The following is a 114,054-nucleotide window of genomic DNA, read 5'->3' as shown; positions in this document are numbered from 1 at the left end:
AACCCCTGACTAGTTTGTCAGACAAATTGGTTAGATCACCTGTCAATCAAACTCCCGGCGAAGGGTCAACTGCTACTCAAGACTAGTTTCAGGGGGGTCCCCACTAAAAATCGCGTTCAGGGGAGTAAAATCTGCAATTTTTGGGTAAATATCATGTTATACGGGATCGCTTCAACATGAAAAATAACCCGCGGCAGCAATGTTAATAAAGTAGCGCAATTCTGTGAGAATACCGCGGACTTGGCAACACTGCATGGCGGAGCTTCTAACAGCAGCTGCAGTGACGCGATGAATTTACCAATTGGTGATTGGCTCATTTCTTTAGAAGGCGGGACTTATTCCACCATATTGCGCGTTGCACTTCATCCCATTCATAAGTAATAGGAGTGAACCTTCTTTCTGTATATAAAGTCTTTGTTATAGTTCACACCTGTTTTCTATTTTAATATATTTCAAAAATGTAATTTATTACTGTGATCAAAGCTGAATTTTCAGCATCATTTACTCCGGTCTTCAGTGTCACTTCAGAAATCATTCTAATATGCTGATTTGCTGCTCAAGAAACATTTGAAAACTTGCTGATTAATATTTTAGTGGAAACCGTGATACATTTTTTTAGGATTCTTTGATGAATAAAAAGTTTAAATTAAAAGCATTTTAAATAAACCTTTTGTACCATTATCTTTACTTTCACCTTTAATCAATTTAATTTGTCCTTGCTGAACTGAAGTGTTCATTTCTTTAAAAGCCCTCATGTCATTTTGTTTTCCAATGGAACAAAAATCAAATTGTACAAAAACCTCTTTTGTGTTCATGTAGGCAATTTAAGTTTGAATTTACATCCAAATCTTTCTCCCTTCCTGTAATTAAAATAGCAAAAAGGCTTACTATAACACATGCTAAGGAGTAATACCAAAATATTCTTCCTCTGTACTTTCATATTCGTTCTACTTTCTTACAGGCCTGTGTGATGACACACTGGATGGAGCATTAAAGATAAAGTCTGACTCATAAATATACGCTAAGTGCTGGAGCAGAATAAAGTGTAGCCTTTGGGCATTCTGATCTTCTGAACATCAAACACTGGAAATGGTCCTTGTTCTTCCTGACACATTTCCTCTTATCTTGTCTTCCATGCTTAACAATAGAGTCCAAATACAGAGTTTCTCTGATCACAGGACTGAAGATCAAATACAGTGACGCTGTGTAACGCCCACCCTCTCTGCAGCAGCATCTCAGTGGGTGATAGATTTACAATATTGTTTATGCACTATGCCAATTATCACTTCAAAACCCACTGTTTCCAAAGTCAAAGTGAACAAAGATGAGCAATCATTTATAAACAACTTTACTAATTAAGTTCTGGTAATTTAGTTTTACTTTAGTTTTCACTTTTTGATCTTGTGTTGTAGACTTTTTGCATTAAAACGACTTATTATTAATCAAAGAATCCTAAATTTTAGGTATCATGATTTCCACAAAAATATTAAGCAGCACAACTGTTTTCAACATTGATAATAAATAATGTTTCTTGATCAGCGAATCAGCATATTACACATAAATATAAAGGTTACAAAAGGGAGTTTTTGCAGAACCACTAACTAAACAGAAAAGGAAAGGAAACCCAAAGAACCTGTCTGTAGTGGCTGGTGGTAAATATATTTTGATCTATTCGCTCAACTTCTTTTCAGTAGGTGAGGGGTCTTCTCTCCTGCAGTCAGGTCAGAGATATCCCTTATCATCATTACTCTGCTCTCTCCCCTCACTGTGAACAAACAGTCGAGGATAAAAGCTCCTCACTTGACTTGGTAATGCTACTGAAGTCCAGAGTTAATCGCACAACCATGGCTGTGGATTTCACTGGAAAATGGGAGCTGGAGTCGAGCGAAAACATTGATAATTACCTCAAAGCACTGGGTAAGCCTGACCAGATGTCTGCTATGTTTACTGAAATAAAAAAAAGTTCTCTTGATCCAAATGGCATCAGACTTAGTAACGCTGTCAACACTTAGATTTATACATATATAAAAATAAATAAAATAAAAAGTGTATAGGAATGATATCTGGTTTTATGTTAGTGTGGAAAAAAGTCACACTCAGACTGTTCAGGGTCTCTTTTTTTGGACAAAAAGTTTCTTTTATTGTTATAATTGTGATTTCATAATAAGTAAAATGAATCCAGTCTGCCCACTAGCATTTACCATAACCTTGTAAATATCATTCATTTGAATGAATGATTGGACGTTTATATTTTTGGACTGTGAGTGTAATTTGCAGACGGTCCCTTTAGAAGTATAGGCAAAAATTAAGAAAATATCAAACCTAAAACTAGCAAAAGGACAAACGGATCTACAGTCACATCAAATGTAGCTGCTAACTGACCTAAAGCGTGTATGAATCTGCTCTGAAGAGAATATAATCAGCAGATATATAGCATACTACTATTTTCAACAGTGTCAGCCAGTGGATCTTTTACAACGATCAGCCAATGGCGGCATAGAGACTGCCTTCTGATGTTTGATTGACACCATCTCATTAGCATGTTGCACCAAGGGAAAATAAATAAGGAGCTATATTCAAAAAAGGAATAAACGGTTAAAAGGAAAAAAAGTCAACTTTCAGTTTAGCGTTCGTTTCCTTTAACATTCCTTTTTTTTTTTGATTTCCCCCAACAATTGTTTTATTTCTTTATATCCTTGCACATTCAATTATTTATGTATTTATTTGTGCAGGAATATGTGGATTTATGTATTATTTATTCATTACATTTATTTACATATTTATTTATCCATAATTTTGTGGATTTATTTATTTATGGATTGATTTATTTACGTATTTGTTTTTGCAGGTTTCGGGTTTTTTAGCAAATCGAGGGAACAAATTAGTAAATTATGTACACAATTTAGCCTACAAAAATCATTTGCAGGGCTCCATAAAATAGCATGCCATATAGCAATAGCAAATAGTGGAGCTCTGCAGCCATCTGCTGGTTAAAGTGATAATTTTTCAATTTCTTTCAAAGGTGCAGTGTGTAAGTTCTAGTGGCATCTAGTGGTTAGGTTGTGAATTGCAATATAGAGAAGCTACGGTGGCCAACACAGGACAAAGATGTCGTTGTCTGAGACAGAAGAGAGTACTCAAGCAAAGTCACTCTGTAGAGCAGTTTGTCCGTTTAGGGCTACTGTAGAAACATGCCGGTGCTAAATGGCGATTTAACATGTGAGAGGACCCGCGGTGTATGAGATAGAAATGGCTCATTCTAAGGTTATAAAACATAACCATCTTTATACACCACCGAAAACATAGTTATGTATATTATATTGCATTTCTGTCAATAGATCCTCCACAAAAATTAACACATTGCACCTTTAAAACTGTATTTTCCAACAGATGGCAAAAACCTTAACACTAAACCATGGCAAATTGTCTTTCTCCATGAATGAAAGTTAGAAATGTGGGTCTTTTTAAAAAGTGAATTTTACATAAATAGTTGTTATTTGGAAGAAAAAAACAACAATTTAAAACTGTTTATTTATTAATATATTTATATATTAAAACATGCCATAAATCTCCCCAAAACTGCACAAATGTAGAGTAAAAACATTAATAAAGTAAGTAAAATTACATTTGTTTAAAAAAAAAAAACGGCATTAGTCGAAACCGATAGCCTTGTGGGTAGCGCTGACATATAGCGCCGTTGAGTCCCGGCTCATGGACATTTCCTGATTCCTTCTCATCTCTCTCTCTCTCCCGCTTTGCTCACTCTTCTATCATAATAAAGGCAAACAAAAAACAAAAAATAAAATCTTAAAAATACATTATTTTGTTACAAAATCACATTTTATTGTTTTCATTGACCCCAACAGCCTGAGTGTACATCCCAAAAAAATATCTTACAAGGGTTCAGTGAACAGAGAAATAAGAGAAAGCTATTTGTGCCATTTTCTAACTCTGATTATGCCACTTTATAATATTAGGCAAAGCGATTTAAAGTATGAGAAATTATATTTTGTTATTCTTACACATACATAGACATCGACTTTGCCTTCCGGAAGATTGCAGCTCACCTCACTCCGACAAAGATCTTTACCCAGGATGGGGATAACTTTGTGATTAAGACACAGAGCGCCTTCAAAAGCTATGAGCTGATCTTCACTGTTGGAGTCGAGAAGGAAGAATTCACTAAGGGATTTGACAACAGGACGCTGAAGGTGAGAAACTTCCTTTATAACTGTGATCCTCCTCTAGTGACGTAATGTTATTTAACCTGTCGTTCCCCAGCCTTGACCTGTAGGCCGTGATCTCAGTCAGTTTGTTCAGTGCTGAACCTACAGTAAAACAAATAGACAACAGGACTCAACTTTTACCCAAAGGGACAAAATACATTAAAGATCTTCTTTTTTTCATGTCATCTCAATACAGATTTATTTATATAAACCATTGGAGGACGAAGTACACAAGTATAGTGTTTGAGTAAAAGTACAAATACACAATTAAAATATTATTTCAGTAAAAGTACTAATTTTCACACTCTAAAATGCTGGGTTAAAAACAACCCAAGTTGGGTTGAAAATGGACAAACCCAGTGATTGGTTTGTTTTAACCTAGCGGTTGGGTTAAATGTTTACCCAACCTGCTGGGTAGTTTTATTTAACCCAACTACTGATTAAAAATGACTATATGTCTGGCTTAAAATGAACCCAAAATAGGTTGGAAATTAAAAATCAAACACATAATTACTAGAGGCAACAATGATAATCAAAAGGTGAACATTTATAAATAAGCAATTTAATAAATATTTATTGTTTAATTATCATTCATTAAACCTATTAATATTTATTTAACATATTGATAAATGTTCATTTCCAGCATATTTTGGATTTATTTCAAGCAAGCAATACAGTAATTTTTAAACAATAGTTGAGTTAATAAAACTACCCAGCAGGTTGGGTTAAACATTTAACCCAACCGCTGGATTAAAACAACACAATCGCTTGGTTTGTCCATTTTCAACACAACTTGGGTTGTTTTTAACCCAGCTTTTTTTTTATTTGCAAGAATAATAATCAAAAGGTGAACATTTATTAATAAACAATAAAATACATGTTTTTATTTAATTATTATTTATTAAACATATTAATAAATGTTAGTTTCCAACATATTTTGGGTTCATTTCAAGTGAGAAATACAGTAATTTAAAAAAAAAAAAATAGTTGAGTTAAATAAAACTACCCAGCAGGTTGGTCAAACATTTAACCCAACTGCTGGGTCAAAACAACCAATTTGTCCATTTTTAACCCAACTTTTTTTTTAACCCAGCATTTTTTTTATATTTTTGATATCTTTTGATATTCAGACTCTGGTGATCTGGGAAGGAGACAAATTGGTGGCCACCCAGAAAGGTGAGAAAGCCAACCGGGGATGGAAACACTGGATAGAGGATGACAAACTTCATCTGGTGAGCATCCTATACAGTCATTCTATGGATAATAATAACCAGATCAATGTTAGAATCAACAATATTACATATACATCTTTATTTTTTCACTTTTTATGAAATGTAATTGAATGAATATTATCTTTTCACACAATTCCTGCTCTGCTGTGTATGTTTTGACCTCTTGATCATTTCACTTGCAGGAGTTGACATGTGAGGATGCCGTGTGCCACCAAGTGTACAAAAGAAAAGACTGAATTGTCACATGATTGTGATTCAATGTCACATTCATTTTGCTGTAACAAGTCTATCAAAATCAAGCTGTTGACGTGAGGCATCTCAGGAGATCAAACTGATGTGACACTGACAGCACTTCTGTAGGAGTTTGTTTTCTTCTACTAAATAAAGATGAAACATTACAGTATGAGTCTCATATTTCTTGTGTATGTAAGTAACACTAAGCCTATTGTATCAAATATTTTAAGATGAACAGGAAACTTAGGTTTACTTGATTATCCATACATAATTTTAAAAAAATCACATGTGAGCATCAAATATGATACGATATGATATCTCTCTCAATCATTATTCTATTGCATTGCATTATATGTTTTGTCCCCCACAATAAAAACTATACAGAGCTTTGATCATAAAAGCATTTAAGTATCTAGGGCCGTATTCAAAGAACATTTTATCTTGCCATATTTAAATAAAGGTTTTAAAATGCAAATGTTGCCATATTCAAATTAGAATTTCCTAAAATTAGGATTGACACGCCCTTGATTTTTAAGAGATTCTCCTACATCGACAAGTTAGGAGCAACTTTTATTAAAAACAAACTATTTGCCTTGTCCAACAGTGTTTTGGTCGCTAAATATGAAAATATTAACTGGAAAAGAGTATGGTCAATAACAAATAAGTTTTTATTAATAATAAAATTAGAGAGGTATTAAACAGAATAATAAATATATTCTGTGCATAAAATATAAGAGAGATCATGTCAATGTTTGAAGTAACATGTAGACTTGATCTCTTTTGATACATTTATGGGCTACTTGACAATCATATTTATAATCATAAACATTTTAATCATTATGGATGAGTTCAATCCAAACATTATTATATTTGTAGGTCTGATACTGAAGAGCCTGAAGTTCCCTTTCGATACTCTCACTCATACTGTGTATGGGGAAAGCTCCTTTTTCCTCCTTGCTGAAGCCTTTTTCAATAGCGCAGTGTAACTGCACGTCTATTGGCTCAAAGGAATGAAACTCTTTGAACCAATGACGGCACGGCGTAGTCGCGCGAGCCTATGGATTCAGTTCTCTCTCCTTCAGCGACGACTACGCTTCGCTGGATTCCTGCTGATCGCCTTCGCCGCTGGAACGAGCTCTCTCCGCCGTAGAAGAGGCTTCGCAGAGGACAACTGAAGGCCGCAGACTGCCACCCAGAGCGCCGCTCTTGACCGCCCGCCGCAAGCTTCCGGTTTCACTCTCAGCGAGTCTCCTGCTGCCATCCGGCGAGTCTTAAAGCGCCTTCAAGCGGATTCTCCGCCGCCGCTAAGAGCTTCTTCCGCGGTCTATACCGCTCTAAAAGACCCCTCGCCAGCGATATGCGTCCTTCTTCCCTGAGGTCCACGTGGAGCTGACAAAGTCCTGGCGCGCTCCATACTCCGCCCGCCTTCGCACTTCTTCACCCGCGGCTCTCACCTCGGTTGACGGCTCAAGTGAAAAGGGCTACGAGCAGATGCCTCCGCTGGACGAGGCCGTGGCCGCTCACCTCTGCCCGCCCGCGGCCGTGGGCTGGAAAAGCAAGAGGGCCCTTCCCTCCAAGCCCTGCCGTACGACCTCCGCCATTGCCGGCCGAGCGTACTCCTCAGCAGGGCAAGCTGCATCGGCGCAACACACAATGGCCATCCTTCAGGTCTTCCAGGCCAAACTCCTCCGTACCCTGGACGAGTCTGGAATCGACGCACCGGCCTTCCATGACCTACGCAGCACCACCGACCTGGCCCTGCGCGCCACAAAGACCACGGCCCAGGCCATAGGGAGGTCCATGGCCAATTTGGTTGTTTTGGAGCGCCATCTCTGGCTCAACCTCACAGAGATTAAGGATGCAGACAAGATGGCCTCAGGTCTCTTTAGGCCAGCTGTGGAGGGGTTCACTGAGCGTTTCTCCACTGCGCAGAAAGCAGGCAATGCGACATTTCTTGCTGAAGCGCTCCAGCTCTTCATCCGCTGCAAGTCGGTCCAAACCTGCACCGACCCAGCTCCAGAGCAAACCTGCCCCTTCCGCATCCCAAGCAGCGCCACCTAAGGAGCAGCGCCAGCGAGCCCGCCCTGCGAAGTGCTCCATGCTCCCGAGACGCCAGGGTCCCCGGCCTAGGATAGTGCTGGACCCGACGCCTCCGGCGTCTTCCTGATCAACAAGGAAGAAAGAGGATGGGGTTAAGTCTCGCCACGGCCGGACCACCCCAAAAGCTCTCTCGCATGCGTTCCCCGCCACCTCGCTTAGCTCCGAGTGTTGGGAATCATTGGGTCACGTGCCCTGGGCCCAAAGATGTTGTGCCCACACAAACCGCCGTTATAATGGCGAACCCAATATTTTTAAATTCTCAAAATGAGAGCAAATTTCCTCATATTGTAACTACGGTGCAAAGACCAATTCTTGAGATTCGCCTTCGAGGATGTGGCCTATCAATACAAGGTCCTGCCCTTCGGGCTGTCTCTAGCTCCCCGCACGTTTACCAAGTGCATGGACTCGGCGCTTCTCCCTCTGAGAGAGATGGGGATCCGAGTTTTGAACTACCTCGACGACTGGCTCATTCTGGCCCAGTCTCGTACCGAGTTAGAGCATCACAGATCCGTGCTCCTCAGCCACCTTCAATGCCTGGGACTCAGGGTCAATTTTGCCAAGAGCTCACTGCTCCCCAGCCAACGTATCACGTTCCTGGGCGCAGTCTTAGACTCAGTCCATATGAGGGCTACAGTCTCTCCAGAGCGCGCTCTGACGATTCAGAAGCTCTCGGCATTGATCAGGAACAATGTCTGTTACCCTCTGAAGTTCTTCCAGAGGATGCTAGGACTGATGGCTTCTGCCTCCCCTGTACTGCAGCTCGGCCTCCTCCGAATGCCTCCGCCTCTGCAATACTGGCTGAAACTCAGGGTTCCACTGCATGCTTGGCGGCATGGCCGCTTCTTAAGTCAGGGTCAATCAGGCCTGTGTCACAGCTCTGAGACCTTGGACAGACCCCAGCTGGTTCAAGCGTGGAGTTCCCCTTCAGGCGGTGTCAAGAAGGAAGGTGCTCTCGACGGACGCCTCCAACACGGGTTGGGGAGCCGTTTTCGAGGGCAGACCGGCTTTCGGCTCGTGGACCCACGAGCAGAGCCATCTGCACATCAACTGCCTCGAGATGCTGGCAGTAGAATGCGCCCTGGCCGCGTTCCAGAAGTTCCTGAAAGGACACCACGTCCTGGTCCAATCGGACAGCATGACGGTCGTGTCGTATATATAAATCACCAGGGAGGCCTATCGTCCAGCCGCCTTTGTGCCCTGACAAAGCGCCTCCTCGAATGGGCAGCGCCCAGGCTACGGTCGCTCAGAGTAACCCACATACCTGGAAAATCAAACTTGGGGGCAGACATCCTGTCACGGAGCAATGTCCCCTCGGACGAGTGGATGCTCCATCCCCAGACGGTTCAGAAAATATGGGAAATCTTCGGGAAGGCAGAGGTAGACCTCTTCGCCTCAGAAGACACTTCTCACTGCCCAATCTTCTTTTCGAAGGAAAAGGATGCGCTGGCCCACGACTGGCCCACGGCTCCTCCTATATGCCTTCCCCCCGATCGCGATGATTCCTTGCGTCATCAGACGGATCAGGGAAGACAAATACAGAGTCCTCCTGGTGGCCCCTCTCTGGAGGACCCAAATCTGGTCCTCGGAGCTGTTCAGGCTCTCCACGAGAGCCCCATGGCCAATTCCCCTGAGGCGAGACCTTCTCTCTCAGGCAAAGAGGACGATCTGGCACCCCCAGCCTGAGCTATGGGCTCTGCACCTGTGGTCCCTCGATGGGAGCCGTTAGACCTCCCTGGGAACATCCTGCACACCATTTCTCAAGCTAGAGCTCCGTCTACCAGACGTCTCTATGCTCAAAAATGGTCGGTCTTCGTTGACTGGTGCTCAATGCGCAGCGTCGACCCTGTGGAGAGTGACATATCCCAGATATTGTCTTTCCTCCAAGAGCGGCTGGACAGAGGTCTCACCCCTTCCACACTCAAGGTCTACGTTGCAGCCATTGGAGCGTCTCAAACCCCTATCGCTGGCCAGACGGTGTGAAGAAACGGCCTCATTGTCCGTTTCCTAAGAGGTGCTAGGCGTTTAAACCCCCCTAGACCACTTACCGTTCCCTCTTGGGACCTCTCCACTGTCCTCACAGCCCTTAAGGGTGCGCCCTTTGAACCGCTGCGGTCAGCTGATCTTCAGCCCTTAACGCTCAAAACCGCTCTGCTACTCGCACTGGCATCGGTTAAGCGTGTTGGCGACTTGCAGGCCCTCTCTGTGAGCCCTGCATGCCTTGAATTCGGGCCCAACGACTCTAAAGTCGTTCTGAAACCCAGACATGGCTATGTCCCCAAGGTGCTCTCAACCCCGTTCAGAGCACAGATCATTTCCCTCTCAGCGCTACCTCCTTCTCTGGATGAGCGAGAGGTGCAATTGCTCTGCCCCGTTAGGGCATTGAGGGTCTATGTTGAGCGTTCCGAACCATTCAGGCAATCGGACCAGCTATTCGTCTGCTTTGGAGGCCGCACCAAAGGGTCTCCGGTCTCGAAGCAACGCCTCTCGCGTTGGATAGTCGACGCGATTGCTCTATGCTACTCCTCTATGGGCCTGGACTGCCCCATAAGAGTAAGAGCCCATTCCACTAGAGGCATGGCCTTATCTTGGGCATGGTCTAGTGGCGTTTCTCTCAAAGACATCTGTGACGCGGCCGGCTGGTCCACGCCGTCCACTTTTGTCAGGTTTTACAACTTGGACATCCCGACCTTACATGCTCAGGTCCTCTCGCTGTGATACGACGGCCCCTTCGAGCCCCGTCGTCATGCCTCCTCAGAAGCCTCCCTGCTCCTGTATACCTAGGGTTCAACGGCCTTGGCCACTCACGTATCCTCTGGGCCCTCTCGCACCTATGATATGTCTGTCGTTCCCTGTCGTGGCACGGCGTGATTGTATTCGTTCCCCATACGCAGTATGAGTGAGAGTATCGAAAGGGAACGTACTCGGTTACATACGTAACCTCGGTTCCCTGAGATACGGGAACGAGTACTGCGTTTTATGCCGTGCCTCGACACTGCGGCTCAGTGTCGTCGCTTCAGTCAAGTTTTAACTGAATCCCATGGCGAAACGCCGGCTTATATAGCCATAAGCCACGCCCGTTTTGGCGGGCTTGTTGGCGCGCTGTTTCGCCATAGGCTCGCGCGACTACGCCGCGCCGTCATTGGTTCAAAGAGTTTCATTCCTTTGAGCCAATAGACGTGCAGTTACACTGCGCTATTGAAAAAGGCTTCAGCAAGGAGGAAAAAGGAGCTTTTCCCCATACGCAGTACTCGTTCCCGTATCTCAGGGAACCGAGGTTACGTACGTAACCGAGTATGATTTCTGCTGACAGACTCATCTGAGCTTCTTCCTCCTGTTCACCTTTAAATAAAACTAAACCATCATTTGTCTGAATACTAAAGCAACATTAATCATTCAATATCACATGTTTCTGATACACATGCTGCTTTATTTCATTGTAAAGTCTGAGTCTCTTCCATACGTATGAAACACATTTACACATTAATCACACATTTATTTCTCCTCATAGACACAGTAGTGAGACTCTTCTGTGGATCACCTGATGATTTCTGCTCCTCTCATGATGATTTCACACTATGATATAAAGCATTCAACAGAGGTGTTTGGAGATTGAACTCTATCAGGGATGTCTGGCAAATAATCTTCTACTCTGTATGGTGAAACAACAGAAAACAATCAGTGTTCAGTGAAACAAAGTGCAAATTAATTAATATATTTCAATTACTGTTATTTGAGTAAAAAGAAGATACATTAAATTTCTGTAATCAGATTAATTACTGACTTTACATGATCTTGCAGAGATATTTGTGTTTTAAATATAATACATTAAACCATGAATCACGTTGATATGTTTGTGTGTGTTTGTGTTGGTGTGACTCCTATTGTTTGACTGTAAAGAAGAAACTAATGAGTGTACGGCGTATGGAATAAACCACAGGGAGCAAATACAAATGATATTCTGAATTAAAACACAATCCTTTAGTTAAAGCCGTTTGTCCTCTAGTTTAAACATGTTTGTAGGGCTCTTAGTGAATAACTGAAAGTAAAGTGAGTGTAAAGTAGTGTGACGTGTTGCTTGTCAAAGTAAAAACACACTAGAGACAGAGACATTTCTCATGTGAGGCTGGACGGCTGTGAGCTGAAGCTGAACGCACTGATTTTAGCAGGAGTGAAGCGTTTTCCTACAATCTGAACAAGTCTATTTTCAGACTGAAATGATTCACTACTGACACAGTTAATAAAGCAGGTGTTGATGAATAAAGCTGTGACAGTGTGCTTTTGTTCTCTTTCCTCCTTTGTGTTGAACATTTTAATAACTTCACATTTTGTTCTCACACAAACACTTTGTTGCAATAAAGATTAATGATAATTTCCTTTCATGAATATTTGAAAGGTTTGTTCACATATCAGAGGTAAATGAAGATCTCTTTAATATCACAGTGATGTTTCCTCACCTCAGGACACAGTTTGAGTCTCGTAACACGTCTCTGAGCTGCTTTGAGTCTCCTATCATATTCTGTCTCAGATCAAGATGTTTTAAAGATTTCAGTGCTTTTGAGTTAGTCAAAGACTGAGTTAAAGAAGAAACATCTGTAATGCCACAGCGCTGTAGACTAGAAAGACACAAACAGAGGAAGAGAGATTACCTTACAAACAAATCATTACGGTGAAAATTTTACACAAATATAATGTGAACTCAGACTCATTGTGAGATATTGAGTATAAAGTGTTTTAGTTTAAACTGTTAAAGTGATTTTAATAATTTTGATTCTTGTATGTGAAGAATGTTACTGACCTCAATCTCTCCAGTTTACAGTGTGAATCCTTCAGTACGTCACATAAGGGCTTCACTCCAGAGTCTCCTAGTTTATTCACACTCAGGTTCAGCTCTCTCAGGTGTGACGGGTTTGATTTCAGAGCTGAAGTCAGGATGACACACTGTTTCTCTGGAATACTGCAGTAACTCAGACTGAAGACAGAAAGAGAAAATGACTCAAATCCATGTTCAGTTCATGTGTGGGTTAAATGAATCATGAATAAATGTCATACAGTCACTAATAAACCAGCAAAAACATGGAAACTTAATGATAGAAACAAACAAACCAAGACAGGAGCATTTGAGGATACTAGTTACAATCCAAGTCTGGATCCGTCCTCACTCCCAAAAATAAGTGAATTTATCACTCTAGATTAATATAGGATCAATATAGAAACAACAGAAAAATCAACATTTAAATGGACTATTTTCACATTTTAATGCAAGAAAATTTTAAACATGAATCCATTAAATCATTTTAGTGTAATTTACAATCTCTAAATACACATTTTGCTTAATAAACGATTTAGTGAAAAGTACCATTAGTCCAGTATAAATGTAACATTTCAGAATAATCTTTTTGTGTAACAGTTTTGTTGTGTTTTATTATCATGGTGTTGCTGTCTGTGTGTGTTCCCTAGTTAGTGTTCTTGGTTGTTAATTAGTTCCTGCAGCTGTTCAGTTTTACCTTCATTACTCTGTCTGTGTATTTAAACTCTTAGTTCTGTCTGTTCATTGTTCTGTCGTTTATGTTGAAGTGGTTGTGTTTTACCTCTCCTACATGTTACATTTGTGATTAAAGACAGTGTTATTGTATTCTCCATCATCATGAGCTTCATTACAACCAGCCATTCATGACAATTTGTTACACTGTTTTTTAGTCTGTTCTCACTTCTGTCTTGTTTCACAGCAAAGATTTATCAGATTCCAGCATATGAAACTATTTTATAGCCACAAAATTTAAAATGCTTTAAAGTTTAATGTTCATTTTACTGATACAAACCCCTTAACTAAAACCATTTCTGAATCTTTCTTCAGATGGAGATGCAGCGCTACAAATTATGTGACATTATGTGACAAATTATGTGACTAAAGTAAACGGTAAATACAGTATAATGATACTAACTCTAGTTTCTCCAGCTTGAATTGTGGGTTCATCAGTAGATCACTGAGGTTTTTCACTCCAGAGTCTCCTAGTTCATTCCCGCTCAGGTCCAGCTCTCTCAGGTGTGACGGGTTTGATTTCAGAGCTGAAGTCAGGATGACACACTGTGTCTCTGTAATACTGCATCCACTCAGACTGAAGACAGAAAGAGAAAATGACTCAAATCCATGTTCAGTTCATGTGTGAGTTAAATGAATCATGAATAAATGTCATACAGTCACTAATAAACCAGCAAAAACATGGAAACTTAATGATAGAAAATAAGTGAATTTATCACTCTAGATTAATATAGGATCAATATAGAAACAATAGAAAAATTAACATTCAAATGGTTTATTTTTACATTTTCAATGCAAGAAAATCTTATATATGAATTGATTATTGGTAACACTTTATTTTACAGTATGTGCACTCTCAATGTTACTGTGAACTTACAAAGAAAATACTGTAATATAAGGTAAGTACATGGGTTAAGATTAGGTGTAGGAGTTCAGGACTAGTAGTCAAATCAAGTCACCCTTATTTATATAGCGCTTTCTACAATGCAGATTGTGTCAAAGCAGCTTTACATTGATAATTGGTATACAATTTTTCCTTTTAAAGAATAGTGTCAATGCAGGCAGATCAAAAGCACTGTTGAATAAATGTCAAGGATACTGTTGAATATCAAATGTCAAGTCAAATTAAATTAAATTAGGGCTGCACGATTAATCGTATTTTATCACGATAACGATATCTGCTTCTCTCGATTGATTTTAAATAAACGTCACGATATTGGCCCGCTCTATGAAAATGAACATAATTTGGAAATATTGGAAGTAATATTAGGAATTTCGCTGTTTTATCTTTTGAAGTAGTACCTAATTATTAATACCCAGTTATTGTAATTACCAGTGGCGCCTGCAGCTGTACGGCTGTACGCACTGTGCGTACCATGAGAGGGCGCTAATTAATGCCGTTTTTATTTTTTACATAATTTTTAAATTGATTATTAAAATCCATCTGCGTACACTCATGACATATTAAGACAGCAAGAGAGAATGAGAATAAATAAAGGTGTGCGTTTGTGTGTTGTAAAGTCAAATGTGTGTATGTGTATGTGCGTCCATTGGTGGTCTGGGTGAAAAGAAATCTGATTGGCTAGTTTAGTTTCGTCGTTTTTTTCCACACATGAAAAATGACGTTACAGATAGTTAATGTTTAAAAACAGGCTCAAAATGAGTAAACGCTTTCTAAAACAGCTAAATTCGACTGAAACATTTGCAAAATGGCCTAAAACTATTGAGTAGGGATGGAGAAATGAAGCCTCTTGAATATTTGAAGCTTTTCTTTAAATGTTTCAGGACAGGTTTCTGGTTTCAAAGCATCAAACAGCGCCATCTTGTGGCAGGTAAAATTTACAGCAGCCATACACTTGAGTGCGCAATTCCGTTGTTTTATCCATTAATTAAAGCTGCAGTAGGGAGTTTTTAGAAAACGTTGACTTAGCCTGAAAATTTGAACAAGCACAACTCACAGGCCACTCCCCCTTGCTCTATGCTGCGCTACAGCCCTCCCTCCACAGCTCCTCCCCCATCACAACGGAGCCTGCCGTGAACGCGCAGGCTAGTAAGCAAGCAGGGCCACCGATGACGGCGGATAAACAGTTATGGCACATTCACTGGTATGGACGAAACATCAACAATATGATTTACATTGACTATGGCCTGCCCATACTTTGACTACAAACTTGGTCCTCAAAACATTACGTATTTTGCAATACATGTAATGTAACTATATGACGTTGCACTATTTCTATGAGTAATAAATAGCTAGTAAGATAATATAACGGTAACTAACGTTACAGTATGCAAGTAATTATTCTATCGATATGTAATGCTAAATAAGGTTTGCTAGTACATTATTTCAGCAATATGACAAGCCAGTGAATTAGTAGGTTTCAATAGTTGCTTTGCACAGTGCGTGACATTTTATTTGTATGTTATGGGGCTAGAGTTTTGACACTGAGCCAATGGGCTCCGACGAGGAATTCACACCCACAGCGACTTCGAGGAGTCAGCGGACGGGGAGAAGAGAAACCATGCCATACATAATTTGTCAGGCCTGTTTTAAAATTATCTTAGTTGTGTAGTTCTTAAAAAAATAAAACAAATCAAGCAGGGATACTTTCTTGTCAAGCAGAAATGTGGCTAACTCTGCATCGGTTTTTAATCCTTTCAGGACACGTGGCTCCCTCCACCTCGGAAAAGCCACTCTCATATATTTACCCTCGTTTTATTTCAGGCTCTATCTAATTCTTTCTTTTTGGCTTTTTTATCATAGTCATCTGTCTTTTTCCATTTACCCGTCTTTATTTTATGAGCAGGTGCCACTCGAGGAATTGGCAGTTTGCATTGTTTGTCTGGCATAAGCAAAGCTGCGGCACACCGGTAATCTTGAATTTGAACGACTGTACACGCTGTGCATGAGAGGGGTGTGATCAACACGCACACGAGCTTGATTGACACTGCTAAGACACTCCTCCTGGCTCTGATTGGTTGTTTCTTACCGGAAGCGGTGTATTTCTGCAAATGGCAATAGGACCACTGGGAGGAGCCAGAGCAGCTTGATTTTTTCACAGATTATCTGTCTCATATTCTACTGTCAGGACATAATGACAGGTTTAACAAATATGTAAAAAATACATTTTTACAAAAGTTACCTACTGCAGCTTTAAAGCTGCAGTCCGCAACTTTTTTTGTGTTAAAAATTTACAAAAATGATATAATGAGAATATACAACATGAATCCATTTTCCAAACCGTGTTTTTGTCTTATCCTGAATCATTATGGTACACTTATAATCAGTGTTTATATTCTGACTATTTCAGACCAGACTGGTAGGACTCGCCGCAGAGTATCACAGTAACTGCATGACTCGCCATAGACATACATGGAGAAAAGTAGCTCCGGCTACAATGTTCCTCCGCAAGACGCGTGCAGTTCTGTTTATTAACCGCTAGAGGGCCAAAAATCGCGGACAGCAGCTTTAAGCACAAACAAAAGCCTGACGACGTTAAATGTGTTTATTTCAATAATATAGTTAACATTAAAATGGATCAACAAAAACAATAATTATAATACTAATGCATACTGAGTTGTTTGAGGCAAGTAAATTGTGCTGTTATTTTATTGTAAATACTGTTTATATGACAGAACATATGACGATGTAATACAAGCCTGTAGCTATACATTTAAAATGTCTAGTAAATAGACTTGAACTTCCATATGGTCTGCGTTCAAACATTCTGACACGCAAAGTGAAGTTTCACTTGACTGGAAAAAATGCGAGGCTTCGTTTCTCTGAAAACAATATGCACATTTCAGGACCAAGCTGTTTAGAGACAATGTAAAAAACAAAACAAAACAAAAAATTCACGAAGCATCAAGTACATCAGAGTGCAGTTACATGGGGGGGGGGGGGCATGCAGAACAGGACAGTAAAATAAAGTTCTACATGATAATTAATTCATTTTAGTGTAATTTACAATCTCTAAATACACATTTTGCTTAATAAAAGATTTAGTGAAAAGTACCATTAGTCCAGTATAAATGTAACATTTCAGAATAATGTATTTGTGTAACAGTTTTGTTGTGTTTTACTATCATGGTGTTGCTGTCTGTGTGTTCCCTAGTTAGTGTTCTTGGTTGTTAATTAGTTCCTGCAGCTGTTCAGTTTTACCTTGATTACTCTGTCTGTGTATTTAAACTCTTAGTTCTGTCTGTTCATTGTTCTGTCGTTTATGTTGAAGTGGTTGTGTTTTATCTCTCCTACATGTTAGATTTGTGATTAAAGACAGTGTTATTGTATTCTCCATCATCATGAGCTTCATTACAACCAGCCATTCATGACAATTTATTACACTGTTTTTTAGTCTGTTCTCACTTCTGTCTTGTTTCACAGCAAAGATTTGTCAGATTCAAGCATTTGAAACTATTTTACAGCCACAAAGTTTAAAATGCTTTAAAGTTTAATGCTCTTTTTACTGATACACATACAAACCTGTTAACTAATTGCCTGGAAAATCCAGCCTCACCACTGTACCAGCGGATGAGTCTGGTCGGCCAGTGAATCAATTTGATTTCTAGGGCGGAGCAGATCCGAGCAGACAGGAAGCGGAGTAAACCAATCAGAGAAGGGCGGATATGACGTTAGCAACGCGACAAGAGAGTCAACAGCGAAAAGTAAATAAACGGCCCCGGGCAAGCACAATAGTTTTTTGGCAAGCACGGAGAGTAGTTTAACATGGCTAGCGCTAGAGAAAGCGACGTTAATGACTTGGGTCGTTGTTGCAGTAAGAATTTGAGAATACGTGGTGTTATTGCCAATTGTGTGTGCGTGTGACATCGTATCAGGCCATCAAGCTGTTCAATAAACTGTTTAAAACATACAGTCACCCGATCAATACTGAGATTCTACATGTTTTCACTTAAAAAGGCTAAAAAGAAGCTGCATTAAGAGACATAGTCTGCTCTGCTCGATATTGAAGGGACTTTTGCCACACTAGAGTGACGCTGTTTGCGTCACTGAAATAAACGAATCTGATTCGTCTATACGTTTTGGAGTTGACTCGAATCGTGACGGATGGCAGACTGACCAGACAGATATTTCTTGTAGAATATATATCAGTCTGGCCTTGCCAGGCAAGTTAACTAATACCATTTCTGAATCTTTCTTCAGATGGAGATGCAGCGCTACAAATGATGTGACTTGTGCCCTGTTGTGTTAAAATAAACTAATCATGAATACAGTATAATGATACTAACTGTAGTTTCTCCAGCTTGAATTGTGGGTTCATCAGTAGATCACTGAGGTTTTTCGCTCCAGAGTCTCCTAGTTCATTCCCGCTCAGGTCCAGCTCTCTCAGGTGTGACGGGTTTGATTTCAGAGCTGAAGTCAGGATGACACACTGTTCCTCTGTAATACTGCAGTAACTCAGACTGAAGACAGAAAATAGAAAATGACTCAAATCCATGTTCAGTTCATGTGTGAGTTAAATGAATCATGAATAAATGTCATACAGTCACTAATAAACCAGCAAAAACATGGAAACTTAATGATATAAATGAACAAACCAAGACAGGAGCATTTGAGGATACTAGTTACAATCCAAGTCTGGATCCGTCCTCACTCCCAAAAATAAGTGAATTTATCACTCTAGATTAATATAGGATCAATATAGAAACAATAGAAAAATTAACATTCAAAAGATTTATTTTTACATTTTTAATGCAAGAAAATCTTACACATGAATCGATTATTGGTAACACTTTATTTTACAGTATGTGCACTCTCAATGTTACTGTGTACTTACCAAGAAAATACTGTAATATAAGGTAAGTACATGGGTTAAGATTAGGTGTAGGAGTTCAGGACTAGTACCTAATTATTATTACTCAGTTATTGTAATTACCAGTGGCGCCTGCAGCTGTAGCCTACGGCTGTACGCACTGTGCGTACCATGAGAGGGTGCTAATTAATGCCGTTTTTATTTTTTTACATAACTTTTAAATTGATAATTAAAATTCATCTGCGTACACTCATGACATATTAAGAGAGCAAGAGAGAATGAGAATAAATAAAGGTGTGCCTTTGTGTGTTGTAAAGTCAAATGTGTGTATGTGTATGTGCGTCCATTGGTGGTCTGGGTGAAAAGAAATCTGATTGGCTAGTTTAGTTTCGTCGTTTTTTTCCACACATGAAAACGTCTCGGTTACTTATGTAACCTTAGTTCCCTGAAGAGGGAACGAGGCGTTGCGTCGAGATATTGACGCTTTGGGAACGCAACGCGTGATGTCGTCATGAAGCACATGTGAAATCCGTCCAATGGTGTGACGAGACGTCAGAGGCGGGTGACGTCACGACCAGGAAACTATAAAGCACACTCAAACAAAGCAGCGCTAGCTTCAAGAGTCTGAAGTAGTCGCTGACAAGCATGCAGGAAGTATGGCAGGGCGACGCAACGTCTCGTTCCCTCTTCAGGGAACTAAGGTTACATAAGTAACCGAGACGTTCCCTTTCAAGGGAACTCGCGTTGCGTCGAGATATTGACGCTTTGGGAACGTATATACCCACGCAGCCATATTGACCAATGCCTGTCTAATGTGACTCGTCAGCACTAGACAGAACCCTGGCCCCAGGAGTGGAGCCAAGGTCAAGGTCATAAAACCTGACGAATGTATGTGGTGAGGACCAGCCTGCCGCATCACAAACGTCTTGTAAGGATACTCCTGAAAGCAGAGCCTTAGAAGCCGCCATACTCCTAGTGGAGTGGGCCCGGACTGCCAAAGGGGAAGGAAGCCCGGCCGACTCATACGCAAGTGAGATAGCCTCAACTACCCACTTACTCATTCTCTGCTTAGACGCCGGGGCCCCAACACTAGGGGACCCAAAACATACGAACAACTGCTCTGATTTACGCCCCAGGACAGTTCTGTGTACATAAGTGTCTAATGCCCGAACAGGACAAAGCAGATTGAAGCGTTCCTGGTCTGAATCCCTAAAAGGGGGAGGACAGAAGGCTTGCAGTACAATGGGTCTAGCCACATTAGTGGGGACCTTAGGGACGTACCCAGGTCTGGGATAAAGGAAAGCTTTAACCATACCAGGTGCAAATTCCAAGCACGACGGAGACACCGAAAGAGCTTGCAAATCCCCAATTCTCTTGAGAGAAGAAATAGCGAGGAGGAAAAGAGTTTTTAAAGTGACAAACTTAATTGGCACCTCCTCAATAGGCTCAAAGGGAGCTAGGGAAAGGCCCTGGAGCACCACGGCCAAATCCCACGCTGGAACCCTCGAGCGTACCGCAGGCCTCAGCCTCAGAGTGCCACGAAGGAAGCGGGTGATCAGAGGGTCCCTCCCCAGGGATACCCCAGCCAAAGGTACATGGTAAGCCGCAATGGCCGCCACATAAACTTTAAGGGTGGAGGGAGATAACCCTGCAGAGAACTTCTCCTGCAAAAAATCGAGAACTGAACCAACAGGACAGATAACTGGGTCCAACTGACGAACAGTACACCAAGCAGTGAAAAGCTTCCATTTCAACGCATATAACTTCCTCGTGGAGGGAGCCCTAGAATGAAGAATGGTACTAACAACCTCGGCTGAAAGACCAGAGTCTATGAGCTGAGCCCCCTCAGAGGCCAAGCCCACAGGCTCCAAAGTTCTGGGCGAGGGTGAAATATTGAGCCCCCCGCCTGAGACAGGAGATCCCTTCTGATCGGAATCTTCCAAGGAGAGCCATCGAGAAGGGATATTAGGTCTGAGAACCATACTCTGCCCGGCCAACAAGGGGCTATCAAGATGAGCCGGACCTGGTCCTGGCGAACTCTTTCCAGGACTCCCGGGAGCAGAGCGATCGGGGGAAAAGCGTACAGACGAAGCCTCGGCCACATCTGTACCATGGCATCCAGCCCTAGAGGAGCTGGATGCGTGAGGGAGAACCAGAGCGGACAGTGAGACGTCTCCCGAGACGCAAACAAGTCCACCTGAGCCTTTCCAAATACCCCCCAAATTTGTTCCACCACCTGGGGATGGAGCCTCCATTCCCCCGGCCTCAGCCCCTGCCTCGACAGGACATCTGCTCCGATATTCTGGACCCCCGGAATATAGGCTGCACGAAGTGACAACAATTTCCCTTGGGACCACAGGAGAATTTGGTGAGCCAGTTTGTAAAGCTGGCGAGAACGCAAACCCCCCTGATGATTTATGTAGGCAACCACCGATGTGTTGTCTGACCGGACAAGAACATGGTGGCCCCTGAGGTCTGGGAGAAAATTCTTGAGAGCCAGAAAAACAGCCATCATCTCCAGGCAGTTGATGTGCCAGGAGAGGTGATGTCTGCTCCACAGACCCTGAGTTGAGCGTCCATCTAGGATCGCTCCCCAACCCGTGAGGGAAGCATCTGTCGTTAGCATCTTGCGACGACAAGGAGCTCCCAACACCGGGCCTTGGGATAGAAACCAGGGTTTCTTCCACATGTCGAGGGCACGTAAGCATCGCCGCGTGACCTTGATCATGCGAAAAGGATTCCCCCTCGGAGAGAACCCCCTGGTTCTGAGCCACCACTGTAGGGGTCTCATGTACAGCAGGCCAAATGGAATCACGTTGGACGCTGCTGCCATCAGCCCCAATAGTCTCTGAAACTGTTTCACAGTGAGTGACTGGCCTAGCTTCATTCGGTTTACGGTACAAAGGATCGATTCTATACGAGCAGGCGAAAGACGCGCCTGCATCGTTACTGAGTCCCAAACCACGCCCAAAAAAGTGGTCCTCTGAGCCGGAGAAAGCACACTCTTTTTGGCATTTAACCTGAGCCCCAACTTTCCCATGTGAGCGAGGACGACATCTCGATGCCGAATCGCTAACTGCTGTGATTGCGCTAATATTAGCCAATCGTCGATATAGTTGAGGATGCGAATTCCCTGAAGACGAAGAGGTGCCAGGGCTGCATCCATACATTTGGTGAAAGTGCGGGGTGAAAGTGCTAGGCCGAACGGAAGAACCCGATACTGGTAAGCTTTGCCCCCAAAAGCGAACCTTAGGAACTTCCAGTAATGTGGAAGGATGGAGATGTGGAAGTACGCGTCTTTGAGATCGATCGTGACAAACCAGTCCTCGGACCCGATTTGTGACATGATTTGTCGTAAAGTCAACATTTTGAATTTGAGCTTCATCACTGACTGGTTCAGCAGACGCAGATCCAAAATGGGACGCAACCCCCCATCCTTTTTTGGAACTATGAAGTACCGGCTGTAAAAGCCGCTCTCTCTGTTGGCTGGGAGTACATATTCTATGGCCCCCTTTTCCAAGAGAGTCTTTACTTCCTGCTCCATAACCAGAGCCTGCTCGGGACCCACTACTGTGGGAAGGACCCCCATAAACCTGGGCGGGCGAGACCCGAACTGAATGGCATAACCTCTTTCGATTGTACGCAGGACCCATTGAGAAATATTTGGCAGTAGTTTCCACGCTGTCAGATATTCTACTAAGGGAACCAGTCTCTCGAGACTGGCCTCTGGTGTAATTTGAACAATCAATTCGGTGCCCTGAAGCGGCGCACCGGCAGGGGGCACCAGAATTGACTGTTCTGAGACCCTCCTCAGAGGGAGCGAGCACCCCAGTGCCGCTGCGTTTCCGGGCGGACACATGGATAAATGCTCGCTGGGAACCACTGCGCCCTGAAACACACGAGGTGGCAGGGTTAGCAGAACGGCCCCCTGAGGGCACTGAAGGGAACTGGGCACCGTAAGAGGAGGTGTACACCATTTCCCTCCAGAGGGGGCTGCCCTCAGAGTCCTGATACTCGTGGCGTCAGGACTTCTTCGCCGCAGCCTTCTTGGCGATAATGACATTCCTCAGATCTGTCCTACCCCTTGAAGGCTGCGGCTGAGCACGACCACCCGACCCCCCGTATCTTTGAGGAGGAGCGCGGGTAGTGACGCTCTGTTTTTGAGTGGCACGGTGTTGCTGTGAGGAGCTGGCTTTTGATGTTTGGGGCTGCTGGTGTTGCTGAGCAGCCCCGGGGATATGAGATCTACGGGGGAGGAGCTTTTGGAACGCTGCCGCTTGCTTATTAGCTTCCTGAAACCTCTCGACGACAGTGTTGACGGCGTCGCCGAAAAGGCCAGGGGGCGCAAGCGGGGCGTCCAGAAGGAAGTTTTTATCTTTATCCTTGATGGAACTAAGATTCAGCCATAGGTGTCTCTCCGTGGCCACTAGAGCTGCCATAGCGCGGCCCACAGATTTGGCCGTTTCTTTGGTGGCACGGAGAGATAAATCTGCAGCCCGACGTAGCTCATCGACTACGTCGGGCGAAATTCCCCCGTTCTCATCAATATCCCCCAATAATTCAGCCTGGTAGGCTTGCAGCACGCCCATGGTGTGAAGACATGCTGCCGCCTGACCAGAAGCTGTATAAGCTTTGCCCACCAAACCAGATGTGACTCTGACTGGTTTAGTGGGCAGCGTCGGGGCCTTTAGGGACGATGCTGATTGTGGAGAAAGATAGCTCGCGAGCGTCTCCTCCACTTTAGGCATTGCCCCATAACCGTGCTCTTTAAGCCCCGTTATCGATGCATAGTGCGTGGTCTGAGCACTATGCACACGATACGAGGCTGGTTTCTTCCAAGATCTCGACACCTCGGTGTGGAGATCTGGAAAAAACGGGAGACCCCGACGCGGAGGCTGTGCTCGCGAGGGCAGGAAGCGTTCATCTAATTTGCTTTTGGGACGAACGTCCTGCCTTTCTGCTGGCCAGTCAAGATTTAATCTAGCAACAGCGCGAGTAACAACCTCCACCAACTCCTCATAAGCCGGAGAGTGGGATGGCGAGTCCACACTCTCCGCTGCATCGATGCTCTCCACATCCAACTCCTCAGAGCTGTACGCTTCGAGCACCGGTGCCTGATCCAGTGTGGAAGGAACCGCAGGGCGTGCTTCCAAACACTGAGAAAAGGCACTGGATCTATCAGGTAAAGGCTGAGATAAGGCAGCGCCCGTCTCAAACCCCTCTGATAAATCCATTTGCGATCCCCAAGATCTAGATCGACGCTGTGCCTCGGCAACAGCGGGACCCGAACCGCGAGCCTGAGCGCCCTCCTCAAAGAGTGCCAGGCGGGAGCGGAGCGTCCGTAAAGGAAGCAGCTCACAATGCTCACAGCCAGCACCCTCGAGTGCTGACCGTGCATGCTCCGCTCCCAAACAAGCAACACAAAGACCATGTGTGTCCCCACTCGTAATAAAACGTGGGCAGGGATGAACACACGGTCTGAACTGCTGATTCGCCATAATATAGATATATAGAGAGTCACAAACAACACCAAATAAGACAAACGAGTCACATAAAGCGCTACTGAAGACACAGAAGCTAGCGCTGCTTTGTTTGAGTGTGCTTTATAGTTTCCTGGTCGTGACGTCACCCGCCTCTGATGTCTCGTCACACCATTGGACGGATTTCACATGTGCTTCATGACGACATCACGCGTTGCGTTCCCAAAGCGTCAATATCTCGACGCAACGCGAGTTCCCTTGAAAGGGAAATGTTGTTACAGATAGTTAATGTTTAAAAACAGGCTCAAAATGAGTAAACGCTTTCTAAAACAGCTAAATTCGACTGAAACATTTGCAAAAGGGCCTAAAACTATTGAGTAGGGATGGAGAAATGAAGCCTCTTAAATATTTGAAGCTTTTCTCTAAATGTTTCAGGAAAGGTTTCTGGTTTCAAAGCATCAAAAGTGTCAAACAGTGCCATCTTGTGGCAGGTCAAATTTACAGCAGCCATAAACTTGAGTGCGCAATTCCGTTGTTTTATCCATTAAGCACAAACAAAAGCCTGACGACGCTAAATGTGTTTATTTCAATAATATAGTTCACATATTAAAATGGATCAACAAAAACAATAATTATAATACTAATGCATACTGAGTTGTTTGAGGCAAGTAAATTGTGCTGTTATTTTATTGTAAATTACTACAATAAATATATGGTATGTACATGCAGAAAAGGACAGTACAATAAAGTTCTACATGATAATTAAGTAATTTTAGAGTGTAATTTACAATCTCTAAATACACATTGTAGTATTCATTTCAGAATAATCTATTAGTGTAACAGTTTTGTTGTGTTTTATTATCATGGTGTTGCTGTCTGTGTGTTCCCTAGTTAGTGTTCTTGGTTGTTAATTAGTTCCTGCAGCTGCTCTGTTTTACCTTCATTACTCTGTCTGTGTATTTAAACTCTTAGTTCTGTCTGTTCATTGTTCTGTCGTTTATGTTGAAGTGGTTGTGTTTTATCTCTCCTACATGTTAGATTTGTGATTAAATACAGTGTTATTGTATTCTCCATCATCATGACCTTCATTACAACCAGCCATTCATGACAATTTGTTACACTGTTTTTTAGTCTGTTCTCACTTCTGTCTTGTTTCACTGCAAAGATTTGTCAGATTCCAGCATATGAAACTATTTTACAGCTACAAAGTTTAAAATGCTTCAAAGTTTAATGTTCATTTTACTGATAAACATACAAACCTGTTAACTAATACCATTTCTGAATCTTTCTTCAGATGGAGAAGCAGCGCTACAAATGATGTGACTTGTGCCCTGTTGTCTTAAAATAAATTAAACGTTAAATACAGTATAATGATACTAACTCTAGTTTCTCCAGCTTGAATTGTGGGTTCATCAGTAGATCACTGAGGTTTTTCACTCCAGAGTCTCCTAGTTTATTCCCGCTCAGGTTCAGCTCTCTCAGGTGTGACGGGTTTGATTTCAGAGCTGAAGTCAGAGCAGAACAACCTTCATCTGTCAGATCACAGCGGCTTAACCTACATTAGCGGAGAGAGAGAGAGAGAGAGAGAGAGAGAGAGAGAGAGAGAGAGAGAGTAGAAAATAAGACTGAAGGAAACTCTTTATTTATTTAATAAAAACCATCATCTTCAAGCAAATAAAACAGACAGAGGAAGAGAGATCTTCATCTTTATTTCATCAGATCTCAAAATACTAAGATGAAAATGTTGCACAAATATAATGTGAACTCAGACTCATTGTGAGATATTGAGTATAAAGTGTTTTAGTTTAAACTGTTAAAGTGATTTTAAGCATTTTGATTCTTGTATGTGAAGAATGTTACTGACCTCAATCTCTCCAGTTTACAGTGTGAATCCTTCAGTACGTCACATAAGTGCTTCACTCCTGTGTTTCCTAGTTCATTCCAGCTCAGGTCCAGCTCTCTCAGGTGTGACGGGTTTGATTTCAGAGCTGAAGTCAAGATGACACACTGTTTCTCTGTAATACTGCATTCACTCAGACTGAAGACAGAGAAATAACAATAGTTCACATCTATGATGATCATCTTATTGAAGAGCTTCAGCAGCATTTAGTTTCCAATAGTCTGTTTTGAAACCCAGTTACACTAGTTCTGTGTGCTGAAGATACTGTTTCTTCTCTTTCATTTTAACTATTTATTTGATCTCTCTATTCTTTATTCTCTGTTGAAAAGACAGATTTTTTCAAGTACACAATCAGTACATCATATCAAATGCTGGAAATTCAACAGTTGCTAACTAGATTTAAAATAAATAAATAAATAAAAAAGTGACCAATAGGGAAAACCCAGAAAGTGCACTGCTATAAAGAATGAAACATAAGCTCTGCTGTCTTAAAATAAATAAACTTCAATCACACTGTAACTGCTGTACAGTATAATGATACTAACTGTAGTTTCTCCAGCTTGAATTGTGGGTTCATCAGTAGATCACTGAGGTTTTTCACTCCAGAGTCTCCTAGTTCATTCCTGCTCAGGTTCAGCTCTCTCAGGTGTGACGGGTTTGATTTCAGAGCTGAAGTCAGGATGACACACTGTTCCTCTGTAATACTGCATTCACTCAGACTGAAGACAGAAAGAAAAAATGACTCAGATCTATGATGATCAACTAACATGTTTAGCTTCATCCAGCAGACTTTTACTGACAAATAAACAGGGATATCCAGGTGCAGGTAACATGGAGAAAGACGACACATTGTTCATTTAAAGGTGCCCTAGAACTTTTTTTTAAAAGATGTAATATAAGTCTAAGGTGTCCCCTGAATGTGTCTGTGAAGTTTCAGCTCAAAATACCCCACAGATTTTTTTAAATTCATTTTTTTAACTGCCTATTTTGGGGCATAATTAGAAATGAGCCGATTCAGGGTGTGTGGCCCTTTAATTCTCGTGCTCCACGCCCCAAGAGCTCGCGCTTGCCTTAAACAACATAAAAAAAGTTCAAACAGCTAATATAACCCTCAAAATGGATCTTTACAAAGTGTTCGTCATGCAGCATGTCTAATCGCGCAAGTACAGTGTTTATTTTGATGTTTACATTGATTCTGAATGAGTTTGAGGCTATGCTCCGTGGCTAACGGCTAATGCTACACTGTTGGAGAGATTTATAAAGAATGAAGTTGTATTTATGAATTATACAGACTGCAAGTGTTTAAAAATGAAAATAGCGACGGCTCTTGTCTCCGTGAATACAGTAAGAAACGATGGTACTTTAACCACATTTAACAGTACATTAGCAACATGCTAACGAAACATTTAGAAAGACAATTTACAAATATCACAAAAAATATCATGTTATCATGAATCATGTCAGTTATTATTACTCCATCTGCCATTTTTCGCTATTGTTCTTGCTTGCTTACCTAGTCTGTTGATTTAGCTGTGCACATCCAGACGTTAATACTGGCTGCCCTTGTGTAATGCCTCGATCATGGGCTGGCATATGCAAATATTGGGGGCGTACACCCTGACTGTTACGTAACAGTCGGTGTTATGTTGAGATTCGGCTGTTCTTCAGAGGTCTTTTAAACAAATGAGATTTATATAAGAAGGAGAAAACAATGGAGTTTGAGACTCACTGTATGTCTTTTCCATGTACTGAACTCTTGTTATTTAACTATGCCGAGGTAAATTCAATTTTTGAATCTAGGGCACCTTTAAATATACTACCGACATTGTAACAATACAAAGGCTGAAATAATCAATCTATGTTAGTTTACACATTAATTTCATATCATCTTTAAGGTACTTTCGTGTCAATGTCACTCTTGGTTTGATCACTGGGACAAATGTGTTTATGTCGGTTGTTTTCAGACACAATGTCGACTCGCTAACATTTTACAATAATCTTTCATTTGTTAACATTAACTACATTAGTTAAAATGATGAACCAATGATGAACAATACTAATACAGCATTTAATAACTTTAATGTAAGTTTCAACATTTACTAATATAGTTTTAAATACAAAGGATTTCTGTTAACAACAACATTAGTTAATCCACTGTGAACAAACATGAAAAATGAATAATAGTATAAACTAACATTAACAGATTAAGGAATAAAGTATTTTCTGAAGCAGAATACAATCAAAGAAGTTTTGGAAAAGGTTCATTTGCTTTAGTGCTGCACCGTGATGCAGTGTCACGTCTGTTCTGGGTTTTGTTTAGTTTATGTTTTCATGTCTTTTATTTTATATAATTCTCACAGTCTTGCTCCTCATGTGATCTTGCCATGTGCTCCCCCTGTTCATGTGTCATGTTCTGATTGGTAAATTATTATGGCTATGAAAAAACTGCTCTGACTCAAATACATGAGGAAATATTATCAGCTACAGTAACATTACAATTAAAAGTAATGTAATATTTTAAATAAATGAACAATACTCACGTCAGTGTGTTGAGTCGACAGTGTTTATCCTGCAGTAGAGCAGCGATCTGATTCACTCGTGTGTCTCCTAGTTTATGTTCACTCAGATTCAGCTCTCTCTGGAGTAACGGGTTTTTACCCACAACTCTCTCCACATACTGACAGGCTTCATCTGCAGCAGCACTCAAAAACCTGCAGAAGAGTCAATTCAGTTCTCAACTAAATGTCTGTTGCAGTACAAACATGACTGATAAGATAAGATGTGTAATTATTGTTCAAAATACCAGCTCTAGTTAGTTATTTAGATGAAACACTTTTCTTTCAACATTTAAAATACACACATAAATATATAAATACTTGAAAACGAAGTCTAATAGAGTTATTTAAAAGAAACTAGAGTGACACTCAGTCCTAAAACAAACTCATAAGAACAGAAACGTCCCACAGAGCAGAAGGGCAAAAGCTCACTAGATCATGATTTTCAGTATGAATACAGAGTGTGAAATTAAGGCCTCAAGATCTTTCTGGTTTTTAAGCAGGAGGAGTGAGAAACATCAGCAGAGAAATCTGGTTTGTGAAACTGCATGTTTGTGAACATCTGGAGACTCATAGACCTGCTGTAGAGATACAGTGAATCTGGGCTTGATGGAAAACAATTGTGTTCAGAAAACAATATGACTGAAAGGTTAAATAGAATTTTCAATGAAAATGTGCACAAAAACACAATTGAGCATGTTAATTGTCAAGGTATACCATAATCCAGAATAGCACATATACTGACCCATAAAGTCTATTTGACCTGTAGCTTGTATCACAACTAAACTGTTGACGATTATCATCATCATGTCAGAACCTGCAGCATCTGATCTGATCTTGACATTTTGATGCAACAAATTGACCAGCTTGTTTTATAACTAAATATATATGTTATGACTATTTAGCCTGCATATAACTAATTTTGTTAATTATTTCATCCCGTCTCACCTCAGTGTCTTCAGTTGACAGTTTGGATCCTGTAGTAAATCACTGAGCTCCTTCACTCCTGACTGTCCAGGATCATTTCCTGTGAGATCCAGCTCTATCAGGTGTGAAGGGTTTGATCTCAGAGCTGAAGCCAGAGCTTTATAACCTTCTTCTGTTACACTGCAGTTAGAGAGTCTAGAACAGGAATGAAAACATTCAGCTGGTTAATCAGTCAAACCTGAACAACATATATCCTTAAAGTGAATTTTATTTTGTTCTTTGTACAAATGCATTGAAAGTTAGACATATCTCTGATAGACATCTTCTCTTAAATTAAAAAAAAAAAACATTCATCTAGCGAAATTTCATATATAAGTTTCTTCTTACAGTAAATGCAAATGTCAATAAACATCTTGAGGTGATCAGCAGAGCAACAGGTAAGTGAATGGTGAGTATGATGGTCTTGGAGAAGAATGAGAAGTAATACTGTCCTTTAGTTGTGTTGCAGATGGTGATGGAAGGAGATGCTGGAGACGGATGACAGGAACACTCACACACACAGGCAGGTAGGTACACGAGGAACGTTGGAGACGATGGAGACGAAGGAGACGATGGAGACGATGGAGACGATGGAGACGATGGAGACGATGGAGACGATGGAGGCAGGTAACTATAGCGTTTAGAGTCCTTGAGGTAAGCATACAAATGGCTGTAGTGCAAACGAGACCGGACAGTGAGTGTGTGTGAGTGTGGAGCTTAAGTGCTGGTGGTGATGATGGTGTTGATGATCTTCAGGTGGCGGTGATTAGTAGGCTGGTGATTGAGTGCGTGGGTAAGGGAGTGAGGTGGAACCTGACGTGTCTGTGACAGAGCTCAAGTAAACATGCACACACTCGCATCACCGAAGCTCACAGGCACCATCTTGTGCACCGAGCACATTTTGATCTTTAACATTAGATCTCCACTTTTCTTGGAACAAAACAAATGCTTAATATCAATTCAATATTATTCTTCATGAAAAAAAACAACAACTAATGATATGATATACCAGTGCTGCAACAAATAAATAAAAGATCTTTGGATTTCAAAACAAATGCTCAGTTTGTAGTTCATTATTATTATTTTTTAATGAAAAACAATAATAATAAAACAAAGAAAAACAACAAAAGTTACCAAATTAACAAAAGTTCTCTTGCGTTTTTGCCTCCAGCATCGTCCTGTCAGTCATCGCACCTCCCTCTCATCATGTGACTCCTGTGGATCAACTTACCGTAGTATCTCCGATTTACAATTTAAATTCTTCAATCCAGTGCAGAGCAGCTTCACTCCTGAATCCTGCAGATTATTATTGTTCATGTTCAGCTCTTTCAGATTGGTATCTGATGCAAGAACTGCAGCCAGAGCTGAACAGCTTTTGTATGTTAAATTACAATCATTTAACCTACAAGGGACATAAATCACAGAACAGAATTAGATGGAATATATACATTTTTCAATATACAAAATTAAATATATTTTCCATTATAATTTTTTACATAAAAAGTATATATAGATGCAAGAAAAAGTATGTGGAACCACTTGCAGAATCTGTGAAAATGTGAATCTCAATACTGTGTGGGATTACCTGGATGATGCATGACTGTTTTTTGTTTTGTGATGGTTGTTCTTGTTTGTTCTGAGCAGTTAAACTGAGCTCTGGTCCCAAAAATTCTTCATTTTTCCAGCATCTTTTGCATATTTGAACCCTTTACAACAGTGACTGAATGATTTTGAGATCCATTTTTTCACATGGAGGACAACTGAGGGACTCAAACACAACTATTAAAAAAGGTTAAAACATTCACTGATGCTCCAGAAGGAAACACGATGCATTAAGAGTCTGGGGGTGAAAACTTTTGAACAGGATGCAGAGGTCCCAATTTTTCTTATTTCGCTTGAATATCATTTTTTTTTTTTCATTTAATACTGCCCTTCGGAAGCGACAGAAGATACTTGCATGTTTCCCGGAAGACAAATTAAATACAATTTACCTTGATCTTCAGATTCCAGATGTTTTCACCCCACATCTATTAATGCATCATGTTTTTTTCTGGAGCATCAGTGAATGTTTGAACCTTTTTTAATAGTTGCGTTTTGAGTCCCTCAGTTGTCCTCAGTGTGAAAAGATGGATCTCAAAATCATTCAGTCACTGCTGTAAAGGGTTCAAATATGCAAAAAATAAATCTGCAGGACCTGAGCTCACAGGAACAGAGCTCATTTTAACTGCTCAGAACAAACAAGAGACTCATGAACAACCACACAAAAAAACAAAAAAACAGTCGTAGATCATCCAGGTAACCACACACAGTATTAAGAATCAATGGTTCACATACTTTTGAATGGGGTTATTTTAATAAATTCAGCTTTTTTTTTTGTCTTATGGATTATATGTAAACACCTTTTATGTAAAATATCTTACTCAGGACAGTACTAAATAAAAAATAACATGCATTTTGTATGATCTCTCTTATTTTTACAGATTCTGCAAGTGGTTCACATACTTTTTCTTGTAACTGTATACAGCAAAGAGGCGGACCAAAATTATCATTACTCTTCAAAAACTATTATTTCCTATACATCTGTATTTTTTATTCAGTGACAAGTTTCCTAGATAAAATAAAGCATGTTTGGAAAAGAAACTGTGTTAAACTTTATAGCTTTTTATAACTTTATAGCTGATCCTGGTTTCTCCCAAGGATTTTTTTTTTTCTTTCATCTGATGGAGTTTGGCTTCTTGCCTCTGTTGCCTCTGGCTTGCTTAGTTGGGGACACTTAACATTCAGAAATATTATTGACTTGACTGCACTGACACTATTAGATGAGACAGTTCACACTTTTATAGTAAGTTAAAGACCTTTCACTATAATTAAAAAAAATGCCTCCTTTCACATGTACATATCTTTTTGCTATGAAATCTTTTATGATTTAGGCCAAGTAAAACGAAGATTACTTTAAGAACATAAGAAATTGTATTAATTATTAATATTCCAAAATTAACATTTACTGGATTAAAGCAATTTAGGTTTTCTTGATTATTCACTGTGGTTAACCGATGGCTGATGCCGATATCTTAGAGAGCAGGGTGGCCAATGGGTGAAATATCATTAATTTTTATTAATTTATAATAAAAACACATCCATAAAAATTGCAGAAATTAAATTTATATTTTACTTAATATTTACTAAATTATAAATAAATAAATTTAATTTGAACTTAATAATTTGTAGAAAAAAACATGTTAAAATGTGTAAAATAAATATGAACCAAAAGGCTTTTGATAAATGTTTATTGGTAAATCTCTCAATCATGTACTTATTGCAGTACACACACAATTAAAACTTCACAACTACTCATAAAACTAAGCATTTAAATGTTTAAATTATTTGTAAATGTTCTTTTATATTTTGTCTTAGGGTTTGATAAATTGTCTCCATTTTCCTTTTTTTTCTTTTTGATTTTTCAGACTATTATTTCATATGTCTGGCTTTATAGAGTTAATTTTATGATTATGATGGGGAATCACTATAGAATAATGTAGATAAATGCATTTTTTTTCAGATGAGAGCAAAACATGACAAAATGTATTAAATGACTTACAGAGCTCTTCTGGAGGTTTTGATGACTGCCCATAATCTAATGAGACACTCGTCTGATTTCTTGAATTTCTGAAGCTCAAACTCCTCCAGCTCTTCCTCTGATGTCAACAACACAAAGACCAAAGCAGACCACTGGGCAGGAGAAAGGTCACCAGATGAGAGACTTCCTTTGCTAAGGTGGGTCTGAATCTCCTTCACCAGAGTTTGGTCGTTCAGTTCATTCAGACAGTAGAACAGATTGATGGATCTCTCTGCAGACAGATTAGCTTCTAATTTCTGCTTGATGTACTGAACTATTTCCTTGTTGCTCTGGTCATTGCCGTCTTGCTGTGTCAACAGACCCCGTAAGAGTCGTCGATTGGACTGGAGTGAGAGACCGAGGAGGAAGCGAAGGAAAAGGTCCAGGTGTCCATTGTCACTCTTGAGCGCCTCGTCCACTGCAGTCTTGAGAAAATCAATCATGGTTTCATTTTTGTTTTCCTGTTCTGTAGACTCATGAACAAACACACTTTTCTTGTTGATGTCTAGAAACAGATGTGCATAAAGGGCTGCAATAAACTCTTGAATGCTCAAGTGAACAAAGCAGTACATGGTACCAAGAATGATCCCTGTTTCCTCCTTAAAGATCTGGGTACACATGCCTGAGTACACTGATGCCTTATAGACGTCAATACCACAGGCTTCCAGATCTGTGTCATAGAAGATCACGTTGTTTCTCTCCAGCTGATGAAATGCCAGTTTCCCCAGTGAAAGGATGGCGTCTTTATCCCAGGAAACATCTGCTGCGTATTCTCCATCATATTTTCGGCGGCTCTGCTGGATCTGAAATCGGAGAAAGTGTGTGTACATTTGTGTCAGAGTCTTGGGAGTGTCTTCAGTGTTTGATTCCTGTAGTGTTTTAGAGATCTCATCAGCCTGATTGTTTTTCACATCATTATTTCTTTTCTCCTCCAGAATGTTCTGGAGAACAGTGGCTGAAATCCAGCAGAAGACTGGGATGTGGCACATGATAAAGAGACTCTTTGATTTTTTAACATGATCAATGATTCTGATGGCCTGATTCTGATCCGTGAATCTTTTTTTGAAGTACTCTTCCTTTTGTGCGTCACTGAATCCTCGTATCTCTGTCAGCCGGTCGATACAGTCAGGAGGAATCTTACTGGCAGCTGCTGGTCTGGTGGTGATCCAGATGAGAGCAGAAGGAAGCAGATTTCCCTTCATGAGGTTTGTTAGGAGAACATCCAGAGAGGCTGGTGACGATACATCACTCCACGTCTCATTACAATCAAACTTCAGAGGAAGGCGACATTCGTCCAATCCATCAAGGATGAACAGGACTTTGAATCGATTCCTTCTTGTAAGGTTCAGTCCTTTTGTCTCTGGGAAAAAATTATTTATAAGGTCCATGAAACTTAGTTTTTCTTTCTCCTTTAAGTTCATCTCTCTGAATGGAAGAGGAAATATGAAACTGATATCTTGATTTTCTTTTCCTTCAGCCCAGTCCAGAACAAACTTTTGCACAGAGACTGATTTTCCGATGCCAGCGACTCCTTTTGTCAGTACAGTTCGGATCTCCTCGTCTTGTTCAGGAGCTTCAAACAAATTTGTGCATTTAACCTGAATCTCTTGAGATTCATGACGCCTGGAAGCAACTTCAATCTGTCTGACCTCATGTTCAGTATTGACCTGCTCACTGCCACCCTGAGTGATATAGAGATCTGTGTAGATGTTATTCAGAAGTATGGAGTCACCATGCTTCGCAATTCCTTCAAACACACATTGATACTTCTTCTTTAGGCCACATTTTAGCTGATGAATGAAGAACAGTTCATCTAAACACAGGAACAAAAAATTGTTTTAATCTTAATATATAGTTTTATAGTCTACACAAGTGTCAATCTGACAGATGGTCATGAGTCTCTGACCTTCTAGAGCATCAGCAGCTTCATCTTGCTTCATCTCTCTCAGGTAATGTAGTGTGAGATCAAGAGCTGCTGCTTTCATACTGCATTTATTCTCATTAAAGTCCTTCACAAAGTTTTGTGTGTTCTCATTTTGTAATATTTTCTTAAACTTTTCCAGCTCTTCCTTCAGAAATGTGATTATTTTGCTCTCAAGATCCTACAAACAAAAGTAAAAAAAAAAAAAAGGACAAAAAACTATTTAAACCAAATTGTACATCTACATTTGGTCAGCACTATTTATTCAATAATTAAAATAAAGAAAAAAATCCTGTTAAAAGACTAACATGCTAACCCGCTGTTATTTTTTAACAAATAGAATGAATATATATATATATATATTATATATATATATATATATTCAATAACATATTTGTTCGTTATAAATATTAAACATTTATGAAAATGTGTTTTCCTACCTGGAAGATCCGCAGGAGATTGTGTTTGAAATTCCTGTGAGTCTGAACGTCTGAGCCTATTGTCTCATATTTAAGCCTGTAATCAAATAAATAAGATAAAATACTGATTTTCCAGGCAAAATATTACAGAAAGAGAAATAAAACATTAGCTGTAAATACTCTGATAAATATTTGATCTAATAATGTTTCATGATTGGTATTCACTGATAAAACTTTTTAACACAGCCAACGTGTGACCATAAATGAAAATCACAGATAAATCAGATAAACAAATGATAAAGCTTGGGTTACTGAATATTAGATCTATTTCTTCAAAAGCACTTATTGTAAATGAAATTATCACAGACAATAAACTAGACTTGCTGTGTTTGACAGAAACCTGGCTAAAACCAGACGATTACATTACTTTAAATGAATCTAGTCCTCAAGGTTATGATTATCGACACAATCCTCGACAGAAAGGCAAAGGGGGAGGTGTTGCTGTAATTTATAGTAATATATTCAGAATCATTCAAAAGAATTTCAAATATAATTCCTTTGAAGTGATGGTGCTTTATGTAACATTATGTAAGTTGACATTTGTGCTGGCTACTGTATACAGGCCACCAGGGCACCATACTGACTTTATCAAAGAATTTGCTGATTTTCTATCAGAGTTAGTACTAGCTGCGGATAAAGTCCTTGTTGTTGGTGATTTTAATATCCATGTAGATAATAACAAAGACGCATTTGGATTGGCATTTGCAGACATTTTAAACTCTATTGGAGTTAGACAACACGTGTCAGGACCCACTCATTTTCGTAATCATACCTTAGATCTAATACTGTCGCATGGAATTGATATTGATGCTGTTGAAATTCTACAGCAGAGCGATGATATATCAGATCATTATTTAGTCTCGTGTATAATACAATTAGCCAAGGCTACAAAACCACCACCCAGCCATAAATATTGTAGAACCATCACGTCTACCACTAAAGATTACTTTATAAATAATCTCCCCGAGCAGTTTCATCGCCTTAGTATACCTGACAACTTAGAAGAACTCGATGCTGCAACAGAAACTATTGGCTCTCTCTTTTCCAGCACATTAGATGCAGTCGCTCCTTTACGTCTAAAGAAGATTAAGGAAACTAATCAAACGCCGTGGTATGATGAGCACACTCGGGCTCTAAAACAAGCTGTGAGAAAAGCTGAACGTAGTTGGAAGAAAACAAAACTAGAAGTTTTTCGCCTTTCGTGGAAAGAAAAAATGATTGAGTACAGAACGGCTATAAGAAATGCTAGATCTACTTATTTTTCAAATCTCTTAATAGAAAACAAACATAATCCTAGGTATTTATTTGACACAGTGGCTAAATTAACTAGAAACAGAGATTCAACTGCTGACGTTTCCATAGAGCACAGCAGTAATGACTTTATGAACTTCTTTACTTGCAAGATTGATAATATTAGAGAGAAAATTATAAACATGCAACCGTCTACAGTTTCGCTTCAGACAGTGCATTGTAGTGTCCCTGAGGTAAAACTAGAATCATTCGCCGCTATAGGAGAGGAAGAATTATCTAAACTTATCAAATCATCAAAATCAACGACATGTATGTTAGACCCAATTCCGACTAAACTACTGAAAGAAATGCTTCCAGAGGTCGTAGGTCCACTTCTTGATATAATTAATTCATCGTTAACACTAGGATACGTGCCAAAAACCTTTAAGCAGGCTATTATTAAACCTCTTATTAAAAAACCTCAACTAGATCCGAGAGATTTAGTAAATTACAGGCCAATCTCGAATCTACCTTTTCTGTCAAAGATACTAGAAAAGGCAGTTTCAACACAACTGTGCTCCTTTTTAGAAAGAAATGGAATCTGTGAGGATTTCCAGTCAGGATTTAGACCATACCATAGTACTGAGACTGCTCTCGTTAGAGTTACAAACGATCTACTCCTATCATCCGATCGTGGCTGTATTTCTCTATTAGTGTTATTAGATCTCAGTGCTGCTTTTGACACTATCGATCACAACATTCTTTTAAAAAGACTTGAAAACTATATTGGCATTAGTGGAACTGCTTTGGCATGGTTCAAATTGTACTTATCTGACCGTTATCAGTCTGTAGTAGTAAATGAAGAGATGTCGTATCGATCACAGGTTCAATATGGAGTACCACAAGGCTCAGTACTAGGACCGTTGCTTTTTACTCTGTACATGCTACCCTTAGGACAGATAATTAGGAAGCATGGTGTTAGTTTTCACTGCTACGCTGACGATACTCAGCTCTATATTTCCTCGCGCCCTGACGAAACCTACAAATTCACAAAACTAACAGAATGCATAGCTGACATTAAAAACTGGATGACAAGAAATTTCTTATTATTAAATTCAGAAAAAACTGATATCCTAATCTTTGGACCAAGAACTTCCTCACGAAAAAACCTTGAATACTCTCTAACACTTGACGGGTGCTCCATTAAACCTTCGTCCTCAGTTAGGAACCTGGGTGTGCTCTTTGATACCAATCTTTCATTTGAAAGTCATGTTTCTAGTATCTGTAAAACCGCATTCTTCCATCTAAAAAATATATCTAAATTACGACATATGCTCTCAATGACAAATGCGGAACAGTTGGTTCATGCATTCATGACCTCAAGACTAGATTATTGTAACGCTCTACAGGGTGGTTGTTCTGCTCGGCTTTTAAACAGACTACAGTTGGTCCAAAATGCGGCAGCTAGAGTTCTTACTAGAACCAGAAAGTATGACCATATTAGCCCAGTTCTGTCAACATTACATTGGCTCCCTATTAAACATCGTATAGATTTTAAAATCTTGCTACTTACTTATAAAGCTCTAAATGGTTTAGCTCCCCAGTACCTAAGTGAGCTCTTAATGCATTATAGTCCTTCACGTCTATTGCGATCTCAGAATTCAGGCCAGTTGATAATACCCAGAATATCAAAATCAACTGAAGGCGGCAGATCCTTTTCCTATTTAGCACCTAAACTCTGGAACAATCTTCCTAGCATTGTTCGGGAAGCAGACACACTCTGTCAGTTTAAATCTAGACTAAAAACACATCTCTTTGCTCTTGCATACACATAACACATTATCAATACATTAACATTTTTCAAATCCGTTAAAGGATTGTTACGCTGCAATAATTAGGTCGGCCGGAACTGAGAACATTTCCTATAACACTAGATATACCTGTACATCAGAATAAGAATGGCATCTACGCTAATATCTGTCTCTCTGCTTATCCTGAGGTTCGCCGGGTGCTGGATCCAGGCCGTATCCAGATCAGATGGAGAACCTGTGTCTGGACCTGCCTACAATGTAGCCCAGGAGACAATGGGCCTACAGATCCAGTTCTGGCTGCATCTATAATTCTGATTTTTAATCCCCGTATCCGCTTACATATATTTATATATAATCTATTTTTAATCTCTATAATAAAATGTATAATTTAGATTTTGATCTCCATATCCATTTACATATATTATATATATCTTCCAAGGGGTTTTTTCCCTCCTAGGACTTTTTTCCCAGTGTTAGCACACTGGGTTTTTCTCCTAGGGGGTTTTTTCCACCCCTGGGAGTCAGCCGACATTGGCTTAATGTAGCACCATCTTGTATATGTTACATATTACCACGCTTGTTTGTACAGCTTATTTTTAACCACTTCCCTTTTTTCTGTGCTTCTAATATGTAAAGCTGCTTTGAAACAATTACCAATTGTAAAAGCGCTATATAAATAAATTTGACTTGACTTGACTTGATAAATTAGAAACATGAAATACCTTTTATTAGATGAGGGTTTTTCCCCACTGAAGTTTGGTACATCATCTTTTGACTGATCACTCTTCAGAGACACAGAGATGGACACATGTGATCCTGATCTTACACTAATGACACAAACAACAGAGAGAAAAACACTTTAGTAAAGGAGGTTCAACTGTGTCTGAAACACATCCGTGTCTTTATCTAATCCTCCACAGAAATACACACACTCACACAATTTACAGTTTTATAGTTAACAATTATTTTATTTCACTGGCTCACATTGGTTTAATGGTTTCTTTAATGTACATAAATGAGATTAAATATGTTAAAAAATACTTGACTAATTTAAGAGAGTTATTATTATTACTGCTAGTTATACTAGTTATTATTACTAATGTCAAGTTTTTTTAATTAACAGAAATGGAGAGCAGAAATGTGTGGTACATTTTTGTTAGCATACTTCAGTTAAATTAAGTGTATAGTTGTTTCCTAATGCAGGGTCTTTGGTGGTGGCTGACAGACATGGTCATCCACACATACAGTAAAAAGTGCCCTACCCACGTGATCTGTGAGCCCAACATGTGCCCTGGGTCTGTGTTCATCAACTTGGTTATATGGACTCCGTTTCCCACAATTCCCCATCTAGGAAATAATCCTGCACTCACACCTGTTTCCCATCAGTGACCCTTTATAAGCTGCACTCATACACACATACATTGCTGAGCATTGTTTCTGCCTTGCCCATCTTTTCCTCGTCCAGCTTAGCCTTGCCTGTGTTTTTGACCCTGGACTGATGCCTTGTTCATGATTGTTTGCTGCCTGCCTTGACCTGTGCCTGTGTATTGGATTACTCTTTTGCCTTGCCTTCCTGTTACTGTTTGCTGGTGTTTGACCTACTGCCTGTACGATTACGCTCTTATGAATAAAGCCTGCATGTAGATCTCCAACTCCGTTGTCCCGCTCCCATCCGTTACACCAATACACAAATACATTTAAAATAAATGCAAAGAAAAAGTTTGTGATTTTTCACTCATCTTATTTTGATCTCTTATTATGTGTGATCTCTTACCTTTATGTTTGTTTCTTTTGTTCCTCATTGTTTACTGTTCATTATTTTGGTATATAATCATATCAATATTAAAAAGTAGCATTAAATAGTTTATTTTAACAAATAGTTGTAATTGTATATAAAATTGTATTTAATTTTCTTCCATATACAATTGAATGAAATAAGTAGCTAGCTAACAACACCTTGCTTTGTTCTGGTTTCACCTCATTCCAGTCTAAACTAAATGATTTTATAGATAACATTTACTACACATTGTCAAAATAAATAACCTGAAAATATTGTGGATTATTAAGGCTAATTCTTACTACCGGTAACCTTAAATTCATTATTTTATTTCAGTTTGTTAATTCATGGTTTTATTAAAAAAAAGGGGGGGGGGGGGTGGAAGAAATGCAATGGAAGTAGATTTTTATATACATTAGTTAGAAAGTTATTTTGTGCCTCGGCCACTTTAAAGCAAAGCATGCTTGGATAAAGAGGAGAGAAGAAGCGAGTTGTATGGGAGTGAGTTAGGCGGCCATTCATACTGTTATGCCAATACTTCTGATTAAAGAAAGAAACGTGAATTAATGCCATTGTAACCCGTGTTTTATTCATGTTATCCACTTTGAAGAGACTGGAGTGTTTACTATGGAAGCTTATGTGTAGCAATATTCAATTTGAAATGTAATATGCTAAATGGCAATTCATTTCTGTATTTAAATTTACATTTTCCATACCATATATGCAAAGTTTGGAGCAAAATGATAATTCAAATTTAATAATATAATTTACATTTGCTATTTCCTACACTACTTTTAACATGTAAATTAAACATATATTTTTATGCTTTATAAGTTGAAAAATTAAAATGAAAATATATTACAGAAATGATTATATATGTTTAACATGTTCAAGCAAAAATTGTAGCAAAATGATTATTTAAATGTTATTTTTCTTAATTGCATTTACACTCACAGTTAAGACACTTGTGATTACATTTTCATTAAATATCCTGCAATAAATGTAGCAAAATTCAATGTCGATTTGAAAATGCATTTCGAGCCAATCACGTACCCGCCCCGCCCTGTCAATCATTGCATCAAGGCGGGACCAGGTGTTGGAAACATGGCGGCAGCAGAGCTATGAAGAGCGAGGCATAAACTGGCAGATGAAGTAGAGAAAGAACAAAAAAAATGTCAATGTTCCTGCAGATTATGCGCTTCTGTCAGTCACTGAACCAGAACGCTATTAGAAGCATAGATATTTAAGGTTAGGACGACTCGCAGAGAACGCAAATTATCATTTTGCTCCAAACGTTGCATATATGGTATGGAAATGTAAATTTAAATACAGAAATGCATTGCCATTTTGCATATTACATTCCAAATTGAATATTTGCTACAAATAAGCTTCCATAGTTAACAGCAGAATTTTTGAGTGCAACTCACACCCAGCGGTAATTCAGCATTTAAATCTCCAGATGCGAAATATGAAACATGGATTCGGTCTTCCGACCTATTACCATTGTGTCAGTTTACAGCTGATTTTATTAAAGGTGTCCTAGAACACTATTTCACAAGATGTAATATAAGTCTAAGGAGTCCCCAGAATGTGTCTGTGAAGTTTCAGCTCAAAATACCCCATATATTTTTTATTATACCATGTTTTAACTGCCTATTTTGGGGTGGGATTAAAAATGCACTGATTCAGTGTTTGTACACCTATTTAAAGGGAGCTCGTGCTCCCCGACTCCAACCTCACGACTCCCATTAAACATTGCATAAACAATAGATTAAGTTCACACAGCTAATATAATGCTCAAACTCTTACAAACTGTTCATGATGCAGCATATCAGATCATGTAATATGGTATTTATTTTGTGGATGTTGACATTTGATTCTGAATGAGTTTGATAATGCTGTGTAGCTAATGGGGCTAAAGCTACACTGATGGAGAGATTTATAAAGATGAAGATGTGTTTATGAATTACAGACTACAAACATTTAAAAATGAGAATAATGACATGGCTCTGGTCTGTGAATACAGTAATAAACGATGGTAACTTTAACCACATTTAACAGTACATTAGCAACATGCTAACGAAACATTTAGAAAGACAATTTACAAATATCACTAAAAATATCATGATATCATGGATCATGTCAGTTATTATTGCTCCATCTGCCATTTTCACTATTGTCCTTGCTTGCTTCACAATACCTGCGTTACGTTAATACTGGCTTGTCTAATGCTTTGAACATGGGCTCGTATATGTAAAAGTTGGGGGCGTAAATATTAATGATCCCGACTGTTACATCACAGTCGGTGTTATGTTGAGATTCACCTGTTCTTCGGAGGTCTTTTGCACAAATCAAATTTACATAAGAAGGAGGAAACAATAGTGTTTGAGACTCACTGTATGTCATTTCCATCTACAGAACTCTTATTGTTCAACTATGCCAAGGTAAATACAATTTTAAATTCAAGGGCACCTTTAATGTGCGAGAGAGACAATTAACAAATGATTAACTGTGATATTGTCTATTAAGCAGTGTGGCAAACGGGGTTTTATATGTCAGTTAATTTAAGAAGTTCAAAACTGAAGAAGTTGATAAAAGCATTTGCAAATATATATAAAAAAAAATTAAATTTTAAGTTTTTTTTTATTCACAGGAAAAAACAAACTCCAGTAGAGTTTAAAATGATGGTGTGACTGTGAAACAGACGCAGTGTTACCTGTGTTTCTCTGAGAGACTCATCTTAGAGAGAGAGTCCTTTCCTCGCTCCTCTGATCAGCACTGGTTTGAGAAAACAATCAATCGTTCAGCAGGACCTGGAAATGACAAGATTTTACAGAGATGAAGAACATGAAAATAATGAAGAATGATGAGTTAGACACAACAGCAAAAACAATGAATAAAATAAAGTGAGTTACTAATATATTGTCATGTAAAATAACTGAAAGGTCTTAATTTCAGATTGTTTAATGAGTTTAACTGACTCATGACACTAAATATGAATTCACTGGAGAAATTTACACTGTGCTGGAAAACTGAACACAATCTGTTATATTGTCTGTTCAAGTTTAATATTTTACAATCATATTTACTCAATCTTTATTAATTGTTAAATTGTTTGTCGTTTAATCATTACTTCAAGTTCACAATGATGGTTGAATTCATTACTTTCAAATGATCCTAAAATAACTGATTTGAGTAAAAGAATCCTGACTTATTATGGTCACTGTATAACTACTAATCATAACTGCTATGAGGTGAAATATTAAATTTAATAATAGCAGATTTTTGTTCTTCAACAAAATAATAATAATAATAATAATAAACACACTCACGTTAGGCTTCATCTTCCTGTTTACTGTAAATGTCTGGATCAAAATTACTTTCGATTTCGCATCAGAAAAACAACAGCCTAAAACTGAAGAGAAAATGAGAGAAAACCTTTAGAATGATATTCGTTTTCAGTAACTCTTTCTCAATAACCCTTTCTTCATGTTTTAACATCCGTGTCCTTCAAAAGATTGTAATTTCAGATGGCGTTTCTCAATGTCAAGGATACCTCATTGGCAGGACTGGACTGGTCCTTCCAAGTCACTTCCTTCAGAGGCTAGGCGAGGCTCCTCTTTCACGGTTGCCAACTATTTTCAAAGGAAAGTAGCTAAAGCCTGCCCAAAAAGTCGCTAAATGTCGCTAGATGACGTTATGCGTAAATTTGCATATTCGTGACGTCATCACGTCTGTTGCATTCTGCCGCCTAATGTGTTTTCTCTCCTAATCCGTGCTCACATACTGTATTTTAATATAATATAATATAATATAATATAATATAATATAATATAATATAATATAATATAATATAATATAGCCGAATGTCAAATAAAGCTGTTCTCATTTCCTATATATATATATATATATATATATATATATATATATATATATATATATATATATATGTTTATATATATAACATATATATATAAATGTTTATTTTTTTGTCCGGCAACAGAACGAGTATGATATAATGAATGACATTTTTATATATTTGTAAATTACATGAATTCAGAGAGTTCGGAAACTGGATGAACTAAGGCTCTGTGATAGTGAGTAATATAAGTGATAAGCACGCAAGAAAAATGAAAATCAAAACCATCAAACTAAATTCTTTAATTATAAAACAAAGGATCAGAAATAGAGTTTGGTCCGTGCAACACTGTGTGCTCGTGTGTAGCTCGCTCATTCACGTCTGTCAGCGTGCACTCGTGCTGCTGCTTCTCTCATCCAATAAACAGAGTAGACGCTGAGAGAGGGAGAGAGGTGTGACGGCAGCGGGAAAGCAAGACCTCACGCTCACAGGACAGTGCTGGTGACATTTGAAAAGTTACTGAGGTTTGTCCAAAAAGTCGCTAGATTTGTCGCTAGGCGCTTTTTTGAAAAATAGTCGCTAAAGGGGTCTGAAAAGTCGCTAAATCTAAATCTAAATCTAAATCTATCGCTAAGTTGGCAACACTGTCTTCTTTAGCATTCAGAGAACACGTAAATGGAACAGACTAGCAAGTGCACGTCATTGCGTGATTACCCCCCGGTAAACAACTTCGGTAAAGTTGGTTTTATATTCGCACATTCGGACTTCTGATAAATTCAGACTTTCCAATAAATGTGTAATAAATTAATATTCGCGAATTTTAAGCAGCGACATGATATTGACAACCAACGATTGTCAACTTACAACATTTTTCACAGTCGATCAAAATAGGCAAGTATTGTTTTAATGGCATATTTACTTGTGAATGTCCACTGAATGTCCAATGTAGTGTGTATATTAAGTATATTAAGGCCTGTTGGTTTCACAGACAGGACTTAGGCTAAACCAGGAATAGGCATTATTTCAACTATTTAATTGTAGCTTTTATAAACGTAAACTAGAAAAAACATTACTGGTGTGCTTCTTGAGACAAAACAATGGCATCCACATATTTGAAGATATATCGGTACAAGTTGCTTTCAGTTAAAACAGCTAAAATATGCATTTTAGTCTAGGACTAGCTTAAGCCTCGTCTGTGAAAATGGGGTAAAGCGTTTTATAATCTCCTAAAACTTCCCAGTGTAGTTTCTAAGCTACGTAAGTCCCAGTAAAATTGGCTGAAGCTCTGAAGCAAGTAGCTACAAATAATGCCACATTCACCTTGTAGATGCATATATTTTGAGTCTGACATTTTATCTGATATTCCTTTTTTTATGATAGTTTTTCATCATGGTTTTTGGAGTTCGTCACTGTCTTAGGTAAAATAAAGGAATGTCACAACTTTATTGAAGGAGAAAACAGTGTTTTGGCTAAGGTAAGTGAAGCACTGTATTGTCTTTTTAGGATTTAATAAAAGTAGTTAGTTAGAAGAACCCATGGCTTGGCACAATAAAACTGCTAAACCTGCTCTTCATAACTTTTTTTGTTTTAAAGTTATCCCATTGGTGTCAACATTTGTTGCCAAGCTGGATGGATACTCTGGAATTCTGTTGATGTTTGCAAATTGAGGAGTCGTTATTAAACATCTCTTGGTGCCCACTACACAGTTATGAAGAACCACACTTATTAAAACCTTGTATTAACCCTTGTGCTGCCTTCGTTTGGGAAGTACACTCAGGGTCTTCGGGGTCTCCACAGACCCCAGGCAACAAAATGCAATTTTGTAACAAAATACTTTTTTTTTTTTTTTTTTTAAACAAATGTTATTTTACTCTGTTTATTAATGTTTTTACTCCATGTTTGTACAGTTTTTGGAGGATTTATCATATATTTTTAAATGTATATAAATAAATTAAAAAATATTTTTTTATACAAGCAGCTTTTTATGTAAAATTCACTTTATAAAAGACCAACATTTCTAAATGTCATTCATGATGATTACATGGATAATTTGATATGGTTTAGTGTAGCATTTTTGCCCATCTTTTGGAAAAAGCAGTTTTAAAAGTAAAATCATTTTTACCAGTAAATGGCTTCAGAGCTCCACTATTTGCTATTTGACTCACTGAAAGAATCTTTTCACAAGTTTTTTTCAGTTGGATTCATATCTAAATATTATGAAATCACAATTATAACAATAAAGGCAAATTTTTGTCTCAATTTAGTATTTTTTGTAATGAAAAAAATCAGTTTTTCAATATTGTTACAAAATTCATCCCCAAAATCAACATTACTGAAAAACTTTTCAGTGCAAAAAAATGCTAAACTTTGACAAAAAGTAATTTTTATTGTTATAATTGTGATTTCATAACATTTAGATATGAATCCAGCAAAAAAAAACTTTAGAAAAGATGTCTTTCAGTCATCAGAGCTCTGCAGCATCTACTGGATAAAGTGATCATTTTTTACTTTTAAAAATGCATTTTCCAAAAAGATGGGCAAAAATCTCACACTAAACCATGTCAAATTATCCATGTTATCCCCATGAATGAAAGTTAGAAATGTGGGTCTTTTACAAAGTGAATTTTACATAAAAAGCTGTTTTTGTATATAACAAATATTTATTTATTTATATATATTTAAAAGATATGACAAATTCTTCAAAAACTGCACAAATATGAAGTAAAACATTAATGAACAGAGTAAAATTACATTTGTTTTTTTTTTAAAAAAAAACAATTATTTTGTTTCAAAATTACATTTTGTTGTCTGGGGTCTGTGGAGACCCCAAAGACCCTGAGTGTGACTTTTTTTTACACTAACATAAGATATCACTCCAATTTTTTTTCTTTGTAGATCTAGAAAATGTTAACAACTGAACAAAGTTTCATGTCTTTTGAACAAAGAGAAAAAAATTTTTTGTCGCCGCCGGTGTGCGTACACTCATAGAAAACAATGCGTTCGAATTTTAAAGACGTGTTGCGGCGCTGCACGGCGCTGAGCTTCACGTCCGGTGTGCAAGCCCCTTAAGGGTTAAAGGGTTAGTTCACCAAAAAAAAAAAATTATATTCTGTCATTTATTATTCCCCCTCATGGCGTTCAACACTCGTAAGACCTTCATTCATCTTCAGAACACAAATGATGATATTTTTGATGAAATCCGAGGGTATCTGATCCACTCATAGGCAGCAACATCATTGCACCTTTTGACGTTCAGAAAGGTAGTTAAAAACATGGTTAACATAGCCCATGTGACTGCAGTGGTTCAAGCTTAATGTTATGAAGTAATGGGAATACTTTTTTTGCGCCAAAACAAAAATAATTACTTTATTCAACAATTTGAACTGTTGTCATACGTAGTGAATTAAGTGCAAACTGACTTGTTTACGTCCGAATAACAGCTCATTATTGGCCGACTCCTGTGTCAGCATCAAATGCACGTTCAGCTTCGGCCAATACTGAGTTGGCATTCGGATGTAAACAAGGAAGCCTGCACTAAATTTACTACGTATGATGACGGTTCCAATTGTTGAATAAAGTCATTATGTTTTTGTTTTTGACCACAAAAAGTATTCTTATCGCTTCATAACATTAAGGTTGAACCACTGCAGTCACAGGGGCTATTTTAACCATGTTTTTAACTACCTTTTTGTACGTCAAAAGGTGCAATGACGTTTCTGCCTATGAGTGGATCAGATACCCTCGTATATCAGCAAAAAATCTTAATTTGTGTTCTGAAGATGAACGAAGGTCTTACTGGTGTGGAACGTCATGAGGGTGAGTACTTAATGACAGAATTTTCATTTTAGGGTGGACTAACCCTTTAAAACATTCTCTCACTGGGGTTATGGCCATGAGCATGCATAAAAACAGATTGTTTATTACCATGATAAATGTAAAGTAACTGACAGATGTTACATGTATAACACTATTGTATATGGACAATGTTCTGCAGAGTTTAGCTCTAACTTACCCCAGTACAACAGCATAAAAGTTTAATACGTTGTTCTTATTTGAAAATTCCAAAAAACATTGGTTCAGGTGCATTTCATTTGGGTCTAAACTCCACAGAACAGTCCCTCTAGGACCAGGCTTACACACCCCTGATGTAAAGCATGAGGAAGATGGATAACTGAAAGTGGTTGAGTATAATAGTAGCAATGGCAGGGTAATCTTATGGAAAGGTGAATTATTTTAATTTTAAAGGGTAAAGGCTATATTTGGTTAATGTTGTTATTTACATCTTTAGACTGGTGACATTGAAGTGAAGAGAGAGTGCATAATCAAATCTCTCTGTGTCTACATGAAAGAAGGCCCTAGCAGTGTGATTTGGGAGCATATGGTGAGTATATGTGCTTTTTAAAATGTTGTTTATTTTCAAGGATGCTAAATGCTTTGTTAAAGTTAATACACAGGAATGTAAGAGTACTGTTTTTTTAATATACGTATATATACATATCCACTCTAGGATACAGATAGGAGGCAATTCAGAAGACTTTGGGAATTTATTTCGTAAGACTTGAAGGTGCGGACATAGAGGAGAGCCTAGCAGATATTGGAGTGGTGTTAGAGGGGCAAACGGTTCTTCAGGACCTTAGCAGTGTCCCATATGCAACAGCCATGTTGATGGGACTAATATATGGACTGAATTTGAGCTACCCTTCTGAATTCAGGTATACTTTCAAAGCACTGCAAAAGCTGATGGCAACAAGTTATCCAATAAAGTGCACTGAAGAGCACACTACCATCTGGACATTTTTTATTTTATTTTTTTGTAAATTTGTAAAAAAAAAAAAAAAAAAATCTTTATTTTATTATCTTTTTACCAGGTACAATTGTACTTTTCTGAGCAGAAACCTTTTGACTCTAACATGATCTAAAATTACTTTTACTTCAGAGTGTTAAAAGCATTTGCACAAGTTTAAAGACTCTTGAATGTAATGACTGAATAGGCTGTTTAAAACACTGTTTTATTGCAACTGACAAATACAGTTTGATAACTTGTTACATATCTTGTCTTTTTTTTGTCTCTACAAGGCAATCACACACAAATAAATGCTGCTTTGAAGGGAGTTACTTTAAATAGAAATCACTGAGTTAAAGTAACAAAAACTAATTCGATGGAACCACTGTCCATAATTTAATTGAGTTATTTGAAACAAATCTCCTTGTGTTGGTTGAATGAAACATATTTGGCCAGTTTTAAATAAACTAAAGCATGTTCACTAAACTTAACCAATTTAAGTTACAGGGAAGCAATTACATTGATTTGGTTGGAAATTATTATTTTAAATAGATTCGTCCTGATTCAGTTACATGGATTCAAAAAATTCCATTAATGTTAATGAAAAACAATTTGCTTGTGTGGAACCACTGTCCATAATTAAATTAAGTAGGTTTAAAGAATCATTTTTTTTTTAGTGTAGTTGAGTTAAATAAAACTACCCAGCATGTTGGTCAAACATTTAACCCAACTGCTGTCCATTTTTAGCCCAAATTTTTTTTAACCCAGCATTTTTTAAAGTGCAGTTTTACTCGAGTAAAAGTACTGATCGATGAACTGTATTTTTATTCTAGGCAGAACTGGTCAGCACTAATAAGAAAGAGTAGCGCACACCTTTGATATGTATTGCAAAAAATCAATAGGTCTCTTTAAGAAAAATGTATTTTTTATGCATCATGCTGATAAAAAATATTTATTTTTATTTATTTATTTTTAAAAAGTGAGCATAATTTGTTTAAAAGGTTATGTAACAGGCCAGTTCCTGTGGTGTAAGATTTATTTGACATTCAGACTCTGGTGATCTGGGAAGGGGACAAATTGGTGGCCACCCAGAAAGGTGAGAAAGCTAACCGGGGATGGAAACACTGGATAGAGGATGACAAACTTCATCTGGTGAGCATCCTATACAGTCATTCTATGGATAATAATAACCAGATCAATGTTAGAATCAACAATATTACATATAAATCTTTATTCTTTCAATTTTTATGAAATGTAATTGAATGAATATTATCTTTTCACACAATTCCTGCTCTGCTGTGTACGTTTTGACCTCATGATCATTTCACTTGCAGGAACTGACATGTGAGGATGCCGTGTGCCACCAAGTGTACAAAAGAAAAGACTGAACTGTCATGTGATTGTGATTCAATGTCACATTCATTTTGCTGTAACAAGTCTATCAAAATCAAGCTGTTGACGTGAGGCATCACTGCTTTCTCAGGAGATCAAACTGATGTGACATTGACAGCACTTCTGTAGGAGTTTGTTTTCTTCTACTAAATAAAGATGAAACATTACAGTATGAGTCTCATATTTCTTGTGTATGTAAGTAACACTAAGCCTATTGTATCAAATATTTTAAGATGAACAGGAAACTTAGGTTTACTTGATTATCCATACATAATTTTAAAAAAATGTGAGCATCAAATATGATACGATATGATATCTCTCTCAATCATTATTCTATTGCATTGCATTATATGTTTTGTCCCCCACAATAAAAACAATAATACAGAGCTTTGATCATAAAAGCATTTAACCCATTTTAGCCCACCGGCAACTATAGTTGCCGCAGTGTATGGTTGTCATTTTCCTTTTGTAAGTTTTTTTCTAGATGTTTTCCATGTTTTATTTCTCAATGACATGCAAGAAAACATCCAAATAAAGGATTTCAAGAACAAAAAAAAGGTATTCACTTCCTTCCTGTGACATGAGGCTGTCAACTTCCAATTTTTTAAATTAAGATTTATACATCATCTGAAAGCTGAATATATATAAGATTTCCATTGATGTATGGTTTGTTGACATACCATACATCATACATGACATTTGGCCGAGATACAACTATTTGAAAATCTGGAATCTGAAGGTGCAAAAAAAATTGAAATATTGAGAAAATTGCCTTAAAGTTGACCAAATGAAGTCCTTAACAATGTATATCCACTCACAAAAATATTTTTTTATATATTTAATTATATCTTAATTAGGATATTAAGTAAAGATCATGTTTAATAATTTTTGGTATTAAAGAAAAAAAATCAATAATTTTGATCCATACAATGTATTGTTTGCTATTGCTACAAATATATCCATGCAACTTATGACTGGGTTTGTGGTCCAGGGTGACATATAGATGTATTTTTTTCTAATGAACAATGTAATTTAACTTTTTAATTCACAATGCTCTGTTGGAGCAACTTAATGGCTGCACTTTGTTCTGCACTATGTTCCACCACTTTGAAACAAACAGATTTGTTGTTTGTTTTGTTTTCAAATTCAAGAGATTATAAGTTAGATGCAGTTTTTTTGTGTTCACTTCGAATGATCTTCAACTTTGATTGATCTGTTGATCTGTTGAAAGCAGTTATTTTGAGTTAGATGCATAAATGTTCTCCTCCTATTCAAATTTTACATTGAGGAGTGCATACAACATATTTGCCCACCGGCAACTATAGTTGCCGCACATTCAAACACGTTTTTTAAGAAAAAAAAAAAAAAAAAAAAAACCTGGGGAAAATAAATGCAGAACATGTTCACATAGGACACTATTAACAGGACTATATGCATGAAACCATTCAGAAAAATTTGGGCACAAATGGGTTAAATATCTGGGGCCGTATTCACAGAACATTTAATCTTATCACTAAGATTCTCCTAAATGCAGTAAAAGTTCTTAATTAAGAGTCTTTTCTCTTAAAACCCATCCACAAACCTGCTGAGCCCAACTTTTACTAAGAAATAGAGAGAAGTCTTTGAGCAGGGTTGACCTCGTTGCTATGGATGATATCAACATGTTTACTGACTCTGCCCAGTGATTGGCTGATGGAGGAGGAGTCTCTGACAGTGATTTATTCATAGAAATATTGTAGAATGAGGTATCATGTTGTCATATTTAAACAAAGGTTTTAAAATCCAAATGTTGCCATATTCAAATTAGAATTTCCTAAAATAAGGATTGACACGCCCATGATTTTTAAGAGATTCTCCTACATCGGCAAGTTAGGAGCCACTTTTATTAAAAACAAATTATTTGCCTTGTTCAACAGTGTTTTGGTCTGCTAAATATGAAAATATTAACTGGAAAAGAGTATGGTCAATAACAAATAAGATTTTATTAATAAAATTAGAGAGGTATCCTATAAAATTTTTTACACAGAATTTACTGTCAAGGAGTTGCTTGAACGTTTCCATTTGAATATTGAAAACCTTGTTGCAATGCCAAAGAATTCTCTTTTTTATTGATTGTATATATTAAAAATATATATATTTTTTGTTTTTGTTTTTTGTACAGGATAATGTTGATTCCAAAAGTATGATGTGCTTCCTTATACAAATTTTTATTTTACTTGGAAAATATCACATTCATGTGAAAAAATGGACTAAAGCTAAGCCAAACATTGAACATTTTATAAAGAGATTAATCAATATGGTACTACATTAAACAAAATTAAGAACAAAAAAGCAAGAAAGACCTGTGAAGCTTTTTGTTACTTTAATTTGTTGTAATTTTACCCCATGGCATGAATTATTATTTTACTTTACATATTCTTATGTATGTTTATTTGTTTTGTACTTGTGAGTTGTATATGCTTATACAAATCTTTGTATATTTTTTTGCATTAAAAAAGGAGCTACTTTTCACCTTAAAGTCCCCCTGTAGTCAGTTATTTTATCCATTAAAACTCATCTTTGACTCATCTTTTCCTGTGAAAAAAATTTCTTCAGGCTTTAAAATAGTTTGAGTGTAACTCTACACCCTTGCCTCATTTAATATACACGGATCAATGAATATGCAAATTGGCCCCGCCTCCACTCACTACCATTGCTCTCACTGAGCTTTTGTTTCGAATCAGTGGTTCAGAGCATGTATCAAACTGCCAAAGTCACCTGATTTCAGTAAACAAGGCTTCGTTTCGTCAAGTGTTTCGAAACTTTTCGAAATTTCAATGGTTCACGTGACTTTGGCAGTTTGATACATGCTCCGTAAAGATTCGTAAAGCTTCGAAGCTTCATGAAGCAGTGTTTTGAAATCTCCCATCACTAGGTATTGTTGAATAAAGTCATTTTTTTTTTTTCTCGTCGCTTCATAACATTAAAGTAGTCACATGAACTGTTTTAAATACGTCTTTAGTAGTTTTCTGGGCATTGAAAGTGTTAATTATCTTGCTGTCAATGGAGGCCTCACTGAGCCAGCGGATTTTATCAATAATATTTTAATATCTTAATTTGTGTTCTGAAGATGAACGAAGGTCTTACGGGTGTGAAACGACATGAGGGTGAATAATTAATGACAGAAATTTCATTTTTGGGTGAACTAACCCTTTAACTTTGAAAGACACACAAATGCTGTTAACTGGTAAAAATGTTTAGTTGGTCTGACTAGAAGAGACTCCATCCACAGAACAAAGACAATATACTGTATATCTGTGCATTAACAACAGACACATAGATAACTTAATATAAAATAAAACAGAATAATAAATATATTCTGTGATTAAAATGTAAGAGAGATCATATAAATGTTTGAAGTAACATGTAGATTTTATATTATATTTATTTTATATCTCTTGATATATTTATGTGCTATACTTGACAATCACGTTTATGATCATAAACATTTCAATCATTATGGATGAGTTCAATCCAAACATTATTATATTTGTTGGCCTGATACTGAAGAGCCTGAAGATTTCTGCTGACAGACTCATCTGAGCTTCTTCCTCTTGTTCACCTTTAAATAAAACAAAACTATCATTTGTCTGAATACTAAAGCAACATTAATCATTCAATATCACATGTTTCTAACACACATGCTGCTTTATTTCATTGTAAAGTCTGAGTCTCTTCCATCTGTATGAAACACATTTACACATTAATCACACATTTATTTCTCCTCATAGACACAGTAGTGAGACTCTTCTGTGGATCACCTGATGATTTCTGCTCCTCTCATGATAATTTCACACTATGATATAGAGCATCCGTCAGAGGTTTTTGGAGATTTAACTTGTTTAGAGACTTCTGGTGATTGATATTCATCTAATCTGTAAGGTGAAACAGCGAGAAAACAATCAGTGTTCAGTGGAGCAAAGTGCAAATTAATTAATATATTTCAATTACTAAAAAGAAGATACATTAAATTTCTGTAATCAGATTAATTACTGACTTTACATGATCCTGATATTTGTTTTTTAAATATAATACATTAAAGTATATATAAATAAACCACAGGGAGCAAATACAAATGATATTCTGAATTAAAACACAATCCTTTAGTTAAAGCCGTTTGTCCTCTAGTTTAAACATGTTTGTAGGGCTCTTAGTAAATAACTGAAAGTAAAGTGAATGTAAAGTAGTGTGACGTCTTGCTTGACAAAGTAAAAACACACTAGAGACAGAGACATTTCTCATGTGAGGCTGGACGGCTGTGAGCTGAAGCTGAACACACTGATTTTAGCAGGAGTGCAGCGTTTTTCTACAATCTGAACAAGTCTTTTTTCAAACTGAAATGATTCACTACTGACACAGTTAATAAAGAAGGTGTTGATGAATAAAGCTGTGACAGTGTGCTTTTGTTCTCTTTCCTCCTTTGTGTTGAACATTTTAATAACTTCACATTTTGTTCTCATACAAACACTGTGTTACAGTAAAGCTTAATGATAATTTCCTTTCACATATCAGAGTAAATGAAGATCTCTTTAATATCACAGTGATGTTTCCTCACCTCAGGTTACAGTTTGAGTCTCGTAACACGTCACTGAGCTGCTTTGAGTCTCCTATCTTATTGAATCTCAGATCAAGATCGTTTATAAACTGCAGTGCTTTTGAGTTAGTCAAAGACTGAGTTAAAGAAGAAACATCTGTAATGCCACAGCGCTGTAGACTAGAAAGACACAAACAGAGGAAGAGAGATTATCTTACAAACAAGTAATTAAGGTGAAGAATTTTGCACAAATATAATGTGAACTCAGACTCATTGTGAGATATTGAATATAAAGTGTTTAAACTGTTAAAGTGATTTTAAACATTTTGATTCTTGTGTGTGAAGAATGTTACTGACCTCAATCTCTCCAGTTTACAGTGTGAATCCTTCAGTACGTCACATAAGTGCTTCACTCCTGTGTTTCCTAGTTCATTCCAGCTCAGGTTCAGCTCTCTCAGGTGGGACGGGTTTGATTTCAGAGCTGAAGTCAGGATGACAAACTGTTTCTCTGTAATCCAGCATCTACTCAGACTGAAGACAGAGAAATAACAATAGTTCACATCTATGATGACCATCTTATTGAAGAGCTTCAGCAGCATGTAGTTCCCTTTCAGTCGGTCACGTTCACAGACTGAAGGCAGAAAGAGAAAATGACTCAAATCCATGTTCAGTTCATGTGTGAGTTAAATGAATCATGAATAAATGTCATACAGTCACTAACAAACCAGCAAAAACATGGAAACGTAATGATATAAACGAAAAAATCAAGACAGGAGCATTTGAGGATACTAGTTACAATCCAAGTCTGGATCCGTCCTCACTCCCAAAAATAAGTGAATTTATCACTCTAGATTAATAAAGGATCAATATAAAAACAATAGAAAAATGAATATTTAAATGGACTATTTTCACATTTTAATGCAAGAAAATCTTAAACATGAATCCATTAAATAATTTTAGTGTAATTTACAATCTCTAAATACATATTTTGCTTAATAAAAGATTTAGTGAAAGGTTTCATTAGTCCAGTATAAATGTAACATTTCCAAATAATCTATTTGTGTATCAGTTTTGTTGTGTTTTATTATCATGGTGTTGCTGTCTGTGTGTGTTCCCTAGTTAGTGTTCTTGGTTGTTAATTAGTTCCTGCAGCTGTTCTGTTTTACCTTGATTACTCTGTCTGTGTATTTAAACTCTTAGTTCTGTCTGTTCATTGTTCTGTCGTTTATGTTGAAGTGGTTGTGTTTTATCTCTTCTACATGTTAGATTTGTGATTAAAGACAGTGTTATTGTATTCTCCATCATCATGAGCTTCATTACAACCAGCCATTCATGACAATTTCTTACACTGTTTTTTAGTCTGTTCTCACTTCTGTCTTGTTTCACAGCAAAGATTTGTCAGATTCCAGCATATGAAACTATTTTACAGCCACAAAGTTTAAAATGTTTCAAAGTTTAATGCTCTTTTTACTGATACACATACAAACCCATTAACTAAAACCATTTCTGAATCTTTCTTCAGATGGAGATGCAGCGCTACAAATGATGTGACTTGTGCCCTGTTGACTTAAAATAAACTAAACGGCAAATACAGTATAATGATACTAACTCTAGTTTCTCCAGCTTGAATTGTGGGTTCATCAGTAGATCACAGAGGTTTTTCAATCCAGAGTCTCCTAGTTTATTACAGCTCAGGTCCAGCTCTCTCAGATGTGACGGGTTTGATTTCAGAGCTGAAGTCAGGATGAAACACTGTTCCTCTGTAATACTGCATCCACTCAGACTAAAGACAGAAAGAGAAAATGACTCAAATCCATGTTCAGTTCATGTGTGAGTTAAATGAATCATAAATAAATGTCATACAGTCACTAATAAACCAGCAAAAACATGGAAACTTAATGATATAAACGAACAAACCAAGACAGGAGCATTTGAGGATACTAGTTACAATCCAAGTCTGAATCCGTCCTCACTCCCAAAAATAAGTGAATTTATCACTCTAGATTAATATAGGATCAATATAAAAACAATAGAAAAATTAACATTCAAAAGATTTATTTTTACATTTTTACTGCAAGAAAATCTTTTACATGAATCGATTATTGGTAACACTTTATTTTACAGTATGTACACTCTCAATGTTACTATGTACTTACCAAGAAAATACTGGTAATATAAGGTAAGTACATGGGTTAAGATTAGGTGTAGGGGTAGGTTCAGGACTAGTACATAGCTATTACCCAGTTATTGTAATTACCAGTGGCGCCTACAGCTGTAGCCTACGGCTCTACGCACTGTGCGTACCATGAGAGGGCGCTAATCAATGTTGTTTTTATTTTTTTACATAACTTTTAAATTGATTATTATTTCAGGAAAGGTTTCAAAGCATCAAAAGTGTCAAAAACAGTGTGGCAGGTAAAATTTACAGCAGCCATAAACTTGAGTGCGCAATTCCGTTGTTTTATCAATAAGCACAAACAAAAGCCTGACGACGCTAAATGTGTTTATTACAATAATATAATTCACATATTAAAATGGATCAACAAAAGCAATAATTATAATACTAATGCATACTGAGTTGTTTGAGGCAAGTAAATTGTGCTGTTATTTTATTGTAAATAATGTTTATATGACAGAACATATGATGATGTAATATAAGCCTGTAGCTATACATTTAAAATGTCTAGTAAATGAACTTCCATATGGTCTGGGTTCAAACATTCTGACACGCAAAGTGAAGTTTCACCTGACTAGAAAAAAAATTGCGAGGCTTTGTTTCTCTGAAAACATTACGCACATTTCGGGACAGAGCTGCTCAGAGACAATGTAAAAAACAAAACAAAACATAAAATTCATGAAGCATTAAGCACATCAGAGTGCAGACATGCATCAGATTTTCTAAGTGGGGAACATGAAACAGACAGTCGATCACTCGATCTGTACAGCATTAGATCATTCCCACCAACTCACTGATTGATTGATTGATTGATTGATTGATTGATTGATTGATTGATTGATTGATTGATTGATTGATTGATTGATTGATTGATTAATTGATTGATTGAAGCTAGTTCTGTGCGTACCCTGAGATAAAATCCTGCAGGCGCCCCTGGTAATTAGTACAATAAATATATAGTATGTACATACAGAACAGGACAGTAAAATAAAGTGCTACATGATAATCAAGTAATTTTAGAGTGTAATTTAAAATCTCTAAATACACATTTTGCTTAATAAAAGAAAATTTAGTAAAAAGTATCATTAGTTAGTGTTCTTGGTTGTTAATTAGTTCCTACAGCTGTTCTGTTTTACCTTGATTACTCTGTCTGTGTATTTAAACTCTTAGTTCTGTCTGTTCATTGTTCTGTCGTTTATGTTGAAGTGGTTGTGTTTTATCTCTCCTACATGTCAGATTTGTGATTAAAGACACTGTTATTGTATTCTCCATCGTCGTGAGCTTCATTACAACCAGCCATTCATGACAATTTGTTACACTGTTTTTTAGTCTGTTCTCACTTCTGTCTTGATTCACAGCAAAGATTTGTCAGATTCCAGCATATGAAACTATTTTATTGCCACAAAGTTTAAAATGCTTCAAAGTTTAATGTTCATTTTACTGATACAAACCCGTTAACTAATACCATTTCTGAATCTTTCTTCAGATGGAGATGCAGCGCTACAAATGATGTGACTTGTGCCCTGTTGACTTAAAATAAAATAAACGGTAAATACAGTATAATGATACTAACTGTAGTTTATCCAGCTTGAATTGTGGGTTCATCAGTAGATCACTGAGGTTTTTCACTCCAGAGTCTCCTAGTTCATTCATGCTCAGTTCCAGCTCTCTCAGGTGTGACGGGTTTGATTTCAGAGCTGAAGTCAGAGCAGAACAACCTTTATCTCTCATAAAACAGGAGATTAACCTACATTAGCAGAGAGAGAGAGAAAAGAAAATAAGACAGAAGAAAAATGTTCGCTAAGGTCTCGTCATCTTCTAAAGCAAATAAAACAAGAAAGATCTTCAAATACTAAGGTGAAAATGTTTGCACAAATACAATGTGAACTCAGACTCATTGTGAGATATTGAGTATAAAGTGTTTTAGTTTAAACTGTTAAAGGGGCTCTCTGTAGGAATGACACCCAGTGGTCAAAATAGGTACTGCAGTCGAAATTCAAAATATTGTTTGCCCCGCCCCCTCCTTCAAAGACACGGGTTGCCAGCAACAAGAGGGAGCGCAATTGACAATGAAAGCTGAGGAGACTTACACACTGCAAGCTGATGAGTTGATTTATCTGTGTTTTAACATGCTGTCGTTCATAGAGTTCTTTTAGATGGATGCAGAGGCTTTTTAGGTCAAGTAGAATCTGCGATTCTCTGACCCAGTTTGTTTGCTGGTTTCCATGGCTTCAAAACACAGTGTTTTCCGCCAACTGGCAACCTGTGATGTCGAAATACTATTGGATAAACTGGTAGCATGCGGTTTTTCACAGACCAAAACAAAGACAGACATTCTGACACGGAACGCACATTTCAAAGTAGTATATCTGGCTGTAGAATTGTTTTTATTAGAAACAAGTAGGTGAACTTAGCATGTTTCCTAAATATCTGCAAACATATTGGGGTATTTTTATGCTTTATTAAAGTGAAAATCTTACATATAGCCCTTTTAAATTGATTTTAATCATTTTGATTCTTGTATGTGTAGAATGTTACTGACCTCAATCTCTCCAGTTTACAGTGTGAATCCTTCAGTACGTCACATAAGTGCTTCACTCCTGTGTTTCCTATTTTATTCCAGCCAAGGTCCAGCTCTCTCGGGTGTGACGGGTTTGATTTCTGAGCTGAACTCAGGATGAAACACTGTTTCTCTGTAATCCAACAGTCATTCAGACTGAAGACAGAAAAATAACAATAGTTCACATCTATGATGATCTTATTGAAGAGCTTCAGCAGCATTTAGTTTCCAATAGTCTGTTTTGAAACCCAGTTACTCTAGTCTATGTGTGCTGAAGATACTGTTTCTTCTCTTTCATTTTTAACTATTTATTTGATCTCTCTATTCTTTATTCTCAGTTGAAAAGACAGATTTTTGCATGTAATCAATCAGTACATCATATCAAATGCTGAAAATTGAACAATTACTGACTAGATAAAAACACATAAATAAAAAAGTGCACTGCTATAAAGAATGAAATATAAGCTCTGCTGTCTTAAAATAAATAAACTTTAATCTCACTGTAACTGCTGTACTGTATAATGATACTAACTCTAGTTTCTCCAGCTTGAACTGTGGGTTCATCAGTAGATCTCTGAGGTTTTTCACTCCAGAGTCTCTTAGTGTATTCCTGCTCAGGTTCAGCTCTCTCAGGTGTGACGGGTTTGATTTCAGAGCTGAAGTCAGAGCAGAATAACCTTTATCTCTCATAAAACAGCAGCTTAACCTACATTAGCAGAGAGAGAGAGTAGAAAATAAGACAGATGAAAACTCGTTGTTCGCTAAAGTCACATCATCTTTTGAAGCAAATAAATCAAGAAAGAACTTCAAATACTAAGTTTCAAGTTTCAAGATTCATTACTAAAGCACATTTAAAAACAATAGTAGTTGACCAAAGTGCTGTACATATAAAAGGGTCATAAAACAAACAACAACAATAAAAAGGGCAATATACAAAACATTACGAAATGAGGAAACAAACAAAAAAAAACCACAGCTCTCAGACTGTATTTAACACCAAAGAATAAATATATGTTTTAAGACAAGTTTTAAAAGCAGTTAAATTAGGGGCCATCCTCACAGACAAAGGTAGTGAGTTCCAGAGTTTAGGGGCAGCTACTGCAAAGGCACGATCACCCCTGTGCTTTAGTCTTACTCTAGGAACTGTCAGCAGCATATGATCAGCAGACCTCAGAGACCTTGAGACCAGAAAGGTAAGTTGGTGCTAGGCCATTTAAAGATTTATAAGCAAGCTTAAAACCTTAAAATCAATCCTAAAACGAACCAGAAGCCAATGTAGCAAAGACAATAATGGCGAAATATGTTCCCGTTTACGTGTTCCTGTTAAAAGTCGAGCTGCTGCATTTTGCACTAACTGCAAGCATGAGAGAGAGGCCTGGTTGACACCAACATAGAGAGCATTACAATAGTCTAAACGTGATGAAATAAAAACATGTATAAGCCTTTTAAAATCATTAAATGACAAAAAAGGCTTAACTTTAGATAAAAGCCTTAACTGACAAAAACTTGACCCGACTACCGAGTTTATCTGTTTGTCAAGTATAAAATCTGTATCCATTATTACTCCCAGATTTTTAACAGTGGATTTAACATAGGGAAGCAAGGGCTCAAATCAATGTTAGAGGACTTATTAGTACAGTTTGGACCAAATATAATGATTTCAGTCTTGCTCTCATTAAAATGTAAAAAAAAAAATAAGGCCATCCAATCCTTAATGTCTTTGAGACAGTCAAAAAGAAGTTTTAAAGGACTGCCATTTTTCATTTTAGTGGCAGATAAATTTGTGTGTCATCTCCATAACAGTGAAACGAAATGTCATATTTCCTGAGAATTGACCCTAATGGGAGCATATACAAGGAGAACAGCATTGGGCTGAGAATAGAGCCTTGAGGGACTCCAAATGGAAGGGGTGCTGATGGGTAAACATGGTCACCAAGGTGGACAGAAAAAGTCCTGTCTGATAAGTATGACCTAAACCACTTCAGAGCAGTACCATTAATACCAACAAAATGTTCCAACCGGGAAAGTAAGATATTATGATCAATGGTGTCAAAAGCAGATGTGAGATCTAAAAGCATAATAATTGCTGAGTCTCCTGAGTCAGTAACCAATAAAAAGGTCATTAAAAAACATTTAAAGTGCAGTTTCTGTGCTATGAAGAGCTTTAAAGCCAGACTGATATACTTCTAAAATTGAATGTCTATCTAAGAAAGATTGCAATTTTGTACAGACTATTTTCTCTAATATTTTAGAAAGGAATGGGAGTTTAGAGATTGGTCTATAATTAGACAGAACTGTCATGTCCAGGTTGGATTTTTTTTATCAGAGGTTGGACCACAGCATCAAACTGCTATTTATAATTTTTTGAACTACAGGCCCAATGGAATAAAAAATCTCCTTTAAAAGACATGGAGGAACTACATCTGTAGGACAGGTAGAGGTGAAAATGTTGCACAAATATAATATGAACTCAGACTCATTGTGAGATATTGAATATAAAGTGTTTTAGTTTAAACTGTGAAAGTGATTTTAAGCATTTTTATTCTTGTATGTGAAGAATGTTACTGACCTCAATCTCTCCAGTTTACAGGGTGAATCCTTCAGTACGTCACATAAGTGCTTCACTCCTGAGTTTTCTAGTTTATTCCAGGTCAGGTTCAGCTCTCTCAGATGTGACGGGTTTGATTTCAGAGCTGAAGTCAGGTTGACACACTGTTTCTCTGTAATTCTGCATCCACTCAGACTGAAGACAGAGAGAGAAAAGACAATTACTCAAATCTATGATGATCAACTAACATGTTTAGCTTCATCCAGCAGACTTTTGCTGACAAATAAACAGGGATATCTAGGTGCAGGTAACATGGAGAAAGACGACACATTGTTCATTTAAATATACTACCGACATTGTAACAATACAAAGGCTGAAATAATCTATGTTAGTTTACACATTAATTTCATATCATCTTTAAGGTTCTTTCGTGTCAATGTCACCCTTGGTTTGATCACTGGGACAAATGTGTTTATGTCGATTGTTTTCAGATACATTGTCGACTCAATAACACTTTACAATAATCTTTTATTTGTTAACATTAACTACATTAGTTAACATGAACCAATGATGGACAATACTAGTACAGCATTTAATAACCTTAATGTAAGTTTCAACATTTACTAATATAGTTTTAAATACAAAGGATTTCTGTTAACAACAACATTAGTTAATCCACTGTGAACAAACATGAACAATGAATAATTGTATAAACTAACATTAACAGAATAAGGAATAAAGTATTTCCTTAAGCAGAAGACAATCAAATAAGTTTTGGAAAAGGTAGTTAATTTGCTTTAGTTCTGCACCGTGAGGCAGTGTCACGTCTGTTCTGGGTTTTGTTTAGTTTATGTTTTCATGTCTTTTATTTTATATAATTCCCAGTCTTGCTCCTCATGTGATCTTGCCATGTGCTCCCCCTGTCCATGTGTCCTGTTCTGATTGGTAAATTATTATGACTATGAAAAAACTGCTCTGACTCAAATGCGTGAGGAAATATTATCAGCTACAGTAACATTACAATTAAAAGTAATGTAATATTTTAAATAAATGAGCAATACTCACGTCAGTGTGTTGAGTCGACAGTGTTTATCCTGCAGTAGAGCAGCGATTTGATTCACTCGTGTGTCTCCTAGTTCACGTTCACTCAGATTCAGCTCTCTGAGGAGTAACAGGTTTTTACCCACAACTCTCTGCACATACTGACAGGCTTCATCTACAGCAACACTCAAAAACCTGCAGAAGAGTCAATTCAGTTCTCAACTAAATGTCTGTTGCATTACAAAAAATGACTGATAAGATAAGATGTGTAATTATTGTTCAAAATACCAGCTCTAATTAGTTATTTAGATGTAACACTTTTCTTTGAACATTTAAAATGATTATCACAAATAAATATATAAATACTTGAAAACAAAGACTAATAGAGTTATTTAAAAGAAACTAAAGTGACACTCTGTCCTAAAGCAAACTCATAAGAACAGAAACGTCCCACAGAGCAGAAGGGCAAAAGCTCACTAGATCATGATTTTCAGTATGAATACAAAGTGTGAATTTAAGGCCTCAAGATCTTTCTGGCTTTTAAGCAGGAGGAGTGAGAAACATCAGCAGAGAAAACTGGCTTGTTATACTGCGTGTTTGTGAACATCTGGAGACTCATAGACCTGCTGTAGAGATACAGTGAATCTGGGCTTGATGGAAAACAACTGTTCAGAAAACAATTTAACTGAAAGATTATCTAGAATTTGTAATGAGAAGTGTGCCCAAAAACAAAACCCATAATTGTCAAGGTATACCATACTCCAGAATAGCACATATACTGACCCATAATGTCTATTTGACCTGTAGCTTGAATCACAACTAAACTGTTGACGGTTACCATCATCATGTCAGAACCTGCAGCATCTGATCTGATCTTGATCATTTTGATGCAACAAATTGAACAGCTTGTTTTATATCTAAAATAATATATATGTTATAAATATTTAGCCTGTATATACCTCATTTTTTTAATTATTTTAATTCCGTCTCACCTCAGTGTCTTCAGTTGACAGTTTGGATCCTGTAGTAAATCACTGAGCTCCTTCACTCCTGATTGTCCAGGATCATTTCCTGTGAGATCCAGCTCTATCAGGTGTGAAGGGTTTGATCTCAGAGCTGAAGCCAGAGCTTTATAACCATCTTCTGTTACACTGCAGTTAGAGAGTCTAGAAGAGGAATGAAAACATTCAGCTGATTAATCAGTTAAACCTGAACAACATCAATCCTCAAAGTGAAAATGTGTTTTTTGTATCAATGTACTGAAAGTTAGTTGCAGAAACTTACAACTGAATATGGAGGCAAACAAAAGGCACAGAGAAATTTAATAAGTTAGATATCAACATCACCTTTAAGATTTAAATTATCTAAAACTGTAGAGCTGTGAACGTCTTTGATCTGAATGATTCACAAAATGAGGAAAATGAGAAAATTAAAGTTTGGGAATGACCTAATTCAAGTCCAGACTTCAACTCAGACTCATTGTGAGAAACTGAGTAAAAGTGTTTTAATTTAAGTGATTTTAATCATTTTGATTCTTGTATGTGAAGAATGTTACTGACCTCAATCTCTCCAGTTTACAGTGTGAATCCTTCAGTACGTCACATAAGTGCTTCAATCCTGTGTTTCCTAGTTTATTCCTGCTCAGGTTCAGCTCTCTCAGGTGTGACGGGTTTGATTTCAGAGCTGAAGTCAGGATGACACACTGTTCCTCTGCAATTCTGCATCCATACAGACTGAAGACAGAGAGAGAAAAGACAATTACTCAAATCTATGATGATCAACAAACATGTTCAACTTCATCCAGCAGACTTTTGCTGACAAATAAACAGGGATATCCAAATGCAGGTAACATGGGGAAAAACGACACATTGTTCATTTAAATATACTTCTGACATTGTAACAATATAAAGGCTGAAATAATCAATCTATGTTAGTTTACACATTAATTTCATATCATCTTTAAGGTTCTTTCGTGTCAATGTCACCCTTGGTTTGATCACTGGGACAAATGTGTTTATGTCGGTTGTTTTCAAATACATTGTCGACTCACTACATTTGTTAACATTAACTACATTAGTTCACATGAACCAATGATGGACAATACTAGTACAGCATTTAATAACCTTAATGTAAGTTTCAACATTTACTAATATAGTTTTAAATACAAAGGATTTCTGTTAACAACAACATTAGTTAATCCACTGTGAACAAACATGAACAATGAATAATTGTATAAACTAACATTAACAGAATAAGGAATAAAGTTTTTCCTTAAGCAGAAGACAATCAAACAAGTTTTGGAAAAGGTTTTTTTTTATTTTATATAATTCCCACAGTCTTTCATGTGATCTTGCCATGTGCTCCCCCTGTTCATGTGTCATGTTCTGATTGGTAAATTATTATGGCTATGAAAAAAATGCTCTGACTCAAATACATGAGGAAATATTATCAGCTACAGTAACATTACAATTAAAAGTAATGTAATATTTTAAATAAATGAACAATACTCACGTCAGTGTGTTGAGTTGACAGTGTTTATCCTGCAGTAGAGCAGCGATCTGATTCACTCGTGTGTCTCCTAGTTCATGTCTACTCAGTTTCAGCTCTCTCAGGAGTAACGGGTTTTTACCCACAACTCTCTCCACATACTGACAGGCTTCATCTGCAGCAGCACTCAAAAACCTGCAGAAGAGTCAATTCAGTTCTCAACTAAATGTCTGTTGCATTACAAAAAAGATAAGATGTGTGATTATTGTTCAAAATACCAGCTCTAGTTAGTTATTTAGATGTAACACTTTTCTTTGAACATTTAAAATACACAAATAAATATATAAATACTTGAAAACAAAGTATAATAGAGTTATTTAAAAGAAAATCGAGCGACACTCAGTCCTAAAGTAAACTCATAAGAACAGAAACGTCCCACAGAGCAGAAGGGCAAAAGCTCACTAGATCATGAATTTCAGTATGAATACAGAGTGGGAAATTAAGGCCTCAAGATCTTTCTGGCTTTTAAGCAGGAGTGAGAAACCTCAGCAGAGAAAACTGGCTTATGAAACTGCATGCTTGTGAATATCTGGAGACTCATAGACCTGCTGTAGAGATACAGTGAATCTGGGCTCGATGGAAAACAACTGTTCAGAAAACAATTTGACTGAAAGGTTATCTAGAATTTTTAATGAGAAGTGTGCACAAAAACAGATTTGTGCATGTTAATTGTCAAGGTATACCATACTCCAGAATAGCACATATACTTACCCATAATGTCTATCTGACCTGTAGCTTGAACCATAACTAAACTGTTGACGGTTACCATCATCATGTCAGAACCTGCAGCATCTGATCTGATCTTGATCATTTTGATGCAACAAATTGAACAGCTTGTTTTATAACTAAAATAATATATAAGTTATGACTATTTAGCCTGCATATAACTAATTCTGTTAATTATTTCACCCTGTGTCACCTCAGTGTCTTCAGCTGACAGTTTGGATCCTGTAGTAAATCACTGAGCTCCTTCACTCGTGCGTGGTTTCTTTTTTTTCTTTTTTTTGATGCACTGTAAAGTAATGTTCATTTAACAAGGAAGATGTGTCAACTTTAAGAGTAATGCACATGAATTTACAATGATTCCTAAAAAAAAAAGTGCCTCCTCATTTCAGAACACCACTGCACGCCACTGATATATATATATATATATATATATAGAGAGAGAGAGAGAGAGAGCAAAGAGGCAGAGCAAAATTATCATTACTCTTCAATGACTAGTATTTCCTGTACATCTGTATTTTTTATTCAGTGACAATTTTCCTAGATAAAATATGCATGTTTGAAAAAGAAAAGCTTTATAGCTTTTTATAGCTTTATAGCTGATCCTGGTTTCTCCCAAAGGATTTTTGTTTTTCTTTCACCTGATGGAGTTTGGGTTCTTGCCAGTGTTGCCTCTGGTTTGCTTAGTTGGGGACACTTAACATTCAGAAATATTATTGACTTGACTTGCACTGACACTATTAGATGAGACAGTTCACACTTTTATAGTAAGATAAAGACCTTTCTCTATAATTCAAAAAATCCCTCCTTTTACATGTACACATCTTTTTGCTATGAAATCTTTTATGATTTAGGCCAAGTAATTGACCGGATTGTACAGATTACTTTATGAACCTAAGAAATTGTATTAATTATTAATATTCCAAAATTAACAATTTAGGTTCCCTTTCGTGGGAACTATCGACGCTGCGTGAAACGCATTGGGAACCTTCTGCGTGATATCGTCATTGAAGCACTCCTGTATCCAACCAATCGTGTAACGAGACGTCAGAGGCGGGTGACGTCACGGACCAGGAAACTATAAAGCATGCCCGGATGCAGAGAACGCTAGCTTCTGTTATCTTCAGCAAGCACTCTATGTTATCCCGTGTGTCTTATTGTTGTCTGTCTATATATATATATATATATATATATATATATATATATATATTATTGGTCTCACTCTTCGTCTGAGGACAAGAGCTGCAGCAACAAGTGTGTGTGTGTCCAAGATCGCTGTTGTGCGTCTTATTGTTTGTGATTTATCTCTCTTTGTCTGAGGACAAAAAGTTTCAACATACATACATACATACACATCATAAGACACAAAAAATATATATAAAATGGCGGATGAAAGCAGCAAGTGGTTCAGGAAATGTGTCCATCCCTGCACTCGCTTTATCCCTGACGGGGATACGCACGATATGTGTGTTGTTTGCCTGGGGGTTGAGCACGCGCAGGCAGCTCTCGAGGGAGCTGTCTGCGTGCACTGCGAAAGGCTCGCCCTCAGAGTGCTGCAATCTCGCCGGGCACTCTTTGATAGAGCGGAGGGTGCCTCGGCTGATGTTCCCCGCGGATCGGGTCCTGCTGCTGCCGAGGCAGAGCGAAGGCTCCATTCGTGGGGTTCACAAATGGATCTGGCAGCGGGGGTTGAGATGGGCCCCGCCCTATCTCTCCCTTTAGCTGCCAGACCCACTGTCTCTCCTGCCGTGGTGGAAGCACGCCCAGCGGTTTCTTCCCCTCAGGGAGAGACATCGGCACTTCATCTGTCTTCATCTGAGGATGTTGATGTGATGAGTGTCGACGCAGTGGAAGAGGAACCGCCATCCTCTTCCTCTGCAGATGAGGAGCTCATGGAGGTAGTGGCCAGAGCTGTTGCCAAATTAAATATTAGCTGGCCAGAAGCAGAGCGGGGAGATGTAAGACCCAAAAGCAAACTCAATGAGCGCTTTCTCCCCGCGCGGTCATTACCTCCACGTCGGTGCTTACCGTTCTTTCCAGATCTACACACTGAGGTGTCTAGATCATGGAACAGACCAGTCCAACACAGAGTGTTCAGCCCCCAGACCTCGGTCTATAGCAACATTGTGGGGCTGAAACAGTATGGTTATGCGGCGATGCCCCGGGTTGAAGAGACGCTTGAGTCGGCATCGTCCTTAAAAGCACCGACGTTGCCCACCAAGCCCCTTAAGACTACATCTTCCTTGGTGGGCAAAGCTTATGCGGCAGCAGGGCAGGCAGCAGCGTGTCTTCACACCATGGCGCTGCTGCAAGCTTATCAAGCTGAAATGCAGGGGGAAATTGATACCAGCGGGGAGGCCACATTTGGGTGCATCCAGGAACTGCGCATGGCGACAGACCTGGCTCTCCGTGCCACCAAGGAGACGGCTAAAGAAGTGGGCCGTTCTATGGCAGCCCTGGTGGCCACGGAGAGGCACTTGTGGCTGAACCTCTCCGACATAAGGGACAGAGATAAGTCTGCCCTTATGGACGCGCCGCTGTCTCCTGCGGGCCTCTTCGGTGACGCAGTCACAACTGTCGTCGAGAGGTTCCAGGAGACCAAGAAACAATCTGCGGCGTTTCAGAGGTTCCTCCCCCGCCGGTCCAAAATCCCCGCCGAGACTGTTGAGCGGGAGCAGTCTCGGCCCGCAACGAGCTCCTCAGCGCACCACAGAGCGCAACAAAAAATTAGTGTGGCCGCCCGTGCTCCCCCACGAAGATTCTGGGGACAGGGGCGAGCTGCACAGAAGCCTTCTCAGCCCAAGACAGACCTGCGGGCTGTTATTGTGGCGCGGAAGGCTTCTAAAAAGCGGTCCTGATATCTGTGGATCAGGACCCAGGAGGGCGGCCCCCGTCTGGAGGAAGCCGGGTGTTGATACATCTGACACCCGCTTCCCTCCAGCGCCCTCCGGGGACCACGCCATATCTATCATCCAGTGTGCGTCAGGTCCCCACCGTCCTTCCGAGGAAGGACGGTTGTCACTTGATTCGGCTGACTTCTGCCGGCGTGCAGTTTCAGAGCGCCAAGCCAAGTGCTCAAAAAACACCAGAGACCAGTCTCGAGAGACTGGTTCCCTTAGTAGATTTTCTAGAAGAATGGAAAACTCTACCGAATATATCAAATTGGGTGCTGCTCATGACAGAAAAGGGTTACAAAATACAGTTTGGGTCTCGCCCGCCCAGATTCAACGGAGTCCTTCCCACAGTGGTGACCCCCGAGCAGTCTCTGGTTATGGAACAGGAAGTTATGACACTTTTGCAAAAAGGAGCTATAGAAAGGGTTCCTCCTCCCAGCAAGCTGTCAGGTTTCTACAGCCATTACTTCATAGTTCCGAAGAAGGATGGAGGACTTTGTCCTATCATAGACTTACGGGGGTTTGAATCGGTCGGTGCAAAGACTAAAATTCAAAATGCTTACACTCAAACAGATCATTCCCCAAATCAGGTCCGAGGACTGGTTTGTGACGATAGACTTGAAAGATGCTTACTTTCATGTATCCATCCATCCTTCTCATTGGAAGTTCCTCAGGTTTGCTTTCGGGGGCGAAGCTTACCAGTACAAGGTTCTTCCGTTTGGCCTATCATTATCACCCCGCACGTTCACGAAGTGCGTGGATGCAGCCCTGGCTCCTTTGAGACTCCAGGGCATTCGCATACTGAATTACATTGACGATTGGTTGATTCTAGCTCGCTCAGAGCATCAAGCAGTTCAACATCGAGATGTTGTTCTGTCTCACATGAAAAGGCTTGGGCTGAGGCTCAATGCCAAGAAGAGTGTGCTGATACCGGCTCAGACCACCAATTATCTAGGTGTTATGTGGGACTCCACAACAATGCGGGCACGTCTGACTCCTGCCCGTGTGAGCTCTGTTCTCTCAGCCGTAAAAGGGGTGAAGTTAGGCCAGTCTCTCACTGTGAAACAGTTTCAGAAACTGTTGGGTCTAATGGCAGCCGCGTCCAACATAATTCCTTTTGGCCTCCTGCATATGAGACCCCTACAGTGGTGGCTCAGGACCAGGGGGTTTTCCCCGAGGGGGAACCCTTTTCGAATGATCAAAGTCTCACGGCGATGCCTTCGTGCTCTAGCCGTGTGGAAAGACCCCTGGTTCCTGTCCCAGGGTCCCGCGTTGGGAGCCTCTGGTCGTCGTGCAATGCTTACGACAGACGCTTCCCTCACGGGCTGGGGAGCGATCATGAATGGTCGCTCAGCTCAGGGTCTTTGGGAGGACCATCAACTCTCCTGGCATATAAATCGGCTGGAGATGATGGCGGTGTTTCTAGCACTAAAACACTTTCTCCCAGACCTGAGAGACCATCATGTGCTGGTCCGCACAGACAATATGTCAGTGGTCTCTTATGTAAACCATCAGGGGGGTCTACGGTCACGCCAACTAAATTACTTGGCCCGTCGGATCCTCCTGTGGTCTCAGGGGAAGCTGCTTTCGTTGAAGGAAGCCTATATCCCCGGGAGACAGAATGTGGGGGCAGACGCCCTGTCGAGGCAGGGGCCGAGGCCCGGGGAGTGGAGACTCCATCCAGAAGTGGTGGATCTCATTTGGAAAAACTTTGGTCAGGCACAAGTAGACCTGTTTGCTTCGGGAGAGTCAACCCAGTGTCCGCTCTGGTACTCCCTCACGCATCCAGCACCCCTGGGTCTGGATGCCATGGTACAGACGTGGCCGAGGCTACTTCTGTACGCATTTCCCCCATTCGCTCTGCTCGCACGAGTCCTAGAGAAAGTACGCCAGGAAGGGGTCAGCCTGATACTGGTGGCCCCATACTGGCCGACCCGAATATGGTTCTCGGACTTGGTGTCCATGATAGACGGCGCTCCGATGGAGCTCCCCTTGAGACGGGATCTTCTATCTCAGGCGGGCGGCGCGATAATACATCCCCGCCCAGAACTATGGAAACTATGGGCCTGGCCTCTGAGGGGGACAGGTTCATAGAGGCTGGTCTTTCATCTGAGGTTGTTGAGACCATACTTAGCTCCAGGGCTCCCTCCACGAGGAAGCTTTACTCTTATAAATGGAATTTATTCTCTACCTGGTGTAGACAACATGAAACGGACCCTCTCCGTGCTCCTATCAGCTTTGTGATAGGCTTTTGTGATCTTTTCTCCAAGAAAAATTCTCGGAGGGCTTATCTTATTCAACCTTGAAGGTTTATGTTGCGGCTATATCAGCCTATCATGTTGGGGGGGATTCCTCGGTTGGTCGAGACCCCCTCGTGTCACACTGGTACACTGAGGCTGAGGCCTCCAGTGTGCACAAGGACCCCGGTCTGGGACTTATCAGTGGTTCTACGTGGGTTAGCTGAGGCTCCCTTTGAACCACTGGAGGAGGTGTCTGTAAAGTTTCTGACTTTAAAGACGATATTTTTACTTGCTATTACTTCTCTAAAAAGAATTGGAGATCTTCAGGCCCTTTCAGTGGCCCCCTCATATTTGGAGTTCGCTCCTGGAATGGTGAGAGCATTTCTTCATGCTAGACCTGGCTATGTGCCGAAGGTCCCCACCAATGTCCCGGGTCCCATTGTGCTTCAAGCCTTTCATCCTCCTCCATTTATATCTTCGGATCAGGAAAAACTAAATCTGCTTTGCCCAGTGAGGGCTTTGGACGCTTATGTCCACAGAGCTGCCCTGTGGCGTAAAACAGAGCAATTGTTCGTCTGTTACGGTTCTCCTAATAAAGGTGGACCGGCGTCCAAGCAGAGGATGAGCAAGTGGGTGGTTGAGGCCATCTCACTTGCATATAAAGCAGTCGGACAGTCTTCTCCCTTTAACGTCCGCGCTCATTCCACAAGAGGTATGGCGGCATCGAAAGCTTTGATGTCTGGCGTCTCTATGAGTGACGTTTGTGATGCAGCTGGATGGTCAAACCAGCACACATTTATCAAATATTATAACCTTGATGTGGGCTCCACTCCGGGGTCCTCAGTACTGTCGAGCTAACATAGCAAGCATTTGAAGTACGGCACAGTTGGGATTGCGTTCCCAATGCGTTTCACGCAGCGTCGATAGTTCCCACGAAAGGGAACGTCTCGGGTTACGGATGTAACCCTGGTTCCCTGAGTAAGGGAACGAGACGCTGCGTCTCTTGCCGTACCCCTGCATGCTTGCGAGTGCTTGCTTCAGATTTTCCACAGAAGCTAGCGTTCTCTGCATCCGGGCATGCTTTATAGTTTCCTGGTCCGTGACGTCACCCGCCTCTGACGTCTCGTTACACGATTGGTTGGATACAGGAGTGCTTCAATTACGATATCACGCAGAAGGTTCCCAATGCGTTTCACGCAGCGTCTCGTTCCCTTACTCAGGGAACCAGGGTTACATCCGTAACCCGAGACGTTTTCTTGATTATTCACTGTGGTCAACTGATGGCTGATGCCAATATCTTAGAGAGCAGGGTGACCAATGGGTGAAATATCATTCATTTAAAGACCGTAAAAACACACCCATAAAAATTGCTGAAATTAAATTGATATTTTACTTAATATTTACTAAATTAGAAATAAATAATTTAATTTGAACTTAATAATTTGTAGGAAAAAAAAACATTAAAATGTGTAAAATAAATACGAACCAAAGGGCTTTTGATACATGTTTATTGGTAAATCTCTCAATCATCTACTTATTGCGGTACACTCACAATTAAAACTTCAGAACTACTCATAAAACTAACCATTTATATGTTTAAATTATTTGTAAATGTTCTTTTATATTTTGTTACATTTTTTCAGACTATTATTTCATATGTCAGGCTTTATAGAGTTCATTTCATGATTGTGATGGGGAATCACTATAGATTAATGTAGATAAATGCATTTTTCAGATGAAAGCAAAACAAAACATGTTAAATGACTTACAGAGCTCTTCTGGAGGTTATGATGACTGCCGATAATCTAATGAGACATTCGTCTGATTTCTTGAATTTCTGAAGCTCAAACTCCTCCAGCTCTTCCTCTGATGTCAACAACACAAAGACCAAAGCAGACCACTGGGCAGGTGAAAGGTCACCAGATGAGAGACTTCCTTTGCTAAGGTGGGTCTGAATCTCCTTCACCAGAGTTTGGTCATTCAGTTCATTCAGACAGTAGAACAGATTGATGGATCTCTCTGCAGACAGATTATCTTCTAATTGTCACGGTTCATGAATCCGCTGTCTCATTCTGGTGTCTGTGTGTTCTGTAGTGTGTCACCTGATTGTTGGTGTGGGCGTCGCCGCTGATTATCTGATCAGCGGCAGCTGTTTGCAATTACACCTGCCTTTATAACGCCTTGTCTTTCGTCTCATGTTTGTCAGATCGTTGTTTGGAGTCCTGGTGTTGTTGTCTCGTGTTGCTCGTGTTGTTTGTTCCTTGGACTGGATTCTCGTCGTTGTTTCCTGGTTCCTTGTTTGGATTGTTCTCTGGAATTCACCCACGGATTACACGGCACTGTTTCACGGACGCACTTCACCAGTCACCACTCTCCTGCTGTGTTCGTTGTGTTATCTGTGACTGACCATCTGTGTGTGAAGCTCTTAAATAAAGAGATTAACTTGCTATTGCATCCGTCATTATTTACGTGACAGAACGATCTGACCAACCATGGATGCAGCAAGCTCAGCAGCTTTGACGGAGTTCATCAACCACAGCATTTCCCGCATGGACCAACAGCAGGAGAGTATCTCTTCCACCGGACGCGCTGTTCAAGCGCTGGTGACGCAGGTGTCTGAGCTCTCCCAGCAACTTCAACAGCTTCGAGCTCCCACTGCGCCAACCCCACCGCCGATTCCCCCCACGCCGCTGGAGCGGTGGGATCAGCCAGAACCACGCCTTCCTGTTCCTCAGACTTATGCCGGTGAGCCGAACTTTTGTAGAGCGTTCTTGAACAAGTGTTCCTTGCATTTCTCGTTGCAGCCACGCACCTTCGAGATGGAGAAATCCAAGGTGGCTTTTGTGATCACGCTCCTGACAGGGAAGGCAGCATTGTGGGGAACGGCGGTGTGGGAGAACCAGGATCCATGCTGCGCCTCGTTCCAGGCACTCGCCGCCGAGATGAGGAGAGTGTTCGACCGTGCGGTGGCTGGCAAGGACGCTGCCCGACAACTCACCGAACTCAAGCAGGGTAACCGCACGGTCGCAGAATATTCCATCGAGTTTCGCACTCTCGCGGCGGAGTGCCGCTGGAACGAGGAGGCGCAGTGGGATGTGTTCCTGCATGGGTTGGCCGACCGTGTCCATCGAGAGATCTATGTCTTGGATCTTCCTCAGACACTCAACGGACTCATCGATCTCGCGCTGCGAGTGGATGCTCGACTTCAGAGGCTGGAACGTCTAGAATCTGCTAACGCTAAGCCTCATGGAGCGGAGGGCCGGTTGGCCAATACAGCGGACACGGTCGGCTCCTCTATAGATCCCGAACCCATGCAGGTAGGGAGAGCTCGGCTTTCCCGGGAGGAGAGAGAAAGGCGGAGATCCCAAGGCTTATGTCTCTACTGCGGAGCATCAGGTCACTTCCTCAGGTCTTGCCCAGTAAAAGATCAAGCCCGGTAGTAAATCTGAGGCTACTATCGGGTGGGATCTCCGCCGAGAAGTCCTCACCATCCACCCTCCTCCCGGTAAGACTGAGATGGGCGACTCACAACATCACCTGCCAGGCACTCATCGACTCCGGGGCTGAGGGGAACTTCATGGACACCAACTTTGCACAACTTAACAGTTTACCCATCATCCCACTCACCCGCCTGATCACTGTCGACGCACTCAATGGACAACGACTTCCCAGCATCTCTCACTCTACGGACTACGTTACTCTCATCTCCTCTGGCAATCACAATGAAGACATTCAGTTTCTCCTCATGGACTCACCTCAGGCACCTATCGTTCTCGGACACCCCTGGCTCACCAAACACAACCCTCGGATTGACTGGCAGCAGCACACCATCACCGAGTGGAGCACTCTTTGTCACAGTTCTTGTCTGTTGTCTGCTTGTCCCACTGTGTCTGTTTCTGTGTTACAGGAGGAGGCGGTGGATTTGTCTAACGTGCCCGCAGAGTATCAAGACCTGAGGGAAGTGTTCAGTAAGTCCCGGGCTGCTTCTCTCCCTCCGCATCGTCCCTATGACTGTGCCATAGATTTAGTACCCGGTAAGTCTCCGCCTAAAGGCAAACTATACTCTCTGTCTGCTCCCGAGAGGGAGGCCATGGAGAAATATATTTCTGATTCTCTGGCAGCGAAATTCATCCGCCCTTCCTCTTCTCCAGCGGGGGCGGGGTTCTTTTTGTGGGGAAGAAGGATGGGTCTCTGCGACCTTGCATTGATTACCGAGGGCTGAACAACATCACGGTAAAGAATACTTATCCTTTGCCGTTGATGTCTTCAGCCTTTGAGAGGTTGCAGGGAGCATCCGTTTTCACTAAATTGGACTTAAGGAACGCTTATCATTTGGTTCGCATCAGGAAGGGGGATGAATGGAAGACCGCGTTTAACACCCCTAGAGGACACTTTGAATACTTGGTCATGCCCTTCGGGCTGTCCAACAGTCCAGCGGTCTTCCAGGCACTCGTCAATGACGTGTTGAGAGACATGGTCGATCAGTTCATTTATGTCTACCTGGATGACATATTGATATTTTCCTCGTCTCTCCAGGAACATGTTCAACACGTCAGACGAGTGCTTCAGCGTCTGTTAGAGAATGGGCTTTTTGTCAAGGCGGAGAAATGCGAGTTTCACGCACAGTCTGTTTCTTTTCTAGGGTACATCGTCTCGTCTGAGGGAGTTCGCATGGATCCTGACAAGGTTAAGGCTGTGGTGGATTGGCCAAGTCCAGATTCCCGTAAGGCCCTACAGAGGTTTCTGGGATTCGCCAATTTTTACCGGCGTTTTATTCGCAATTTCAGCCAACTAGCCGCGCCTCTGACCGCCTTGACCTCCCCCAGAACGACCTTCAGGTGGTCGGATGCAGCGGAAGCTGCATTTGCCAAACTGAAGAGTCGCTTCGTTTCGGCTCCCATTCTCATTGCCCCTGATCCTTTGCGTCAGTTCGTGGTGGAGGTCGACGCGTCAGAGGTGGGGGTAGGTGCAGTACTATCCCAGCGTTCTCCCACGGACGATAAGATGCATCCTTGCGCGTATTTTTCCCATCGTTTATCTCCAGCCGAACGCAACTATGACATTGGTAATAGAGAGTTGTTGGCAGTCAAATTAGCGTTGGAAGAGTGGCGTCATTGGTTGGAGGGTTCGGGGGTACCCTTTATCGTATGGACAGATCATAAGAACCTTGAGTATATTCGATCGGCTAAAAGACTTAACTCCAGGCAGGCTCGGTGGGCACTTTTTTTCGGACGTTTTGATTTTTCCCTATCGTACCGCCCGGGCTCCAAGAACATCAAGCCCGATTCTTTATCTCGCATTTTTGATCCTTCCGAACGCCCGTCTACTCCCGAGTGTATTCCTCCCGAGACATTAGTGGTCTCCACTCTTACATGGGAGGTCGAATCGAAGGTCCTGTCGGCCTTAGAAGGGGTAACGCCTCCGCCCGGATGCCCACCGAACCGTTTGTTTGTACCGGAGAAGTTAAGGTCCTGCGTTATCAAATGGGGTCATTGTTCCAACGTGGCTTGTCATCCAGGGGTTAATCGGACCAGGTTTTTGGTTAAGCAATGATTCTGGTGGCCAGCTATGGCTCGTGACATTCGCAGTTTTGTTTTGGCTTGCTCGGTTTGCGCCACTGGCAAGACTTCCAATCGACCTCCAGATGGGTTACTCCAACCGCTGTCTGTCCCTTCGAGACCTTGGTCCCACATTGCGCTAGATTTCGTTACCGCCCTCCCACCCTCCCAGGGGTACACGGTCGTTTTGACCGTGGTGGACCGGTTCTCGAAGGCGACTCATTTTGTTCCCTTAACTAAATTACCCTCTGCTAAGGAGACAGCGGTTACCGTCGTAGACCACATTTTTCGGTTACATGGCCTCCCGATAGATGTGGTGTCCGACAGGGGTCCCCAATTTGTGTCCAAATTTTGGCAAGAGTTTTGTAGACTGCTGGGGGCGACTGTCAGTCTTTCCTCTGGGTTCCATCCCCAGACCAATGGGCAGACCGAGAGAGCCAACCAGGATTTGGAGCGAATGTTGCGATGTTTGGCGTCCAAGAATCCTTCCTCCTGGAGCCAACAACTCTCTATGATTGAGTACGCACATAATTCATTACCAGTGTCTTCGACGGGCCTCTCTCCGTTTCAATGTAGTATAGGTTACCAGCCACCTGTGTTTCCCAGTCTGGAATCTGAAGTCGCGGTCCCCTCCGCTCACGCCTTTGTCCAGAGGTGCCACCGCACTTGGAACAGAGCCCGTGAGACTCTGCTGCAGGTGAGGGCGCGCACCAAGGCTAAGACTGATCGCCACCGGTCGAAGCCTCCCGTATACGTCGTTGGTCAAAAAGTGTGGCTTTCTACTAAGAACATTCCGCTCCGCTCCGTTGCCAATAAATTAGCTCCTAAATTCATAGGCCCGTTCCCTGTCACCAAAATCATTAGTCCGGTGGCAGTCCGACTCAAATTACCTCCAGCGTACAGGAGGATTCATCCCGCCTTTCATGTTTCCAAAATTAAACCCGTTTTTCACTCTCATCTTAATCCGCCTACTCCGGTTCCTCCACCGCCGCGACTCGTAGATGGGGAACCTACTTATTCGGTCAATCGCATTCTGGACTCTAGGCGGAGGGGACGCGGATTCCAGTACTTGGTGGACTGGGAAGGTTACGGTCCGGAGGAGAGAAGTTGGGTTCCTGCCAGGGACATCCTGGATCACTCCCTCATCGATGATTACAATCGACAGGTAAGGAGCTCTGGGAACGCCGTGAGGCGTTCCTAGGAGGGAGGGTACTGTCACGGTTCATGAATCCGCTGTCTCATTCTGGTGTCTGTGTGTTCTGTAGTGTGTCACCTGATTGTTGGTGTGGGCGTCGCCGCTGATTATCTGATCAGCGGCAGCTGTTTGCAATTACACCTGCCTTTATAACGCCTTGTCTTTCGTCTCATGTTTGTCAGATCGTTGTTTGGAGTCCTGGTGTTGTTGTCTCGTGTTGCTCGTGTTGTTTGTTCCTTGGACTGGATTCTCGTTGTTGTTTCCTGGTTCCTTGTTTGGATTGTTCTCTGGAATTCACCCACGGATTACACGGCACTGTTTCACGGACGCACTTCACCAGTCACCACTCTCCTGCTGTGTTCGTTGTGTTATCTGTGACTGACCATCTGTGTGTGAAGCTCTTAAATAAAGAGATTAACTTGCTATTGCATCCGTCATTATTTACGTGACACTAATTGCTGCTTGATGTACTGAACTATTTCCTTGTTGCTCTGGTCATTGCCGTCTTGCCGTGTCAACAGACCCCGTAAGAGTCGTCGATTGGACTGGACTGACAGACCGAGGAGGAAGCGAAGGAAAAGGTCCAGGTGTCCATTGTCACTCTCGAGCGCCTCGTCCACTGCAGTCTTGAGAAAATCAATCATGGTTTCATTTTTGTTTTCCTGTTCTGTAGACTCATGAACAAACACACTTTTCTTGTTGATGTCTAGAAACAGATGTGCATAAAGGGCTGCAATAAACTCTTGAATGCTCAAGTGAACAAAGCAGTACATGGTACCAAGAATGATCCCTGTTTCCTCCTTAAAGATCTGGGTACACATGCCTGAGTACACTGATGCCTTATAGACGTCAATACCACAGGCTTCCAGGTCTGTGTCATAGAATATCACGTTGTTTCTTTGCAGCTCATGAAATGCCAGTTTTCCCAGTGAAAGGATGGCGTCTTTATCCCAGGAAACATCTGCTGCATATTCTCCATCATATTTTCGGTGGCTCTGCTGGATCTGAAAGCGGAGAAAGTGTGTGTACATTTGTGTCAGAGTCTTGGGAGTGTCTTCAGGGTTTGATTCCTGTAGTGTTTTAGAGATCTCATCAGCCTGATTGTTTTTCACATCATTATTTCTTGTCTCCTCCAGAATGTTCTGGAGAACAGTGGCTGAAATCCAGCAGAAGACTGGGATGTGGCACAAGATAAAGAGACTCTTTGATTTTTTAACATGATCAATGATTGTGTTGGCCTGATTCTGGTTCGTCAATCTTTTTTTGAAGTACTCTTCCTTTTGTGCATCACTGAATCCTCGTATTTCTGTCAGCCGGTCGATACAGTCAGGAGGAATCTTACTGGCAGCTGCTGGTCTGGTGGTAATCCAGATGAGAGCAGAAGGAAGCAGATTTCCCTTCATGAGGTTCGTTAGGAGAACATCCAGAGAGGCTGGTGACGATACATCACTCCACGTCTCATTACAATCAAACTTCAGAGGAAGGCGACATTCGTCCAATCCATCAAGGATGAACAGGACTTTGAACTGATTTCTTCTTGTAAGGTTCAGTCCTTTTGTCTCTGGGAAAAAATTGGTTATAAGGTCCATCAAACTTAGCTTTATTTTCTCCTTTAAGTTCATCTCTCTGAATGGAAGAGGAAATATGAAACTGAAATCTTGATTTTCTTTTCCTTCAGCCCAGTCCAGAACAAACTTTTGCACAGAGACTGATTTTCCGATGCCAGCAACTCCTTTTGTCAGTACAGTTCGGATCTCCTGGTCTTGTTCAGGAGCTTCAAACAAATTTGTGCATTTAAAATGAATCTTTTGAGATTGATGATGCCTGGAAGCAACTTCAATCTGTCTGACCTCATGTTCAGTATTGACCTGTTCACTGCCACCCTGAGTGATATAGAGATCTGTGTAGATGTTATTCAGAAGTATGGAGTCACCATGCTTCGCTATTCCTTCAAACACACATTGATACTTCTTCTTTAGGCCACATTTTAGCTGATGAATGAAGAACAGCTCATCTAAACACAGGAACAAAAAATAGATTGTTTTAATCTTAATATATAGTTTTAAAGTCTACATTAATAAGTGTCAATCTGACAGATGGTCATAAGTCTCTGACCTTCTAGAGAATCAGCAGCTTCATCTTGACTCATCTCTCTCAGGTAATGTAGTGTGAGATCAAGAGCTGCTGCTTTGATACTGCATCTATTCTCATTAAAGTCCTTCAAAAAGTTTTGTGTGTTCTCATTTTGTAATATTTTCTTAAACTTTTCCAGCTCTTCCTTCAGAAATCTGATTATTTTGCTCTCAAGATCCTACAAACAAAAGTAAGAAAAAAGACAGAATAACACAATTTAAAACAAATTGTACATCTACATTTGGTCAACACTATTTATTCAATAATTATAATATGTATAAAGAAACAAAACCCTCTAACATGTTAACCAGCTGTTATTTTTAATAACACACACATACATATATATATATATATATATATATATATATATATATATATATATATATATATATATATATATATATATATATATATATATATATAAATACTCTGATAAATATTTGATCTAGGGCTGTAGTCAAGTCCACCTTTGTCGAGTCCAAGTCAAGTCCAAGTCCAAAGAGGTTCAAGTCCAAGTCAAGTCCAAGTCCAAAAGGTTTGAGTCCAAGTCAAGTCCGAGTCCAAATGAGACAGTCAAGACAGAGACAGAAAAAAAAAGAATCCTCTTCAAGACCTTCGTACATAACTATTGATAATTTATGTGATGTGAGAGACAGCATATCTTAGATTCTAAAATAATAATTTTGCATTATTATTTTTTGCATTATTACGTTTTTAAATTCTCTACAACTGTGGTTCCCAAACATTTACAGTCGCGTACACCCTGAGGCATTTAACATTCTTCTGCATACCCCTTCTCTTCCACTTAGACTGCTGCAATCACACCTTTTCCATTAAGGGACAATATTTTCCCCTTTAAACTGATTGTGCATTACAGTGCTTTTTTTTTTTACCTCTATAAATACCTTTATAAATCAATAAATAAATCAATAAATCAATGTTTTAAATTAAAAATGTCCAAAAGAAAAATAAGCAATGACGTTATAATGTGTGATACTTGAACTAAAATTGAACTAAAATTGAACTAAAACTGCCAGTGATGGCGGTAAGTCACTGTCTTAATGAATGAGTCATTCAATTCATTCATTCATTCATTCAGTAACAACACAAGTGGATGTATTTTTGAAAGGGTAATTGAATCATTGACTCTCATGGTTTTTACACAGCCACAGATTTGTTCACAAAACATCGATATGAACCGCAGTTCAGCTGTGGCTTTTGTGTGAACTAGACATGCGCTGATTTCCGATTTTTGCATAGTGTGATCTGCCAATACCCATTTTTGCCGATTCTGATTTTCTTTCTAAGAACTATAATTGACAGCATATACAAACAAAAATCTACCTTTCTTCAACACAAAGTTTTATTTTCATAAAAAAAAAGTAAAACTCAGTAATAAAATAAGAACAAATAAAAAAATTCCAAACAGCAAATAAATGCAATAGAATAGAGAGCAATGAAACTAAGTTTTTCAGGTTAAGTAGGTTTTTATTTAGATAAGAAATACTACAGAAATTAAAGTAATCAAATGTAAAATAACACATCCACGTTGGTTACCTTAATTTCTGTATTTTTTATTGTAAATATTAAATACAGACTTATTCTTACCATTAAAGTTAAAAACGTATTCAGTCAAGAGCAGAAAGTGATTTTCTTTGTCTTTTGTTCTATATATAACATGTCAGACAGCAGCAGGAATATTGGACTGCTGTCCCTTTAAGAGTTGCGCTCTCTTAGCTAATATATGCAATGATTGGAGCAGAACGATCATTTAAATGTTATTTTTCTTAATTGCATTTACAATTGAATATTGCTACACAGTTAAGACACTTGCGATTGCATTTTCATTAAATATTCCACAATAAATGTAGCAAAATTCAATGTGGATTTGAAAATGCATTTCGAGCCGATCACGTCCCCGCTCTGCCCTGTCAATCACTGCATCAAGGCGGGGCTTGCTGTTGGAAACATGTCGGCAGCAGAGCTATGAAAAGCGAGGCATAAATTGGCAGATGAAGTAGAGAAAGAACAGAGAAATGTCAATGATCCTGCAGATTATATGCGCTTCTGTCAGTCATTGAACCAGAACATTATTAGAAGCATAGATATTTATGGTTAGGACAACTCGAAGAGAATGCGAATTATCATCTTGCTCCAAAAATTGCATATATGGTATGGAAAATGTAAATTAAAATACAGAAATGCATTGCCATTTTGCATATATTTGCACTTGACATTTGATATTCAACAGTGCTTTGATCTGCCTGCATTGACACCATTTTCTTTAAGAGCTGCTGTCTAAATGTCTGGTTCAAAATTACTTTCGATTTCGCATCACAAAAACAACAGCCTAAAACGGAAGAGGAAATGAGACTTTTTTTTCTCAATGACTATTTCTTCATCCGTGGTCTTCAAAAAAAAAAAAAAAGTCATTTCTGTAAGATTCTTCCAGAATCAGGTGTTATGGATCATAACTACGGACATGCGCGTGCACGCAGATGTTTACCTGGATTTCCAGCAGATATTAGACTGCGACTAACAATTTTTGGTTCCCAGAACATACATCCTAACGTTCTCTGTTGGTTTGCCAGAAAAGTTTTCTTTACGTAAATAGAACGTTCCCCTAACCTTCTCAGAACGTTCCCGGTGTTACGAGATTTTCGGTTTCCGAAGGCGGAGAATACATGAATATTAATGAGTTTCCCAGACATGCGCGACTGCACGTGCAACTGAGAATTTTAGTTCATATTGTATCTCAGCACATTAGTGGATTATTCATTCCATATCGCGGCTGACTTATGCCTAAACTACAGTTGTTTACTTCTAGGAAACAGTTTATAATGTTTTCATTAGTTTTGTGCAGTGGTCTGTAACAATGACAGATAGTAGGCTACTTCGTGTAACATCAGAACACCTTCAGATATCGTCTACAATGAGTTCAGCTCGCTGTGCTCTTCCTTTGCAACGTTTTAAAACTCGGTATTATATTAGTTGTTATCATTAAGTTCATCACTGCCTGTAACAACTGAAATAAACCTGTATAAATGTTTTTGTCTATTCTGGTATTGTTCTCTTGTTCATTTTGATATGATGTAGGTTGCATTTATTTGATCAAAAATAGGCAAAACAGTAATATTGTGATTTGTTTTCTATTTTAATATATTTTAAATGGCTGTTTATTCCTGTTACTCCAGTCTTCATTGTCATGATGACCCTTCAGAAATCATTCTAATATGCTGCTCAAGAAACATTCTGAGCTACTATTATCAGTGCTGAAAACAGGAAACCATGATACAGTACCGGTTGATTCATAGAACAGCAAGTTTGAAGACTATTGAAATAGAATTTTTTTGTAACATTAGAAATGTAAAAAAAAAAAAAAAAATCTATTTAATTAATACTTGTTGAATAAACTTCATCCTTGTGAAATTCATTTCTTAAAAAAAAAAAAAAAAAAAAAACTATAGTGATTCCAGACATTCAAATAGTATTTTAATGCATTTGTGCAAATTATTTGGGGGTGACTGTCTGTAAAAAGATAACATTTTGCTGTTATAAAAATAGTTTCAAGAAAATAAAAAAGTCATTTAAATTCAAAGAGTGGTAAAAATGTCAAAATCTTTAAGACTAAAAATGTATTTTTTTGATCTGGGAATAGCATTCTTATGTGTCATATTCCCATATATTAAGGGACTGCAGTAGCTAAAGTTTGTTATTGGCAAGTCCATGCCCAACATTTTGTACAAAAACAAAATGTCTCACACAATATCATATGTTCACTCCATCACACATTATACAAAGCATCTATTAATCAAAAGCAAATCAAGGCCATATTCCCATCTCTATTCCAGGATTTGTGATATATGTTTTGGCATAGTTTTTTTAAAATGTTTTTTTTTTTTTTTTTTGTCAAAATTTCATGAGGCCAAATGTGCCCCTAACTAAAACCCCATAAAGAACATGCATGTTTATGAACATTAATGACCAGTGAATTCAGGTTGACTGGGACACTTTTTGCCATTGATGACGACTGGGAAAAAGTTTCCCGATCAACCTGAATATATGCCAAATAATGAATGTTTGTGTATCAAAATAAATTGGCCATTTATATCACTGATCATCATTGTACTGTATATCCAGGTACAAAAGTCACACATGGTCAAATCAACGCATGGCAGAGAATAACAAAAGGTTGCAAAATTTTTTTCTTTATTAGGCCACTGATTTTGGACACTATTTCTTTCACTTCCACAGGGATGTCCCCATTTTAAATCTTCATAAGGTGAGGTAACAGAAGAACATAGTAGGCTACATCATTGAAATGGCAGCTGCATATTATTTATTTATTTTCCCATTTATTTGTTATATGAAATCAGTATAATCTACTTCAACTCATTCAGGTGTTCTGGGATGCTTTCTTTTATTGTGCAATTGAAAAATTAAACCTTGTGGTGTCAGTATATCTTATGACAATACAGGTGCTTTTCATATAATTAGAATATCATCAAAAAGTTGATTACTAATTCCATTCAAAAAGTGAAACTTGTATATTATTCTATTACTTGTATATTATTCTAACATAGTTCCTATATACGGGAAGAAGGAGGCGGGAACCGGCGAACATTCAACGTAACTTTAATTCAAAATAAACAAAGAACAAAACGAAAGTAATGCCGGCAGACCCTCACGGACGTCTGCCGGCCACACAAACATAATAAAACATAAAATAATATCCAGGCCTGGTCCTCTCTCGTCCTTCACGGTCGTCGCTCCTCCTTTTATGCTCCCGGAGCTCCTCCGTGAGAGACTCGTTATCACTTGCGTCACCGGCCTCGCGCCGTTCCCTCACGGCTCTCGCCCGCCCTGGTCGCCACAATTATATTCATTGATTACACACAGACTGATATATTTCAAATGTTTATTTCTTTTAATTTTGATGATTATAACTAACAACTAAGGAAAATCCCAAATTCAGTGTCTCAGAAAATTAGAATATTGTGAAAAGGTTCAATATTGAAGACACCTGGTGCCACACTCTAATCAGCTAATGAACTCAAAACACCTGCAAAGGCCTTTAAATGGTCTCAGTCTAGTTCTGTAGGCTACACAATCATGGGGAAGACTGACTTGACATTTGTCCAAAAGACAACCATTGACACCTTGCACAAGGAGGGCAAGACGCAAAAGGTCATTGCAAAAGAGGTTGGCTGTTCACAGAGCTCTGTGTCCAAACACATTAATAGAGAGGTGAAGGGAGGGAAAAGATGTGGTAGAAAAAAGTGTACAAGCAGAGTCTGGAGGAATAGAGGAGAGTAGGGCTGCAACGATTAATCGTTTGTAAAATAAAAGTCTGTGTTTACGTAATATATATGTGTGTGTTCTGTGTATAATAATTATGTATATATAAATACACACACATGCAGGTATAAAGTTTAGAAATATATGCATGTATTATAAATATATATATTTTATATTACATATAAACATAAATATTTTATGTATAAATATAACATTTTTCTTAAATATATACATGAATGTGTGTGTATTTATATATATACATAATTATTATACACAAAACACACACATATATATTACGTAAACACAGACTTTTATTTTGCAAACGATTAATCACGATTAATCGTTGCAGCCCTAGAGGAGAGGCACACAATCCACGTTGCTTGAGGTCCAGTGTAAAGTTTCCACAGTCAGTGATGGTCTGGGGTGCCATGTCATCTGCTGGTGTTGGTCCACTGTGTTTTCTGAGGTCCAAGGTCAACGCAGCCGTATACCAGGACGTTTTAGAGCACTTCATGCTTCCTGCTGCTGACCAACTTCATGAAGATGCAGATTTCATTTTCCAACAGGACTTGGCACCTGCACACAGTGCCAAAGCTACCAGTACCTGGTTTAAGGACCATGGTATCCCTGTTCTTAATTGGCCAGCAAACTCGCCTGACCTTAACCCCATAGAAAATCTATGTGGTATTGTGAAGAGAAAGATGCGATATGCCAGACCCAACAATGCAGAAGAGCTGAAGGCCATTATCAGAGAAACCTGGGCTCTCATAACACCTGAGCAGTGCCACAGACTGATCGACTCCATGCCACGCCGCATTGCTGCAGTAATTCAGGCAAAAGGAGCCCCAACTTAGTATTGAGTGCTGTACATGCTCTTTCGGTTGGCCAAGATTTCTAAAAATCCTTTCTTTCTATTGGTCTTAAGTAATATTCTAATTTTCTGAGATACTGAATTTGGCATTTTCCTTAGTTGTCAGTTATAATCATCAAAATTAAAAGAAATAAACACTTGAAATATATCAGTCTGTGTGTAATGAATGAATATAATATACAAGTTTCACTTTTTGAATGGAATTAGTGAAAAGCTAACACAGGTATAATCACAACAGTAGTCTGTAGGTTACAGAAATATTATGTCCACACAGAGACATTTATAAAGGCCTATCAGCTGTTACAGGAAGAGCACAACGAGCTGAACTCGTTGTAGACAATATTTACTCCAACACGCCCATTATTTTTAAGAGTTTCTCCTAAATCGTCAAGTTAGGAGCTACTTTTAGCCTTGAGATGTTTTGTGAAAATGGCCCCAGATGACATATTATTGGGAGATGTACAGTGACAACAATAGATATTTATATTAATTTAATGAAAGTAGTCTGCTATTAATGATCTCACTGATTTACATTAAAAAGCTATCAGAATTTCTTCTTACTTTTTGACTAAATAAATATCAGCAACTGCACCAAATTGCATATTTTTGCTCAGTTTGGGCCTCTGAATAAAATGTAGGTGTTTTTCTTCCTCAAGTGTGAGATCCATATACTATCATACTATACCAGCCATAAAATCCTGATGTATCAAATAAATAAAACAAATATGCAAATTTTTATTTAGATTTTTTCTTAGATGTTTCAGTAAAAAAAAAAAGAAAAAAGTTTTTAAGTCTATTATTTCATATGTCAGGATTTACAAGGTTAAGTAAAAAACACTATATTTGCTTTGCTGAGACAACAAAATATAGAGCTAGCCTATAAAAGAACAAACTGTAGGATAATTAAGCTACTTTTGACTCAAAGCTATCATTGCTGTGATGTGAACATTGCAACAGCTTACATTTTAATATTTATTATATATTATTTATTTATTATATCATATTTAAGAATTTTTAGTTGACATATAAATTTCATATTATTAATCAAAACTTAGTACACTAAAGGTGCAGTCTTTAAAGGAAAGGGTTAAACTCGAACTCATTCAAGCTGCTAACGTCATGCAGCGTCCTTCAAATCCCGAGTTTATCCGAAATTACCCGAATCACGCCGAAGCCGCCCGAGTGTCACGTCAGCGCACGGGCTTTGAGGAAGTTCCACGTCACATTTGCTGCCGTGCACAGACACAACTGCAGCCGAGAAACACATCAGACTCTCGGTGGATGATATACAATATTACAACTGAAGGAGACCAAAACCAGCAAACGCAATCATGGTAAGTGTCACATCAGTATCTATGTTATGGGCAATATTGTTGCTGTTTCGCATATATTGAGGAAAATACGCTTTCAGTAACGTTAGCTAGCGCTGTTAGCCTCGAAGGCCCTTAGATTGGCCACATAGACAACTCAAATTCAGCCAGTCTGTGAATTATTCATTCATTTTCACTGTTTTTCGAGATACTACTTACATTTTAAAGACTTTCCAATACATATATTATAAATTCATTGTCCATTTAAATGTTGTATGACTATGAAGTGATATCTGTCTTGTGTTCTGGCTAACAGCTGATGATATGAATGTAACTTTAACATAAGTACATGTTAATAATGTGATGCTGTATATATTATTCTATTGAGTAACTTAATCACTCCCTGACATTATCTTGATGAGGCTTGATTTGTTGTAATTTTGTTGCTTAATGTGCTGTAAAGGTTATCAGACTTTTAACTGGGTGATAAATAGTAAATGTTTGTGTAGTTATGGGTAAAAACAGGTTTAATAACAATTTCACTGCTTTCTGTTCTTAAAACAATTAAGTTGTGTGCTTTTTCTGTAGACTATTGGTGTTACTGCTGTATAATTGGGACTGTTGACTAAAGATTATTATTATCAGCTCTAATGTAAAAGTGATTTTGATTCTTCTCTTCTAGCCTCTGAGGCTGGACATCAAGCGCAAACTCACGGCTCGATCTGACCGTGTCAAAAGCGTAGACCTTCATCCGTCCGAGCCATGGATGCTGGCCAGTCTGTACAACGGCAGTGTGTGTGTGTGGAACCATGAAACACAAGTGAGTCGGAGACGTGTGCAGTTTTTCAGCATTTGCAATACATCTGATCTTTACATCAAACATTAGGGATACGGTAGAGAACTAAGTGTGTTTAATGTTTGTCTAATATTTACCTTTCACAGACTCTGGTTAAGACGTTTGAAGTCTGTGACCTGCCAGTAAGAGCCGCCAAGTTTGTTGCCAGGAAAAATTGGGTCATAACTGGTGCTGTAAGTATACATGGAGAATAATATGCACAATTATACAATATATATTAAAGTTATTACATGTATTATAGATAGATTATAGATACTGATATTAAATATTTTAATAACCCCTGCTCCCCCTTTTTCTAGGATGACATGCAAATTCGGGTTTTCAACTACAACACATTAGAGCGAGTACACATGTTTGAGGCCCATTCAGATTACATTCGCTGCATCGCTGTGCATCCCACCCAGCCCTACATCCTCACGAGCAGCGGTACAGATTACATTTGCATTATGTATTTGTTTTATACGTAAAATACTTGTCGAAAGTTTTTCAACGGAAAGATTTTTTAATGTTTTTAAAAGAAGTCTCTTCTGCTCACCAAGACTTCATTTATTTGATCCAAAATACAGTAAAAACAGTAATATTGTGAAATAGTTTTACAATTTAAAATAACTGCTTACTACTTGAATATATATTAAGATGGAGTTTATTTCTGTGTTAGCAAAGCTGAATTTGTAGCATTATTACTCCAGTCTTCAGTGTCACATGTTCCTTCAGAAATCATTCTGATAGGCTGATTTGCTGCTCAAGAAACATTTATTATTATTATCAATGTTGAAAACAGTTGCGTACGTTTTTTTAAGGATTATTTGATGAATAGAAAGTTCAAAAGAACAGTATTTATCTGAAATATAAAGCTTTTGCAACATTATGAATGTCTTTACTCTCACTTTTGATCAATTGAATGCATCTTTGATGAATAAAAGTGTTAACTTTAATTTCTTTACCAAAAAAAAACACTTTCTGACCCCAAGCTTTTGAACAGTAGTGATAATGTTACAAAAGTGTAATATTTCAGATAAATGCTGTTTTTTTTTTTTTTACTTTCTATTCATCAAATAATCTGTTTTCAACATTGATAATAATAATAACAAATATTTCTTGAGCAGCAAATCATCATATTAGAATGATTTCTGAAGGATCATGTGACACTAAAGACTGGAGTAATGATGCTGAAAATTCAGCTTTGATCACAGAAATAAATTACATTTTTCCATATATTAAAATGGAAAACAGTTATTTTAAATTGTAAAACTATTTCACAATATTACTGTTTTACTGTATTTTTAATTAAATAAATGAAGCCTTGATTTGCAGGTGAGACTTCTTTTAAAAACATTAAAAAAATATTTTCGTTCAAAAACTTTTGACTGGTAGTGTACATGAAAATACACCATATTTGGAGTGTCAGTAAGATTTTTATTTTTATTTTTTTTTATAAATTATTGTAATATTCATCAAGATTGCATTAAATTGATCTAAAGACTGGAATAATGGCTGCTAAAAAATCAGCTTTGCCATCAATTACATTTTTAAATATATTAAATAGATTACAATTATTTTAAATTGTAATAATATTTCATAGTATTACTATTTTTGTTTAAATAAAAGCGTCCCTTGTTAGCTTTGTGAACTTCGAAATCATTAAAAACAAAATCTTACCAACCTCAAACCTTTGAACTGAGGTGTATATATACAAAACTCTTTGTGTTTAGCATTCATTGGGTGTGTGTGTGTGTGTGCATTTAGACGACATGTTGATAAAGCTGTGGGACTGGGAGAAGAAATGGTCCTGCAGTCAGGTGTTTGAGGGCCACACACACTACGTGATGCAGATTGTCATCAACCCCAAGGACAACAACCAGTTTGCGAGTGCATCGCTGGACAGAACCATCAAGGTAAGACTGAACACTTATGCATATAGAGTAAGTTTGAATCTGACTTGTGACATTTCCCTCATAATTTCTTCTTTGTTGTGTTTAAGGTTTGGCAGCTGGGCTCTTCCTCTCCTAACTTCACTCTGGAGGGTCATGATAAGGGGGTGAACTGCATTGATTATTACAGTGGAGGAGATAAACCCTACCTCATATCTGGAGCTGATGACAGACTGGTCAAGATTTGGGACTATCAGGTATGAATGATATTGATGATAATCCATAGAGCGGGTCATTCCTGGCTGTTTATTTACTTCTGTTTTGTGAACCTCTCTCTCTTCAGAATAAGACATGTGTGCAGACTCTCGAGGGTCACGCTCAAAATGTGTCCTGTGTCAACTTCCACCCAGAGCTGCCAATCATCATCACTGGATCAGAGGACGGTGAGTCATGGCACATCTTCAGGATAATCACTTTTATAAAACTGCACTGCCTCATTCCTGGTGCAAATATTTTTTTATTACTTTTTATTCCAGTGAAATATTTTAAAAACGCACAGCTTACAGCGGTCTCTGCACATTAAACTGGGACTGTATAAAGGGATGGCCGATTTCGAAACACGCTTTGTGATTCTTTGAACTTTTCAAAATCATTTATCCTGAACCACTGATTCGGAGCATGTATGAAACTGCCAAAGTCACGTGATTTTGGTAAACGAGGCTTCATTAGGAGAAGAAAATAAGACGATAACTTAAAACAAACCGGCTTTGAATGACACAAACTATGATGAAAATCTATTGATATTTTATCAGTGAATAAAAACGAGGGAAAATGTTAGAAAGGGATGATTTGTGTAGAGATCTTTTGAATTGTAACATGCTGATCTACCCAGCGGCTCATAAGTTGGCATACACTTTTTGCAACTTGCATGTCTCATAAAACGTTCAAAAATGTAAATGTCTGGTAGAAAAACAAGAGCAGATGTATGGATAGATCTGAAAAAGCATGACGACACAAAAGAGAGCTTTATTTGGTCTTTTTTTATTATTTGGTAGCTGCCTCTCAGACGTCAGTGTATGAGTATTGAATTGAACTCTCTTTTGTGTCCTTTTCACTCCTGAATGGACAAATACACACAACATTGTCCGTTTTGAAGAGAATTCATGTGAACACAGTCAATTATGTCTCAAGAAAACTTAAACAGTTGTGAGAATATTAGATGTGCATCAGTATATTGGATCCGTGCGTTCGTTCTTAAAGTGACAGCAGCCTAATAAACCTGCTGTCTCAGAATTGCATGCATAAACAATGTTGTATGCAAGTTGTTATAAAGAATGCATTACAATTAAACTAAACCCATTAGATTTTAGTCAACTAAATCTACTGTACTGTAAAACTAGACTAAAACTAAAACAATACAGATTACTAAAAAATTACTAAAACTAAACGGCATTTTGGTCAAAAGACTGACTAAAACTAAACCAACTTGCTGTCAAAATTAACACTGGTCTATATATAATTTTTTACCTGATCTCAGATCAATTTTATAAATGTTTAGACAGTGAATGATAATAAAAAGGAAGAGTTGTCGTTAAAATTCTCATATGGGTCTGATTACCCAATCTCTCTATAAAACAAACAAAACAAGTCCTACAATTGAATAAAACAACACACTTTATAAAGACACTTTATATTTATTGGTATTAGTTGATTTGATAATTGCATATTATAGATTACACCTTCAATAAAACATTTGCAATTTGTGTGTAAAAGGTGTTTTTATGCACAAGTTTTTGCTGCATTTACACTGTTCTGACCAGCAGGGGTCACTTGTTTCTCCCTTCACTAGTATAAAGTATTTTCAAATTAAAAACAAACACTTCTCCTTTAAATCTTCTTGTATCTGTCTTCTGTTAAGGCACGGTTCGTATCTGGCACTCCAGCACTTACCGTCTAGAGAGCACCCTGAACTATGGCATGGAGCGGGTGTGGTGTGTGTCTGGCCTGCGCGGCTCCAACAATGTGGCATTGGGCTATGACGAAGGCAGCATCATTATCAAGGTACTAAAAATAATACAAAAGTAGCACCACGCTGTTGCCTGTCAGCGGTGTGACATACCAGCTAAAGCTCAGGCTCATAATTGGAAAGTTCAGTCCCCGCAATGAGAGCCATTAGGTTTCTCCAGAACCAGGGCTGTCAGCGGGGGTCGCAGAGGATAATGTTACGAGATTTCTATTTCAAATAAATGCTGTTCTTTTGAACTTTCTATCCATCAAAGAATCCCACAAAAATGTATCCATTTACACAAAAATATTAAGCAGCATAACTGCTTTCAAAATTGATAATGTTTAATGAGCAGCAAATTGGCATATTAGAATAAATATATAGATATATATAGCTAAATACATTTACATGACATTTCTATCTACTTTAATGAACATTAAATAATAATCTGATGAGCTTTATATAATGTAATATCTCATGTGGAGAGTTCTCTGTAATTTATCCGGTTTATATGTGTGTTTTAGCTTGGTCGTGAGGAGCCAGCCATGTCAATGGACACCAGCGGAAAGATTATTTGGGCCAAGCACTCAGAAATTCAGCAGGCTAACCTTAAAGCCATGGGAGATGCTGAGATCAAGGATGGCGAGAGGCTGCCACTGGCGGTGAAGGACATGGGCAGCTGTGAGATTTACCCCCAAACTATCCAGCACAATCCTAATGGCAGGTAAGACTATCACATAGAGCTGCACGATTAATCATTAAAAGGTCGCTGTCTTGATTCAGACACCCACACGATCTCGTAAATGACAGTGATTTGCCTGTGTTTATTAAAGGGATAGTTCACCCAAAAATGAAAATTTGATGTTTATCTGCTTACCCCCAGTGCATCCAAGATGTAGGTGACTTTTTTTCTTCAGTCGAACGCAAATTATGATTTTTAACTGCAACCGCTGCCGACTGTCAGTCAAATAATAGCAGTAAATGGGAACTTCAACTATAACAGTAAAAAAAACTTGCTTAGACAAATCCAAATTAAACCCTGCGGCTCGTGACGACACATTAATGTCCTAAGACACGAAACGATCGGTTTGTGGGAGAAACCGAACAGTATTTATATAATTTTTTACCTCTAATACACCACTATGTCCAACTTCGTTCAGCTTCCTGTTAGTGAGGTCAAAAAACGCGTTGTGATGACGGAAGTGATGTCTCGCCCATATACTTCAATGAGCGCAAGACATCACTTCCGTTGTCAGAGCGCAATCAGACCTCACTAACAGGAAGCTGAACGCAGTTGGACATAGTGGTGTATTAGAGGTAAAAAATTATATAAATACTGTTCGGTTTCTCGCACAAACCGATCGTTTCGTGTCTTAGGACATCAATGTGCCGTCACGAGCCGCAGGGTTTCATTTGGATTTGTCTATGGAAGTTTTTTCGACTCTTATTGTTCAAGTTCCCAATCACTGCTATTGTTTGACTGACAGACGGCAGCGGTTGCAGTTAAAAATCATAATTTGCGTTCAACTGAAGAAAAAAAGTCCTCTACATCTTGGATGCCCTGGGGGTAAGCAGATAAACATCAAATTTTCATTTTTGGGTGAACTATCCCTTTAAGCCTTTGACAAAATTACAGTGGAATATTTAGATCTGCGTTAGCACTGCCGCTGAGCCAGAGAGAGCAGTTGTCATGTTGTAAGTATGAAATAGACGATTACTTTACAACCAAACGATATCATTATTAGTGGTGGAAACAAGCTTCCATACCACCATGTGGTGACAGATGACTTTTAAAAATGTATTGAATCATTCAGTCAAAAGATTCGTTCAAAAAGTTATTCATCCACTAAAGTATTTATGAGTGAATCATTGAATCATTCAAACTGATTATTTAAAAAAAATCATTCAAATTAATTAAACAGAGACTTAGACATAGACATTAAATAGACTGCAGCAATTAAAATTTTTGTCAGAACCTCTGGTAAATTACCTCTGTTCATCATCGGGATCACTATTTGAAACAAAAAATTGTGATACTCCATTTATCCAGAATCGTGCCGCTCTACTATCACATCTATCCTCTAATGCCACTCATTTACATGGAGCCTGCAATTTATAAATGTAAATATAGTTTTACAAACAATACATTTATCAACACCCAAAGATTCAGTACCATTAATCTTGTTGTTTAGGTTTGTGGTGGTGTGTGGAGATGGAGAATACATCATCTACACCGCAATGGCTCTGAGGAACAAGAGCTTTGGATCTGCACAGGAGTTTGTCTGGGCCCATGATTCATCTGAGTAAGTGCTCAACAAACATGTCAGAGCAACTGCTTACTAAAAATACTGTATGAAATATGAAAACTGACGTGACTTTGTTTTTAATGAAGGTACGCGATCCGGGAAAGCAGCAGTGTGGTGAAGATCTTCAAAAACTTTAAGGAGAAAAAATCTTTTAAGCCAGACTTTGGAGCAGAGGGTAAACTGTTTTGCATTGCATTAGTAGTGCAGTAAGCTCTGTATTCACAATTTTGTGTGCAAAAATATAGTAGTAAATACAGAACTTTTCCATATGCACAGCCATATGGCATGCTCGATTCCTTGATTGCATGTAGTACAAGCGTGTCTGTCTTTTATGGTTTTATGTAAATGAATGGTTGTGTGTTGCAGGCATCTATGGTGGTTTCTTGCTGGGCGTCAGATCAGTGAATGGCTTGGCTTTCTATGACTGGGATAACACAGAGCTGATTCGTCGCATTGAGATCCAGCCCAAACACGTGAGTCAGCTGCTACAGCACTCTTTTCTTTTGTTCTGAATTTTGGGGCAATTTCTTAGTGTGTCTGGACCTGTACTTGCAGATTTTCTGGTCAGACTCTGGTGAGCTGGTTTGCATTGCCACAGAGGAGTCTTTCTTCATCCTGCGCTATCTGTCAGAGAAGGTGGCTGCATCACAAGAGTCAAATGAGGGGGTCACTGAAGATGGTATCGAAGATGCTTTTGAGGTCAGTGTTAAAAACACACGGTCATGTTTAATCTGTTTAAAAGAGTTCTTTCAAAGGAAAAGCATTGTAATTAAATCTTATCAATGCATTTAAAAAGAATTATCTAATGAATCATTTACAATACAACCAGGATTTTTATTAAGACTGTACATTTTGATGTTGACTTTAAAGATTTGAAACAAAAGGTCTGATCTCCTCTGTGTTTGTGTGTGCAGGTCCTGGGAGAGATTCAGGAAGTGGTAAAGACAGGTCTGTGGGTGGGAGACTGTTTCATTTACACCAGCTCAGTCAACAGACTCAACTACTTTGTTGGAGGAGAGATTGTCACCATTGCTCACCTGGACAGGTGCCGTCAGATTTCCCTATATCTGAAATCAGTGTCAAATCATTTTCATAGTTCTGGTTCGTAAGATTTTAAAAAATGTTTTTGAAAGAAGTGTCTTTCTATTTAATGATTACACTTAATTTGATAAATAGAAATAATTAATTTCTTGAAAATAAGAAACAAAAATAATGACCCTAAACTTAGTAAAATGGTATACATAGAGAAGGAAGGCCTGATAGTCGACTCCCCCCTAATAGTCGACTAACCGTTAGTCGATGAGAAGAGGCTTAGTCGACCAAAATTGGTATTAGTCAGTTAGTCGCAGAAAAAACCCTCCACATGAAAGTGGTGAAATCACGCAGTCTATGACCGACAGATCGTTAAGGACAGGAAATCAAAACATTTGCATGTCATCATTCATCGACCTCAGATTTGGCTTATCAATTGAAACATGCAAGTAGTAGCGACTCCAACTAGTCCGCTCGCTCTAATGTTAACCTAGATAATTGTGTGCTATTATTTGGCACATATCCAAGTGTTAGTGTGGGGAGCGCTTACTGGACGACATGAAAGCGCCAGCGCGATCACTTGCAGTTAACTTAAAATTCTAATTTTTGGTCATACAGACATTTGAAACTGTAAATTGTTTGCTTTCATTTCTGTAAACTCACAATAACAAGATGTTGTGCTTTTGTAAAATAATGAAAAGAAATAGAATGTGCTTTCTGCCTTTTGGTCTCAAGTGAACTTGAGCGCGTCACAAAAATGAACCGAAACTCCGCATATACTGAGTTTGAGAAATATGTGAAATATATCTATGGAAATCTTGAAATTTCTACTTTAAACGAACTGATTCAAATCTAAAACGAATATTCTCAGATTATGTAATCCGTATGAAATGTGCATAAAGTCAGCATCGTCGACTTCATCACTGCAGCTTAAAACACACAAAACACTAGTTTAGCAATAAATTATTAAAATGTTCAGACAGTCTCAAAAACAACTTCTGTTAAGTTTGCTGGTGCACTGCTGTAGCACTGATTAGGCTATGTATTATATATATGTGATTAAAGGCTCATTATTATGATTTATATGGTTTATTAATATAAACATGCGATTAGTCGACTAATTACTTAAATGAACGACTACTAGTCGACTAGAAAATCTTTATTTTAGGGCAGCCCTAATTATTATTATATAATGAATTCATTCAGTCTGTGACTTGTTCATCTTAGAACCATGTACCTTCTGGGATACATTCCTAAAGACGACCGTCTTTACCTGGGTGATAAGGAGCTGAACATTGTCACGTACTCTCTTCTGGTGTCTGTCCTGGAGTACCAGACTGCTGTCATGCGCAGAGACTTTGGCATGGCTGACAAAGTGCTGCCCACCATCCCTAAAGAACAGAGAACCAGGGTTGCCCACTTCCTAGAAAAACAGGTAAGACTTAAAATGTCATGATTTGCAAATAACTAGCTCTGCAAAAGTAACAGCAGTTTAGACTCATAAGTCGAAAGTAATAAAAATATGCATGTGAAATACGTTATAAGTCATACTTAAATGTACTTGTGAAGATCAATGTATACAAATGTGTGTCAAGACAGCCTTACGCTGCATCCGAAATCGAAACTTCCCTACTATATAGCACACGAAAAACATGTCTGAATGCATAGTATTCAAAAAACAGTAGGCGTAAAGTACCCGGATGACTTACTACTGACGGGATTCTGAAGTGCGCATTCGTCCGGATAACATTCATACTACACGCATTCATACTACATATAACAATTTTTTTTTTAACTGTGAAGTAAATTAAAATTTAAATGTAGTACATTCTCAATATGTGATTTCGAATGCAGCGTTATTGATTGATTGGCTACAAAAAGTGTAACAAATCAAAATGATATATATTTATGTTCTGTGATGTCTAAAGGATGTTTGTCCGTGTGCCTTCAGGGTTTCAAGCAGCAGGCCTTGGCCGTGTCCACCGATCCAGAGCACCGGTTTGAGCTCGCGCTTCAGTTAGGAGAGCTGAAAATCGCCTACCAGCTAGCAGTAGAAGCTGAGGTTTGTTGTTATAAACCAGTGATACAGCTCCCCTAGTGGTGGCTAAGCTCAATTGCTTACTACTTTATTTATTGCATTTATTGTAGTGGAAAAAAGTTTTTCTGTAAAAGTAGATCAAAGTTATTATAATGAAGATTTCTAATGCTAATGCTCTTCTTCTGTAGTCTGAGCAGAAGTGGAAGCAGCTGGCAGAGTTGGCCATCAGTAAGTGCCAGTTTGGTTTGGCACAGGAGTGCCTCCATCATGCCCAGGACTATGGAGGTCTTCTGCTGCTGGCCACTGCATCTGGCAATGCATCTATGGTTGCCAAGCTTGCAGAGGGGGCAGAGCGTGACGGAAAAAACAACGTTGCCTTCATGACCTACTTCCTGCAGGGAAAGTAAGTATTATAAGTGAAAAGACTTTTGTCAGCGAAAATACAAATAGAAATTTGTTGACTACAGATGTTTTACTTTTATGGATTATCATTTTTATAGTCTACTATGCATTCCTACACTGTTTCAGTCACTGATTGTTGTTTTGAATATGGTTGTGTTGCTTTAGCTGATTTTTATTGTTTGTCTTGCCAGACTGGACAACTGTTTGGAGCTCCTGATCAAGACCAATCGTCTGCCAGAAGCAGCCTTTCTTGCCCGCACATATCTGCCCAGCCAAGTGTCCAGGTCTGTGTTCACATTCACGTTGTCACAGCAGTAAAGTATCACATGATCGAGAACAAGCTCTGGCTCCAGAACGCTCTGTATCCCAGAATAGAATGCACTTGACTTGATCTCAATTTCCAGTCTCTTTTTGACTCATTATTTGATCTTGGTGCGAAAAGACATTGGTTTAAAGTAAATTAGTCATTGATCTTTTTTCTACTTTCTTTCCAGAGAGTAAAATGTGTTATATTTACACTCCTGTAACTGTGTGTTTGATAACAGGGTGGTGAAGCTTTGGAGAGAGAGCTTGTCTAAAGTGAATCAGAAAGCTGCAGAGTCTCTGGCAGATCCGACAGAGTATGAGAACTTGTTCCCAGGCCTGAAAGAGGCGTTTGTGGCGGAGCAGTTCCTGAGAGAGACATGCCTCGGCAAAACCAGACCTGCCTCAGACTACCCACTGATCACGGTAAGAGAGCAGGGTTTTTCCATCTTTACTCAAAGCATTATTTATGTACTTTTATAGTGTTTATTAATATTTTGAGTTTGCTTTTTCATATTTTTAGTTTTAGTAATTTTAAGTTTTAGTAGTTTACTTTGGTCATTTTCATTATATTTTTATTTAGCAATAATTTTATTTCAGTTTTAGTAAATTTAGTATTTCAGTATAATTTTTTAGTTAGTTGACAACATTTTCTGATATTTTATTTCAGATTCATTTGATTTACCAAAAACAATTGAATAGTTTTAGTTCTAATGAACAATATGAACACTGCCTTTACTTCTTCATCATTTACTTACACAGAATCCAAGCAGTTAGAAGATACAAGCTGATAAGTCTTTGATCACAGCCTATATTTACTCATTGACCTATATCTCCTGAAATCAAACTAAACTCATTTAAACTAGCAAATATAGTCAGATTACACCTATAGTGGACGCTATAATGTAAAATCAACATTATTCCAACATGTTTGATCAAGAATTTTTTAACTTGTTAACCGCATCTTGTCATTTTAGTCTGTTTTGACCCTGATCTGCTCTTTTAATTGTTTGCATACTTTTTGTGTTGTAATTAATTGTTTAAAAATCCATTTTATGATTTAAATGACTGTGTAGTTTCAACATCAGTTTTGTCCACTGTTTCTTTAGCCCAATGAAGAAAGGAACGTGCTGGAGGAGGCCAGTGGTTATGAACCAAAAGGAATTATCCCCACTCCTACAGAGGTGTGTGTGTTTGTCAAACACTCATTTTGTTGATGCCAACTAGAACTAGTGCTGCAACCAAGGGCCTAAAACTAACTTTTATTTAAATCATCAAGGCTAAACTTTCGTGGCAATGCAGCACTGGCCCCTCAACGGTCCTGAGCATCATTCATGTTCATGTTCGCACAACAGTGCATTGTTAGAATTCATAAAAATGTTACCAGCCAACTACCGTTTCATATACTCGGTTTTATACTCTCATTTGGCACTTTGCAACGGATCACAAAACTCATGGTTCGGATAATGTTTTGTTTGTGAGTCATGGATTGGATAATTTTTCAGATCAGCAAAAAACAAAACTAACAAGCAAAAAATCACTCAAAGCACACTTTTAGGTACTTTGATACCACAGAAAAAACTACTAGCCTAACTATAATGTTCAAACATTATTAAAGACAAGTGAACAGTCAATAAAAAAACAAACAAACAAACACTTAAGTACAATCATAAATACAATAAAACAAAGTTACAAATAAATTAAGGTCTAACATTAGTATTCAGGTACAGAGATATAATAGTTAAATGTAAAATAACACTAGTGTTCACTGTATAAATTAAATATAGATTAATCCTTGTTAAAGCTGTCTTTTGGTGTTTGATAAACATTAATGACACAGACAGCAGCACGTTTATTAGGCTACTGTCACTTTAAGACCTGATGCACGGATCCAATATAATGATTTCTTTCTCAACTGCTTCTGTTCACTTAAGACATAACTGACTGTTTATGAGGATATCTAGCAAGAATGGTATTTTGACATAATTTTGTACCTGTTCATTCAAGATCAAGGAGATGCGAAAGAGGAATCAATTCAGTGTACGTGCATCTGAAGTGTTGCTCTCTGTGTGTATGAACGCAGCTGTGGGCACAAATAACAGCGCCTGAGTACTGAATTGAGTTCTCTTTCGCCTCTTCAATATGTAAATTTACAAGAAAAAACATGCAAATGATGAACTCTATGATGGTTAAACTTTGCAGTTAATCCAAGAATCACATGACAACATATCTTTATGCATAAACTAATCAGATTGCCTGTGTGTGTTCAGCAGGTGAAGGCCTCAGAGGAGCCCCCAGAGGATGTGGGTGTTTTGGCCTCCGTGATGGCAGCCGTCTCGGCTCCAGTAGTTGCTGCCATGAGTCATGCAGAATCCCAGCCTCCTCAGAAGGTCGAGGAGAAGACAGAGGAAGAGCCTCCCACAGTGACAGCAGAAGAACAGAAGGTATTTGGTAAAAATACACAGTTAATAAAGCCATATTAACATTACATTTGATGTAACCTCACTTTGTGATTTATTTCAAGGTTATTGATGAACTGGAGGATGATTTGGATAACATGGAGCTTGATGACATCGACACCACAGACGTCAATCTGGATGACGACTTCTTAGATGACTAAATCCCCAGCACTGAAGCATCAAGTTTATTTAAGCGACCAAACCTTTTTTATTTGTTCCTGTTAGACCTGCAGAGCTGGAGTCTTGGGTAGACTGGGCTGAATATAAATGTCTTTTAGGGTGTACCAGGAATGTGCATTACTGATGGTGAATTTTTGTACTTCATTCTGGACCTTCAATTTACATTTTACCTGTACATCAAGGTATATGTTGATTCTTGTGTGTTTGGCCATGATAAATCATGGCTCCATTATTCATAATAAAGATATCTACTATACTTACAATGATTTGCCCTGTCATAATATTTATTTATTTATTTTTAATAAGTAGGCATCTGAATGATTTATGCAAAATATTATGTAAATGTCAGACTTGAAGACAACAATCTGGTATCACAGAGCCACATTAAAAAAACAACAAAAAAAATGCATATTAAAGGCACAATATGTAATTTTCACGATTAGATATCGCTTATTCAAAACAAAGGGGTAGCTTGATGATGCCATGAATGAGTGGAATCATGGGATTTGTCGTCTTACCTCCACAACCAATTGAAAGCAACCCAACGGGACTCGGTCAGAAATCACATTCATGGATGAGCTAATTCATGAGTGTATTTTGAGCGAGTCTGCTGGAGCGAATGCTAATGAGAGAGACCTGCGATACACACCGGTCTCGAGACCAGTGGAGCTTTCATTATGCACTGCAGTAAGCTGCTTTCACTCTTCTCATTGTGAATGTGGGATAATGCAGCACTTTTACATGGTTAAAATAAAACATTGAGTGTGTTGAAAGTTGTTTTAACGTTACTCTTTGTGTGAGAGCCTTGTTGCACTTTGCAGTAATCTCGATATTAGAATATCATCTTAATAAAAACTGGATGACTTGTGTTGCTTAATGACATGCAATTAATTGTAAAATATATTGCAAGATGGAGAAAGCTCTCTTTGATAATGCTATATTAGCCAATTGACAAAACTGTCTCTGAGGCATGGAAAAATCATGTTCCTGGAAAATGACGAAAGCAAGCGGTTCAGTTTCAAGCAATAAGACTAACCTTGTTGAGCTTTATAACAATGATTAGTTTTCGGTTGATAAATGTATCCAAACAGTTGCTCACCTGTCTAATAAAACGCATAATATATTAAAGTGTCTTTGGTGTTGCCATAGTTTCTATGAAAGTAAAACTGGAACTCCAGGGAAACACTGATATGACTTCATTGACAGGTGATGCATGGACATAGTCTGTCCTGGTTGAAATTGCTGATTTCTCAGGATTTAAATGCTGATGGAAACACGTGGGATAATGTAAGAAGGCTACACAAAAGTCAACAAAATAACATTGTTCTAGTGATTTTGGGATATTTGAATCTAAAAATCTTCCATATTGTGCCTTTAAGTTCACCTATATGAGGGGTTTGGGCCACTGTTCTGCAGAGCCTAGCTCCATCTTGCCTCAACACACCTGCCTGGAAGTTTCTAGTATGCTAGTAAGACCCTGATTAGCTGCTTCAGGTGTGTTTAATTGGGGTTGGAGCTGAACTCGGAAGGACAGTGGACCTCCAGTCCCTGATATTGGACACCCCTAACCTATATACACTTAAATGACAAAATACAGTTAAATTAATTGTAGAAAAAAGAAAAAAAAAAAAAAAAAAAGAGGAAAAACAGACTAGCATGAAACAAGGTATGGATTTTGTTTTATCATTGAATATCAACTTAAATTTCTGTGAATGATCATCTTAAAATAGGTTCTCCATTTCTCATGTCAAATTAAGTTGAAATTAAATCTCCCTGTGTAATAAGTAACCTTTGTCTTTAATCTGGAACAATGTACCCATTTTACCTTTGATGTTACCAAACAAAAGACCCAACAATGGTTTCCCGCAATTCTTATCTTTGGTAAAAATCTGTACATGCTGCTGCTATTCTGGTACAATTTGGTGGAGGTTCAAAGCATTTGAAGCTTTATTGCAGATGAAAGAAATGGCGAGCATCATTATGATCTGTAGTACTGTTCTCTCTACAGTAAAGGAAACATTTGTCACCCAAAAATAAAAATCAGTTTTCTTCCCCCTCTTCCCTTGTGTCTTCCTCAGAGATCTTTCATTAGATGGCATCCTGTCCAGTAGATGGAGCCAGTGGTCCTGATTGATTATTTATCAGTTTGACTCATTGAGTAGGCAAAAGAGGAAGAACACAGCTGTAACATGGGTTCTTGTGAGCTCACAGAGAAGTTTGTGTACACCAAACCTACAAATCAACTAGTTGATAAATTACATGATTGACCATCAGTTACCATCATATAATTGTTGGTCTTGACTGAACTGTGACAATATGGCTGCCGTCTCACCTGTTCCTATCACAGATTCTGTCTGCTATCTTTGCACTTCTCTTTTAAAAGACTCTGTTGTTCTAAGATGTTGCCACAGCTTGTGCAAAAACTGTCTACAAAGCTACTGGGAGCTCAACAAGTCCCTGAAGTGTCCTGTTTGTTTGAGGGATACACACTGTTCTGTTCTTCTACATCATTTAAGTATTTCTCACTTTGCCTCAGAGGACGAATCCTCTCAAGACAGCAACTTCAAACCACCCCATGTGGGGAATGCAGAAAGTGTAATGGTAAGTGAGCTCAACTTCCACTCAAAAGAAACTGCTCTCTTAACTTTGATCTTGAAATATATAACTTCGGCTAAGGGATCTGCTCTAATCCAGTTACAGATTTTAGGGACTGTCTTATGAAAACAGCAAAGCAGCAGAACAAAACTATTTTAAAAATATAGTCTTTTATCTGATTTAATTAGGATAGTATAAGTATGTTTGCCTTTTATGGACTAAATAGTAGTAGAAGAAGAGTATTACCTAGTAGATTGAAAGTCAATTAAAGCTCTTTCCAGACAAATTCAGAGGTGGGAATACTTGAGCTAAAATTTCCCACTTCTGACTTCCTGACTTTTTTCCTGCCTCCCCTTGAAAATTTAAATTGGTAATTGGGAATTGGGGAATTTTAGTCACTGCCATATTGTAAACGAAGTCAAACAATGCTTTTCCCTAAAGTTGGGGCTGATCAATCGGTCGGATATCTGTTCAAGTGGTTATTTTCAAGTAGGAGGTGAGAGAAAGTTCTGAGAAGTTTTGCATCATTAGTACTGGATCAATCACCTCTGACACTGACCTGATAAAATGCATACTTTGGCCCTGTTTACACCCGGTATTAAAATGCGTTTTGGTCAATTGGATCACAAGTGGACGACGCTAAATACAGGTGTAAACGGGGTCTTAAATGCTTTGAGCTTGTCCACTTTCGACCAATTCCAGAGGCAGTTGAAAACAAATTTGACTGGACTGATTTCATAGTGCAGATGCTCATGTGGTCGAATGTGTTCGAACAGCCACAAAAGACCACCAACTCTCCATCTACTGACCTAAAGATTATGGGAAGTGTGCTAGTCAGACAGGATTTAAACTTTGTTGGCTGATAAAAACTGTACCAAGCACAAAGTTCTCTCACCATTCCTGATTTCTAGCAAACACTCACAGCATTCGGCTGGTCTTGAGGCTGTCAGAGCAGAAACAAAAGCTGATGTTATCCGTGTTTTTCAATCATCTCTGGGCGCGTTAATGTGTGCACAGGCTTATTACATCCATTAGATCGAAAGATCTGAAAAAAAAACATACATTTACCTGCACATAGATCCTCCTCTTGAAGAAATCAGGGCAAAAGTGGTTGAAAGTGGACAAAACAGACGGATTAAAACACCAGGTGTAAACGGGAATGTGTCTACCTCATCTACTTGTGATCCAATTGACCAAAACGCATCCTAATACCAACAGGGCTTTTGAATACAATGTAAGTTGCTTTGGATAAAAGAGTTTGCCATAATGCATAAATGTAAATGTCTATGTTAACACCGACGGCAGTCAGTGAAGAAGGACCTATCAGAGATAATGAGCACTATGGTCAGCATCAAGACAGAAGAGGACATTAGTACCATGGTCCAGATATTGATGGAGGTCAAAAATGAACAGGTTGAAAAAAACATATCAGCAAACATAGGAGAAAACCTTATACACGGACATACAGTTAAGGACATTGCATCTGTGAAGGTAAGATGTCAAATGTATCAGCATAAGTCTTCCAAGCTGAGAACATCTCTTCTAAACATGTTCTTGTTTTGTTTTTTTTAAAGATGGAGCAGTGCAATGAAACCAGGTGAGTGTGCCATCTTCTCATGAAATTGAAAGGTCTCTCGTTAGTACATAAATGCTTTAAAAGTAAATCAGAAATCAGCCTCTAAATCTTTTATAGTTAAAGGGTTAATTCACCTAAAAATGAAATTTCTGTCATTACTCACCCTCATGTCGTTTTCACACCTGTAAGACCTTCGTTCATCTTCAGAACACAAATTAAAATTATTTTTGATCAAATCCGAGAGATTTCTGATCCCCCCCCCCCCATCGACGGCAACATCAGAAAGGATGGGATCAGAAAGCTCTTTGATTTCTTAAAAAATATCTTAATTTGTGTTCCGAAGATGAATGAAGGTCTTACGGGTGTGGAACGACATGAGGGTGAGTAATTAATTACTGGAATTACATTTTTGGGTGGACTTACCCTTTCACTTCCTTTGCCTCTCCTAAAAAGCCTTTGATTTATACATCTGCTTTTACTGCTTTTAGGGATGAGGAAATGCATACAGACATTATACCACATGACACCATTCCTGCTCCCAGTTCCGTCTTAACGGAACCCAATGACTCTACAGAGAATCCTCATCCACAACCCACAAATACTTCCAGATCATTAAGATCCAACCTTTGTCCAAAATGTGGCAAGAGCTTTAAAAGAAAATCGGACCTCAAAGCCCATGAGAAGGTGCACTCCTTGAAGAAATCACACCAGTGCTCCACTTGCGGAAAAAGTTATGTTGGTAAACATGAGCTTTCATTGCATGTGCGGCTGCATACGGGCGAGAAGGTGTTGGACTGTCCTTACTGCAAGAAAAAGTTTGTCAGGGAGAGTGGATTGAAGTCCCACATAAGGAGCCACACTGGGGAGAAGCCGTTCTCTTGCTCACAATGTGGGAAAAGCTTTTCTCGAAGAAGTACCCTAACTACTCACCTGCGGTTGCACCTAGGCCCCCTGCCCCACCAGTGCGACCATTGTGGGAAGCTTTTCAATACCGCGGCAGCTATGAGAGTCCACAGGGCTACTCATACTGGAGAGAGGCCATTTCCGTGCCCGCAATGTGACAAGAAGTTCATCAACAAAGCTGAACTGGATGTACATCTGCATAGCCATGCAGGGAACAAGCCGTTCAGCTGTTCAGTGTGTGGGAAGAGTTTCCTGAGGAAGCATGAACTCACCATTCATCAGACCATTCACAAAGACATCCGTCCATTTCATTGCACTCACTGCGAGAGCAGCTTCAAAAGGATGAGCCACCTCACGTCGCACTTGAAGATCCATTACTCTGACACCCCTTACAAATGCACGCACTGCGGCAAGCCCTTCAAACATCCCAACAGCCTCAAAATGCATGAGCGTCTACACACCGGAGAAAAACCGTACAGTTGTGAACACTGCGGGAAAAGGTTCCCTTCTTCGGGAGATCGCTCTAGACACCTGGCTGTACATTCTGAGGAGAAATTGTACAAGTGCCTGAAGTGTGAAAAGAGGTTTCGCTTCAAGAGCAGTCTGAGGTCCCACCAGGTCACACACACTGGAGAAAGACCTTACCACTGCAAGAAGTGCGGTAGGAGCTTCGCTAGGGTTGCGAATCTCAAAAACCATAAGGTGGTACATAGCGACGAAAGATGTTACAGTTGTTCTCAGTGCGGTCTGGCTTTCAAGTCCACCTCTATGCTCAGGAGTCACCTGATAATCCATTCCAGCAAGTCCCTGTTAAACTGCACCACCTGTGGCAAAACCTTCACTCGCCACGACACCTTCAAAAGACATCAAGACATTCACGCGGGGATCAAAGTCCACAAGTGCTCAGAGTGTGGAAAATGCCTGAGCTCAGCAAGTTGCCTGAAGCTGCACATGCAGGGTCACTCCGGGAAGAAGAAAATGTACTACTGCGATGAATGTGAAAAGAGCTTCAGTTCCGCGTCCTATCTGCAAAAGCACCGGCAGATCGCACACACCGACGAGAGGCCGTATGCTTGCTTTGAGTGCGGGGAGAGCTTTAACACAGACGGGAAGCTGGTTACTCACCAACTACAGCATTCAGGAGGACAGATGGAGCATGTTTGCTCCCATTGTGGGAAGAAGTTTGCCCGGAAAGAGACACTAAGACGACATGAGAAGATTCACTCTGATAAGAGGCCTCACCAGTGCTCAGAGTGTGGGAAAGGATTTACGAGGAGTGATCGACTTAAACAGCATCAGAGAACACATGCAAAGATGAATTAAATGGATGTGATATTTTCATTTTGAGTTCTACTAGGTTGCCTGTTAATATGCAACATTTTCTTTTGCTATTGAATCATCTTCTGTCCATGCATTTTTGGAACCCACTTGAGTTTACTTGAATGGTACTTTGTATTAGTGGCACTAGATGGCAGTCTGTGCTTTTGAGACAGAATTGAGTGAATTGTAGTACTAAAAAGGTGTCTGAAAACCCAATGTTGCAGAACCTTCTTTAAAATCATGAAACAAAAATACATTTCAATGTTAAGTTAAAAGATGGAAGGAAATATGTATGTTATGTTGTGGTTTTGTTTTGTTTCAGTGTTCTGTCATTAAAGATGATTATATACTGATGTGATGGGCTTTTTATAACAACTAAAAGATCTCAGAAATTAGTCAACTTTTAAAACAACACCTCGTGTGTTTGGTTCACCACTTGTCCTTTCAATATGAGTCTGATAAATTAGTAATGACAGTTTAAAATGTTACAACAGTCCATGTGTCTAAAAATGAAATTGGATTTTGATGCAAATGGCACAGATTCAGCAATATCAGCCTGAGGCGAGGACTAGCTCTGATTTAAATATACTAACACTTTATTTGAAGCTGCTGTTATTGCATTAACCTGCATTTGTACCCAAAGGGTAGAATAGTGCCATGCACCATGAAGAGGAAGCATATAGACTTTAGGTCAGCATTCCAAATTGGATATTTGATTGGATTTTTTTTTTTTTTTTTCAGTATCTGGTTTAAAAAAAGCAGAGTTTAGCCTTTATAATGAATGCATAGTTTTTATAAAGCACAGTGATGCATAATACCAGTTCTTGATTGTACGTTTTTGTGCTTTTAAAGAGGTCACTTCAAATACAATTCAGGTAGCTAAGGAATGCCTTAAAAGGTACTGTGCTGAAAACAGTCTAAAATTATACATATTCATGATAATGATAGTGTTCACGCTTTCAGAAAAGCCACTCTTGTGAGTTCATCACCCAGGCTCAACAGGAGCTTTCCATTTTGTGTTGATTTTTCATTGATTTTTTTAAAGCCAGTTTGTTTGTGTATTCCCATTTGTTCATGTGGATGTTTGCAGACTCAGATTCCACTCCAGCTATTTCATTCCCAGTTGAACAAATAAACATAGTAAGAAATTCTAAGTCTGGTCAGGGGAGAGTCACACTCGGTCTCCCTGACAACAGTCGCTAGGCAACTAACATTTGTCATCCCTTTTCTTTCTTACCTCATGTCCCGTTTCCAACCATCTGCCTTTACAGAGTGAAGCCGTCAAACCCTTTCAAATTCAAATATAGTTCTTCACCTTGAGGACGAATCTTGCAAGAATCATTTAGACAATTGCAGGGACAAACATCAGACACATACTAGGGTATCATAACAAATTGTCTTTATTCTCCCATTTTCAAAGACAGAGTGGATAACATTCATCAATAGTGAGAAACAAGTGAATGGTGCTGCCATGTTTGACCTCGGAACGTTTCCAGAACGTTGTGGTTTCGTTGTTGTTGCATAAGCCTGTGTGGCCAGCCCCCACAGAAATGCTTGGTCCTATGGCATATTCAGTGGATTCCATGAGATCATGGGCCTCATTTATAAAACGCCAACATTCACGTTTATAAAAACTGTCCTTGACGTGGAAAAGTCACATCTAAGCAGACGTACACACTTTTCCTTATGGCAGAGTTGGAGTACTTTAGGTATTTGGAAATCTATGCAATTCTTGTCACTTGCGATTATCAAGTAAAGCATTTGGACGTTGACTCTTTCTATGAAAATTACATTAATTAGAGGGCGTTTACAAGGCGGAGATCTAAAACCATTGAGCTGCGTGCAATTTCATAATCATTTACAATGCATACATTTCAAATCTGCAAGAGAGGCGTACATAATTTTTTTGTGCGTACATTCGGTCTCTGAGTCACACTAACGCACATTTGAGAAATGATCGTAAGATCAAATATACACTAAAACATGCTGGGTTAATTTTAACCCAGGTTGGGTTAAAAATAGACAAACCCAGGGATTGGGTTAAATGTTTGACCCAACCTGCTGGGTAGTTTTATTTAACCCAACTATTGTTTAAAAATTACTATATTGCTCACTTAAATAGATTGGAAATTAACAGTTATTAAATTGCTTATTAATAAATGTTCACCTTTTGATTATTACTGTTGTCTGACTATGTCTGACTTTTAATTTCCAACCTATTTTGGGTTCATTTTAAGACAGCCATATAGTAATTTTTAAACAGTAGTTGAGTTAAATAAAACTGCTCAGCAGGTTGGGTTAAACATTTAACCGAACCCCTGGGTTTGTCCATATTTAACCCAACTTGGGTTGTTTTTAAGCCAGCATTTTGAGTGTAGGACAGTTTTTACGAAACATTTTATTAATGAGGCCCCATGTGTTGATGTGTCTAAAATGTGAGCAGGTGAAAATACAGAACAAAACTTGCCCATCTCTGTGTCTCCTCTTATGGCTCTTTATGTACCTTTGTTTCAAAATACGTTCACATGGTATCATCCTTAAACACTCATACAACTCCAGCCATATCACCGAATAAGGATGTCATTTATGGTAACCCTCGCAATAAGGCTACAGCATTTTTACAGAACATTATTGTTAAAGAAACAAACATAGTCCTAATCCTAAACATTAACTACCTCTAAAATCAGAGGGAAATAGAGGGTTCATAAGAATGATGTTTAAACCCCATCACACGACTTGCATCAGCACTGCTCTATGAAATGAAGCATCAAGAATTACATTCAAAGTTCACACAATTTCAGCTTTTACCTTGTATTTGTACCTGACCTTTTAAAGCATAGCCAGTGATAACCAGACTTACAGTGACAGGTTCAACAACCTCAGTTATTTCACACAAGATTGTACCCGTCTATTGATGTCTTTTTAAAGTGCAAAGCTTTGTAATTTTTTTCCCCAAAGATCTGGCAAAATTTATGAAGAGATTTAGATCTCTTCTTGTTTTTTTCAGGCTATTTTTTTCAACAAGCAACCTGAGACCTCGGTTACAGATTTCTAATTTTAATTTGCTAAGAGTTCGCTAACAGTAAAAGGCCTGTTCACATCAAGAACAATAACTATAAAGATAATGATAAAGATATAGTTCTAAAAATCGTTGTAAATATAAAAGAAAAGCACAAATAGACTCTATATAGGACCCTATAGAGGAACGATATTGTTGGGATCACTTTTACAACGATTTTTTTTCCAGATGTTGAACGATAAACTGCCAATCAAAATCCATTCGAATTTAAGTTCTCACGCATTTAAAATGGCGGACGGCATTGCGGAGAAGTTAATCACTGAGATTCAGAAAAATCAACCACTGTTTGACAAGTCTACCCCCCTTTTCAAGGATACTTTAACGTAAATGGATATATGGAAAACAATAAGTCACCCTCTTGGAATAAATGGTAAAAGAAGTATTAATGATGATTATGTCAGGCTAGTAAACAGTGTAACACAAAATTACCTCAGATATCCAGCGCTAGTTTCGACAACATTGTCTTGATTCCTTTGATGATGTAGTGAAAAGACTTTTTTTTTTTTCACACTATATTGACTTCATCAGCTAAATTCACTGTTAGATTAGATCGATTACACTAGCTATTCACTCAAAACATAGCATGCTGAGGACATCTGCTGGTAAAGCTGTGCAAATGCAGCAAGAACAGCAAAAACACTTTGAAACCGCAGCACGTGAGCTTACAATAAACAGATCGTTATCGTTCGTTGGTACAGACGCAAACATATCGTTAGTTATCTTTATCGTTATCATTCCCGGTGTGAACTGGACTCAACATATTTTTAAGACCACATTAAACGAGTTTTCAAAATCAATCAGCAGGACTTTCTGTTCTAAGCTCAAATGTTTTCACTGTTTATTGTGCACAAAATCCACTTCCTTGCTACCATGCAAGTTTCTGACACTTCTCATGTGGATGGCCATGAGGCTTGAGTTGAAGCCCTGATGCAAGTCATATGAAAGGTCCTCAACTCCAATACATTAAATGAAACTAACAACATTCCTATCAACCAATCATCCACGTCCACATTGGCGAAATCACAGTAAGCCTCATGATGAAGACAAAGACATTACATGCTTGTAGACGACAAGACAAAGTGGGCCATTCTCCATATTGCTTATCCTAACATCTGGTCTTTTTGGTGACAAATCAATCAGGAAAGTGAAGTGAGAGGAAATTTAAAGTACAGTTTTAACCTGAACCCAGGGCTGTATGGTGCTGATTAAAAGCGCCTTTTTCAATCTCTGAGACTTGCATTTAACTACTGTGTGCAGCTAAATACCAAATACTATATATATATATATTACAATCGACCCGTATAAAGGAAAATACCATATAAAGGGTTATTCTCTTGTCAGACAGAATTGAGTGTGAACATGGCTTGCTTTCATTATACACTGAGGTGTCAAATTAGTTCAACGGTAATTCGACACAAGCGAGTTATTCTCTGTCTGACTCAAGGGACTGTATGAAAGTGCTCTCCACAGACCAATCTGCTTTCTCTGCCAGAACTGATCGCCTAATATTGCCTTCTTTCTTATTTTATGCTCATTAAATAACAGGTCTGTGTATTACTCCCACCATAGTGGTGGAGTTTAATTATGAGTGCATATAATTGGGAGTTTAAACTGATATTAATATCAGAACAACAACAACATGTTGCATTGCAAAATGTCCAATTACATCTAAAAGCAATCAATTAGTATGTGATTTTGCTCTGAGTATGGCTCCCTATAGAGTTAAGACTGGTTATACGTCAATATCTGATTATGTACTTTAGGCCTGATTGACTGAAGTCATTTCTGTGAGTTAAAGATTACATTTCAGTTATAGCCAATCACAAATATTGCTTATGTTTGAATATTTTCTTCCTTGTTTTCACAATTTTTGACAAGTCAATTAATACCAACCACACACCAAGAGTATGTGTTTTCTAAAGGATGTTAAATCAACTCACTTTATTCGTTCATCAAACTACATATGTAAACTATTTCAGCAAGAGCTAATTTCGCTTGTAAACAAGGCTCTTGAGGGTACAATTCGCAATTACTGCAACTGGACGGCTGTTTATACTAGAACAATAAAAAAACTGAATATAATTACCACTCCTCCGCAATTCTATGCTGATTCACCCCAATATTTTGCACACAGCTTTGTGATTAATAAGCAAATTCCTTGGGTGTCATATCTATGCAATAACAGAGTGCATAAGGAAACATCACGCCAATCGCTCGGATGAGATTAGCCAATTAATACACTTGATCACTAAATATTGTGCATGTCATAAGAACTGTTCACATTATGATCAACACTGTGTCCTAACCAGATGTGATGCAAATGAAGCTATTTTTTTGTTGGTCGCTTGGTTTAAAATTCTTGGCTGTGATGCCAAATAGCCCCGCGTTCCATAAAACATTAAAATACCTTCCTAGCGGCTATGCTATTGTGATAAAAAGTTAAGCAAAGCAGAGTACCAAGTACAGAGTGATTTTGAGGAGGAACTAATTACTGGATCTGCAAAATGTTTTTCAGCTTAATGGCATCAAATGAACGAAAGATCCTCCAGACTTCTGTTCTTGATCACAAACCTCAAGAGAAATTTTCATAG

At 38.8% G+C, this 114,054-nt stretch overlaps 5 protein-coding genes and 1 long non-coding RNA gene across 10 annotated transcripts; 4 read left to right on the top strand and 2 right to left on the bottom strand.

Annotated features, from left to right (window-relative positions):
* Positions 1-1,728: 1,728 nt before the first annotated feature.
* rbp2b (retinol binding protein 2b, cellular) lies at positions 1,729-7,854 on the top strand. The gene is made up of 4 exons (XM_067363390.1): positions 1,729-1,917; positions 4,033-4,211; positions 5,357-5,458; positions 5,641-7,854. Exons 1-4 carry the CDS (start codon positions 1,812-1,814, stop codon positions 5,692-5,694), a joined length of 441 nt encoding a protein of 146 aa, XP_067219491.1. The 5' UTR covers positions 1,729-1,811; the 3' UTR covers positions 5,695-7,854.
* LOC137003287 (protein NLRC3-like) lies at positions 4,191-44,529 on the bottom strand. Of its 3 annotated transcripts, none has more exons than XM_067363387.1 (19): positions 44,394-44,529; positions 44,170-44,252; positions 43,554-43,650; positions 39,783-39,887; positions 35,981-36,056; positions 35,526-35,721; positions 33,602-35,432; positions 31,235-31,405; positions 29,986-30,159; positions 29,023-29,193; positions 27,028-27,201; positions 26,447-26,620; positions 25,964-26,137; positions 18,579-18,752; positions 13,735-13,908; positions 12,588-12,761; positions 12,247-12,405; positions 11,331-11,441; positions 4,191-4,328 (listed from the first exon to the last, which is right to left on the bottom strand). In XM_067363387.1, the coding sequence occupies exons 3-18, from the start codon at positions 43,574-43,576 to the stop codon at positions 11,366-11,368; spliced, it is 4,026 nt and encodes a 1,341-aa protein (XP_067219488.1). In that variant the 5' UTR covers positions 43,577-43,650; positions 44,170-44,252; positions 44,394-44,529; the 3' UTR covers positions 4,191-4,328; positions 11,331-11,365. The 3 variants fall into 3 exon arrangements, with proteins under 3 accessions (XP_067219488.1, XP_067219490.1, XP_067219489.1); XM_067363389.1 differs by lacking the exon at positions 4,191-4,328 and adding an exon at positions 5,699-5,835; XM_067363388.1 differs by lacking the exons at positions 4,191-4,328; positions 44,170-44,252 and having other exon boundaries at positions 11,113-11,441; positions 44,276-44,395.
* A 556-nt stretch (positions 44,530-45,085) lies between these two features.
* Positions 45,086-50,981, top strand: LOC137003457 (uncharacterized). 2 transcript variants are annotated; one of them, XR_010891975.1, is made up of 8 exons: positions 45,086-45,220; positions 46,077-46,170; positions 46,290-46,401; positions 48,812-48,876; positions 48,985-49,077; positions 49,204-49,408; positions 50,530-50,631; positions 50,814-50,981. It is a non-coding gene; the product is annotated as an uncharacterized lncRNA (long non-coding RNA). The 2 variants fall into 2 exon arrangements; XR_010891974.1 differs by having other exon boundaries at positions 48,812-48,903.
* Positions 50,982-55,461: 4,480 nt separating this feature from the next.
* Positions 55,462-81,893, bottom strand: LOC137003833 (NLR family CARD domain-containing protein 3-like). The gene is made up of 13 exons (XM_067364091.1): positions 81,885-81,893; positions 81,042-81,237; positions 79,372-80,940; positions 73,943-74,207; positions 65,329-65,502; positions 64,762-64,935; positions 63,794-63,964; positions 62,750-62,923; positions 60,713-60,886; positions 59,194-59,367; positions 57,054-57,227; positions 55,802-55,975; positions 55,462-55,624 (listed from the first exon to the last, which is right to left on the bottom strand). Exons 1-13 carry the CDS (start codon positions 81,891-81,893, stop codon positions 55,462-55,464), a joined length of 3,591 nt encoding a protein of 1,196 aa, XP_067220192.1.
* A 6,518-nt stretch (positions 81,894-88,411) lies between these two features.
* On the top strand, positions 88,412-102,218 carry copb2 (COPI coat complex subunit beta 2). Of its 2 annotated transcripts, none has more exons than XM_067362317.1 (22): positions 88,412-88,562; positions 89,221-89,358; positions 89,481-89,567; positions 89,694-89,820; positions 91,141-91,289; positions 91,376-91,522; positions 91,609-91,708; positions 93,184-93,326; positions 93,795-93,994; positions 95,463-95,573; positions 95,663-95,751; positions 95,943-96,049; positions 96,132-96,275; positions 96,491-96,621; positions 97,836-98,043; positions 98,560-98,670; positions 98,835-99,049; positions 99,240-99,332; positions 99,594-99,777; positions 100,461-100,535; positions 101,625-101,795; positions 101,876-102,218. In XM_067362317.1, exons 1-22 carry the CDS (start codon positions 88,560-88,562, stop codon positions 101,969-101,971), a joined length of 2,829 nt encoding a protein of 942 aa, XP_067218418.1. In that variant the 5' UTR covers positions 88,412-88,559; the 3' UTR covers positions 101,972-102,218. The 2 variants fall into 2 exon arrangements, with proteins under 2 accessions (XP_067218418.1, XP_067218417.1); XM_067362316.1 differs by having other exon boundaries at positions 101,622-101,795; positions 101,876-102,217.
* A 2,088-nt stretch (positions 102,219-104,306) lies between these two features.
* si:ch211-119o8.6 (uncharacterized protein LOC556659 homolog) lies at positions 104,307-108,387 on the top strand. The gene is made up of 4 exons (XM_067364090.1): positions 104,307-104,591; positions 105,891-106,076; positions 106,160-106,182; positions 106,650-108,387. Exons 1-4 carry the CDS (start codon positions 104,307-104,309, stop codon positions 108,385-108,387), a joined length of 2,232 nt encoding a protein of 743 aa, XP_067220191.1.
* The last annotated feature ends 5,667 nt before the right edge of the window (positions 108,388-114,054 follow it).

The sequence above is a fragment of the Chanodichthys erythropterus genome, chromosome 16 (genome assembly GCF_024489055.1).
Source record: "Chanodichthys erythropterus isolate Z2021 chromosome 16, ASM2448905v1, whole genome shotgun sequence".
In the NCBI taxonomy this organism is placed as follows: Eukaryota; Metazoa; Chordata; class Actinopteri; order Cypriniformes; family Xenocyprididae; genus Chanodichthys; species Chanodichthys erythropterus.
This window is presented reverse-complemented; position numbering and strand designations above follow the sequence as displayed.

What these genes read in the sequence shown, in the direction of transcription:
- si:ch211-119o8.6 (XM_067364090.1), top strand. Translation starts at nt 104,307, where the DNA reads ATGGCTGCCGTCTCACCTGTTCCTATCACAGATTCTGTCTGCTATCTT. An exon ending in AGGACATTGCATCTGTGAAG is followed by an intron (nt 106,077 to 106,159) that starts GTAAGATGTCAA and finishes TTTTTTTTAAAG; the next exon opens with ATGGAGCAGTGCAATGAAAC. An exon ending in GAGCAGTGCAATGAAACCAG is followed by an intron (nt 106,183 to 106,649) that starts GTGAGTGTGCCA and finishes TACTGCTTTTAG; the next exon opens with GGATGAGGAAATGCATACAG.
- LOC137003287 (XM_067363387.1), bottom strand. Translation starts at nt 43,576, where the DNA reads ATGAGTCTCTCAGAGAAACACAG. An exon ending in AGTCTCTCAGAGAAACACAG is followed by an intron (nt 39,888 to 43,553) that starts GTAACACTGCGT and finishes TTGTGTCATTAG; the next exon opens with TGTAAGATCAGGATCACATG. An exon ending in GACTCAAACTGTGTCCTGAG is followed by an intron (nt 11,442 to 12,246) that starts GTGAGGAAACAT and finishes TTCACCATACAG; the next exon opens with AGTAGAAGATTATTTGCCAG.
- LOC137003833 (XM_067364091.1), bottom strand. An exon ending in AGCTGCTGATTCTCTAGAAG is followed by an intron (nt 80,941 to 81,041) that starts GTCAGAGACTTA and finishes TCCTGTGTTTAG; the next exon opens with ATGAGCTGTTCTTCATTCAT. An exon ending in TGTAAACTGGAGAGATTGAG is followed by an intron (nt 60,887 to 62,749) that starts GTCAGTAACATT and finishes CTGCTAATGTAG; the next exon opens with GTTAAGCTGCTGTTTTATGA.
- rbp2b (XM_067363390.1), top strand. Translation starts at nt 1,812, where the DNA reads ATGCTACTGAAGTCCAGAGTTAATCGCACAACCATGGCTGTGGATTTC. An exon ending in TAATTACCTCAAAGCACTGG is followed by an intron (nt 1,918 to 4,032) that starts GTAAGCCTGACC and finishes ACACATACATAG; the next exon opens with ACATCGACTTTGCCTTCCGG. An exon ending in TTGACAACAGGACGCTGAAG is followed by an intron (nt 4,212 to 5,356) that starts GTGAGAAACTTC and finishes TTTGATATTCAG; the next exon opens with ACTCTGGTGATCTGGGAAGG.
- copb2 (XM_067362316.1), top strand. An exon ending in GCCAGACTTTGGAGCAGAGG is followed by an intron (nt 95,752 to 95,942) that starts GTAAACTGTTTT and finishes TGTGTGTTGCAG; the next exon opens with GCATCTATGGTGGTTTCTTG. An exon ending in CAGACTACCCACTGATCACG is followed by an intron (nt 99,778 to 100,460) that starts GTAAGAGAGCAG and finishes CTGTTTCTTTAG; the next exon opens with CCCAATGAAGAAAGGAACGT.